Below are 144,179 nucleotides of genomic sequence, written 5' to 3'. Positions count from 1 at the left end.
AAGTGTTGCTCAGTGTATATTAGATGTTAGGGCCTTTAATTCCCTAGGTTTGTACAATCTTTTCCTGACTTATGTATAGGTACAAACACTGCCTCTTTCCATATGTGTGGTAATTTCACCTTCTCCCAAACTTTATTATATAACTCTAGTCAAATGTTTTTAGATGTTTCACTGAGCTGATTTATCATAATATAAGATATCTAAGCTTTTCCTGGTGATGACATCTTAGTTTTCCTGAGAGCATGACTCAGTTCTGCCTTTGTGAATGGTACATTTATTAGATCATTGGTATCTTTATTTTGCTCTATTAGTTCCTCATTCTCAGTTCATGTAACTTCCCTTCCTCTTTCCACTTCTTCACTGATATTATTAGAGCTGTGCACTTTGACAAAGGTATGTGCCAACATGTCTGCTTTTTCCTCATCTGTCACAACTGTAGATTCATTGCCAACTAAGACAGGATACTGTAGTGTAATATAACCATATAACCATAAGTAAGTAGTTAGTGGTTAATGACAACTGGTAACAAGTACTGAGCTATTAAAGAATCTGATCAAAATGTGAATGAATCATAAATGAATGGTTAAAACATGTACTGCTCTGCACTAGTTGATTGAACATGCACCTATTGATTGAATTGATGATTAAACTACTGAATTGTGTTAACTTGGAGTGAAATATAACCACAAATGTAAGAGTGAAATCATGTAACTAAAATATACCACACTTTTTATTATTGTTGTTAAAAGAGATGCAGTCAGTAGGGCAGTAGAACATAATGGAGGAGAGAAACAAACGTCTCACAGCCGCAGAACAGGGGAGGCAAGGTCACGACGTAGATCAGACATGCTGGGAAAGTCCGGGATGGCAGCTGCAGGGGAACATCAAAAGATATTACGATGTAGAGGTTGTGTCGACAAAGGCAGGCATGGGGGGGCACGTGTAGAGCTTGTGTCGACAAAGGCAGGCATGGGGGGGCACATGTAGAGCTTGTGTCGACCGATAGCCTCGTGCAGGAAAAAAACAGAGTCAGCAAAATTTGATACATAAACAAAAGGATGAGCCAGGGTTGGATAAGCCATGGTGCCCAGCCCCGTTTTAGTGAATAAAAGGAGTATGTTTTGTATTGAGAAGTTGGGTCTTATCGGATGAACTTTTGTCTGTATGATCTCATGTTTTAATTGTCGACAATTAAACATTACTGCACTCAAGGACTCCTAGAGATTATTTCCTTTTTATTGGTGACTTTTTGAAACTCTGAAAAACCTTTTTGGACAATCAAAGAATAAGAAGTCGAGACACGACAATACCCATACTCTATTTTAATCCCATTCATTCCATTTCTGTTTCCCTTCCTATTGAATTAAAAAAAAAGACCTTTCTGCTTACATTTTTCACAATCTGCACCACTGAAAACCTATCTGTCTAATCTGATATTTTCATACTCTTCGAAATTCACTCCTATTTCAATTATTATTGGATAGTACAGAACATCGCTCTCTCCTGGCTCCCTCATTTATTGACGGATCTGGATCATCATATCCTGGGATCCGATGGATCATTGCTCTCCTCTGTTTTACTATCTCCTTATATCTGTACTTTTGTAAAATCTGATGCCTCTTCACTCTGATGTTTTCTTTTTTACTGCTAATTATCTTGTGTGTCCTGCCCTCTTCGAGGTCGCCACGGTGGAGGTCGTGTGGCTTGGGCACCACTTGGCGATGCCTCAGCCTGCTCAGTCGTCTCCTGGATCCGCACACTTTACATATATTATATAATTATTTGTATCAGATATTCTGTCAATGTAATCTGTAATTTGTGATTTTGTTTTTCTGTTCTGTACATGCGACATCTATTGCATGTCTGTCCATCCTGGGAGAGGGATCCCTCCTCTGTGGCTCTTGCTGAGGTTTCTTCCATCTTTTCTCCCCACTAAAAGGTTTTGGGGTTTTTTCTCAATATGGTAAGTTTTTCCTCACTTGGATCGAGGGTCTAAGGACAGAGGATGTCATTCACTCTTTGGAGATAGAGGGAGTAAGAGGGACAACAAATAAGTGTGAGTACTGAAAGTGAAAAGAGTTTTATTTGTTTGCCGTTATAAAGATGTCCGTTGTCTTGAACTGGACAGGAAAGTTAACATCGGCTTGACGAAGTGTGCAATAAGTTTGCGTAACTTTAGCTAAGTATAATGAACTTATAACAGTTTGCTGCAACTACGTTAGCCTGTTTGTTTAGCTAACTGTTTAATATCACCATATGGACATTTCAGGCAAGACTCTCTTATTTATCCTGTAGCCATATTGTGTCCATTTCACAATCAACAGGTGGGATTAATTGTAAAGGTGCTTGTTGTCACTTGTAATTAACCCCGCCTGTGTATACTGACAGTGAATTGCCAGGATATACACTGAAGAGTGTGTTTTCACAAGACGTCCTCGTGGCAAGTATTAAAAAGTCAAATTTGACTATGGTCCTCGTCTTTCTTTAAGGTCTAACTGTGATTTTAGCACAATAATTTGTTTAACTTTTGTGTTTTGAAACCGTAGCGTGATTTGGCAAGCCCAACTACTGACTTAATGACAACTATAATTAATTATAGCCAACTTGGGCTATCGTATATCGATATGATCTGTGTCTGTCAACTATGTTGAATCAGAGGTAACCTACTGTCGTCAGTGTAAATGCTTGTTTTATACGGGCTTTGCTGCTGCTCCATATACCATACATCCATAATCCATACATGACCGTATTAAAGCTCTATAAATATCCAGTAGCGATTGCTTGGAACATGATTACTCCATATACATTTCTCATCAAATCACAATCCTAAATTTTTGAACTCAATTACCCTTTCCATATTTTACCCATACAATTTAAGCTACACATTATCTAACCTTCTCTTCCTGGTAAAGAACATGTAGCATGACTTCATGTGACATCGTAAATCCCTTGTCATATGACCATCTTTCAACCTTCAGTATAGCACCCTGAATGTAATTAATCACATCTGAAGTTTTCCCCTCTTTTCATATAGCCCTGTCATTTGTATGAAGTGATGACCCAATATCTCCACCAACATTCAAAAAAATATAATTTATCATAATGTTATACAGAATAGAGCGAATAGCTTGAGGAATACCATTTACAACATCAAAATCATCTGAAACAGTGTCTCCAACTTGAGTGTCCGGTTAGATAGGAAATCTAGAACCCAGTTATAGAGTCTACCACCAGTACCCATTTTATGCATTTTAATCAGTAGTCCTTCACTCCACATTGAGTCATAAGCTTTCTCAGTATCAAAATACACTATAGCTCTGACCTCTTTCATAGTAACTGCTTTTTCTGCCTCATTAACTTTTAATAATCTTCCTTTGACATGTGCTTAGCAGACGTCTTTGTTCTAAATAGTAAGTCAATCTATGAATAATTAACTTTTCCATCCATTTACACAGATGAGATGTTAATGCTATGGGCCTGTAGTTTCCTGCATTTGCTGAGTCTTTACCAGACTTAGTAAAAGGCAGTACTAGGGCATTTTTCCAACTGTCAGGCTTAATAAATGTTATACATCCTCCACCTTGTCTCCCAATTCTATCACATCTGAAAAAACTATAACTTAGCATGAAAAGTCCAAGTGAGGTCTGAACCAAGTTTCTTGTATACAAATAACATCTGGTATCACTTTCAGGTCAGCCACAGCCTTCTTGAACTCCAATTGGCGATTAAACTCTGGGCATTCCATTGGAGGATATGGATTACCATTAGGATACTTATTACCTTGAGAACGTCCATAACAGTTTGTAGGGTTCAACATCTTATGAATGAGCTGTAACTTCTTTATTGCCCAGTATCTCTGCAGCTGCCTCTACACTTCTTGGTTTTATCACTTTCTTTTGGTGCATTGCCACGTTCACAATCTTGCAGTCTTTACATTGTCCTGTAGTGTGTCAGCAAATTTGCCTGTGTCTGCTGACAAGATGCAAAACATCAGAAAAGAGACAGCTGAGGATGAAACACTGAGACAGGTGGTACATGCAGGCTGGTTCAAAAGGCGGAGCCAAATCCCGGGAAACATTCAGGATTTTTGGAAGTACAGGCATTGTCTTCAAAGGAGACAGAATCATTGTACCACAAGCAATGAGAAAGGACATGCTTAATCTCATTCACAGGGGTCATTTTGGGATTGAAAGCTGCAGGAGGAGAGGGAATAACTGAGATGGTGAGTAGCTGTTCAATACGCAACATATACAGAAGGCACAATCCAAAGAGCCACTGCAGCCACACAGTGTACTTTAGAGGCCATGGGAAAAGATCGGTGTTGATCTCTTCACATACAACAAGAATGAGTACTTAATCATTGTAGATTATTAATCCTAAATTCATGGAGGCAAAGTACAACAGTCATTGTACATCTGAAATCACAGTTTGCAAGAGATGGCATTCCAGATGTGATAATCTCAGACAATGCTCCACAATTCAGCTCAGATGTGTTCAATACATTTGCAAAAGAGTGGGGATTTCAACACATCATTCCTAGTTCACATTTTCCACAATCAAATGACGGGAAGGGCAGTTCAAACAATAACATTGCTTAAGAAAAAACATGCAGATGGAGGAGCCCACTATCTTGCCTCACTGAACCTCAGGAACACACCATCAGACTATGTAGGAGCATCACCATCTCAGCTCCTTATGGGACATCACCTGAGGACAAGCATTCCAGCAAAGTAAAAAAACAAGCCTAACAAGTTACAGCCAAGCAACCAAACCAGTCAAAGACATACTAGAACAAAGACAAGCTAAACAAAAACAGTATAATGCTCATGGTGCAAAACTGCAGGAGAAACTCTCTACAAGGGACTGTGTGAAAATGTGGCAAGAAGGAATCTGGACTCGTGGAGAAGTGAAAGGAGCTGCTGCACAACCACGGTTATACTTGGTGCAGACTCCAAATGGACAAGTCTTCAGGAGAAACAGAAAATTCCTCTCGAGAACCAGAGAGCTGCAGGAAACAGCCACACACACACACACACACACACACACACAAATAGGGGGATAACACTGAGACTGACACTGAAAACGTGACACAAGATCAAGATACTGACAATGCCCCAAAAAGAAACACGTGTGTCTGTAAAAAAAATTTTGGACTTAATGTATGCCTTTTCCATTGAATCGCGTAACACCATCAAGCAGTAATGTTACCTCGGAAGTGGTTGAATGCTAATAGAAGCTAATGGGTCATTAAATATGTTGTTTCACCTTGAAATATGGCCCCATGTCCCTCTGGATGTTCACTATCCATTGTCTTTTCAAATGCTGATCAATCTGAAAGCTGTGATCTGGAAGTGAGTGACAGAGAGGCTGCAGGATGGATCGCAACGAGGTAATTTATTGTGTGGTCTCGTTTGCTGTTACAGGTTATTTATCGTCATCAGAGGAATCACTTAAAAGTTCCTCATAGTCACTTTGAAATGCTGCCATCTGTGGTGGTGGTGATGAAGACAACCACACGCAAAGGAGGCCATAGTGTGTGTGCAACTAGGAAGAGTAGCCTCTAGTAGTTGCATCTGTTTCTTTAATGTAGGTACCTATTCACTTGAAATGAAATAACAAACACTGGCTCTGTCATACTTACACCATGAATATATCAACAATGTTAACAACAGGCATCTAACTGTATTACTTCAAAACATCAAGGGAAGAGCTCAAGGGTGGGAGGACATTTTGTATTTGAGGCTCTATATCTGCTAAAAATAAAAGTCTGTAATGCAAATACCAAGTTATAAAGTTATACCAAGGTAGGTAAAACTCATGCTATGTTCAATGATATGATTATTTATGGTAAATTGGTGTTTGTTCTCCTGACATCTGGGGCGTTTTTGAAAGATCATGACATTAGTTTTCTTCATATTTACTGCCAGGGCCTAGTTCTGACAGTACTTTTCTACTATGTCCAGCTGTTGCTGTAGTCCTTGTTCAGTAGGAGACAGTAGAACAAGGTCATCAGCATAAAACAGAGACTTCACCTCTCTATCTAGGAGGGAGAGGCCAGGAGCAGCATATTGATCTAACTCAACAGCAAGTTCATTTATATACACGTTAAATAAAGTCGGACTTAAATTGCAACCCTGGCGTACACCTCTTCTCTGGGTGAAGAATTCAGTTTGTTTGTCTCCAATTTTGACAGCACACATATTTTCCAAATACATTGATTTAACCAGATCATACATTTTGCCCCCTATACTACAGTGTAGAAGCCTGTAATAGAGCCCTTCATGCCAAATAGAGTCGAAAGCTTTCTTGAAATCAATGAAACAAGTGAATATCTTACCATTTTTTGCTTGGTGTACATGTTTGTTTATTAAAGTGTGAAGGGTATATACATGGTCGGTGGTGCGGTGTTTTGGGAGGAAGCCAATTTGACTTTTACTCAAGATGGAGTGTTCCTCAAGGAAATCTAGTATTCTTTTATTCAGAATACTACAGGATAATTTACCTAGACAGCTGCTGACACAGATGCCACGGTAGTTATCAGGGTCTAATTTGTCCCCACTCTTATGAATGGGGGAAATGAGCCCTTTGCACCAGATGTCAGGAAAACATCCCGACTGTAATACAATATTGAACAGCTTTAACACTGCACCCTCCAACTCTGGGGTGCTGCATTTGAGCATTTCATTTTTAATGCTGTCTGGACCACAAGCTTTCCTCGGCTGGAGAGATTTTGTCTGTGTGGTCATTTCTTCCCAAGTAATTGGGAAATCAAGGGGGTTTTGGTTGTCTTTAATTGTTTCTTCCAATGTTTGGAGTTTTTCTTGTATAATACACTGATATGAATTGATTTGATTTATTGGTATGTCTTTGTACAGATTTTCAAAATGTGCTCTCCAGATGTCACCATTTTGGATGGGTAATGTCTGTTGCTTTGTGTTGAACTTGTTCCACATATCCCAGAATTGATTTTGATTAATGGCATTCTCAATATCTTAAAGTTTCATGTGGGTATAATTTTGTTTTTTGTTCCTAATTGTACATTTATATGTCTTTAAAATTTCATTGTATCTAATGCGTAAGGCTGGGTTGTTTGGTTGGCGATGTTTTTCATTTGCTATTTTCCTCAGGTCTTTTCTGATGGTCTTGCATTCTTGATCAAACCATTTGTCAGCATTTTGCCTTTTAACAGGCTTCTGTTTTTGTTTGATGAGGTCAGCTTTAATAGCTGCCTTATGAAATATCATATTGATATCATCAATGGCCTTGTTTACACCATCTCTGGTAGAGACATATTGGTTTTGGTCATATATTGATATGTCATTCATCAGATCAGGTGACCATGATGAATTCGTCTCCACTGTCTGGGGCCCATCTGTAAGTAGGATTTAATTGAAACAGCTTGCTGGGTTCCCTGTTTGTGTCACTCATTTGATCTGAGAGTTTAAAGAACACATTTATTTGGTTGTGGTCTGAAAGGGGGGATTGCTGTCTGACAGTGAATGCACTGATAGTGGAGGGGTCCCTGTCAGTGACTGCATAGTCTACTACACTAGACCCAAGAGCTGAGGAGTATGTGAATCTCCCTCTGAGTCCCCTCTGAACCTACCATTAACTATGTACAGGCCTAAGGCCCGACAGAGATGCACTATCTCCCTGCCCTTTGATTTATTTCAGAGCCAAGGTTGTTCCGACGGGTGATGGTTGGTGTGGTAAACAGGGGGGCCTGACCAAATACATGGTTGTTGCCCTGTGGGTCCATGACATCAGGTTCGATTCCTGTTTGTCCATTCAGATCTACACACACACAGAGAGAGTATATTTCCCAACATTTTGACTATATTTAACTATTATCTTTTCATTCATTCAAGCCAGAAACTCCTTTTAAATATTTAAATGTTCCCAATCATTGATACATTGAGATGTAACTTTTCATTCATATATCACAGTTATATTCTGGACATTATTCAAAGTTTTCAAAGCCACCATTGGTTAGCAACAGGCAGCATTCACAACCGCACGTTCTTCAGGACTTGCCTTCACTAGTTTATTTTATTATTTACTATCGAAAAAAACGTTCATTTGAATGCAAAAAAAAAAAAAACGTCACTTCCGTTTTTGGTTTCAAGCGTCAAAAGAAACATAAATAAAGGAATTACCTAAAACTAAAAACCGACTCATTGGTTTGGTTTTGCCTCTTTTGATTCGGACACGAAAAATGTTTTTTCCGTTTTTGTTTTCAAAAGAATAAAACAAATTTTATTTCGTTTTCAAATTACAAGGAGATTATCCGATGATTCCCGCACCATGTAGCCCGCCGGTGAGTGGCAGTGTTACGCTTCACAGTGTACAGCCTGCCGGAAGTTCAGTAGAACAAGAAGAAGAAGAAGAAGAAGACGAAGAGGATGTGGATGTGGATCTAACTATTTAGTAGTGTACAAGTTTGTCATAGATTAGATTAACACTGGACATGACATGGACAACCCATACCGCCACTTTCCGTCGGATGCACAGCCCCCGGTCTATAATGGCGGCTTCCTGGAGGCACCGTACCCCGCTAACAGAGCGCCACCGAGCCTGGCACATGAACACACTCAGCCGGACCACTCTGCGCCACAGTGGACACCTTCACCGGGATATGACCATCGCCCGTGCGAATTTAGGCGCGACTTCCCGGCACCTTGTCCCAGTGGAGGCTGGTTCGGAGCGCCTCGCTTTGCCCCTCCGTATGGATTTGACTCATCCGTCCCTCTGCCTCCTTTCGGCTGTCCACCACCTGAACGTTTCCTTCACGACGTGCCCGGCGCTCCGTTAAACAGCATGGGACCGTCACCATTTCAAATAATTCCCCAGCATGTTAGACCAGGTCCTCAGACTACAACGTATGACCCAGACCCCTCCTGTCAGAACCATGATTATCAGGACTTCTCTGAGACCGCAGCTCCGTTCGGGTGCACTCCGCGGGGTAGGGAGTACGACCGACATGTGGGAACAGCAACACAAGCTAAGGACGAAGCAGCCCTTCAGAGGAAGCAGGATCAACAGTGGATCCGACGTTTCTTACAAAGAATAGACAAAAACCCCAAGTTGCCACAGACCCAGCAGCAGCAGAGCGGGATCACTGGCATGAGAGGAGCGCTGGACAGGGCAGCTCAGCTCATCTCACAGCTGGCAGAGTCCTGTACAGCTCTGAGGAACACTGTGGAGAACGAGTCTGTCTGGACGGAGTCTTATTTAATGACTATAAACGTAAAGAGAGAGCTGCAGGACAGTCTCGTTGTCCTCAGCGACAGCGCGTGTGTAGAAACTTTATTGTCCCGTGTTGCTAAGAGGAGAGCGAGGAGACTGAGAGCCAGGCAGCTGCAGATGTTGGAGGAAAAGCAGAGGGAGGATTCCATCTCTGAGAAAGAGGCTGCGATAGATAAATGGAGGATGCAGCAAATACATCAAGTAGAGGAGAAGAAGAAGGTAAGAACATGTGTCAGAGCTGAATCCTTTACCTGCTGTATTCTTGTATTCAATGTATTTACTGTTTTTTTTTTCAAGTTGGGGCCAAAGAAGACAAACTCACATGTGGTAACCTTGACAACGATGTTCTTATGTGTTGGCAACAAAAACCTGTTGACACGTCCAGCTGACACAGAACCATGAGTATTCAGTTGGCATGATTGTCTAATTAAAACAAATAGTTTGATTAATATACACCAAACTCATCAGCTCAGTATGGAACATTCTCATTCACTATAAACAGTGGAGGGGTAGAAAACGCAAAACCCCAGTGTCATGATAGCACATAAGCACAGACTAAAGCATGTGGACACAGAACATTAGTAAAGACAAAGACATAATCACATTATCCCACATTATGACAGCATATTTGATTTTCCAATAACCACTGTTTTACAGGTTTGGAGAAAAAGTTGAGCGATGTGATGAGATGTTTGTGGGTATGGTATTCCAGGTGTGTGCTGCTCAATAGGAAAGGCTGACTTCCCAAAAGTACTTTCTGTACATGAAAACGTAGAGGCGCTAGCGTCCTTGCTAGCAGTGTTTTGATCATCGAAAAAGTGGATAAGTGGACATATGACACTGTTTATGGGATCTGTCATTATGGAATTATTGTATAAATACCCCCAAAAGACACCTGAGTTTCTGGCTTGCACTGAGACCTTGTTTGAACGGTGCAGCTGTCAGCTTCAAGGAGAACTTACCTTACCTAAACCACATGAAAGATTCTTTGTTTAAGTAAAAAAATTATTTATTTTTTACTCATTTGATTACTTTGACAGACACTGCAACAACTATCTAAATGAATACATGTTGCATATCATCCTTACGGCTTCTTGGATGTTCAGTACAAATTTTAACCGATCCAGTAGGCATGTGTCTTCCTCCCGAACTGTCACTGTACTGACGTCACAGTTCGGTGCATGCAGTCAGACGAAGAATACGTCCGAGTCAGCCACAGGTGATCCACACTCAAATCCAACTGGAATATACATTTCATCGGCTATGCACCCATATGCAGTAGTAGAGGAGCCCAGCTTCAAGTATTTATTGAAAGTGCTTGAGCACTACTTATTTTGTTCTTAAAAATAACACAAGATGCTTTTCAGTTTTATAGCTGATTGTGACCAAATACTTTTTGTTTTTTATCAGATCTACATGAAAATATGACCTATGCCAGAGTGCTGAGCTGAGAGCTGTACTGTACCAACTACCTTTTGGGGGGGCTAAATGCAGCTAGTTGGAACAAACTGTAATTTGCACTGCTGTCTGTTCAAAACAAATGAAAAGAAACCTAGCATTTGGGATTTTTTGCTTTTTTTCCTATTGCATCAAACTTGTATCAAACTGTGACGTCTGTGTAGCGTTACACCCCTACAATCCAGTGAAAATTAAGCAATTGGTGAGGCTTAGAATACACATATGAAGAATTCCAAAAATGATGAAATTGAGCTCCAAGGACCAGACTTAAATGTATTTGGAGTACAGCTGTAGGATTTATCAGAGCTTCATACATTTGATATATGTTTTTACATGTTTTTTTTTGCTTGTTTGTTTGTTTATACCCAAGAAAATCCATGGCGCGAACCGGGAAAGTTCTGTATCCTGGTAAATTGGCATTGAATGACCCTCCCTTAACTGAGTGGGAGGTTTCTGATTCAACTTAAGCGATAACCTCGCTAATGGTGTCTATGTATTAATTTCCCCAGGTTTTAAGAAATGTTTCAGATTTTTCTGCCTCCACTCCTGTCTCTCTTATAACTGATGAAAGATGATGTTTGTGGATTTTTATTTAAATATTATGGTAAAGGCTTTAAACTTAGCCCATCTTCTCAAAACTGATTTGTTTTTTGTTTTATTTGATCAAAGTCTTATAATTTAAAAACTAATGGCTATCCTAGTATCATCTAATCTCATGCTGTGACATATCTTTCATGGGACAGGATAACTGTGAACTACATCAGATATTTATCTGTTTGTGTATCAGGAGCAGGAGCTGAAGCTGGCTGCAGACACTGTTCTCTGTGAGGTGAGGAAGAAGCAAGCAGATGTGAAGAGGATGCAAGATGTCCTGAGATCTCTTGAGAAACTGCGCAGATTGAGGAAAGAGGCAGCTTTGAGGAAAGGTAAGACAGTTAATGTTGATTTCAGCCACCAACCTTTTTCTCAGTCCCATGATACTGTGTGCTGTGAGAGTTAGCGGTATGCTACAGGTTTGCTTCTCTTAGAGATTTTGGAGAAATAACAGCCTGTCACTCCTTTTTTTTTGGATGCATATTTTTATTTTGAGAAAAAGAGCATCTGTCACAAACATTTGACAACAAGCATTTTCCTCTTTGTCCCCCTCCACCCCCTACTGCCTATACAAAATAATATATGAGAAAATATCCATATAGTCAATGATCATACCAAGTGAATAGTAAAATAAAGAAAAAATGATAATAATAAACACACAAAATACAAAACAAAATAAAAAAAATGTATTTATATATTAAAAAAAAGAAACATACATAGGCTCTCCACACAAATTAACATTTCATGCAGAAAAAAATATACATACCCTCTAATGGAATACTTTATCCTTTCCAACTTAAGGAATAGCACAAAGTCCTTCATTCAAGCCGAAGCTTTGGGCATATGTTCTGATTTCCACTCTAACAAAATCCTTCTGTTGCAAAGGCAATCATGTCTCTTATTTGTCTTAACTATATCCTCCCATTGAACTCCAAACAATGCCATTTCAGCACTGGGCTGAATATCTTTGTCAAATGCTTCAGATAAAGTCTGAAATACTGTCGCCCAGAAGTTGTTCAGCCTATTACAAGACCAGAACATATGAGTCAGGTCTGCCTTTTTTTTATAATGAGTTCGATGAAGAACCTAACCAATGCACCATCCCATATTACATCAGATATATCTATTCCAAGCTCTTCTCCCCAGTCTGGGCAGATCTTATTAAGCGTTACATTATTGAGTGACAGAATAGTCAATTTAAATGTTTGAGATAAGACCCTTAAGGTGTGCAGGAATTTGCAAAATAACATCTAGTCCTGTTCTTGGCAGTAGACTGGGAAAAGACAGGCTAATGGACCAGACAAAGTGACGGACCTGGAAATAGTGTAAAAGGCTAGAGTGTAGCAATTTAAAGTTGGTGGAAAGGGCATTAAAAGTGACAGTAGTGCTGTCTATGTAGAGATCACTGAAGTGGTTGAGGCCTGCCCTTTGCCGTTGGGCAAAAACAGGATCTAATTTGACTGGTGGAAGATGTAGTTACTATAAATGGGACCATAAATAGAGAAATCTGTCAAATTGAAATTTTGTCTAAATTGAGACCAAATCCGAAGAGTGGCAGTTACAATAGGGCAAGATGAGTATTGTTTAGGACAGTGGTTCTCAACTGGTCTGGCTTCGAGACCCACCGTCACCCCTTAATGACAAGCTGCGACCCAAATCAAGGAAAATTTTCACCCTCTTAAATTTATTTAACACTTCAGTAACTGTACTATTAAAACTATTCAGTCACTTTTTCAAGCAATAAAAAAATAATAAAAATAAATAAAAAAGTGCAACTATGACAACCAACATTGCACTATGGCTTAAATTCGGTTTCTTCAGTAGCAGTTTTTATCTACAAACTCAAATTGAATTAAACAAAAAGTGCAATTCAAAAAGATTCAATTATACGAAATTATTTTTTCTTCTGATTACCTTATCAGTAGGTAAATACTGAAAAACACTGCTTTGAAGAAAATTAAGCAGCACTAACTTCGACCTTAGGTGTAACACTGACATCACTCACTTCAACCTTACAGTAGGTGTAACACTGACATCACTCACTTCAACCTTACAGTAGGTGTAACACTGACATCACTCACTTCAACCTTACAGTAGGTGTAACACTGACATCACTCACTTCAACCTTACAGTAGGTGTAACACTGACATCACTCACTTCAACCTTACAGTAGGTGTAACACTGACATCACTCACTTCAACCTTACAGTAGGTGTAACACTGACATCACTCACTTCAACCTTACAGTAGGTGTAACACTGACATCACTCACTTCAACCTTACAGTAGGTGTAACACTGACATCACTCACTTCAACCTTACAGTAGGTGTAACACTGACAGCATAGACCTGAGTTTGGAGGAGTTAATAGGAGAATTGGGGATGTTTTTTGCTCCTGACAAGAGTCTCAAAGTCTGGAGTTATAGTAGACAAAGCAACTCTGAGGTCATGCTCAATGTCCAGTCTTTTTCTGTGTTTTGTCTTCAGCTGAACCAGAGCTGAGAAGCCACACTCACAGAGATAGGTAGTGCTGAATGGTAGGAGGATTTTTACTGCACAAGTGGCAGGGGAAGGATATTCGGTTTACCTCCGTGAATTTCTTTTTCAGCGTGCGGTCACATGACAGCTCCACCATATATTTGGTGTCGTATTTACGTTTCACCATGCTCAATTAGCATTCAAAAACAAACTTTGCAGGTCTTCTTCTATGCTGTGAAATGGTAGGATTGTATTGTAAATGATGTTTCTTGTTTCTTGCCCCAAAAGGTTTTTCACCTAATCACCCTACCAACAACTGAAAAATAAAAGAAGGAAAAAGAAAATGAAAGTTTGGTCATTGAGTGGAAGCCAGTTAAAACTCTGAAGCCATAAAAATATCATAATTTTAAAAAAAAAAGAAACACACAGGGATAACATTCCAATCAGAAATTATGAGTAAGGGGAAACATAAATAGCTGCTGCACTTGCTGAAAAAAAAAATCAGACTGACAACATTGCAATTTGGAGGCACCAAATCGTAAACAAAGGACACCAAAATGGCTGGAGCCAGCTGTGTGCTGGGATTTTATAGCTGCACTGTAAGCAGGACACACATTTTCATATTTTCTGACTTTTTTAAAAGCTGATGTTTTCACCTCACAGATGGCAAAGCAAGGCATTAAAATGTGAGTAAAAAGCTACAGGTAAAACATACTCATGTAGGTTGATAGGAGTTTAGTGGGATGCTGAACTGAGAAAACTGTGGAGATACAGTCGTGGTCAAAAGTTTACATACAACTCTCATTTTTCTGTGATGGAATGAGTGAAACAATACTATTTTGTCACAAAAAACATTCAAGTTTGGTTCAGTAATGAATTTATTAAAGGTCTTCTAAAATGACCAAATCTTTTGCGTCAAAAATATACATACAGCAACTTGAATCAGTGCCGGCCCTGACCAATTTGGCGCCCTAGGCAAGATTTGAGCTGGCGCCCCCTTGCATCGCAGTCAATTTCACTATCAATTTTCATATACTCACACAGAAACTGCATGTATGTATTCATGATTTTAAAAGTGCATCTGAAGAGAGAAGAGAAGTATATGTGACCACTGGATGTTACATTTTAATAAAAAAAGAGATGCTTGGTGTGTGCTATACATAAGACTAATATAGACTAATAATGAAAATACGATGAGATTCATTCAACTTTATCGTCATTGCAATGCAATTCAGTCTAACCAGAGTGCAAAAAGCAGTGTATATATATATATATATATATATATATATATATATATATATATATATATATATATATATATAAGACTTCCTGTCAAAATATCTATGTATATATACAAAGTCTATAGAAAGTGTTTACCAGATGTTGAATTTTTTTATGTTCAGATTTCAACCTTATCTGCGCAGCATCCACCTGAGTTTTTACTAAAAACTAAAAAACTAAAAACTAAAAAAAAAATGCAGGTAATTTTAATCAAACAGACTTCAGAACTATTTTACCAAAGTTACACCAGCATGTCCAGACCCCCACCAGAGGAAGAAATATCATGAATATAAAATGCCTGTACAAATATTCCTGGCAGCTACAAAGCCCTCCCACATCCTCACTTGGCTCATCAAAGTGAGGATGGCGGCCTGCTTAATGTTTGCAAAGGTAATTATCCAGTCACTGAATAAAAGAAACACTTGAAACTGCTGCCTTGTTTGAAAATGAACTTCAAAATAACCTGAAAATTGTCCAGGTGCTGCAATACCCTCACAGTTTAGTTCTGCCTTTTTCGTTCCGTTAACTTCATTAATTAACATTTGAAGAATCGATTTTTGACATTTGTGAATAGATTCTTGTTAATGCCTCACTGTTAGCACCTGACCAATGGTTAATTCTAAGCCTAACCAATTTCCAACCACTCACACGTGTAGATTGGTTCAGGTTTTTTGGTACTATTGGTCAATGACCAACATGACTGGGAATAAGGGGAAAAGATAATTCTAAGGAATATAAACAAGCAGTAGTCATTCTTGCCCTCCTTTTTATTTTGTTTTTGTGTGTTTTTAGTGGAACATTACAGACAGCACATGTGATGTCAGCACTGTACAAAGTGTAGCCTGTAGTGCAGCAGTCTGTAACTGTGTGTGTATGTGTTTGTGTGTCACAGGTATCATCACTGAGCAAGAATGTGAACAGGCATTTAGCAGCCGACTGGAGCAGCTGAGGTGTGTGTTAAAGAAGAGGACAGCAGTCTACTCAACAGAGGAGAAGGCTCTAATGGTGATGCTGGAAGGAGAGCAGGAGGAGGACAGAAGGCGAGAGCAAGAGAAACGAGTGAAGAAGGAGAGGGACAGACAGCTGCAGAGGAAACACAAAGTGGATGCCATATTGTTTGGCGGTGAGCCCTCACAACTTGACTACACTGAAAGGACAACATTTGTCTTTAGTTCAACAGTATGATTGAATCAAATACATTCGTTTTATAGAATACTGTTGGTAATGAGTTTTCCGTTTGTTTCACAGATGAGCTTCCTGCTGATTCTTATCTGCAGCCCTTCAGAGAATATTACACCCAAGCTGAGCGCTCACTGCACGCTTTACTACAAATCAGGTCAATCTTCATCTTCACTTTTTCAGTGCATCTCCACTGCAGCCTGTTTAACAGCAATAATAACCATAATAAGAGTCAGAAAATATCTATGATTTGTTTCTGCTGTCACATGTTACAAATCTTAAGGCTCATGCATGCCCCTTGCGTTGAAGCTTCTACTAAAGTGGACTCTAGGAAGAGATAATAACTTGATGGGACTGTAATATGTTTTTCTTTCAGGAGAGAGTGGGATGCGTTTGTGGCTTCAGCGGGTCATCCTGACTGTTCTCCTGTTCCTCAGAGCTGGGTTTTGCCTGACGCCCCGTCAGACCAGGCCTGGGCCTCTTCTCTGCACACCGCTGACACTGAGTGAGACTCGCTGTTTGTCATGTCAGCTAGTGCCTGTTGTCCAAGACTCAATTATAAATCCAAACCCACACTGCAGCTCTGCAGGCTGTAAGTTAAAGTTAAGTTAAAGTTAAGTTAAAGTTAAAGATGTCAAAATTTCGTAACCCTTTTTTCTTGACAGAGCAACAACGTTAACTTGAACAAAAGAATGAAAAACGTGTTGTGTGGTCTGATAAGATTTCTTCTTTTAATTTGGATGTTCTTTTCATGTGAACTGCAGTTTCTTGGAACTGTCTGACTGTATAACACTTTATATCAGATCTAATAAAGGATGGTCATGATGAGAAAGAACAAGATACCTTTGTTTCTGCTATTTATTTTTGAAAAGTGTACTTCATGTTTCTGGCGATTGTAATATCTGAATCAACAGAACATAGAGCAGAAATACAAGATAAAATAATGCATATTACCCAATTAGATCCTGTAGATTTTTCATTTTTATTTATTGTAAGTTCTGTAAGACAGAGAGGTGCCACCCCAAGTCAAAATACTTTTTTGGATTTGTTTTGAATGTAATACTATTTTTTTTTTTTTGTAAAAATGATAATGTCAGTGTAGTGGCAATCTAACCACAAAACAACCACTTGAGGGAATTTGAAGTCATTTCCAACGTGTCGTTGTGCAAAAGATAAGGTCTGCCATGACGTATGCGTTTTACCGTTTATTTTATGTGGAGCAAAAATATTAAGAGAAAGCCGGCTGTGTTGAATGACTGAACTGAAACCAACGTGTCAATATGAAAGAAAACCTAACGTTAAAAAGACTAACGTTACGATATAACAGAAAACATCTCGGACGAACACACACACAAACGAACGGTCGAAAAGCTGTGTGGCTTCCGTGATCCTAATTCCCCTCCACCTGTTCACCAGTGACTCCCCTATATAGACTACATTACCACTGTGATTCCCTGTCTATGCCCCCTGGTGCGCAGGTGGACGAGCAACACTGCTATTTACACGACTCACCGAAGACATACACAACGTAACATATTCACACATCAAAATTGGCTACAACAGTCAGCGTAACAATTTGAAGGAAAAATTTAATCTTGTGTGTCATGCATTTCGGTCCCATTCTGTGTATTCTGATAATGAAGTACTTCACATTACTTGTTCATGTAGTCCAAAAAGTACTAGTAAGTAAGTCCAGCTGTAATAGTTTGATGAACGACTTATGGAAGAAATGCTGTTATTCAACATCAAAGTTGAATAACAAGACTTAATCTTGTTCTCCAGAGGGGACAGTTGATTTCTCAAAAACTACACAAATAAATAAATAAAATTAAATGAAATGAAGATTGAGTAACTTAACTTACCAAAGTTGGGACCTGGGCTGAAAAAGACTGGGAACGTTGTGGACTGCTCCATAAACACGTATTTGGAACATTCCACAGGTAAGCAGGTTCATTGGTAAGAGGTGTCTTAATTGGTATGAAAGGGGCATCCTCATAAGATCTCAGATGTTCACAAGAATGGATTCAACACTTAATGAAAACTGGATGGGTAAATAGTCCCAACAGTTTAAGAAATAGATTTTTTTAGGCACAATCATAAGGAATTTCGCTATCTACAATCCATAATATCAAAAGAGACTGAGAGACTCCAGAGAAATCTATGCAAGATAAAGGCAAGGTTGAATGGCCGTAACCTTTGCTCTCTAGTAAGACTGCAGATACTCTGTTAGACTGGCCTGCCTGCAAGCCCAGAACTGTCTCACATTGAAAATGTATGAAAGGACAGAATACAACAATGGGGACGCCAGACTGTTGAGCAACTTAAATTGTATATCAAGCAAGAATTTCACTTTCAAAACCCCACCCCAATTAGTGTCCTCATTCCCAAACACTTAATGATTGTTGTCAACAGAAAAGGTGATGGAACACAATGGTAAACATGCCCCTTTCCAAACCTTTTTGGGATGTTTTGCATGCATCAAATTCAGAATTAGTGTTAATTTACAAAAAAACTGTACATTTGTCAGTTTAAATATTAAATATCTTGTCTTATACTGTAGTTTTTCAATAGAATTGAAAAGGATTTGCAATCATTGCCTCCTGTTTATATTTACAATTTACACAGCGTACCAGCTTTTCTGAAATAAGGGGTTTTATTTATGTTAGTCATATTTATGCATTTAATGTACCAGTTGAAAGCTAAAGTTAATAAATGCTTGTCAACAGTGTGAAACTGCCTAACACTGTCAGCCATTAGCCCATAGCAGGTAGCGTTACCTTCAGATGTGTTAGCAGACTAACAAACAACACTTTTACTTCAGCTTATTAGCTGCCGTCACAACATACTTGGTAAAAGGAACTAATATCATACCTCCTACTCCTTTCCTCCATGGTTATCAACTGTTCATACTGTAGTTGCAGTTTGCAACCGTCACTTTTGAAGTTACATATTGCCATTACCTACTTTACCAGAGGCATCACTTTGTTTGGTGGTTGGACAAAATAAATGTTTTTATTGTGTGTGTGTCTCACCAGTGTCGCACCGAAATTTACAAAATTTGACATTTAGCCACTCGCGAAAATAATAGAAATAAATAGAATAATAGAAATTGATTAAGTGGTAAAGATGAGAAAAAGTACCAAAACAAAGTGAAAAGCAGGATTTTTTAAATAAATGTATACAATCCAGGCAATTCATGTCTTATTTATTTGCAATTAGTTTAAACAAAAAGACATCAGAGACAGACAAATTGGTTATACATGCATATACACTCAAACATGTTGAGTAATGTGCTTTGACATACATTATAATAGAATAGATTAGCAGGTCACAAGTTGTAGTGTTTTATTGATGCTGCACATACAATATGGTAACAGACGGCAGGAGAATGAAATCTCATGAGGGACATCGAGGGAGAGTTTTCACATGTGACATCAGCTTATAAGAGCTTCTGAGGAAAAAAGTATTTTAGCCTAAAAAGACTCTGCAGCCCTGTGGCAGCACATATCTATCACTGAAGAACAACACTAACCCTACTTACACACACAGTATTAACAGTATTAAGATGTGGTAAAAGTAAACTGTGCAGTTTTTGCTTGAAAGAGAAAGTCGTATCACAGAGACATCTTTTGTGATAAAATGTCTTTGTAGGCTGTATTAGAGGAATCTTTCCCCAAACATCTTTCAAGATACAGCCAAATAGGTCCATATTTATGGTTTCTAGTACATTAAATAACGAATTAAAGTGAAGACAATAGGATAAAGAATATCACTATCATTGAGTCTCTTGTTGATAGTTCACTGGTCCCCTTTGGGCTGATAAAACCCTTTCAACACATTAGATATGCTTAGAAATGCATGGTTGTGATAGAAAAAACACAGATATACAACATTTTGACCTAAAAGTGATTATACATCACTGAAGATTAAAAATGTAACAATACATTCTTTCAGTCTGGGTTGAGGGCTTACATTTGGGGTAGGTTGATATATATTGACAGCAGGGTGCAGGATTTGACACATCACTGAGTGCAGACCAGACATGTGACCTGATATTTGAGTCTACAGTACCTTTTTCAAAGTGATCCAGTCACTCCCATGTATGTTTTTGCAGTTTGATAAATACAAAACAAATTATTATTCAGTATTTGTGATTGAATAGTTAAAAATGTGCAGCTTTAGGAAAATGCCAAATGATTTATGTGGTTAATGTAAGGCTAGATAGTAATATTGAACAGTGCACCCTTTCTGAGTTTGACACTATATCTCTTCCTATGGCTGCTAAATGGAAATCCTAAATGAGCCAGCAGAGCTGCTGGGAGAATATAAGGCAGGTAAAGAGCAAGACACTGTCGTGCTTTACAGAGACATCAAGATGTTGAAAATTCATACTTAAGCAAAAACAAAATGCACTTTGAATTTGAATCTCCCATTGCTATCAATGTAACAATGTACCTCAGTTCCATTTGTTCCAAGTTGCAGTTTTCTAATGGTATATGAGCGTGATGTTACATACTGTTTATACTGTACATACTCGAACCACTACACACTTTAAACATGAGCACATTTAAGTTCAGTTTTCACACAACTTTAAGTCTGCCAGCACACCTTTTCTGTAAATGATTAAACATACATTTGAAATGGACTTTTTCACGTCATTTACAGTTAACTTTCGCCACTGACCAGCTAGCCTGAAATACCAACCACATTATGAGCTGCTGAATGGGGAAAATTATTTTGCTAAGCGAAACCTTTTAATGAATAACGCTGGCTAACAACATGCTAAGAATAAATGGCTTTTATGGTTTTAATCAGTGAAACAAAAAACATTTACTTCCAGTTTCTTTGAAGGTACATAAGCCAACAATTCCCAAACTGTGTTTCACCTGTGACAGATGAAGAATTCTGTCATGAATGAAAGGAATTTGGTCTGAATGAACTCAGGCATCCTAACCTAGTATGTTGATCATCCAGAAAACACCAAATGAACTGAAGTTACTGTAAATTGAGAAGTTTTTTAAAGATCCAGTGTGTAGGATTTAGAGGCATCTAGTTGTGTGGTTGCAGATAACCAGCCAAATTGCTCTCATCTCACCCTTGCCTCCACAGACTGTTTTTTTTTTTCTTTTTTGTATCCCCTGCTTGTTTGATGTATCTATTTGTACCGTGAATTCCTGAACCTGTGAAGCACTTTGGTCAACTTTGGTTGTTTTTAAATGTGCTATATAAATAAATTTGACCTTGACCTTGCCTTATGCAGGCAAAAACATGGTAGAAACATGGTGGTGCAACTCTGTGGAGTCCCTAATGAACACTAATGAAAACATGCATATTATATTCCATTCCTGCCAATACTGTCTGCTAGATACAATAGATCCTACACACTGGATCTGTAAACATAAGCCCCTTTCACACATGCACTGTACCTCTGGATTTATCCAGAGTTTACCTGGAGGAGCTGTATGTGTGAACACAAATGTTTTTTGCCCCGGACTTTACCCTGCAAGCACCCTAGCTCAAGTTCGGGTGAGCCACATGTGTAGAGCAGACAATTGTCCGGAGTGAATTCAGAGCGATTGAGCGGGCGTGTCAACGACATGGTTTAATTGGCTATGACACATACTCAAACACTGTACACCGGAAAATACGAAAATGGCATTTAAACTGCTCATCTTCAAAGTTTTGCAAAACATCTGCCCAGAATATTTCCCTTCTAGGTCTCTTATAGAGATTTTCCAATATGTGTGAACAAGTCTGATACCTGTTGTGTCATGCATGTGTGAACAAGGAAATGTGGAAAATATCCAGATCTGATTCTCTCAGTATTGTCCGAGTTGATGGGTGAAAGGGGCTATAGATTGACATATTTTGTGGCCACAGATCCAAGCTGAAAAACTGACATATCAACACCTTTTAAGTTGATATGGTGAACATGTTACATATTTACACATTCAGCAGACACAGAGCAACATTTTCATTAATTTGGAGTCTTGCTGACTGTCATCTGTTGACTATAGCTGCTAATCATTTGCATTTCTTTGCCTCAACCACGTTTTCCGCAGCAGGCAGATATTTTCTCAGATATAACCAACTGTAGAGCACATGCTCAGCATCAAGCAGCAGACAGATAGTGTTGGCATTTAATTTATTACATTTATTATAAGTTAATCAGCCAGTCTTTGGTTGCTTGGGTTAAAAGGACAGTAAGCACTGGACTGGCTGGATAAAATAGTAAATAACAGTTTTGGATGTGTAAATAATTACCTTCTAACATGTTTGCCATAACAATTTTCAGTGGTTTTAATAAAGCCATTGTTCAACCCTCTGTTTTGATTCCTTTAAGGGTCGTTGTAACAAATAATAATAATAATTGTTTAATACCATACACCATGACATTGTGAAATAGTGAAATTTCTGAGATGATTATTGTGCCATGACAATATCAAACCGTTGCAACCCCAGTTACTTGTGCTTCCAGGAATAGTGGCACTGAGCACTGTTAGGCAGTTTGTTCCTATTCAAAATATAACAAATGTAACAATGATCAATATGGCGCTCATACAAGACAACAGTACAAATCAACAGGCAGCTTGACAAAAGTTCTTCCAAAACCTTGCTGTTTATCCCAGCAACCAAAGCATGTTCCTTACCATGCTGCATATTTAAAAAGTACATCGATAATTTCCTGCATTTATATGTAATTGTGCAAAATAGGCCTATCTGAGCTTTACACATTAATTGTAGGAGGGAGGATCTCCTTGTGTTTTGTATCTCAGCAGTAAGATACCTGGGGGAAGTTCTTCTCAGGACCATTTGGACGGATTAATGGAGGCTGTCTTTGATACAAAAGCTGCATTCAAGTCCAGAGGTGAGGGGGCAGACAAGAACTTACTGCTTGAAAATAAGACACACATTAGGTTGGGCACTGCTCTCTCAGAATGATGATCTCATAAATAAGGAAATTCCCCGAGTCAAATGAAGCTAATGGCTTGTTCCTTTAAAATACATCCAATAAATAATGTTTTGGAATCATAAATCCTGTGAGTATTGTCTAACTACTTACTGGATTTCTGTTAATAGCTTAACCAACAAGGTCTGGCTTTCTGTAAAATGTAACGTCATTAAATGGGAACAGTGTTGGAAAGAGGCAATCAACCAGAGTTGTTTATGTTTAAAGTGTATGCTTTATCAGTCACCTTATTCCTGCAAATATTCACAAATAACATGAATGCAGCAGAAGCTTGGCTGATTATTAAAATCTGATTATGTGTTAATGGATAACTGTCGTTACCTTTACCAGCTTGCTTTTGGCAGCTGATTAACTTATTTAGAGTTTGTATGCACGTGTTGTGTTTGCTTGTTGCTGTGTGTGCTTGTTTTCCTAGACGCCTAGGCGTTTAACAGCAGTTTGCGTTAGAGACGGGCCGTGAGCGGGGCTGTGGTGGACTCTGATTGGCTGACGAGGGGGAGGTGCAGTTGTCCCGGTTGTGGTTGTCCCATGCTGCGAGCCTTTTGCCTTGCTCCTCCTTCATAAAAAGCTCCACCATGAGGATCTTCTCCTTGTGCATCTGGAGGCTGATGTCCTTGGGGATGTCAGGGATCAGCCAGTCCACAAAGTCACTCATAAGCATCACTGCGTTCTGTACATGACAGAGACAACAAAAGGCAGATTAGTACACCTCAGACACAGACATCTCATTGTCCTCTAGATTTTATTGCCTAGTAAACTATATATAAAAAGACATCTGCCTTTTGTTTTTAGTGTCAAAGGGTATAATCGGCACTCATTCCTGCTTCAAATGAGATGTAGCCAATGTGTTTATTGGCTCCAGCTCTGATTGGCTGGGATGGAAACACAACACCTGGGTGGGCATGCAAACTTTTGAAGTGCTCTGCTATGACTAGTGTTGAAGTTAAGGTCACTGGCTTCTTAATACTTTTCCATCCATCCCTGTAAATGTCTCTGACATTTTAAGAAGTAAACACCATGAAATTGTCACTGTCTTCCATGTCACTAACCGTGCCTTACTAGCTGCCTGATGGGTACTGTGCATCTGACCTTTCTTGTTACCTATTGTCCGACATATACTGGACATTGATTCCAATAAGCTTATATGGAGCTGTGACAAGTAGCGAATGGGACTGATCAAAGTAAGCAGATGGAAGCTGTATTTAAAGGGAATAGTAGTACTTGTCTTGTTTGGATTGTAATTATTGTAAAAAATTATGGGCGTGTACTTCTGCGGGCTACAGACTTAGAAGAAGAAGAATCTTTATTTTTATCAAATATAATACAATGTACAATATGAGGACACTGGTACTCTGCATTTAACCCATCACCAAGGGGGAAGTGGGCAGCTGAACAACGCCCAGGGACCGACTCCAAATTGAAGCTAGTGCCTTGGTCAAGGGCACTGTCTGGAAAATTAAGCTAATGTACAGTTAATGTATGTTTTTGATGGTTGCCCAGCAAAATATATGTTACAAAAGTGAGGGATATGCCTATTCAGAAGTATGTAAAGGCATATAGTGTGTGTGCTTTGGTATGAATATCTGAGTATTGTTCCAAACCTGAAAGACAATGACAAAGGCAAGGCGGGCGGCCAGAATGGCCCAGAACTCCTTAGAGAGTTCATATGGGGTAGTGGACCATGGAGGCTCTCTGTAGTCCTTGTATCTGCAGAGAGAAATATGATTTATTTTGAAACATATTTGAAAAAGATCTCATTTAATGGTTTTACTGTTCGACAGATCTCCCTTTTGTGTTATACTCCCCATAAAAATCCTCAATATTATGATAATAAATGGTGAAAATACACGATGACATTGTATAATAGTACATACTCTTATGTAAAAGCATAACAGTTCTATCAGAGATGATAAGTTATTTTTAGGTTTTGGCATGAAAATGATCAATTTTGAATATATGAATTATTGTCCCAACACATCAGCAGACTTAAATTCCAAAATCAAGTGCACCTGGCTGAACCAGCAATGAAACCTTACCTGCATACATCTACCTTGTGGCCCAGGTGCATTGGCTGTAGAGGAGCTGTGCCCTGCTGGAAGTCACTGACGTTGAAGTAAGACAGAGTGTGATTGACGAAACCGTGCATGGTGCCGTCAGGGCTGTACATGTACTGGTAGACCAGCCGTGGGATGAAGTCAGAGGTGAAGGAGATGACAAAGGCCTGGGGGACAGACAACTGCTCATCTGCTTACTGTCTTCATGAAATCAAATGACTAGGTTAAAGGTGTACTTCAATGAAGACTGAAGAATGAAGAAATGTAAGGAAGACTTCTTACTTCGTTTAAGTCAAGTCTTAATGAAGCGTGTTTTATGATGAGTTAACGAGGCAGTTAAGCTTGTCTTAGTTCAGTAAAAGAAAGAAACTTGAATATTGATTTAGTTAATTAGACTACTGGGGCTATCAGATGATTGCTTCCTAAGATACAAACTGGTATTATTAAAACAGGACAGCCTGGGGCTAGCTGATTAGAATGTTAACCGCAGTAGACTGCAACACAATACATCAACGCTGCTGTTTCTTCACATTATGTTGATAATGTTCATATTTTGAATGTTTTAAAGTAAGATTTTGGCCACATCTTACATACTGCCCCTTTAAACCTTCCTCTGTCATTCATTTCCCAGCTATGTGTTTGTTTTGCATTCTTCTGAATGGCCCTGGCATGTTTTGGAAGGACAGCTGAACAAGATTGAAGGTTGTGTAATTTTACTAGTTTATGCTTATGCTTATGTGTTTTTGTTTTCTTAATGCCATCAACCTGCTAGGGACTGCAGTTGAAAATTAGCCTGAATGGCAGCCTCTGGTGCTCGTGTTAATTAATGTGCATTGTCCCTTCTTTAAATAAAACAAACAAACAAACAAACAAACAAAAAAGATACACGACTTACATTAACGATGACTGCTACCTTGCTGAGGCCTCTCAAGAGGTTGTACCAGATACCTGCAGAAAGACAGAGGAGCTGTCATTAAGGGGGAGCAGTAGCTTCAACATTCAAGTTCTCCACAGTGTCACAAAGTAGCAGCCACCACTAGATGGCACAAGCACTCTGTGCATATGAGGTAGAAATAACACTGAATGTTGAGTTAATTAGGAACTTTTCTTTGGTATTACTGCTGACCAGTGCCAAAGCTTCTGGTTACAGGCAGCCATTTGTGTCAGTTAATTTATGTACATGAGAGAAAACCGACTTATACTGATCCATCACAGTCTTCTCTTCACTTTTCAATTTTGATGTGTGGTAAAGCATCTGGAGGCAGGGACCCTTTTTGTACTTTTTCATTAAACACATCAGAATTGAATCATACATTTGGGTAATTTAAAAGGTCCCCCTGAGTGTTTGATTTGTTTATTCTGACCCACTGTAGAAACATATTGGTGCGGTAAAGTGAACTTAAAAGAGGAGGACCTGTTGACCTGTAGATATAAAAGGCTCATTCTAAGATGATAAAACCCAACGATTCTCAGTTTCAGACAATTATACACTAATTTAAACATAATTATGAATATAATTCACTCAGTTGCTGCTAATAGATCGTCTGAAATAGCCCTAGATCCCAGAAACTGGACCTTTAAATCTCTAATAAACTTGCTTTTCTGCTTAATTGGCCTTCAAGTGCCTGTCACTCTTAACTTCTTCTTTGCAAGAAAAAAGGTATACAAATAGAGGTTAAATACTATTACAATATAAAGAGTCACTACCACTTTCAGAGGTGGCCCATTGATGGAAAGTAAATAAGTACATTTACTCAAGTACTGTACTTAAGTAGAATCGTGAGGTATTTTTTACTTTACTTGAATATTTGTATTTTCTGCTACTTCAGACTTCCAGGCAAAGAGTGTACTCTTTACTCCACTACATTTATTTGATAACTTTAATTTCTAGTTACTTTGCAGATTCGATGCTGCATCAGAGCCTAAGTAGCACATTTTAAAACAAATGTATTTAATGGGCGATCAGATACACTGTCTGGGCCACATTCTTTTAGCAGTGTGTATGCATATGAAGCCCATACTGAGCCTGTGAAACACCAAGAAACCAAAATGTCAGGCAGAATGCCAATGTAGCAGCAGATGTTTGTGAATGCACTCTGTTTCAACTAACTATTGAATTAATGACTGCTGTGGCTCAGGAGGTAAAGTGGGTCGTCAAGTAATTGGAAGGTGGCTGGTTTGATTCACCGGCTCCCCTAGCTGCATGTCAAAAAATCAAGTCCCTATCCATCAGTGTATGGCTGTGTGTGTGAATGGTTCAATGTGACAAGTATTATAATGTGCTATAGAAAGTCCATTTAATAACTGCCATATAAGAGAGTTTTATAAGAGTTATAGTCATAGTTATAGTTATAGTCATATAAGAGTTTTTTGAGTGAGGATAAACTTTGCATAATGGCAATGACAAATTCTAAATCATTCGGGCCTTTTGTAAATTCAGCATTAAATGCAATACATGAAGTTGTTTTCTATTTGTAAAAAGTCAGTTTGTCGTGGCATCACTGTACCAGCCTGTGCTACCCTGTGTGAGTGTGTCTTACCTGCCAACATTTAACAGCTATTTGAACACACAGTTTCATCTGATTTCATCATTTACACTACACTTATGAAAGAAGATAAAAAACATTTTATTGACAGTAAACATGTCAAATTTTACAATAAAGAGTAACCAATATATAAACTGCTATATTTTGAGTTGTTGAGTTCAGTGAAACTTTATAAAACTTGTGAAACACAATCTGTGACAAATTCTTAATAAATTGGGCCTACTTGTTATTTTGGCATTGTTACAGGTGAACATATTTCTGTCATTGTATAAAGACATTGTTCCGTTTGTTCATGTGATGTGTTTATTTATATCTAGAGTGGTGAAGTGAGATCTGATCAAGTGGGAAGACACATGTCAAGACACATTATAATGCCCGGTGTGATCTGCTGAACTTGTGACTGGGAAGATCACTTTAAACTTTAAGTTTATCAAACCTAAAAGCATATATCCTCTTTCTTTTTCTTCTCTGGGATTTTTCACCCTATTATATGTGATGTAGTGAACACCTACCAATGTCTTTGGCTTTGGCTGCAATTGGCCGGCGTAGCTCCATAACAAACTTCTTGGCATCCAGGCGAATCTCAATGATGTTATTCAGCAGAGCGAAGAGTGGAGCCAGAGGGAAGGAGGCAACAAAAAGAGTCACCATCCCAAACTGGATGACTAAAGACACAAATGAGCGGAGAATTTAGTAGAAGTTACAGGATGAATGTATCGTCTTTTGCTTCAAAAACAGAACACTTAATCTAATACTTAATCTTAATACTCTTAATAATTAATAATACTTATTAAACACACACACACACATACAGGCATGGACATAAGTCTCTGGAGCACATGAAGCATGATTGAGTTGACATTCCGTGTGGTGTGAAAATGGATTTATTAAATTAAAGGTCGACATACTGTACCTCAAAATGGAGGTTAGTTTGTTGTTCCGCTGTATCAGAGAAATATGTTTGCTAGATCACTCCATGCAGCTAACAACAAGTGCTGAAACAAGCTGACATTTGCAATGTCAAGCTAGTGTCTGACATAAAGCAGGAGTGACTGAATGTGTTTGTAGGTACATAAAAGCTGCACATTAAAGTGATTGCTTCAAAGTGGTCACAGCCATTACGCTTGTTAGTTTTGACCTTAACATGACTTGTTCTACAAAGGTTGGGCTGTTAAAAGGTTGTGATTACCATAGAGCACAAACATTTCTCAAGGATTATCTTTGGATCAGGGCAGAAGACACCGCTCTCACAGACGAGATGAAGATGAGGACCTTTGCTGTTAGCAAACATCAGGCGAGATGGAAAATGCATTACTGAGGAAAGAGCAGCATCAGCCATGATAAAACTGCAAAGTGCTCCAGATGCCAGTCATTTCAAAGTCATTCTAAAGTAAATTTCAAGTCTAAATGACTCTTAATAACCTGACACGACACAACATCCGTGTGCATGTTGTGTATGTTTATGCATTTGTTTACAAATGCCTTGTGTTCAGACTCACTCATCTCCATGTACTCAGGGCTGAGGCCAACAAAAGGACCCAGGATGTGGTCTTTCTCATGGCGCTGCAGGGTTTTGTTTAGCTCCTCCTCTTGCTTTGAGTCCAACTCCGACTTCCTCCTCCGGAGCAGCTTCTTCAGTTTCCTGCATACACCAACAGCCAATGATGTAAAAAGCACATTTAAGCCTTGTTTCTAAAGCCATTCCTGTTTACTGCCTCTTTTTAGACTACTTGGATAATGTGATTCTAGTAAGTGTACTTTTACATAAGCAAAATTTGAGTGAACTATTATCCTTCAGGATACACAAGTGGTGCTATAAAGCAATGTTTGGAGGAGTGGGTCCTGGTTGGTTAAAAACTTATGCTCTACTAGGATGCAAATGCTAGTCTATGTGCACAAGCATGAGGGTGATGTCACATTCCACATTGTGCAGAGGGTGAAATAATAAAAATATTGGAAACACTTTATTTAAAGTCCTTTAAATAAACCTTAGTTACTAGGTAATAAGGCTCTCATCAGTCTTTAAGCATATATAAACCATAGTAGTATCATTAACATGTTTGTCGTTAGATTAGAAGACATTCATACAGTATGCACTTAACAAACTTGTCAACAGATGACAGTCTGAGTAAGGATGGGTACGGAATCCTGGTATTTAACGGGCCCCAGGACTAACTTATGACATACCCTAGTATTGATAAGCTCCGACATTAATGTTTTATTTTTTAAGACTTGTTTTTTAATGTTTTCGCGTGATTTGTTGTCACAGTGTTGAAGCCTCTTCTCTGCTCCACATACACACAGACACAGAGAGCAGAGAGGCTGCGGTGCAGGCAGGTGATGGTATTTGGAGCCGATATACATTTGCAGTAAAAAAATAAAAATCTTGGAGCCAAAAATGTACTCAATTACTGTAGTAAAGTACAATTTTGAGGTACTTTTCACTTCCACTTCTCTACATTTATTTGATAACTTTAGTTATAAATTACTTAGCAGAGTTAGATTATTAAGTATTAACGGGCTATTGCTTGTGATGTGTAATCAATCAGATATTATATGTGGGTCACTACAGACAGAAAAATTATGTTGCATCAGAGCCAAAGCAGCGTATTTTAAAATTATTTTATTGGCAATGGGACACAAAAAACACAGATACTCGAAAAAGTCAAGCCCTGCAATTGGCCAGGCTAATAATCGAATACTTCTCTTGGTATGTTTATAGTTTCTATAATTGTCGTACAGCATTGTGAGGTTATGTGTGGAAACAATGGTCTGGTGTAATAAAATTGATTTATCATCATCTAAATATTACAGACATTAAACAAGCAAGATACTCTATTGTAAGACTTCAGTTCAGTGAAGCATGCACCACTTAATATAAAGTGTTACCCATTGGTTTTACTTTGATTAAAGTCAGAGATAATTGTAGGCTGACAGATTTCAGCAAGGCACTGTCTGGTTCCCAACTGTGACAGACAGGCATTTAAATGATTCTTCTCAGATGCAAGAACAACTGAGTGGGTCTGCACAACTTGTTCTGGGGCTTGCTGGGCCTATTTATTTGAATCTATGCTGAACATTACTTTAGCTTGTTTATGTGGCTGTTCTTTGTGTTAGTATCATGGGAAAGTGTGCTGTTTTTGCATGTTGCACAGTGTATGCTCTGCACTCACGGTATGCCAATCTCAAACAGGTTGTTCTGGATGAGCTGCTTGCCAAGCATGGTGATGCACAGCTGGATGCACAGCTCCATGAGGCAGCCTGCATGCGCACACTGGAGGAAGAGAAAGTGAACAGTGTATCATAAAATGGCAGGACATTAAACTGAGGTAGAAGAGCCTGAAGAGAGGACAGGAGTATAGAGAGTTGACGGTCGGGAGTGGAAAGCTGAGTAAAAACAAGTGCAATACGTCCACCTCCTCTATAAAGCTACACCAAAATGAGCCAACTGTTCTCTGTCTCACTGAAGCAACAAGGAACAACAGCTCCAGCCATTTCTATACAAGCGATCAAATACTGTCCGATCTTAGATCAGTTCCACCCCTGAATGATCTGTGTGAGTGAGAGAGTATTGATCTGTATGGGTGAGGGAGCCATGTTAGTTAGAGCCATGAGCTAAACTGTTATTGCTGTAACTACAATGTTTAAGTGCAGCAGTTCTTCTTCTGGTGTGTTTGTCAGTTACCAAACAGCTCCAGGTGCTGTCCAATCTGCTTCTGAGCTGTAGGAGGGCCAACCCTTATTGTAATCAGATTTGTAACCTGACCGACAGAAACACATACTGTACAGGTGACTGAGTGTAAATCTCAGATCTGATCAGCAAGTAATCAGGGTTGTTTCTATGTTCCAGTATTTTCACATAGGTGCCCATGCTGACTAGTGACATGTTTTCAGAGTAAACTGCAGCTTGGAACACCATCCATCCAACCTGCTGCAACAAATAAAAATTAAATACAAGAACGTCACATTGTATTTTTGGATGTGAAGAGCTGCACATGCGCAGTACCGATCAGGCTGCTGACAAAGCTCTGGTAGTGACAAAGAGGCCAAAGGGTGGTTACTTTTTACTTCAGTCTCTCTTTCAAACTCAGTGCCAACTGAATGATGTTTGACTGCTGCTTGAACAGAGATGGATGGAAAAGTATTAACAAGCCAGCATCCATGGCACTTTAACATGTCATATCAGTGCACCTGACAAGGGGAGAATATTAGCATGTCCACCACAGCTGATTGGAGCTAGAGCAGATAAACACCTGTGACTACTGCAGTCGTTTGATGGCAGTAAAGAGCCAGATGTTAGGGAGGGGACGTCAGTGGGGTTTTTGTCCAGTGTGAAAAGGATATAACATTTATATAACATTTGTTAAAAACTACAGTATTATTCGCTTTTTTTTTTTTTTTTTTAATCCATGTCTTCATTAGGAACCATTGGGCTTGGGTTCAACAGACAGGGTAGGAAGGTGGGAAACTATTAAGACATGCAGTTGGTTTTAGTATTGTCATGGGATTTGTTGACATTAATAAAATGTGCCGTAACAATAGCCTAAACCTTTAATTCACTCTGTGTTTAAGTGTATATTACCTCTTCCATTCTGTACGATCCAACAACATACAAGTAGTTTCCAGGCCGCCCAACAAGCCTGTGAACCAAACACAACCATCACATGTTGTGGCATGAGGAAAGCAGGTCGTTTACAGGATGACAATGTTCAGTACGCAGTACAAACATGGCAGTGTTTTGGAGAAAAGTGTAAGAGCAAATGCAAGTATATGAATCACTACTGACTTGTCGAAGTTTGATAAAAACATAAAAATACACACATAAAACAAGAAGAATTGAGAAGTCATTGTTTTACCTGCCCCTGAAAAAGGCCAAATACACAATAGGTGTGAAGGCATTGACAAACTTCAGGATAAAGGTTTTAAAGATGAGGCGCTCTTCAAAGCTCTTGTCTGTCTTTGGAACCTCTGAAAAAGAGACAATATGTGACTTAATTATCTCACATCAATTCAAACAGGAGCACTGCTAACCCTAACCCTGTGTTTCAGGTTTCCACATCACACCTCAGTAAAGGAACCTGTTAAACTGAGATTTAAGCTGATTCTGTCCGAATGCCCTATTCCTCTAAGAGCTATTTGAATTTCGTTGGATTCTACACATGGAATGCCAACCACTCTTTGACAGTTTAATGTTGAACTCTAACTCCCATTTCATTTTCATGTACTTCTTCCTTTACATTTTTTATAAATTACTGCACATTTTTAGAAAGAATCTTTAAAGTGGTGTGTTAACATATATACCCATGTCGACACTTCGTTATCTTCTGCTGAGACTCTTTCTAGTTAAATTCTCCTATGAGTTTTTCAAAGGTTTTAAAAGTAGTTTTTTTCCCTCTGTGAGTGTACATAAAGCTGTTCTTTTTTCTCTCCACCTTACAAATGTATTATCTACAGTATCTCTCCAGGTCTAAACCTGGCAGTCTGAGAAAGCTGAATCAGAAGTTTATAGTATCCTTCCGATTTTTGTTTTTTGACAATCTTATTCTACATCATCAGTCACTCCTCTAAAGCAGAGTTTTCTCCCTTTTGGTCTGTATATTATTTTCCAACTAGCCTGACCTGAGGTTGAGACTGACCCAGATTTAGCTCAATGTGTTTCCATCCAGTTTGATACTTTGAAGAGCACCAATAGACAATTCATGTCATTTGGGCAGTGTAGAGATATGGCAGTGTTAGACCTCCATTTTCCTTGTCAGTTTGGAGTATCTCAAATTTCTTGTCCTTGCTCCTGCCAGATGTACCAGCATATCTGTTTATCCCATCCTGTAAACTAAAATTCTGACAAGTAGTAAGGTAGAAAGGTGTAGTAACCTTGGCAGCATATTAATTTTTGCCACCACAATTCTTGAACTATCATTTTGTTATATCACTCTGTAGCTTATTATTCCCTCCACCAAGGAGGTTAAGTTGTCAGGATGCCTGTTTATTGGTGGGTTGATTGGTTGGTTTGTCAGCAGGATTGCACAAAAAACTACTCAATGTTTTTTTTATGAAACTTGGCTGGAGGATGGGTCTCAGCCCAGAATAGACCCCATTAACTTAACCTTAACCCCTGGTGACATCTCTTGATCTGGGAGCACGGTTTTACTATGCATCTAACTACTCCATCACCAAACTGAGAGTCTAAGCTTCATGTTTTAATATATTTCCTTTTCCTACAAACACTTAAAGGCGCAAATTGTAAAATTTGACCAGATTTCGAAAGTAGTTCCAAGAACATGGGGGTCAGCATATCACCAGAGTAACCGACAAGTGCTGCCCTTTGCTAGCTATCCTTGACTGTAGCTAGCTACTGTTAGCTAATTAGCTCACTGCTGAGTCAGTGGCCTTAGAGTGTGTCGATACCACGACCTCTGATCACAGGGGAGTCCCGATGAGCGATTGGGCTCAGCTCAACTTGATATGGCAGCCTGAGAGTGAACATAGCTGAACCCCATACTGGGACTGAACACAGCCTCCAAGCCCGACTGGTCAGTTTGACAACAGGGGATGCAGTACGGAGGTGATTTACAGTGGCTCTGACCAAGGCTATGACTCCGAGGACTAGAAGACATGGCAGGCGGGGACAGGAGAGGTATGCAGCAGGAGAGAAGCGACAGAGACTTGGACATCAGCAGCAGGTGAAAACAGCGTGTAATATTTTCACATCTAACTTTTCTTCACACCCTGTTGATAATGTTAGTCCATGTTTTAAATGTTATAAGCTAAAGTTCTGGCCATATCTTACAAATTGCTCCTCTAAATAATAAGAATATTTGTGATCCACTCAATCTGTAGAAACGAATATTTGGTTTGAGAATCAATCATGTCTTTAAGTGGTTAGCAGTGAAATGTGCCTCACCCAGTGCAGTGAGCCAGCGAGCGATGGCAGCGTAGATTTCATCTAAGATGATGATGACAATGAGGTTGATGATGGCAGCGGTGGTTTTGACAGTGGCTCTGATGTTGGACCGTGCTGCCGGGTAGGTGCTCATGTGCAGTGCTGCCTTAATGCTAATCCGGTACAGGATGACCCCAAAGACAATGGCAAATGTCACAGCAATCTAAAAGTAAAGAGAAGGAGAAGAACAATCGGCTGATAATCTGACAAAACAATCAAAGTGGGGAACATATTGTAGTACCACATTCCTTATCTTTATTTTGCCGGTTGTATTTATACTATGACTCATTTCTTCCATTTTATTCTGAACAGTAGGCAGGATTAAGCACAAAAGGCCTTACAAATTGTACTAAACAAGGTTGAAGCCCAGTAGAGTGAGCTGTAGTCCAGGATGCCAAATTGACACCTGTTGAAACGTGCCACACGAATTTTAAGGTGTGGTATTCAATAGAAATAATAAGGACGGCTGTTCCAACATGCATCATGTGTGCGTAGCAACAACTGCCGCTCCACAAAAGCTTTCTGCTTTCCCTAACCTGACAAGTCCTAACAAACAGGGGTTTGCCATTTATCATTTGTGAGAAAGCCTTTAAAGCATATCAACATATACTTCACATTAAATAAGAAATGATTAAATATAGCACTGGTTTGGGTCAAGATTTAAATTAAAAATACATTTTGTGATACAAGTCAGGCTCACGTGGATTGGGTCTTAAAGACATGGGTAAAGGTCTGGTTAACATTCATGGAGACTCACAACAATCATCTTGTTGCAGACATGGGCTTGTATAATTTAAGGAGCATCTTTTCTTTACAGAAATGTTATTTCTGTGTTCTTGTAGGAAAAATTGTTAATCTGTCGCAACTATGTTCTCTTTCCATACGGCTACACTCAAATACAGTAACATTTGTTGCTGTTGGTGCATTATATATAGAGCTGTGGCAACAACCTGAAAAAGAGAGGAGTGCTACTAGAAATGATACGCTGATTATGTGCAACACTTAAATAACAGCTGTTGCCTACTGATTTAGAGATGAGATTTAAATGTTGATATGATAAAAGTTGAACTGGAGGATTCTCTTGATATTAATGTGACACAAAGAGCAAGATCATTTCTCTGATAGTCACCACGCTGCTAGTCTAGTTGAACTACAAAAACACACAGTCCGTCACAGAAAAGGATTTTACTGACAGTACAGACACTGGCTTGCATGGAGCACATTGGCCAGACTAAAAGTTGCATTCTAGTTTATGTAAAATCAACATTAACTAATGTTAGCTGTAACAAAACATTACAGCTGATATAGTCTGCTGCTGGTTATCTTTGAGACTGTTTGGGAGCCAGTGAAATCGGCAGTCATTGCTGGTTAAGAGGTAAGCTGCTACACTGTTTTCTATACGGATTTTGTTAAGTTGTTGATGAATTTAAGGTTCAAGAGAACCTCGTTAGCACTGGAGCTAAGTATATTTGGTATTTTGCCAATAAGAAACAGAAGCCCAAACAGAACCAGCTAACAAACCCATACAAACAAAATCATAATTACCTGAGGAAAACAAACAAATACAAATACTAAAGCAGGATACACTTTTCAAGCTTATCATCATTCATAATATGTTAAAGCACATGATTTTTACCTCATTTGATCGGCAGAATCCTTAAACCTATGTGGAAGTTTTGTTGTCTAGTTTTCCCCTGCTCAAAGAAAATATTTGAACTAGAACCCTGCTGTCCCTCACTCTTGAGATGTGTGAATCTGGAAGTAATTCAGGGTGACTAAAAATGATATATTACTGCTTCAAAATATCATACACATGTTAGACATACAGGGGCTGCAGAGAGACTGAGACTCACCATGAAGCCCATCATGACCACAGTAGTCAGGTAGGCCGGCATTCTGTCTGTACATGTCAGCTTCACCTTCTCCCCCTGAAACACACATGCACACACGCACGCACGCACACACACACACACACACACAGCACAGAGAGGGAATTATGCGAAGGACATAAAGTACACAGCATATCTGAGATGTGTGTGTGTTAATATGTGTGTTTCTGCTACCACCGCTTCATGTCTTTCAGTTAGTAACAGCTCATATGCCCTGTGCTTACAGATGCACACAGCACACCAACACACACACACACACACACACACACACACACACACACACACACACACACACACACACACTATGGCTGCAGTGGAGCACAGCTAATTCCGCCCCGAGTTATCATGTCACATTCAAGGCTACTGAGAACTGGGTCAGAAGGCTCAGGCGACTGTCTGTGTGTTGTGTATTTGACTCAAAGAAGGATGTGACCTTGTGCAGACAAAAGGCAATAGACATGTAATCATGCTTGATCCTGAACCTTGTCCGGAGGACTCACCAACATGTCATATTGAACATGTCGTCTCCACTCTCAGAGCTTTGTACATCTTATTAGCAGTATTGAGCAAGTTACTTTCAATATTACTGTGTGTGTAGGGGGATGCATAATTGATTACACTACGTTTTGCATTACTTTCATGAAAATAACTGCACCTAGGTATAACTAGGCATTATATAATGAAAGAGGTTAATATTGTTTCATAGTGGGTAATCAAAGCACAGAAGCTCAAGTTTTTTGCAGTCAATTAGACGTACGGTCCAGCTCGTGAACCCACAGGGTGCACACTAACACTTTTAGCTTTGCATCTACATTGAAGATTTACATATTGAAGAGCTACATATTTTTAAATCAGTTTTGGATCTTTGGGCTTCCAGAGACTTGAATTACGCCGGATGAGCTGTATGGAGCCATTTCATGTTTTTTTTCTCTGTTGTTTTTTTCCCCATCTAAGTCCCCATCTATTACTAGTTGTTTAGGAGAATGCTGCAATGCTGTTTTGCTGTAAAGCTCCATAAATGTTTTGAGGACTACAAAACTTCACCCAACTTTCCATCAGCATGAGAGTGAGTAGATGATCACTGAATTTTTGATTTGTGAGTGAACTGTTTTTTTAAATACTGGGAGTTTGAGGTAGTCCCACAAATTATTATTAATACAAAAAATAAAACAACTAAGTTTTTGTATTGTCTGATCTCTGAAGATGTCGGTTAGTGCTTTTTAAGAGTACTCATCTTATAGTGCACATATGACACAGGTAACATTTTACCAAACCTGGATGACTGAGAACCTTCATCAACATTTTTATAAATCAGTCTTACCTTCGGAGTTGAATGTTCCTGTTTCAATGTCTTTTGCATGACCCGGAACTCGTACTCCGCTCGGTTGTGGTCCTTGAAGAGAAATCAGTGTAGATGTTACATTTCCTGATATTACTGTATGTTAGTAAGCAGGGTACAAGACAATAAACAGTAGAGAAGATCCTTATGGAATTTCAGAATAGAAAAGAACAGCAGCCTGTTAGTAAGGTTTGCAAAATGGTGTTTAAATTCAAGTACAGCACCCTGTGCAAGAAAAGAGAGAAATGCACCGACCCAATGAGCACAAAGACTAGAAACAGTTAGCAGAATGCTCAAATATACAGTAGTTCCATTAAAAACAATGTAAATGCTAAATGATGGTGAATGTTAGCAGATGGTAGAATGTTTGTTCTACCAGTCTGTGGTAGTCAGTGTTAACGTATTTGCTGTCATGTGGGGCAACAGGGTGTGGGGAACAGAATCAACAAGCTCATCAGGAAGCTTGGCTCTGTCCTGGGGATGGAGCTTGATATTTGGCAGTGGTGTCAGTGACAGAAGACTGTGCAAATTGAGGGGCATCATGGACAATGACTCTCACCCTCCTCACAACTACAGCAGCAGACTATAACCACCACAACGCACAACAGAACACCATAGGAAATGTTTTCTTCATGTGGCTATCAAACTGATCTACCTCAGGCAGAGAGATGGACAGCACAGACATGGGGTGCTCATTTCAGCTCTGTTCAGTTAAATCTTCCTCTGGACGACAATCATTAAAACTCTCCGATTTGTACATCAGATATATACAGAGATATACATAGTTAAATGCCATTTTCTCAACCATAACTGTTCATTTCTTGACACAAGATTTAGTTTAGATTTGGACCACTGACCACTGGTTGATATTTAATATCAGGACTTTTAACTGGTGTACATTTTTTGGAATGGTGTATTATTTGGATCTCCACTTAACCGTTAACCTGCTGACTTTTTTGATCATAACCGTAAGTTGAATATTTGAAGAAAGTCTGTTGCTAGGTGTGTCTCAATCAAAACAAAACAAAAGACAAAGGCCGAGTGTTGTGTGGGGAGAGCCAGGCGGAGCGGGAGGGCAGAGCCGTTGCTCAGCTGCTCAGAGCCAGCCCTTCTGGAGGAAGAAACACCCTGAGTCACATCAGGTCATGAGTCGTTTACCGACAGGGGAGGGGAAATTAAGTTTACTTCATGAACATAACTGTACAGAAGAGAGGGGAAAAAGAAGTGAGAGACAACCACTATTGCGGGTTAAAATCTATCTGATGTGACTTAGGCACAAAACAAATGTTCAGGGGCAAAGTAATAATTTAAAGTTTTATACAGTTGCCGACTTCCTTCATCATTCTCTGACTCACTCCTGGGAGTTCTAGCAACAGGCAACCGATTGAAACACACTGTTACCTTAAGTAAACTTCTTCTTCTTCAGGTTTGAGCATTGTTGGAAACATTTGAGATAATGTAAGTACACAACTCAACAAACACATTTGTTATACATTGTTGCAAATCAATAAGCTGAGCGGAGTTTAAATAAAGCTCTGTACAGCTGAAAGGAACTGCAGAGCCAGGTAAGACCTTTCTGTGTTTAAACACTGCAGGTGACTACTTTCCAGCTACACAGTATTTTTTACTGATCAGTGAAGACTTTTTTTTTACAATTCAAAAGAGTGTACTCATGACTATGATTCAAACGTAAGTAAAGGGGCAAATTAGAACCAGCTACCCTGTGTGTCTGATCTCTCTTGCTCCTGTTCAAGGTTTTGTGGATTTTGGAGAAACATATTTTCAGGTCTTTGAGAAATTGATGTGTTTGACTACCACGGTCTTCCCAGCCAACATGTTCATGTGGGCCCCATAAGGGCTCAAAGTGAGCTGAGAGCACATGAGCTGGAACTGTGGAAACTATGTGGGGCTCCTCCTCCTCCTCAATACCAGCATATGCCATTTTTCAAGTCTGGAAATTACAGAAGGAGAAATTGTTCCCACAAATTACCTTTAACATAGAATTTGTTTGTCTTTCTTAAATCAAAAACTACAAAATAAGGCTGAGTAGTTCCCGCTTGAGCCACAGGGTAGCCCTATTTAGATCCTTTAATAAGGTTTTTTAAAAGGTGCTTAGCCCATATTTTGCACTGCTTCTTCTATTTGTTGTTATTACTTCACACTGTCCACACATGCATGTGTGTGGCTTGTTTTATGAGTGTGGAGGGAATAGTCGTCTCTGTTTGACAGGAAAAAATAAAAAAATAGAAAAGTAAAGGTTAAAAGAGGAGAGAGACAAGAGCTATAAGTCAACTAACTGGCCTGTCAACTCTGCTGCTGTTCGGAGACATAAATGACAGCAACAGTATTGGATGGCCAGCATCAGGATGAATCTTAGAGAGAAAAAGGAAAGCTACAGACAAACCCTACACAGGAGCAAAGAGATAAAGAAGATGTCAAGTGTAAAGCTCTCAGGCAGATTGTTAGACACCTTGAGGGAGAAGATGTTACTGTTAGCGACTGTAGAACAGATCTACAGCAGTGAGTCAAAAAGGAAAGAAGGTAGGTTTAAATATGAGATGAGTTGGATCCAAACCTTATGTTCCTCCTGTAAAATACAACACAAACACAAACACATTAGGAGAAGATGTCAGTCAGCAGTCATTGTCTTTATAGAAAAATGATGAGAATTAAACATCTGTCATAAAAAAGGTAGTAGTGCACTGTTCCATTTTATTATGAATTTAAAAGAAAAATGGTTTTAATACTGATGTCTGAGGCTTTGTGTGGGAACATTTTTGCTGATGGCTGAGTCACAGCAGAGTGCACACAAAAGACAGAGGAGGAACATTCATATGCACATTCTGACACGTGCCTCTATGTCGGCCTCATTACTTTGGAACTGTGCTTTTTAAGCGAAGTGCAGTGAAAAACATCTGTATTCTTCACATGATAAGAGAAGTATTATTTTGAGTTGTTATATGGACTTGAAAATATTCTATAAAAATAAAGGGTTCAGTTTGCAAAATCTGAAATGAAATTTGGAGGTGCTGGAGATATAGAGACTTTTATAGAGTTAGGAAGTGGGAGTGGCCACTGGCTCTGACAGTGATTTCACCAATTCTGTATTCCCATTTCAAATGTTTGCTTTAAAGGGAAGAGCCACCCCTCTCTCTCTTGGATCAAGAGAGGGCTGGCTCAGGAACTAGGCAGTGCTGGTCAAATATGAATCTGTCTGTTTCTCAGCTCAAATGTTTTCAGAAACATATTTTTGTGTACTGTCGAGCTGCTATACAAGAAAAGTGAATACCGCAGCCATTTTGTGCTGTCATGTAGCACCTATTTGAATGTATTTGTGTCTTTCTACCTCATAGACAGCCAAAGCAGTATCCCTACAGCAGCATAATACTTATTTGAAGGTTAAATACATGATATTTTAAACATTAATAAAGGAGCATAGTGGTGCCAGTTGTACGACTATTGGTGCATGTGAGAAACTTTGGAAACAAGTTGTTGAATCTCATTCCCATGTACAGTAGCTTAAGTCTTTTACATTTTATCTAAACAGCACATCATTTCAAAAAACAGTTATCAATCACCTATGTTAATACAAAGGCCGTTTGACCATACCAGTTTTTCTATTTTTCCAAGCACCAATTGTCTCCATTCATTACACTGTGCTGGAAATCAACTTGCTTAGAGTTGAGATGACTTGGAACTTTTAATCTATCAAAAAACATCATGTCTGCACTGATTGTTGTCGAAGCCACAGCAGCCACGTTATAACATGATAATGCATTTAAAAGTGCGGGTGAATTTGAAAGGGCCACACTGTATTAGCACACAACAATAATGTTGCTTTTAAAACAATTAAAGCATGATGACTGATGGATGACAAGTCTCAGTGTTTTAAGCGAATAATCACACTTATTGAACCTCTGTTTTTAACCGTACACTCATGACTGTAAATCTTTCAAAAAAGCATAGAAAAGGCATTTGTGGTGTTATCTCACCTCCTCCTCCTCTCCGAAGCCTGTTAGGTCCCAGACATAGTTCAGTCGCATCTGCCGTCTCTTCCAGTGCTCCATGAAGAGAACCGCTATATAACCAAGCACACAGCAAGCTAAAAGAAGGCTCAAACATAAGCTGTCTCTGCACACTTTTCTCTATAGACACATCTGCCATCTAAAAATAATATGGAATATAAAATGTGACATGCACGTTTTCTTATTGTCAATCTTTCTGTATGGACATGTATCTAAAATATTTCACAAAATGACTATAAAGTTATGTACGAATACTGTATCTTCTGTACTGTATGGTCACTTGTAGACTGTTCAACTATGTAGGGTTCTCTAGGAATATAAAGGGTTATTTATAGAGATGCACAATATGGATTTTTTCAGCCGATACAATAACTGATAATTACCTGACTCTCATGGCCATTATTGGGCTGATAACTTATCTGTTCAATATATATCGTACATCTCTAGTTATTTATTAATGTTAAACATGATTAACAGCTGTTGTGACTAATTGTAATCTTATCTCACTAATCTCTACTAATCTCACTGATAATTGTGGTGTTTACAATTAAATTGAAAATACAATTAACAATAAATCCCCCACCAATAATGCTATTTTCCATCTCTCACTACTTTCTGACTTCCCTTCCCTCTCTGTGGCTCTCAGATTAAAAACCCATTGGTTCCTGATGTAGATCTTTAAGAAACTGACCACATGCTATATATTTGTGTCATTAAAAGAAAATGTCATTCATTAATACATTCCTGAAACAGCTGGCATTGCCACTGGGTTACTATTTTCAGTGGTGGATTAATTGACATTTGGTGCAATAGTGAGTGCTTGGAACAGCAGGACATTGTATATGGGATTGAGTCAAAATAATTTACAGTGTGTGTGTTGAAGGTAATGAAGGAACATGTCACCCAGTGCAACAGAGTGGCTCAGTGATGTGTTTTTAATAGTCTTTGGACAACAACAGAGCTCTATGGCACAGAGAATGAAGATCAGGCTATGATACATATACAATACTTTGTTATTAACGATAAGGCTACAAATTTCATCATGATGAAGTACTTTCTATTTGTATACAAGCACACTCATGTTGCCATTTCACTAATGCAATAATTTATCTGATGGTATTCTCCTTTATCAGGTCTACAGTGAATCCTGATGGCTGCTGAGCTGTGACTCTGTCTGTGACTAGCTTCATCACCTCACATAGCACCTCACTGGTCTGAAGTCTTGCTGCTGCTAACAGATGGCAGCGCAGTTTGGCAGGACATGAGAGGCGGAACAGCTCAGTGTGTACTCAGGGGCTACCTTTGTGGATTCCAATTGTAAATTTCTTGGCGTTTCAGGTGTATTACATCTCTACCAAAGCTGCCCTGGATGGATTAAATATTACTATCTATTAACTGGAACATTTCCAGCAATGCTAATCTGTTGAGTCTTTGGTTGCTGTTTATTTGATTGGATGTGAATGTGTCCTTACCCCAGAGGGCCATGAAGATGGAGAAGAAGACGGTGGCTGGGTTGTCAAAGAGGTGGCTGGCTCGAGCTGTGCCGCACGCTGTCACCAGCTTCCAGTAGCTGCAGGCGCGGTCACACAGTGGACACATGGTGATGTTGTTCCTGTGATCACAAATCTCCATACTGGCAAAACAGGGATGGAAGAGATGAATTATTCCAAGCCATAACATAACATAACATAACATAACATAACATAACATAACATAACATAACATAACATAACATAACATAACATCACAACACAACACAACACAAAAAACACAACACAACACAACATAACATAACATAACATAACATGATACAACATAATATGACATAACATAACATGACATAACATAACATAACATAACATAACAACACAACCAAACACAACATAACATAACATAACATGATACAACATAATATGACATAACATAACATGACATAACATAACATAACATAACAACACAACACAACCCAACACAACATAATATAACATAACATGATACAACATAATATGACATAACATAACATGACATAACATAACATAACAACACAACCAAACACAACATAACATAACATAACATAACATGATACAACATAATATGACATAACATAACATAACATGATACAACATAATATGACATAACATAACATGACATAACATAATATAACAACACAACACAACCCAACACAACATAATATAACATAACATGATACAACATAATATGACATAACATAACATGACATAACATAACAACACAACATAACATAACATAACATAACATAACATAACATAACATAATATAATATAACATAACACAACACACATAACATAATACATCATAAGATAACATAGCATAACATAACATAACATAACATAACATAACATTTTATGGTCAAAAGTAATCTTTGTTTTATTTACTGTTTTTGTGTCTGTGTCTGTTTTTCACTGATAAGTTCTGGGTCACCAGTTATGAGAAGTTGCATTGGATACTTTTATTGCATCAATGTGGAGCAAAAATTAAAAACAAATCTAGTTTTGCTGTTAAACAGTTATACTCATTGATTTTAACCACTGCTCATTATGGCTCCCTAAAATATTCAATGGAGAGGAACCTCAGTTTAAACAGCATGGCAAAATCTCTTACGGTCAAAACACTGATGAAGGCTGGATGGCCGTAGAAGTTTTATGTACTGCCAGACAGATGACTAATCAAAAGACATATCCCTGAGTGTGACCATCTCTTTTTTTATATGAATACATGTGTCTAGGATAATGCACCAGCTGGTCGTTTTTTGGGTTTATTCACAAATGAACCTGAAAATTCTATTGCCTCATGATATACACTGTATCATCATATTGCCAAACACTAATTGCCATGCTCTGTGTATGTAAAGCCTGTAATGACTTGGTGTGGCAAGACGTCTAAAGCTTTAGAGTATGTTTATGTTAAACGGTGGAGTTATTTTGAGGGTGCAGTCTAAGCCTGGTGTTTATAAAGATTCACCCAAGAGATCTCTATCTCAACAAGTTATTTTGTGTGCCATTGATTTCCTAAACTGCCAGTGGGTTATAATGTATTACAAGCTACAAAAGTGTTGGCTGGTAATGTTTTCACATTGTGAGTCTGTCATCATGTGGTACTGGAGACACCTATGGAAACTATCAGAGAAGGGATTTTGAGTACTTTGGCTGATGTTAATCTGTTTTTCTGTCTGTGGACAGATTTTGAAAGTGCTATAGTGTCACAATTGTGCAAGACGCAGTCACGAAACATGTTGAAGATATGACCCATGACTACTCAGTACTCATAGGCACTTGATTCTTGAAAATTCTTGTGGCAACTTAATTTGCATTGGAAACAAGCTTTCTAAGGTATTTTTCAGAAAATAATATCTTGGACTCATGGAAATGTGCGATCAGTGAGACAAGTCAAAATGCTAAACTTCACTTTTTTTTTTTTACAGCACGGGAAAGTTATTGCAAATAAATGATGTTCGTTCACTGAGTAGAATGTGATTTAAAAAATAAAAGTTGTAAAAGTTGAAAGTGCCATCAGCTTTTCATGCTGGTACAGTTCAAGTGCGGATGGACAGACAGCTAAAACATAAATGAAAATGTTTACAGTAAACACAACCTCTGCCAAAGACAAGACATTTCAGATATCTACCAAGGTCGGTCCACAGCACCATCCAAAGTGTCATTAAATGTGTTTCCTAGCCCTGTTTACAGACTCAAGGATCAGACAGCTCCTGATTTAAATAATATTTTATCACATTTTATATGTTATTTTATCTATGTATACAGCCCTGCTTAATAGGCAACCCTGCTTAACAGCATCGCAAAGACCTAAAATTAGGTCCTTCCTGTCCACGGCTGACGCAGAGATGCTGATTCATGCCTTTGTTTCGTCTAGGCTGGATTATTGCAATGCCTTATTATCAGGTCTACCGCATGAGAGCACTAAAAGTCTTCAAATGGTTTAAATGCTGCAGCTAGAGTCTTAACACGTACAAGAAAATTTGATCATATTACATCAGCCTCACTGCACTGGCTCCCAATTCATGTCAGATCAGACTTTTAAGGTGCTGCTGATGACATACAAAACTGTACACGTCCTTGCCCCGTTGTACATGTCTGTCATTAAATCACATATTCCACATTGTGCATTACGCTCTCAGAATTCAGGGCTCCTGATGGTTCCCAGGGTTAAAAAGAAGTCAGCTGGCTGCAGGGCTTTCTCCTATCGGGCCCCCTTCCTCTGGAATAACCTCCCAGCTGACATCAGACAATCTGCTTCTACTGACGCCTTTAAATCTAAACTCAAAACTCACTTCTTTGATTTAACATTTAACTCGTCATAATGGGTTGATCTTAGTCTCAATGAGTCTCTTACCTATAGTATTAGAATTCACATTGTCTTGCCGACAAGAAACAATCTATTCATTCTGATTAACATTGCATTTCTCTGACTTTGTTGTCTCGTGTGGCTCCCGTTGCCTCACATATTAACGGCTCTGGATTGCCATACCCTGGACTCCGCTGGATCATTGCTCTCCTCTGTTTTACTATCTCCTTATGTCTGTATTTCTGTAAAATAGCAAAAAGTTTTCTTTTTTACTGCTAATTATCTTGTGTGGCCTGCCCTCTTCCAGGTCACCACGGTGGACAGGAGGTCATGTGGCTCAGGCACCACTTGGTGATGCCTCGTCCTGCTCAGTTGACCTCCTGGATCCACACACTTTACATATATCATATCATTTGTATCAGATATTCTGTCAGTGCAACTTGTAAACTGTGATCTTGTTGTTCTTTTCTGTACATGCAACATCTATTGCATGTCTGTCCGTCATGGGAGAGGAATCCTTCCTCTGTGGCTCTTCCTGAGGTTTCTTCCATCTTTTCTCCCTGTTAAAAGTTTTTCCTCACTCGAATCGAGGGTCTTAGGACAGAGGATGTTGTTCACTGTACAGGCTGTAAAGCCCATTGAGGCAATGTGATTGTGATTTTGGGCTAAATAAATAAAATTGATTTGATTTGATTTGATTTGACAAGTTTTCAAATTGACTTTGATGGAGATACACACTAATTTGGGTCTTATTTGAAGGATTTTTGACACAACTGTAAAAATATAAACCAAAAAAATGGCCAATCTCAGTAAAAAGAGAAAGAAAACAGCATTATTTCAGACATAAAAGAAAAAAAAAGAAAATTATTTTCAAATACATAAAGTTTAGCAATAGCTGAACAAAAACAAAACAAAAGCATCGACAAAGATTTGTATGTGTGTGTGTGTGTGTGTGTGTGTCTGTTGTGTACCTCGGTACGTTATCGTCAACAGTGGCACAGCCGTAGAGGAATACAATGACTCCAACGATGGCTGCAGGGATCAGCATCTGTGTGTAGACTCCTAACCAGGCAAAATACAGTCCAACCTTCTCACCAAAATACTTCCTGTTGGAGGAGACAAAGGTGCAATATTTAAACATCAATACGTCACCGTCTAATCAAATCACGTAATACCTTACCTTTACCAAATGACTTCATGGTCAACATGATTAGGTAACATATGTCAACAGAAAAAGATTTGTCCCTTCCTGCTGTCTTTGGAACGTCAGAAAAAATAAACCTCTCACTTCCTCCAACAACTGCATAACCACACTTTCTGCAGTATTTTAAACGGCATCATTTTATAAAACATGAAACCATAAACTGCTGACATGATGAATTGATTATGCTTGTTATCTGTAATGTGAAACATCAGTAGCACAGTCCCTTAGGTTGGTGGGTTTGATAAGGAAGTACATCAGATTCAGCTCTTATTCCCATTCTCTTTCCTGGACCACAGTCAGCTCAGCTCATGACTATTGCTTTTGTAGAGCATCAGCGGAGCATCAATTAGCTTGTGAGAGTCCTCATCTATCTTTCCTGCCTGCAGGCTTGTGGAGGCAGTTCATACTGCTGTGAGAGCACCAGCCGTGGCAGACATATTGCAAGAATTCTGGAAATGTGTTTGTAATTCACCCGAAGAGCACTGCTATGGATCTGACCTGATGAGTCCAATAGGCTGGTACTTGTAGAAGACACTGTAGCTGGCCCACTCCTCGTATAGCAGCTGTGAAGAGATACAGGAGGCCATAATTACCATAAATACTCATACATTATATAATATATGAGAGAAACGCCATTATCTTATAGTTTGTCTGCACATTTTAGTGAATCTGCTTTAAATGCTGTTTGTATTTAAAGCAAATAAAAGAAACCATCTATGTCTACCTTGATATAATCAATAAAATGTATATTCTATAACAGAAGTATTGTGTTTCTCTGTCTATCCTCTAAATACATTCAGTTCCTTCTACTTTGTTTTACATTTGATCAGTATTATGTAGGGATGTACCAAGCAATTATTATTATGATTAAGCTATTGATTTTGGAACCAGTGAGGCTAAGTTTTGGTAATGAAGCTAATGAATTGACTCGATTTAGCTCTAGTGTTAAGTCACTTTGCTACCAAAAGAAACATGCTGACCTGTACATAAGAACATTTCCCAATGCTAACATGCTAGCTTAACAGTTGTGAGTACTTACATTAGGCATGTTCATTGTTTACAATTGTTATATGATAATGTTAGGTGATTTCTTACATTTGATTAAGACATGATGTAGTTTCATATTCATTCATTCATTCATCCTTTATTTAAATCTCGAAAAATCATTGAGGGCAGGCCCTCATTTTCAATGATGGTGAGAGCACAAATAAAAGAAGAATAGGTGCAAAAATGTGATAACAAACAGAAACAGCGAACATAATCACAGAGTGAATAAACAGAATGGGTACACAGTAATGATAACAGATAAGAAGCAATATGACAGAATACAAATAAAATGGACAAAGTGCTTGAAAATGACAAGAAACTGCAAACGAACATGACACAACACAAATAAAACAGAGGTGCATAGAAGATAAATGGCAGACAACCATACAGGACAGCAAGTAGTTACATTCAAATGCTGAGTAGTTTGAAATCAAGGTCTTAAACTGACCTTTAGGTATAACTGTATCAAGTTTGAATGTACGTTGTAAAATGTTCTGAGTGTATGGAGCACTGAAACTGAAAGCAGTTTTCCCAAATGTAGTGTTTACCTGGGGAACTTGGAGCATTATACAATCACTAGAGCGTGTTGAATAGTGACTCGATGACCAGTTTAATAAAGAGCTGATATATGGTGGCATATATAAAGGACTTAAAAAGAAACAGAAACCAATGGCTGTCACGTCTCACTGTTAAAGGTGCCCATCCGACTTTTTCATATAGAATACACTGAGTGGAATAACAGTCACCAGGAAAGCATCTGAGGGCGGAGTGATAAACCAACTCTAGTGGAGTAAGAGTGGAGACAGAGGCATGTCTTTAGATAACATCACCATAATCCAGGACAGATAAAAAGACAGCTTCAGTTATCTGTTTTCTACAGAACATGGGGAAAGTAGTTCTGTTTCTATATAAATAACCCATTTTTTGTCTTAGCTTGCTAACAAGTGTGTTAATATGAAATTTAAATGCGAGTTTCTGATCCAACCAGATACCCAAATATTTGTATTCAGAAACCCTTATAATACAATATAGTGAGTGATGACAATAATGTGCTCGCTACACAGCCACTGAGCCTGCTGTTCAGCAGCTAACTCAAAGCACAGTCCTGAGCCAAAGAAAAGCCATGGCAGCAAATGTCTTTATTTAGCATGTATTGTTTTTCAGTTGGATAGTTTCAAAATTAAGCTTGCTCTTGCTGGTTTCTCCAATCTTACTAACCCCAGCTTTAATGACAAGCTCTTACTTATTTATGCTGGTCAGATATTAGACTGTGGGTTTTAAAGGATTTATAATTGTGTGCACCACTGTACATCACAGCCAGTTCTCTAATACACTAAAGACATATACATAAATTATACTTGCTATCATATTTGCATATGTCTTATAAATCCACTGATGCAGCACATTCACAGTTACGTATTTTACACATGCAACAACGCTTAGCTTTCGGAGTGAGACCACAACAGTTATATCACACATTCAAAAGGAGGTGCTGAGTGAAAAGAAATCAATGCAGTCAAAAACAAACCTGCAGGCTTGACACCAGATCACCATTTATTTTATAAACAGGCCACATTCCAATCCACTGCATTTGTGTACACGCTCTATTCCGACTACCACAAAGCTAAAAGCACATAAGTCACTGTGGAACACTGACAACACAATAATACATTGAATTCACAGGCTGAGCAGTGAAGTGCGAGATGAGAAGTGTAGGCTTTTAACCAGGAGAGACAGGCCCAGAGGACCGATCAGATTAAGCCCACGATTATGTTCAGCCTGGAATCTCAGCACTCTCATTCCTACAGCTGTGGAAAACCTATATCTTAAACATGTATACTGATATGGGATTGTGATTTCTAGTATATTGCCGTGGAGGCACTTGAAAGCATCAAGCTAAAGCTTTTCTGTTTCTTGAGAATAACAGAGGGGAAGACATTAGGCTGTTGCCTTAGTGACACACAGCCTACAGTATAATTACTGAGAGTGTTAGCATGGGAGGATATGACTTCAGACACAGCATGTGTTCTTATTTTCCTGCCAATTGCCAAGTTAATTTTATTCATGTACAGTAGGAGGAAAAGGAACAGACATACAAGATGCTGTAATGTTAGCATGATAGTCTGTTATGCCTCATCAATCATTATTTACAACAATCCCTAATGGTGCAATTACTAATGATAGTCACTTACAGTACTGTGTATCCACAGTCTTTTTGATTAAATATTTTTATTTTAAGGGGTAAGCAGTTTGAGCCACCTAGTTTTATAAATAAACATTCATTTTACATTAATCATATTCTTGGCTCTGAGTTTGGCCATAAATATACATGAACATGAATCTTTGAGGAAAATGTCTGGTAAGAAACAGCTTGAGAGCTGACACATCATTCAGTCATTTTATTGTTATGGGTTGTTTTAAAATACATGATGTGACAATGTTTGTGTGTATCTCATGCTATAAAGAGTTGCCCTTTAATTGATCAAATTAAAACTCTAAAATCAATTATTTCCATTTTCTTGGGGCTGATAGATGAGCATTTGTTAATTGACTGCTGGTGTATTGACATCTGATTCAATTTATTGACTGGTGCTACTTACCTTCCTGTCATTAGGTTCTGCATTCACACCCTCGATCTCTCCCTTTAACACAAACATGTACATACACAGACACACACACACAGCTTGTTAAATTTTCAATTAATTCACTTTGTTCATCATGCATATAATAAATTGTGCCTTTAATTTAACACCAACTTATTAATTGTCATTTGTCACACACCTGAGAGTAAATTTACTCACAAATAAGATTATTTTACATAGATTACTGAGTGCAAGCAGCAGAAAGTTTGGTGAATTTAATATCAGAACCTCACTGAATTGGAATAATTTTCTATGCTTTACATAAAGAACAAGTGATTAAGCGTTCTCAAGCCATGAGGGGATGGTGATACTCACATCATGCAGAGGATATGCAGATGTATAGACACCATTAGCCAGCAGACTGGTGATCCCTGTAAGTATGAGTAGGCATATTCAACAGGATTATAAACCAGGAAGAAACACACACACAAACACACACACACACGCACTCACGCACGCACACACACACACACACACACACACACACACACACACACACACACACACACACACACACACACACACACACTTATCAGTGTAGAACTCAGCCGAAGAAAATTGCACCCACATTTAAACTTGGATACTGCATGACTGATGTTATATTACCTCTTTGGAGTTCCAACATAAGACTTCATGGTGGGCTTTCAATTTTTAGGGCCCGAGCAGTGAAACTGCGAGGACCCTATTGTAATTGTAATGATTATTATTATTATTATTATTATTATTATTTTCCTTTGTCCGTAATGATCGCATTTTTCACTGGCTGAACATACCCCAAAAGTCACCAAACTTGGAATATAGATCAGACCTGGCGAAAAATTTTATAATCTGGTGTCGTTCAGAATTTTCACCACTAGGTGGCGCTACAATCAAGGAAAGTGTGTTTTGGCTAATAACTCCCATATACTTTGTTGCACATTCAAAAACCTTATATCCACGCGTTCTGTGAATTCTGCTGAATCTCCTGATAGAGGCCACGCCCATTTGCGCTGGCGTTTTTTTTCGCTAGCTCGCGAAATGTCGCAAACCTACTTTTTCGAACTCCTCCCAGGCAATTTCACTAATTTGCACAAAACTTTGCACACAGCATCTGTGGACCCTTTGGACAAAAAGTTATTAAAAGAATTTTGATATGCCAAAGAATACTCAAGTTATTAAATAACAACTTCCTGTGGATTCGGGTCACAACAGGAAGTGTTGCATATCTCCACATTGGTGCGTCCAAATGACGTGAAACTCAGGATACTACTTCCCCATGAGCCCCTAAGGCTGTGTGCAAAATCTTGGCCCATGACCACTAGGTGGCGCTATTTAAAATGAAGTATTTTATATCTCCACATCGGTTGGCGGGATTAACACAAAACTTGGTACACTCATTGCCACTGCCCTTCTGACGATAGCTGACAAAGGGGTTACCGATCTGACACTAGGTGGCGCTCTGGTGGCAGTTTCATTTTATATTTGGCACTGTGCCCACACCATAACACTTATGGATATGAAATTCATAGGGGTGGTATAGACTGGCCCCTGTAACTCACACACCAAAAATGACCAGCAGGTGGCGCTATTATCAAGAAAAAACGTTTTTTGCTAATTACTCCCACATAATATGGTGCACATCGTTAAACATTATATCTATATGTTCCCTGAATACAGCCGAACCGTGTGATGTAGGCCACGCCCATGTTCGCACTGAATTTCCATTCGCAAATTCGCCAAATGTCGCAAACCTACTTTTTCGAACTCCTCCCAGGCAATTTTTCCAATTTGCACCAAACTTTGCATACAGCATCTGTGGACTCTCCTGACAAAAAGTTATTAAAAGAATTGTGATAGCCTAAAGAACGACCAAAATATAAAACAACAATTTCCTGCACGTTGTGGTAAACCACACAGTCTTGCATATCTTGATGAAATACAGTCCGATTAACACAAAACTTTTTTGATTTGTCTTCCATGCCCACATGAAGGTTTGTGCCAAATTCGGTGCATATCCACCAATAGGTGGCGCTTTTATTGCTAAATGACGAAATGACAGCTTGACTGCCTTCACTTTCATTTCCTCAATGGCAGTTGTTGCAAGTAGAAGCCCCGACAGCAGCATGTCACGACAGCAGCATGCCCCGACAGCAGCGCGCCCCGACAGCAGCACGCCCCGACGCGCGTGGACTGCGAGGGCCCGTTCATCGCTGCTTGCAGCTTTAATTTTAATTGAAACTGAAGGATAATTCTGTTTTTTGTACAAGTTAGGTCTTATTTTTCTATTCATTGTTCTTATTCCTATTGGCTATGATAACACTTCATCCACCACAGTAGTGGCTGAGATCTGGGAACATGGCAACATTACTACAAAAAGTCCACCAGGAAATGACAAGTTGTAAACAAGCCACCAGTTTATCTACATATAAACTACTTTATTTGGTGGTAAAACTGAAAATGAGCGGACCTGAAATAAATTACTCATAATACAGTAAAACTATTTGTACACAATTACAGCAAAAACAGTAGATAAAAGCTAAACAAGAACATCTGTTTGTAAACTGTGATGGATGTTTATAACAGACAGTGTGGGTGATACGATTTACTTTGTTTTTTTATCCAAACAAATCCGGGATTGTTTAAAATCTGTGTGATTATCTCATGCTCATCGCCCTGTCAGACTTCTTGTTAGTTATGTACCAGATCGTTGCCATATATAGTGCCAATGTTTGGCACTATATGTCAAACAACATCAACTATCTGTGATTTTGATGAAACTGGATCATATTTAATAGACAAAATGTCTTCTGGTTTTCCCTCTGATGTCCTCTGACTGCTCTGCCTCAATTGACAGACTTTCCTGACTGACAGATAGCTTTACTTGTTGCTAAAGTATCTACTGTAGCTCAGTTAACCATGAAGGTAGCTGGTTCTGCTTGGTGTACCAGGGAGTGTTGGTGTTCACACACTACAGAAGCTTTTGACCTCCTGGAGGGTTTTGGGGGGTTTTCAGGCCCAGGGCGGTAGGGACCCAATGAAAAATGCTGGCGATGGCGGAGCTAATCCTACTCCCTGCACTCCTCTGTGGTGGTCATTATGCTGTATAGGACCCAGGTTAATTGTATATTGACGTATCCCTTATACTAGAGATATAGGCCTTACCCATGGAGTATTTGGCTCTAGTGCATCTTGTCCTCTTCAGTACCTCATAGACCTGACGATACAACAAAACATTAAAATATTGAACCAAGCAGATTCAGTTTTAAGACATGAGAATGTAGAGGAGGAGAATAAGCTTAACATTTATTTGTATGATAACAGGAGAAATTGCTACAGGGAGAAGGAATCAGGCAAACCGATGAGTTGTGTCTATCTGTCCTCAGAGAGGCTGCTGATGAGAGCTGGAGCTCAGCTGGAACCCAGTGTCTCCTGTGATTGAGCGGCTCCATCCAATAATGAGAAGCCAATCACATTTCCCAGTCATTAGCCAAGCAATGCGAATGCTGTGTAAGCATGTATGTCAATGCAGCAGCACATGTATGATGCAGATTCACAGAATTTATCAGTTTTTCATGAGAGTCACATAGAAGCAGGAGTCATATTGATGGCAAGTAAACAATAGGGAGTACAGGGTGTCGCGGCTATGCTGTTACATTAAAAAAAAAATACAGCATGGCTCATAACTGAACGTAGCATAGCTGCTCCTCACGAATTGGATGAAGCTCTGGTGATCTGTGTGTCTCATAAGAAGTACCAGGTGAAATTTAGCTCCATTATATCTCACTCTATCCAACTCTCTCCGACCATAGGCAGTGGGATTCTGTTGCTCTGTCTGGACCATTAACCTCCTGGTCTAAATGCATCATCCAAACTCTTTTTTGACACTCTATTATCAATAAGAAAGATCTAAGATCTTTTGAAAATCTCTCAAAAAACTGTTCTTTACCATCAACCTCCTTTTTCTTTTTACACCTGAAGTCAGTTATTCAAGCTAATGGAAATCAGTGGAAAAATGCTCTTCTCATACATGAACTCATCAATTATATGATCAGTAAACCCAAATGTTAAGTACTTGTATCCTTGATTTGCAGAAAGTTCCAAGGAGTTACCTTTACGGGTGTTTTGAAGATCTGGAATGTTGACTTTAACTTAAAGAACTGGCAGGAGTCGATTAATTTGAAGTGTTTTGGAAAATGTAGCGCTCTCATCCCAAATTATAACTACCAGATGATTATTTTTAAACATAGTTTATGTGACCTCCAGAAAAGCACTTCCAATTCCAACTTTGTCTCATCCATCTGCACACTGTGTAATAATAATGAAGTGGGAGCCTATTTACATATAATTTGGGCCTGCCCAGATATGATATATTTATGATTTAGAGTTGTATATGGTAAGCGATCTGATGCAAGTGGAACTAGTACTCCTAGTTCTATCTCATGTTTTATTTCAAAATGATTCAGTAATTAATGTTACCAAATGTTAGAGAAGACTTGGAAAGGAAAAAGTTGTTAGTATTAAGAGGAAAGCCTCCCCAGTAACTTCAGATTTCCCAACATATTCTCTCACACACTCACACACTCTCTCTGAATGTCTCTGTAGCTCAAATAAATGATGCAAAGGGAAATACAAGTGACACCTACTGGAAAAAGTTAAATTATTTAAACCACATAAATGAATGTCATAATACAGTGTATGCTTGTATATGCACATGCTTGTATATGTCCAGTATTACAGATGCACACAGAGGCTGATGTTTTTCTGTTAATCTCAGTCTAACCCCCAGTATTACCACACAGTAAAAATAAAACAAGAACTTAAAATGTGATCACTAAAAGGCTGGCCTTTATAATCATAAATGCAACATATCACACACATGCTATCACCATGCTAAAGCAACACTGTTTCTTTTATCTGGAAGAAATATTATATATTATATATTAAATATCATTTATTATTTTATCATTCTGTCCTCCAAAAGGATTCACCTTCCGACCGCTCATCTATTAAAACCAATACTTACTATTGAGCTTCTGGTCTTGGTGTCAAAGAACTTGTCCCTGTCAGACAGATCGAATCTGGCAACACAGAACAAAACAGGTCTAGTCTTAGTTGTAGATCCTGATTGAGTAGACTGATCTTTTTTTTTTTTTACTTCACAGTACATATTGGAAAAAAAGAAGAGAGGAGAGGTGAGATGAATGTCAGTCAACATCTGCAGTGTTAAGCTCTTGTTAATTTGCACTCCACCTATCCCACAGTAACCTCTGTCTAGGCCCTGACTCGCTCCTTATTATTGTTTTAACCCTGACTCTATTTTCTCTGCTTAGCCTACATCATATTTGGTTTTCTACCTCACCTTAGAAAATGTTAGGGTAAGGGGGTGACCTGTTGTTGCTGCCTTAAACTTGGGTCCTAGTTTAGCTTCTAGCCTAGCTTTGCAGCTTTGCATTTTGTCATCCACAGTTAATGTAGCATGTCTTACAAAGCTTAAGTTGTGTTGTATGTGTTCTATGCTGTACAGATTATAATAACCATAACTAAGTTTATTTCTGTACTGCAGAAATATACTTACAGGCATAAGGCAATAAAATGACCAAATAAAGTCAATGGTAAAGCTCTTCAAGGCTAATTTGTTATTTGTGATTTTCTGCCATATGAACTTAACTAGTTGTCATGGACAGATATTGTGGGAGAACAGATTTAAAGAATGTTAATGTGTGGACATAAACTGTAAACCAGGTGACTTTACATTTTCCTTAAAACCATTTGCACCTGCAGAGCCATGCAAGTGTCATGAGGGGGAAAAAAATGTGCGAGAATACATTTGATACTGTACGTTATACTTATTGTGAGCATGAGTTAAAAAAAATGTGTGACAACAGTAAGACTCTGTACATATAAAGGTAATTCTGTAGTACTTCATTTGACAGGTCGTGAAATTTCATGGTAAGTAGGTGGTAATTACCTAACAATATATTTAAAATTTCAACAATCAAGCTCTTTGTCATGTCCTCTGACACGCTCTCCCCCCCCTCCCCCTCTCTCTCTTTCTCTCTCTCTCCCTCTCTCTCACACACACACACATACAATTTCAAAAATATGTTGCTACCTACTTACCATGAATTTTGCAGACCTGTAAAAGAAGTGTTAACCGGTACTTCTTAAAAGAAAAGCACTTGAAATGTATGAACAGAAAGTCTTTTATCAAAATGACTGGACATCTTGTCAGTTAGTCAGTATCATTGCTGGTCTTCACTGAAACAGTCCAGATATTCCTACTGACAGACATATTTTTTTCCTCTTTTTGTCGCACACGTTGACAATACAAAAACTGTGCAAAAAAAAAAAAAAAAAAAGAATAGTACAATGAAAAGTACGCATAGAATAATACGTATAAACATTCACCCGAAAGCTTGTCTCCCCAACTGAGGAAGCTGTGAAATACGTCTCTGAATAGGCATCATCATAACTAACCTACCTATAGGGGTTCCTGTTATTCCTAATGTTAATATGCACATCATATCAATGTTTTAATGGAAACTGTAGCAGAGGGGAACGAGCAACTAAACAAGGATTTCATACCTACATGGTTTTCACTCAACTATACAGTATCCTATTGGAGTGGGTCACTGAAGGTATAAACCATCGCAACAACAGAGCCATGTACAATAAAACTGCATTGCTGGGAGGATGTAGGATGCCCTGAATTCTTGTGATTCCTCCGTCTTCCAATATGCCTCGGGGGCTGCCAGGCTGAAGGAGTCCGTGGCTGTAATTATTATATAATCTCTTTATCAGACGGTCAAAATCACTGGTGTAGCGAGGACCCGATCGCGCACAATGTTTGTAGAAAATCTCATGATGTTAACAATAATAATGTTTTAACAGCAGTCTATGTGAACCATTCATTGAAGAGCCTAGCTTCAACAGGTGTGTTGAAAGTAACATTTTCTCTCTCTACGAGTGTGAAACGGCAGGCTGCAGTAGTCTGAAGTGTATTCCTTTGCAGTACAGCAGGGCCTTTACCTCATTAAACATTTTTTAGATAGGGCAGCACTGAAGTCTGGGTAAAGTCTCAAGATGCTGTCTCGGTAGCAAAGTTGATGTTGTCTTGCCCAGCACAGAGCCCATTCTTTGTCTTGGTACCAATGAAAAGAAGCTTAGATGGTTTTGGGGGCAGCTCCTCTTCAAGGCTTGGGGAGGAGAGAGCGGTGGGCCCTCTGGAGGTCAGGGTGCTTGTCAAACACTTGTGGGCCCATGATTTCCATTAGCATTTTTTAAACACATTGATCAGGGTTGTCCAGTTCACTACCTTCTGGCACATTTACAATTCGTAAGTTGGTTCTTCTTGACCAGTTTTCTAAGTCATCAACTCGGTCCAGGGGCTTAGAGTTGTCAGCTTGCAGGTTTCGAACAACTACCACTGCCATGGTGAGTTTCTCTACGTTTTCTCTGGTCATACTTTCAACTGTGGTGAGCCGTGCCTGGAAGGAGTTGACATCCACCAACACCTGCAGAGAACTGATAGAGTATGGCTGTTTAGCCAACTCCGTGACCAACTCGTCCAGGAATAGTGTTTTTCTATTTCTGTTTTTCTGTTTTCTGGCTTAAGTGGTAAAGTGGTTATTGACGTGAACAAATAGTTATCCATGTGAAATATGGAAGCCCTTCTATTTCACATCTCTCTCCTATGCTGCCATAATCTGAAGTCCCAGACAGCATTCATTTTATAGTAATACTCCAATTTGGGGGTTTTAATTTAATAATTTACTGGCATTAAGTCCTGGAGAAAAATCAATATTCCCTCAAAAAACTACATAATTCAATGCAAGAATTTCCTAAATGTTGAAGCAATGAACACCTAGTCACCTAGACATTTTACACTGTAATCTGTAACTAGGCTAAATCTCAGGGAACTGGGCTGGAGTGTTTTCACAACTGATGAAGATGAAATAATGGAGGAGATGTGGAGGGAGACCTCCTGCTAGCTGTTACTCAGAGCTGTAAATATAGCTGCCCACTGCCCACTCTCTCCTCCATACATCCCAGCAGGCAGGGATTTATGCAAAGACATTTCTCCTCTCTAATCACTGCCATTTAAAGTGGTTTCACATGTTGGGACTGAACAGGAGGCATCAGTGAAGTCATGACTCCTGTCTGTAGTTAATCCAGTTAGTCACTGCTTTAGCTATTTTCAAAATCATCCAACACAGTGTTGAGAAAATGCAAATGACTTTTGTGATTCAGGCTAGATGTGTTTGTTTCCTCACAGGAGAGAAAGCTGAGGGAAGGGAGCCTCAGCAGAATGCAGTAGAGAGCGTCACGCTTCAGCTTTCCTGCCATGTTCGAGTCACACAGCTTGATAGGCTTGTTTTTTGTTCCAATTTACACCTCTGTGGTTGTTACTTCTCTGTACTGTCTCCATACTAAAAGTGTGGGTAAAGCTGCCTATTCCAAATCCTCCTCCTGCTCAGATGTGAAACAACATGAAATATGGAGACCAATGCTCTGAAGACAAAATGCTAAAGTTTGAGTTTCTTCTCTTAGATTTCATATTCACTGGTTTACTAACTTGCCCTTTGCAAAACAGTTTTCCAATCACACAGAAATATTGCTCTATTGACTACTTTGCCTACTCTGATGACAGTAGTCCAATTTCGACAACAAGCCATGTGACAGCTTTCAAGGATCATAACCAAATTAAGGCACCAAGTCTTAAAGCAGAGATTTTACTCACAGATGCTGCTTCTCTCTGGAAAAGGGGTGAGAGAGAGATTTGACACTTTGTGGCCGGTTGGCGTCGACTTTTGGGTGGAGAGGAGCTGTGACTTTGTGAATGAACAGTCGGATCTTCTCCACCAGGTTGCTGCCTTGTTTCACTTCGTAAACCTGCAGAGGAGGCAAAAGAACTACATTCAGCTGGAAATGTGAGGATTATAGTTTCTTTTTGAGAAATTCAAATGTCCTGTGATCTAATATTATAACTGCTGTACTTAGATGTGATCAGAGAGCAGAGGTAATCTGTCAGGTTTTCCAGTGCAGCCCTTGAATGGCTAGCCAAAGCTGTCGCGGCTGGTAATTATTGAAGTTGATGGGTTTTTTAATTTAAAATTCCATTTCGCATCGCCATTGGATTTGTATTAAATTTAAACTCAAAGGATTGTCAGAGCTGTCACCACAAAATGGCTTAATTTGGGTGTTATAACACTACATTAACGCAATAAACAGAGGAAGAGGGAAGATTCATTTTCACACGTTTCACCAGTTAGCACGGCAGCGATACTAAGAAACTAAATTCTTTCTTAAACATTTTGATGGTGTAATCTAAATGCTCTTTGTGCCTGTGTAGGAGTGCACAGAAACATACACAGACCCAATGACCTCTGACATCAAGGAGGAAGGATGTCCAGAAAGACTAGGAACAGAACTAAGATGACTTGCCTTGTCCCTCCAACCATGGACTTTGCATTCTCATCCTTGTGTCTTAAACCTATCAAGAGTCATACATATGTCACATTCCTCACTGAGTTGCTTCCTGTGTCTTTCTTTGCCTTCTATTCACCCTAAATGTCTGAAATGGTCAGAATCTCTTTAAATGTGTAAGTATATATCTTGTGTTTCAAAGCATGTAATCATTTTGATATTATGAAACTCTAACTCTGCTTCAAAATCTACTAATTTACAGGATATCACACTGCTGATCTTTGGTAATAACTTTTAACACAATGATATATGGAAATACCAGTACCACATGAGTGTATCTGATGTTAACCAGTATGATTTACTTATGTTCTAAGTTCTATTATCATTTATTATTTTAGATGGGCTCCACTGTTATATAATCCTAAATTACAGATAAGAAAATGTTCATTTGTTATGTTACTTGTTACTCTGTGTTAATTGATTAATCCATTTTACAAGCTCTTAGTGCTTTCATTGGTTCTTTGATATGGCATGTATAATGATGACAGACTGAGTGAGTTTTCAATTTGCAAGTGCGTATAATTCAAATATTATTTAGAAATCAAATGACTTCCCTTCAAGTAGAGGCCAGTTCTCTCGCCACACAAAGCTATTAGTTAATAATCAGTAAAAGAGCACCAAGGATCCCCTTTCTTCCAAAACACACCACTAGACTTAAAACTTTACCACACGTGCTGGCTCTTGCTTTTACGACTTCTTTGGGCTCGCCTCTTGTCTCTTCTTGGCTCATCCTCCTGGCTTGACTCCAGCCAAATGAGCCGAGATTAATATTTGCCTAAACAAATATGTTCCTCATCCTAAAAGCCTTCTGTCTTATGTTAGGTAAAAACTATCTATCACATTTTTTGGGCTCTCCGTGGTGAAACACCCCTGCTTGGCCATGCTGCCAACAAGCATGTACTGGGTTTGGCTTTTGTTTTTCACTTTTTAACTGAGAGCTAAGCAAAGGTTCAGAATTAACTTTGAACTGAGAAGAAAGACTGCAAAGATTCCTAAAAGCCACGGGCAAAGCCTGCTGTTTGCTATATGAATAATCATTTTTTAATCCTCTTTTTTATGTAGTTAACTATTTGACTTTTGAAGACTTTTTGGCTCCATGCATCCTAACTCTGACAAGACCAGAGAACTCATACTGTGTGTCTCCTCTGTGGCCTCAGACAGGCCTTGTCTGAGCCTCCACTCATCCTGAAGAAGTGAGACCAGCTGCTTCACTGAACCTACTGTACTGTCTGTCTCCATAGCTCCTGACAGTCTGCTTGCCATGCTCACCATTTTCGTCTCATCTCAGCCCACAATCACCACAGAAAAAATCATAACCATCTTCATGCACTCTGTCTGAGAGTTGATGCAGAGCTAATTCTTAAATGGTTTTTGCTTTTAGGCTAGGCTAGGGCCTAGCTGGTTAGCATGCTAACTTTTTAACTTTAGTTAAATTTTAAATAGCAAATTACATTACATATTGCACCTTTAAGTCATTGTATTTGTGTTTTCCTTTAAGACAGGGATGCAGGTCAATGTAATCAGAATTTACAATTTCAGATGTAAGTACTATTCATTTGATATGATTAATTCATTGATCAATCGATTAATTAATCAATAGAAGTGGTGCCCCTTCTAACAACTGTTTAACAATATCTTATAATCTATCTGTGGTGGGAACGCTACAAGTCTGTTGCTGTAGAATCCATGATTTTACCCATTTTAGTGGGATTCTCCTTATTTTTCTTCTCTGCCTCTTCGCCAGTGCCATTTGCAACTTTTTATCAGACATATTCTTGTTTAGAAGGTATATTAGCAAGAGTGGTGTAAAAAAATGCTGTTTAATCATAACAACAGTTTGTATATCGGCAGAGAGGGATTTCCTTTCACGCAGGTGCAGAACGTACAAGCTTGTTGGCAGCTGGCTGTAGTCTTTGTGGTGTGTTCAAGTGCAGCTTTTGGCCAACACACGGAAGACATGAGGCAATGCAACGGTCCTCTAGAACCGCTTTGATGTTGGTGTATCAGAGCCAAAAGGGCAACAAAAGTCTACAAAAGTCAGTAAATATGCATTTGACATACTGGCAATTTAATGAACGATGTAGTACCTTCTTTGTTGGCATCTTGAGCTTCATGAACTCAGCCTCTCGACACAGAACGTTCCAAGGAGCATGGATCTTCAAGAAGCCGATTCCAGGGATCTTACTCTGAAATACAACCAAGGTTTAGATATTTGAATACTATTATCTATGTAGCCACTGCTGAAACACTGTATTGTATTGACTTTCCAAAATGCATAAACCACCAATAAACAAAACATGTTTGGTTGACATATGGGAGTAAACATCCAGCTGGCAGACAAGCATGTTGCTTTTCTGTTTAAATTAAAACTCTGGTGTCTCTTAGAGTCCCAGGAAAATCCTCACCATCCACCTGAGCACAAACTCACGTCTTTATTGCTGCAGATGAGGTTGTTTCTGCAGCCTCTACTGTTACGTAAAACCACTCATATGCTGCCAGACTCACTTCACACCCTTCAGCTAAGCACACTGACCCGTCTGGATACAGAAATACATCATAGCCAATTCAAACAAGCTGGCTTACTTTATACAGATTTACCCTTTATTTCAATGTAAAATGTTCAAATGGTGTGTTCTGTCCGCTGATAAGCGTGAAAAAGGGTTGCTGCAGCAGGAGCACAATACAACAAAGATAATAGGAATATGGCAAATGGGGTTTATATAAACAGATAATATGGTATAATTATGGGTTTATATAAACAGATAATATGGCATAATTATTAATTAATTATTGTTGTTGTGGGCTGTTATTACCTGACAATTTTATGACTATTACTACAATTAGTAATTATCTTATTGATTCCCTCACTAATTAGATTTGTTTCTAAGCGTAGGCCTAACCATAACACTGACTGACTACTTGATTCCACGCGACTTCATATCCCACTGGGAGCATTTCAGAAGTGGAGCGTCATGCTTGCTTGATATTGTTGACTCAGACTGTGCTGATTTTGTCATTTTTCAACATTTAAGTGTGTTTATTGTTGATATTTTCAAATTTGTGGTGCCATAGATCATAAATCTGTCTGCTTCCATCCAAAATAGACTTTTCCCTTGTTCTCCGTGGCATAGAGCAGAAAGCCATGTCTTGAGCATTGTCTAGGATGGCCGTGATCAGCCCAGGCGGCCATGCATATCATGTATCGTGCCTTACATACCTACCCACTGTCTGGAATTATTATCATCTAATCACATGTTGAATATTAGTTATTACACTGTCAGTTGCTAAAATACTTCATGAGAACATATGAAGAATCAAACTGCTTCATGACAAAAGTTTGTGTAACCCGCGTCTCAGATAAGTGTAACTAATGACTAAGTTAAGTGGCTATGAATCAAAGCCGGGCTGGTTTCAGAAGACTCCAGACACGACTACGGAGCCTGAAGTAGTAAAGGTCAGCAGAGAACAGACAACACAAAACGGGTAAGTTTGAGAAATATATTATACAAAATTATAGACAGTTATTCACATTCCCTGCCTATCTAAGCTGGCTTCCTGAGTGCACAGGCGCACAATAATGGGGCCCAAAATAAATAACTTCAAAAGAAAGTGTCCCTTTGTGAGATTTCTCAGCAGAGTTAAAGAAAACTAAAGTTGGTTCCTTTGGAGTCCATGAAAGTTCTCGGTGTGTGTGTGTTTCTTGTGGTATGTATGTTCTTTCACTATCCGGGTAGGTTTACATGTGATCTTATCTGTATCTCGAATGAAGGAGCGGGATGATGCTGTTTTCCAAAAATGCCACGGCTGGCCACACCAGGCTTTTGGTCCATTCAGTCAACTTCTACGGTTGGCTCGCCACTGACCGCCAGGGTCAGGTTTCAGATGATCTCTCCCTCACTAAAAAAACAATCGGAGGTATCTTGAGGAGCTCACAGATTCATGCGGCTCAACTCTCTCTCTCTCACACAGCTTTCAACCTAATGGACAGACAATGTTTCAATAGTTGGTACGAGATTTTATGAATTTCTATCCCTCAGAGGATATTTCAATACCAGTCCTTGATGCTTTCTGGCAATGTCTCCACCGGAAGAAAGGAAAAGCGAGTGCTTCTAGAAAATTCCCAGGGGTGTATGCGCCACCATCTGGCGGAGTAGAGGATTGCACTCAAGTAACCCTGTGCGGGTTACACTCTCCCCTCCAAACTTATGCACGTCCCTGTACATGGCAATGTTCAAATGGTTATCACTGGAGGGGACGGAACAGGGGAATGAGCTGACACTTCACTCTCACTTATGATGTCGTTCCAGACAGTAGTCAGCCCTTGGAAGAGGGACTTCACCACTGTGACTAAGGGGGTTCCCAGTTCAGCATAGTCAAGCCGCCTAGGTGGCTGACGATTTCTCTCGGATCTCCTGATCAGGTCATCAGTGTCTGCTTGTTCCTCCGTCTCCTTAATCTCCTCTTCTCCTTCATTTTCAAGGACATTTGCCTCATCACATTCTGGCATGTCAGAGAGGACTGGAAGTTGTTCAGGATAGTCCTCATCCGACAAATCATTGTCAGGTAAGTTTGTCTCTCTGTCCACAGGTTCCTTTTCAGGTAGGTCTTTCTTTTTCACAGGTTCATTCTCAGGTAGGTCTTTCTTTTCCACAGGTTCATTCTCAGGTAGGTCCTGGTTCAGTGTCACTTGGTTGACTGGAGTAACATCAGGTAAGCTATTCGCACTAGCTGGAACATCATCAGTCACCTCGTTGAGGTTTGTCATCAGATTCCCTTTAGAATGGCTTGGACCATGGTGTCTTGGAACATCTCGCGAGACAATACATCTGGTTACCTATCCTCACAATATCCTCATCTGAGGACTGATTAACTTCTCTTGTGTCACTGCGAGTGTTCTGGCGTGTCTTGCGGCACTTGAGTGGTTTGAGTTGTGCACACTCTTCTGTTGTTACAGGGAGGAACCCCCATGGGAGCAAGAGGTCTCGATGCAGTGTGCGCCAGGGGCCTTCTCCGGTCTCTGGATGGACTGTATAGTCTCTAGCTTTCCTCACTACCACATGGACAGTGGACTCCCAATTATCAGTGAGCTTGTGCTTTCCACAAATACGTACGTTCCTGACAAGTACTCTGTCTCCAATGTCCAGAGCAGAAGGAATCACACACTTGTCGAACCTTGTTTTGTTCTTTTCAGCTACCTTGGCAGCACTCCTTGTAGCTATTTTGTAGCTCTCCTCGAGGTGGGATTTGAGGTGCTTTACGTACTGGGAGTGTGACTTCTGTTGCTCTTCTTTGACAGGTAAGCCGAATGCAAGGTCGACTGGCAGGCGTGGCTGGCGTCCGAACATTAGCTCATATGGTGTGAACCCAGTCACTTCACTTCTGGTACAATTGTACGCGTTGACCAAAGGCTTCACGAAGTCCTTCCAGTGTGACTTATCCTGGTTTTCCAGAGTGCTGAGCATGTCTAAAAGAGTGCGGTTAAAACGTTCCACTGGGTTGTCCCTTGGGTGGTACGGGGTTGTTCGAATTTTCTGTATGCCTGCAACTTCACACAGTTCTCTGATTAGCCGCGACTCAAACTCAGGACCTTGGTCGCTGTGCAGTTTCTCTGGAATACCATAATGGACGATGAAATTGTCCCATAAGCACCTTGCAACCATTTGAGCCTTTTGGTTTGGTGTTGGGATAGCCACTGCGTATTTTGTGAAGTGATCTGTGATCACGAGAATGTCCTTTGTGTTGCTTCTGTCCGGTTCAATGGACAAGAAGTCCATGCAAACCAGTTCAAGTGGTCGTGTTGTCATGATGTTCACTAAAGGTGCTGCCCTCTCAGGTAAGGTTTTCCTGCGCACACACCTGTAACACATCTTGACTTTCTTCTCAATGTCAGAGGCCATCCTCGGCCAGTAGAATCTGAAGTCCAGCGTGCGGTCTTTTCTCATATGACCCATGTTGTCATGCAGGCTCGTTAAGACCATCTCACGAAGTTCTTCAGGCAGACTAGCTGGTACTGTGTGTTGCCTTCTTCTTGGCGTGTTCTATAGAGGATGCTGTTCCGCAGTTCAAGCCTGTTCAATTCTCTCAACAACAGAGGTAGGTCTGGGAGCTAAGTTCTCACAGCAGGCGGTGGTTTCTCGCCACACTCAATCTGGGAGATGACATGTTTAATGCACTGGTCAGCTCTCCGTCTATCTCTGAGATCTGCCTCTGATAGGTGCGGGACGATGGAAAGCCCTCTGAGCTCATCTTCTTGCTCAAAGCTGTCAGGTACAGCATCTCCAGAGATGGCAAGGCTCTTGACGAGGGAGATACTTCCATCACTGCCCATTCCATCATCGGCACAATAGACAAGTTGTCTCTCACAGATGGCACGAACGACCCCCTGATCCACAGCCTCAATGTTATCTGGATCCGATAGATGGTGTTGTGTGAACTGGCGGATCCTGTCCCACTCTTTTTGAGATGAGGGGTCGTCATGCAGGTTGCCATGGGGCCGTCGCGATAGTGCGTCAGCATCTCCATTCTGCTTCCCGGGGCGGTACTAGAGCATGAAGGAGAAGGTAGAGAGGGCTGCTAACCACCTGTAGCTGGTTGCGTCGAGTTTGGCTGAGGTAAGTATGTAGGTAAGAGGGTTGCTGTCGATGACTACTGTGAACTGATTACCATAGAGGTAGTCATTGAACTTCTCTGTTACAGACCATTTCAGCGCTAAAAACTCGAGCTTGTGAGCTGGATAGCGGGACTCACTACGTGATAACCCTTTGCTTGCATAGGCAATGACACGCAGCTGTCCCTCCTGCTCCTGATATAAGGCTGCTCCAAGGCCGGTGGAACTTGCATCCGTATGAAGAATGTAAGGCAGTGCAGGATTTGCGAAGGCCAGAACTGGAGATGTTGTCAACTTGCCTATGATCATCTCAAATGCCTGTTGGCAGATGGGGGTCCAACGGTTCAGAAATGGTTCCTTGGGGTAATAGTACTGGCCACTCCTTTCTTTGGACTTGGGGTGCTTCCCAGGAGGTGGGTAGCCAGATGTTAAGTCATTCAGAGGTTTCATTATACTTGAATAGCCTTTAATAAACTTCCTGCAATATCCACAGAATCCGAGGAAGGCTTTCAACTCTTTTAGATGCTGAGGAACTGGCCAGATCTTTAGCGCTGCAATCTTTTCCGGATCAGTCTCCACTCCCCGCTCCGAGACCACATGCCCCAAGTACCGGACTGAGGACTGAAAGAATCTACATTTTTCTGGGGACAGCTTGAGCCCATACTCCTTTAGGCGGTCGAGAACCTTGGTGAGTCTGGCTTCATGATCTTCTAAAGTTTTCGAGAAGACTATCAAGTCATCCAGGAAAATGACAACTTCCTTCAAGTTCATGTCTCCCATTCACTTTTCCATCAGTCTCTGGAAGGTACTTGGGGCATTTGTCACTCCCTGAGGCATGCGATTAAACTCCCAGAAACCAAGTGGGCATATAAAGGCGGTCTTTGGCTTGTCAACCTCGTCAACTTCGATCTGATAGTAGCCAGACTTTAGATCGAGGACGCTAAACCACTTGGAACCAGAGTGCCGTGAAGGTGTCATCCATCCTTGGGAGTGCATAAGCGTCTTTCACCGTGTGCAGATTCAAATTCCTGTTGTCAATACAGAGGCGTACCTGGCCATTCTTCTTCCTGACTACAATGATTGGGGAGGAGAATGGAGACTCGCTTTCACGAATCACCCCAGCGTAGCGAAGCTCTTGTAGATATTGACGAACAGCTTCTATGTCGTGTGGGTGTATCGGCCGAGCTCTGAGTTTGAATAGTGTTTCATTGGACAGTTTAATGTGATGCTTGACTTTGTGTGTCCTTCCAAAGTCAGTGTCATTCTGGGCAAAGACCTCAGGCATGCTGTTCAGTTTTTGAGTAATTCTGTCTTTCCATTCTGGAGGGACCGGGGACTCACCAAAGTCAAAGGCTAGGTCAGCTGCCTTGGAGTGTTCTGATTCAGATGGCTTGGTCACGCTCTGTTTGTGAGACAGAATGGTCTGGATTACACTGAGCTCTGCAATCACAGTCTTGGCTGGGATAATAATATTGTGTTCTGACTCATTTGAGACCACAACTGGTAGTCTTCCTGGCTGTCTGCTTGGTAGATCAATGAGACAGGGCTTTACTAGCAGTCCTCCAGGGAGAGAAGACGATGAAGGGTACTCCATGATGACAGACCTCTCAGTATGGAACTCTTTGACTGACACCATTCCTTCCAGGACAACTGTTCCTCCAGCTGGAATGACTTTTCTGTCTCTGCCTTGCATCCACACCAGTCGGATGTTACTGTCATGGCTTTGTTCCTGTCGCAGTTGAAGTACCTTCAGCACCATCCTGTAGCCGTTCGGGACAGGATGGTAGCTTGCTGGGCTTTTCTCTCTGCACATACCATACACTACATCTAGTGTGTTTGTACCAATCAGTATCTGGTACCCTGAAGTGCCGCTGTCTGGAACTACCAGAGCCAATGTTGGGACTTCATATTCAGTTCCGAGGAACTGTTTCAGGAAGGTGATTGCGACTTCAACATATCCCAAGTAGGGCACAGGTTGACCATTGGCCCCTTCAACTTCCAGAAGGTTATAGAGTGGCTCGATCTGTTGCTCAGGTAGGTGTTGGTCATAGAAGGACTTGGTGACTGCGGTCAGCTGAACTGTTTGCCGTGGATTCTGACTTGGCCTGTACTTTTCGTGCCAATCAGCTTTTGTGGGACTCTGAAGGGGTGTTTTCTGACGTTAGATTGGTTCAAGACAGCACTGAACCTGGGCTTGACATCACTTTTATCTTTAGCAGGGCGTTGGTGAACTGCTCCAGTCTCAGTTTGCCCTGCAACTGAGACTCCATCTAAAAATCCCTATTATCTGGTGAGTGTTCTTTAGCTTCCCAGAGGCGCTGCCTTACTCTCAACTGACCCCTTTTCTCATTGACGAGAGCGGGGTTTGGGTCGTTACTGCAAGCTGAGGAAATGTGACCATCCTCGCCACACTTGAAGCAGTACCAAGGTCTCAGCTGGGTGCTTGTCTTTGAGTTGGTAGGCTTCCAGCTTGGTGCTCTAGGGTCAAGTTTGGATGGCGCTGGTCCGCTTGGCTGTGCTCAGAGCTCACCTTGGGTTTTGGGGACTTTGTGGCTTTCTTAGACATAAGCGTGGTGAGTTGGCTCTGCAGAGACGCCACCTGCTGTTTAAGTTCTGTCAGTGGGTCGGACTCAGGCTGGAACTCTGCTTGCTGACTGCAGACGCATGCACTTTGAGAGTTTGCCATAGCCCGCTGCCGGTGTGAGCTTCTTCATACGTGTGGCTTTAGCTGCCTGTCTATCCTCTTCAGTGCGGATTAATAACAGGAGCTCTGAAAATGCTGGGGGGTAATTTTTCTTTTCTTCAAGGTTGAGGTCAGAGAGCAAGGTGTTGTCCCAACACCCGTGACAAAACTGCTTGAGAATGTGTCTATCTGCTTCTCCAGCAGCAGCTCCTCCTCTCTTAACAGCAAGGTTCACAGCAACTTGAAGGCGGCAGAGGTAAGTGGAAGCCTTTTCACCGGGATCCTGAAGAGTATTCATAAACTGGGCGAAAAGTTCTTCGTCGTCCTCAACAGTTCCGAAGGCTGCGTCCACCAGTTGGAGGTAGGTTTCAGGAGTAGCTTCAGGGCTTAGTCTTTTGACAATATCTGCTGCAGGAGAGAGCAAACTTTCAAAGATTTTCCGTGATTTCTGAAGATTATACATGGTTGGGTCTTTCCTGAGAAGCTCCATATGTGAACGCCATGTGTCATAGTCTGTCTCACTATTGGGTCTGGGAATCTTACCTGAGAATGAACGAAGCTTGGTGGGAAAGTGTGAATGTGTGTTTAGTTCATCTTTCCTCACAATGTGCTAGTGGTTTGTCTCCAAACTCATTATCACCACTGCCATCAGTCTCGATTGTCTCACTGATCTCTGACATCATGTCTTTCAGCACTTCTTCGAAGTCTCTTCCACTCAGTTTTGCTAACTTCTTTATCTCGTCAAGGTAGGTTTTAGTAGCACTGCAACCAACTTTAGTAGTGTACACACTTGCCAGAGCTTGAACGTGGTATTTTACACCCGGATTGTCTTTAAGTTCATGTGTGTAGGGCAAAAGACGGGCTAAGGCTTCAATAGCAGCACCATCTTGATATTCAATAATCAGGTTTTTATAAAACTCTGAGTTAACGTCTGTAACTGGGACAAGTCTCATGGAGCCGTACTTCTTAAGGAAGTCTATGATCTCTTCATCTTCTGGTGATTCAAGCAAACCACTCACAATTACTGCATTGGGGACTTTGATACCTGAGCTCATTATGAACTCCATTTTTAGCAAAGAGTAATTTATACACAGATAACAAAGAAACTTACACACTTGTAATATGGTTCACTGCTAACACATAACCAGACTCCTGGCTGGGCTCGCCAATTGTAACCCGCGTCTCAGATAAGTGTAACTAATGACTAAGTTAAGTGGCTATGAATCAAAGCCGGGCTGGTTTCAGAAGACTCCAGACACGACTACGGAGCCTGAAGTAGTAAAGGTCAGCAGAAAACAGACAACACAAAATGGGTAAGTTTGACAAATATATTATACAAAATTATAGACGTTATTCACATTCCCTGCCTATCTAAGCTGGCTTCCTGAGTGCACAGGCGCTAAATAATGGGGCCCAAAATAAATAACTTCAAAAGAAAGTGTCCCTTTGTGAGATTTCTCAGCAGAGTTAAAGAAAATTAAAGTTGGTTCCTTTGGAGTCCATGAAAGTTCTCGGTGTGTGTGTGTTTCTTGAAGTATGTATGTTCTTTCGATATCCGGGTAGGTTTACATGTGATCATATCTGTATCTCGAATGAAGGAGCGGGATGATGCTGTTTTCTAAAGATGCCACGGCTGGCCACACCAGGCTTTTGGTCCATTCAGTCAACTTCTACGGTTGGCTCGCCACTGACCGCCAGGGTCAGGTTTCAGATGATCTCTCCCTCACTAAAAAAACAATCGGAGGTATCTTGAGGAGCTCACAGATTCATGCGGCTCAACTCTCTCTCTCTCACAGCTTTCAACCTAATGGACAGACGATGTTTCAATAGTTGGTACAAAATTTTATGAATTTCTATCCCTCAGAGGATATTTCAATACCAGTCCTTGATGCTTTCTGGCAACGTCTCCACCGGAAGAAAGGAAAAGCGAGTGCTTCTAGAAAATTCCAAGGGGTGTATGCGCCACCCTCTGGCGGAGTAGAGGATTGCACTCAAGTAACCCTGTGTGGGTTACATTTGCTTAAAACGTTTTAAGGAATAACTCACTGTGAGAAGAGTTAATTTATCCATTCATGAAAACGAATTTTGTTCATGGCTCCACTCACGTAGCAAATACACAGCAATGACACAAGAGCTATTCTAGGAATATAGTCTAGCACATCTTTGTTTGGATGAGATTAGATATAAAAATAAACACATTGATGTCAAAGTAATGCTCTGGAGTCAGTTCAAAGACGTGGATTAACTAAAGAAACAATTAGTTGACTATCAACGACTGTCAACTTAGTTCAACTTAGTTCAGTCAGTTCTTCTCTTCTCTTCTCTTTAAATAACATCTAAAGATACAGTATTTTATGTTTATGTTATCATATCATTAAAATATAAACCAACATCCACTCAGGGGGTTCCATTCTAATGACTCTTCGTCTTGTTACCCATAATCCATTCAGTTCCCATTAAAAAATTGTTGTTTCTGTTCACTCAAAGCTTTAATATTAATTTATCTCTCCTTGGTTTTTCTATTTTTCTGATATGTCATTATCTGCTGTCCTACACTCACTCACTCACTCACTCACTCACTCACTCACTCACACAGACACACACACACACACACACACACACACACACACACACACACACACACATACAAAGGCCCATCTTCATGCTGAGTCCATATGTACCACATAATGAACTGTTCTTATCTACTTTAATACATCTTAACCTCCAGGCTGACAATGATCCCAACCACACAGGTCTTCCTGAATAGGAATAGAACAGTAAAATTCAATGCTTGTTGAATGGTTGGCATTCTTGTCTGGCTTTGATCCTAAATGTACTTGAAGCATGAGTTCATAAATAGAAGATGAGAACAGTTATTTTGTTGCAAGTAATCTCTCTCCTGTAGTGCGAGACAATCAGGAAAACTCATTATTATAATAGCAGAGTGATGTCATATTGATCTGTTAAGAAGTTGAACTCAAAAGTTGTCTCACACACATCCATCTTCCAATGAGAGCCAGTCCTGTCACTTCTCCACTATCAGTCACATGACCTGAACCTGTCTTGTGATCTGCTGCGTGTTATCTTGCCCATTCTTTCTTCTTCTGGCAAAGGAGGTCTGTCAAGTTTTGGATTTCTATACATCCTGTAGAAGCTGTGTGCATGGGCCTGTTTTTTTTACTCGCATTTAAAGAGTTTTAGCTAAATGGCTTCAAGAAAAAACACACACAAAACTCTTATATAAGCTGTAAACATAAGCATGTCTGGTGAACTAGCTTACTACCTACAGTCACTGAGTGTGTTACTTCCAAGGATAAGGAGCACATTATTAACTAACTGCATTAGTTTGTAAGGTTGCAGTTTAAAAAAGGGCCTCATTAACAGCTAGCGCTATTATTGAAATGTGTGGAGGCCAATCCTGGGTACATAGGAAGCACGGAAAATATGTGTGGGACAATCTAAGGGGGGTCTGATGTCCTCCCCCAGAACATTTTGAACAGAGTAGATGTTCCTGTGCTCTGGTGCCATTAAACAACTGGTCTGATATCTGGCTATACTAGCATGAGAAAACTTATGGGTACATTTTGTAATTTCATCCAGAGGAAGTGTTTAGCCCCAGGTCACATATTTAAAGATGTTAAAAAGCTCAAAATACAGAAACTGGTTCAACGATTAACTATAACCACTCACTGTTCATTCAAACTCGAGATGTGACCGACTTTAACTCAGCTGCCTAGCACCTGGGCATCAATGACTAGCTAACTTCAGCGGTGAGGTTGTGTGTGTGTATGCACGTGTGTGTGTGTGCATTCTATGTGACAATCAAGATTAGCATTTGGTATGGAATTGAATTGATTAGGGCATTTTGGATTAGTTAATGGAGCTCTGACATTGTACTGAAAAGATTGGTCAGACTGATGCTTTTTTAACATGGTAAAAGTATAGGGTGGTCTAAACTTTAATTTTACTTGTCCCAGCCTCATATAATAGCTGTGACACCCATACCTGGATGCCTTCAGAGTTTAGGCTAACGTTATCAGCTCTGCCCTGCTATTCATTAATTTTGGGGAGGTTTAGACTCCAGCAACTCCAGCCAAATGAGCCGAGATTAATATTTGCCTAAACAAATATGTTCCTCATCCTAAAAGCCTTCTGTCTTATGTTAGGTGAAAACTAACTGTTTGAAAATATGAGCAAGTATTTAAGCTTAGCAGAGTCATTAATGCTCGATCAAAATAATGTATCATTTCTGATTTTTCTGACCCCAATGACACTTAAAATACTAGGAATAACTTGTTCTACACTGTAATACAAGAACATTGCTGTTTTTTCATTTCCATGTCCTTTACATGTAAAAATCAAGAGGTGAGGGCTGACCTGACTGGGACCTGCAGCTTTATCCTCAGTCTTTCAGCATGGAGACAGTGTTCTTAAAATGACTAAGAAGTGGTAAATTTACCACTGTTATCGTTGTAAGCTTCAAAGGTGCATGATAGAGTGGAAAACATTGAAGCAGCCCCCTCACCCCTTCATCCTTTTCCAGCTCCAGCCCTGTCTCCAAGAGATTTTCCTCAAACTCCTCCCGCCTGAAGCGCTTGTCATCTTCATGGTAGTCAGTCCGTTGCTTTTGGGCAGCGATCTCTGGGTCTTCTTTTGGCTGCAGCGGTGCTCGGCTGCTTCTCATGCTCATACTGCGCCTAAGCCGTCGGATGAAGTTGTTGTCCCCGAACCTGGACGACTGACGCCGTATGCTGCCGGGCTTCTGGATGTGGTATGCCAGCACATAGTCCACCCGCCGCTGCCCATCAGAGAAGTACGGGCCTAGTCGTGGATACAGAGGTGAGCCATCATCTGCATAAAGATTTTTCATTGGCTAGAAGGAAGACAAGCAAAGACAAAATAACATGGTAACATTAGTACAATTAAGCCCAGTCACCCAACTCAACTGAAATCTACATAAGCCTTGATAGGCAAGTATGAAAAACAACTGTGGTGATCCATTTTCTAAATCTGATCTGATGAAGTGATTTCTTTCCTGCGTGTTTGGTTTAAGAACAGGTGAAAAACGGTTGTGAAGGACAATCTTTTGAAGTTCCTTAAATAATTTTTAATATTAATATTTAAGGAACCTCTTTCACAGATGAAAAAAAAAGTTGTGCAAGATTCATTTCTGGCTTTCATCTGTGAATAAAGGTTAAAAAAAATCTTTTGGCAGTAGGTTTTTCTTTTGTCAGGCAAGTGTTTGTTTTTGTAATACTCATTTCAGCCACAAGAGGCTAAAGAGTATCACTATCCCATTTTCTAAAGAGGACTAAAGCAAATAAGTTTTCTTCCTGGTTGGTTTTCATTTGTCTATGCACTGTAAACACAAGGTAAATACATTGTGTGTTAGCAAGTTATGTCGAAATACTGTCATGTCTTTCTTTTAGCTAGGAATGTATTTTAATATAAATTATTTTATTAGGGGATTAGTAGGGCAGGGGCAATTGGCCCGTCCACTTTACTCCCCTGGCCTGCACTTGTTTTAAGTTGCAGATCACTGTATTAGCTTTAATCATTCCTCTTCATTGAACAATGTGGCCTTAGAGACAAGTACTGTAGCGGGAACTACCATATACCTGCCAGGTCTTTACAGGACGGTCGGTTTGTCGGTCTGTGGACAGATTTTGTAAACATGTTAACCATGGGCACCTTGTAAGAGAAAGGCTAGTTGTGTACTCACAGTGATATGGATTTATCCTCTGTGAAGCTTAGTTATGCTTTATAAATACCAATGAAATCCCAATCCAATGGCCAGTAAAATTTAATTTACATTTAATTTGTGCAACGGTGTCAGATTATCAAGAATGTCTACACCAAACATGACGCTAACCTGGCCAGTAGCTGAGGTAATATCTTGCTCTGGACAAAATGAAAACACAAACAAGGATGGAGTCTGAGTGGCAGAGTGAGAGCACTGTGTAGGGAGGGGGAAGTAGACGGTTGCTATTCATTCTCTGCAGAATATTTACCCAACGGTTCACTGAACTAATACACTCCTTGGCACCATAGACTTTTATACTTACAATGTAACACAATTTACTTTCCCGGAGATATTCGCTGGAGACCAGAAGAGACAACATAGTGCCCAACATACGCAATATCTTGTTCAAGAGAGTGCAACATACAACAAACATGCTTGTACAGCTCAATCATGTTGTTTGCTGTGTAATGAAATATTTAATTTTCATAGCAAGTAGTGTCTACAGATTGATATACTGTACATCTTGCACCATCTATTTTTTGTTTTACAATTCCCAATTGAACTGAATGAGTCTTGTCCTTCCACCACAGTGACATTATAAAGGCCTTTATTCCATGGTCTGGGTGAATACTCGATTCTGATTGGCTAACTTTTGATATATGGACACCTCTGGAACTTCTGCCTGAACTGTCCATAACAAGTAGTGGATAACTCATAAAAAGGTGAGTAAACCCTGTTTGATTTTAAAAAGCTGGGTAAACTGACTTTATGTGTGTTTACTCCCCACTAGAGCCTGCTACACTGTCCCTCTGAGCTGACTGTATCAAGCGGTCTTCTTACATCCCAATCATCATTTAACTCACTACTTCAGGCTGCAGCCGGCCACTCATTTTTTCATGATTTTTAAAAAAAATTGTTTTGGGGATGCTGACATGGTTGGTTAACTAGCTTGTCTTGTAGTTAAACATGTAAGCTATCTTGCTAATGGCTGAGATGAAGGGTCCAAAGAGCTGAGAGGACAAGTTTATCTCCCATTGATAATTTGTATCTAAGGTCTGTCCTGTTTACTGGAGTAGTAGACATTCCCATTACATAAGAACCTTATGGGATTGCAATGGTTGTTTCAGCTATTAGTCCAACTCTGAGGTGCTGTTAGGGAAACAGAGTTACTGCTTGTGAAAAACTTTATATTTTGATCACAAATATTTACACAAATGGTCTTAATGTTTTTTTCTTTGGCAAGTGACCAAGGTATGAGTGGGATATCGCCCTTCAAGGTGTTCATAATCAGGAATTACAAGCCTCCACGTTGTTCATTAATTCCTGATAATGGACACCCTGTTAGGCATTATCCCTTACATAATATGATAAAATGCAGCATCCCTGCACAAATGTGCTCATCTTGTTGCATCAAGAGAACAAGAAGCCCTAAACCAGGTAGCTGAATACTTAAACCAACATTATGTAACTTTTTACCTTAAAACAAAACAGCTTCAAAATCATTTGTCATCACTTGTTTCTGCACTATGTAAATTCAGTGAGACGGTAGGATGACAGCATTACATATATGTTTACTTTACTATACAAGTTTTCAAGACATAACATTGTTATGACGTAATGAGTCTTGTTTGTAGTTAGTACCTACGTTACGTTACACACCTTTGGGGGTGCCAAATCACACAAAATGTCAATTTCTACATAATATTGCTTTAATTATTATACCCACAAGCCCTTTCATATCTTCCATTTTAGTTAGATGCTCAATAACAGACAACTTTCACATACTGTAATTTAAAAACCAACATGGTTTGATATTTGATTTACATTATTTAGCATTTTTGAAATGCATCATTTCTAGATGAAAGGCAGACATTTGGACCTTGACCATATGTATAGATATTTTTCAAAACATAACAATTTCCCCTAGGATTAAAAAAAATTCTATGCACACAACCTTGATTTTCCAAACAGACGAGAATCCAAGACCAACTGCAGTAAGTGGCCATAAGGTCTAAATAAACAATTTCAAATAACAGAGAAGAACATTCTGAGCATGCATAGTGAACTAATTTTCCTTTGGCGACAGTTGCTTAAAAATGCGATCAATAGTAGTTATTTATTTATTTGGTATTTGACATTATTATGACACCTATATCTTTACCTTTATTTATTTAACACCTTTCTGGCACACGGCTTAGCAGTGCCAACCAAATGTGAGCAACCTGGTATTCTGCCCTTATTTTTGTTGCAACAATGTGCATGCGTGAAAAGAGGTGCTCACATTGTCACTTCCCAAACGTTGAAGACACACCTTCAAGTGGTTAGCCTTTTGTAATGGAAATGCTAATCCTGGGCTCAAGTGCCTAGTCAAACCGAGTCAGGCCGAGCCAGCACGTGTCGGGAAAAGGTTATTATTCACTCTGGACCACCTCTGCTGTGCTGTAACGTTGCATGAACAGGGACTTTTAATTCATCTTCTGAGGCATCAAACACAACATGCGTCGTTTCGGTCACTGTGACTACTGCAAACTGAGCCTATATACAAACTTTATAGCTGATTACAGTAATAATAGCATGCACTTTTCTATGACTGTGGCAGTTTTCTGATAATATTGTTGTATCGCTTAGCTTCCTACACTGGCCCTCCCGTTGTTTGTCCAAACTGGGGGCATGCCAACAGCAGTCTAGGCCTACTGTAAGCTCTGTTTTGGCTGTCTACTTTTCTGTTTTTAGAGCACAATGTGTGAAACTATTTTTCCATGACTCACTTATTACTCCAACTATTGTCTGCTGCTTGCTATGTGTGTGTGTTTCTCACTCAGTGACTTGCATTGAACCCCAAGCCCCGCCCCCCACACACTGTTGCACAGAGCAGTCTCAGCTTTTTAAAAAAAATGTATCAATATTGAACATGTCCGGTATCCGAATTGGACTACACTTCTTTGGGGTCTCAACAGCAAAGCTGCCAAGTGTGACGGCAGGCAGGCAGACAAACAGACAGCAGAGATTCCTTGCATTATGGTTAGATTGAGTTAGAAGCAAAGTGCCTATCTGGTATCTTATCGTGTTTTGCCCACCCCTCATGTCTCTTAATGGTTTGGCCAGCCAGTGTATATGTTTTTGTCATTATTTGCATCAATTTTATTAACAGTCAAATTTTCTTTGCTTTGCTTTGCCGAAATTGTATTTGTATGCTTTGGCAATATAGTTCTTATAATTTCCATGTTAATAAAACTCCATAGAATTGAAATTAATAGCAAAAAAAAGATATGCTGTAACAGGCAACCACACACTGAAATAATTGTGCACAAATGTAATCATAATCGTAAAATAACTTAACAAATGAAAACAAAAACATAACAAATGTATTATGTATTATTGCAGTTATGTGTGTGGTTTGTGCAGGTGGTGTTGCCGTACCTAACGAGATAGCGGACACACTCACACATGTGCTGCTCAACACTTACATCGGGTAGTGACAGGGACCCTGCTCTGCCTCCTGAGCTATAGCCGTCCCAGTACAAGCAATCACATTAGGCACTGCCTGGCTGGCTTATATAAACTTTATGGAGAAGAAAAGAATTTGGAACAGTAAGGCAGTGGTACTAGTTTGGCTTCAGCTTTACAAAGTGACATTTTTGGCCCTTGTCCATTATCTTCACATTTTTATTTCTTTAAATTTCACTCTTTAGCTTGTGCTACAAGAGGGTTACTTTCTCAGAAAACATCTTTCAGGACTGGAGTGGCAGTTGAGTCGATTGACCGTTTAGTTAACCTCCTCGATGATTGGTCCAGAAGATCCACCACCAGGGGCTGCACCACCGGCTCCAGGGAAGCTACCAGCCATGCTCTCTGGCAATAGTATGATTGCTTATATGGCTGGCATAATGAATGTGGGATTAGAGGTTTTATATGATGAACAGATTTACAGCACAGAATGCACTGTCCTATTCTCCTACTACACTGAATTCACATTCATTATTGTCATTTCTGTTACAACACTGCAACACACTGGAGCAAAACCAACAATGTTGATTTTTTCTTTTCTAGATTTTTTTTTCTGATGTGATCTTGTGCCATTCTAAAAAAACCCTTAGTCTGACCTTGTCCAGTCTAATCTAACTGATTAGAACTAAGTGTAGTAGGCTGCCATTTGCTTAAGTAACCAGGGTATTTGTAGGCTTACTAACCCAGTATGTATGTGTATGCTGCCTGAGGTTGTAGTAAAATACTTCTAAAGGTCATCTGACAAAACCGTGATACACACAGTGATTAAACACACAGAGATCTTCAGCTGGTTTAAAGGCCAGCTGTTTATCACAATGTATAAACTCTACCAGATTAAGTCCTTGTTTTGTTTACATTACATGAAAATATATTATGCTTGGGGGAAATGATATCATTGTGGCTAAAAAAAGCAGAAGGACATAACAGGGAAAAAATAGTACATACAAAAACAAACAAATGTGGGCTTATATAATGATGTTAACCTATTTATGTTTTAGAGATAATGTTTACCATCACTAAATTAGTTAAGCATGTTAGCATGCTAGCATTTGCTAGAATGCTCAACCAAAGTAAAGCAAACTACAACAGAAGTAAGGCTGCAGGTATGTGGTGTTGGATGAATTAAAAACTTCACCACAGTTTAAATAATTCCTCTGAGTGGGAACATGATTGTTCCAATTTTAGTGAAAATCTATTCAATAGTTGTCAATAGTTAGATATTTCAGTCTGGACCAAAGTGGTTGACTAACCAGTGTACTGTGTGAAAACTGCTGTTGAGGCTGCTGTGCCCTCCAAATCAAAGACACAGCTGGATATGTAACTGGTCAAAGACAATATCCCCCTCGGGTGGGTTGAGTGCCTTAAACAGGAACTTTGCTGATTTTCAACAGACCTGCATATGCAAATGAACAATGTTAAACTTTTCTCCATTTTGCCTGCATCCAGAGCCCCTGGCACAGTGCTTTATGATGCTGTGGGTTTTCTAACTTTTAGCTTCAGGGAATACCACAGCCCTTTTTCTCTTTTTCTGCCTCTCCCCAATAAAAAATTCTGGGGACTTCTTTAAAGCTTTATCCAGGCAACATATGATAAAGCTGCCATGGGAAGTCTGCCATGTGTTGTGTACAATGAGTACTTGAAGCTGTTTTAATCAATATTCCTATATTGATTAAAACAATATCAAACAAATAATCAAACAAATATCCTCTAAACTCTCTCTACACTCCCTGGTTTGTTCTCAGCTCCCTTTGACTGTTTCTAACTTTACCTCAAACCCAGTGGTAATTAACTCTGTTAAAATCTGGATTCAAATTAGGAAAAGTCTAGGCCTCCATAGGGCCTCGGCCCTCTCCCCCACTGTAAACAACCACCTGTTTCTACCCTCTTGCTCTGATTTAACCTTTCGGACCTGGTTTGACAAAGGAATAACTAAATTAAAGGACCTTTATAACCAAGGGATTTTTATGTCCTTTTCTGAGCTCTCAAAGAAATTTGACCTACCTAACTCCCATCTGTTCGGTTTCTTTCAGATTAGACATTTTATTCAGAATCAGAACCCCAAATTCCCCAGCCGTCCCCCGGAAACTCTGGTAGACTCTTTACTGGCTCTTGATCCTGAAAAAAGTCAGCTAATTTCTAGCATCTATAGTCTCATCAATTCTACTATTGATAGCCCAGCGTCCGGCCCCAAAGTTTCCTGGGAACAAGAGCTCGGAATTACGTTACCTGATGATTATTGGCAACAAGTCCTTCGGTTGGTTCACTCCTCTTCAATATGTGCGAGGCACAGCCTTCTCCAGTGTAAAGTTGTGCACAAGATTCACTACACTAATTTGAGGCTATCCCGTATTTACCCTAATGTAATTGACTTATGTAATAGGTGCAAACAATCTCCAGCTGACCATTCCCATATGTTCTGGTTCTGTCCCAAGCTTGCCACATTCTGGTCCGAAATTTTCAAAACCATTAGTATAGCTTACAATATTACTATCACTCCTGAACCTTTATTGGCCTTATTTGGTACCCCCTTGCACCCTATCACCACAAAAGTCATGCAGACTGTTATGGCCTTTACCACCCTGTTGGCTAGGCGACTCATACTTCTTAATTGGAAACATGTTCAACCTCCTTCTCACAACAGGTGGGTGAAAGAGCTGTTATTGTCCATTAGACTTGAAAAGCTTAGATTTTCCCTCAATGGCTCCTTAAACTCATTTGAAAAGACTTGGAGACCTCTCTTAACCCATATTGAATCCTTGACATCTCTGCCTGATTGCGATGACTGAGCCGCCCCCCCCCCCCCCCCCTTTTTTTTTTTTTTTTTCTCTTCTCTCTCTTTTTTTTTTTTTTTTTTTGCTCTGGGTATGTATTTATTGTAAGTATTCTGGGGAGGGAGGGATAAAATTCTGGGGAGGGAGGGATAAAAAGGGATAAAAAGGTAAAGGAAAATGGTCAGAATGGAAGTCAGCTATGCCACATTGCGTTGTCATGTTTTTGCCTGTGAAATTGCTTCCAATAAAAGAAAGTTAATAAAAAAAATATTCCTATATTACAGTAACAACAAACCAAACAACATTAATGTCTCTGACTCTGCAGTTCCCTCAGCTCGACGGGCTATTTTGTATCTTTCAGGTCAGTGCTGGGGTTCTGTTTCACCACTCTCAGACAGCTGTTTTCAAAAGCTTTGAAAAAAGCCACTGTACACTTCCTGACAGCACCACACATCAGACAGACAAATTTGGCAACTAGCTGGTGAACATAGTGGAGCAGTTAGCAGCTAAAGAAACAGAGCTTTAAGGGAGTTAATAGTGGACTTAGATTTGTTGAGAGTACGCAGACATCATTCAACATGAATGATCACATTGCTCTGTAACTGCTGGATCTGTAATTAGGGAACTGTTTGCGATTAGCCCTGATGACTTTCCACATTGTTGATACATTAGTAAATAGTTTGAAGTCAAATTGTCCAATTTATCAGCCATCAATTGAAATGATATTCTATGCTCCTAACATTTTAGCAGATGTGATCGGTGCTTTTTGTGTGTTTTTAATATCTGCCATCACTTACAGTAGGCCTATATAAGCAAATAAACTATGTAAAAAAAGGTACGGATAGGAAACTGAAAGTCCAGTTGCCTACGATACAGCACTTAGAATATAGATAGGTTCTGAGTCAGTCTGATATAGGTGTACCTAATAAAGTGGCCAGATACTGTATGGGAATTTGTGACCGCATTAAGAGCAGCTCTTATCCAACAGTGATGTTTACATAATGATAGAGAGACAATTACATGGCAGTTTATGATGAAGTTCAGAAAGTCAGCTGTCAATAAAGGCATCATAAACTCAGACTTAATGGAGGTGAATTGCCTTTATTATCATAGCTCAACAATGAATCCAATTATCTAATATTGACACAATAGGCACAGTGCTCAAATGAAAAGCGTTTTTCCTTTCAGCCACCAGAAGTACCTATAACAGTCTGTGGTTGCTGTGTGTTTGTCTGTAATAGCAAGCATCAAAAGGGCTTATGTATGTGTGTGTATACCGTATATAGCCCTCAGCCTCATCTTTCACATTCACACTCATCTTCCTCATCTTCTCTCTCAACAGGAAGTAGTCATAGCTCCAAAGGTCAGAGGTCGCTTCTCAGAGGGCGCATGAGGATGTGGTGATATAAGCATCATTCACCAGTAGGAACTCTTTTCTCACCGAGCCAGTGGGAAATGAGGTTCTCTTTCCCACTGGGCTTCCACGTACACACAGCCACCCAGCACACCCACCCACACACACACACACACACACACACACACACACACACACACACACACACACACACACACACACACACACACTTCTGAGCCATAACAAGCTCGAGACTGAGGCAACCCAGCAGTTTCCAAGTCAATAATGATTTCCACAAATCCATGCATGTTTTCAAATCATAATATCTTACTGTGGAACTTTGAATTCAGTAACCTGTAAGGCCACAGTGTCAATAAAAAATCTGACACTCTTCTCCCGAGCCGAGGAAGACAAAGGTCAGTGGCAATAATAATAATGTTTTTTTCCATTGTATGCTGCAGCGATAAACGATTTTCAAGGTATACTGTGGTATAACTCAATCACCTTTCCACCTACATCAGACCACATGCTAAGAACCTGGGCATTATATCTGATGAACAAGCTAAGTTTTAACAGCCAGGTAACTTCTGTGGTCAGGTCCAGCTATTTCCAACTCAAAACCATTTCCAAAATCAGACAATTCCTTACATCCTCTGATCTAGAAAGAGTCATCCATGCACTAATATCAACCAGGCTGGACTATTGTAACTCCCTCTACTAGAGATCTCCCAGGCTAGCATTTCCCATTTACAACTAGTCCACAACGCTGCTGCCCAGTTAACAAGGTCCAAGAAACACGATCATGTCACCCCTTTTCTTGCATCCCTCCACTGGCTCTTCAGGATCAACTTCAAAATACTTCTAATTGTTTACAAATCTCTACATGGTCTTGCCCAAATACATATCTCAGAACATCTCACACCTTACAGCACCAAGAGACCCCTTAGATCCTCCCACCGCGGTATGCTGATTGTGCCCCACACAAAGAAAAAGAAGGCTTGGCACAGGGCTTTTTCTGTAGCAGCTCCATGGCCATTAGACAGGCTGAGACTGTTGATGCTTTTAAGATGCATCTCAAGACCCATGTTTAGTCTCTGGCTTTTAATTGTATTGAATTTTTTTTAATTTTTTCAGACACATTGGGTTTATTTTATGGTTATATTGTTTTGTTTTTATCTTGCTGTATTTCCTTGACATATGCTGTGCATCTACATGGTTTTATGATTGCCTGCTTCTATTCTAATTTGTGTCTTCCCATACACATGCAGTATGTGCCTTTATGCCTTTATGTATATACATGCTATATACTGTGCTATATAAATGAAATAAACTTGAAACTTTTATGAAAGTTGTCAGTTATCATACCATGTACATTTGCTTATGTTCAGTGTTGAATTCTGGCCTGTTTGTGTTATTAAAATCTAGAATTACTGCCTGGGGGTTATCTGCCTCTGTCACAAGTTATGAGATATCTGTATGCTGTAACATAATAATGCAATAGCTACAGTACATGTTTGCCCACAAACAGTGACCTTGTAACTCTGGATAATTCATAGACCTCAAATGATGACTATTACTTCAACAGAAAGCAGTAAGAATATCTCAATGGGATATCACACTAAAATATTCTGAAATACTGACATGGCTAGATACCACAACATGTAATTGAGGAACTTTAAAATAATATCTAGGAAAAGAGACAGCACATTACATTTTGCTGCAAAGCAGAAGTATATTTGAGAACGAAACTTCCTCTGAGCATAATTCCTACAACATAATTAGTGCCTTGCATGGGTGACATTTAATAATGCAATAATGCAAATCAATTATCTTGTTAATTTAGAATGAAATAAATGTTCTTCTTATCACAACTAATTGATCTTAATTATCTTATCTTTAGATTACACATTTCACTTTGATGTTTAGGACAAATTGTCAGCTACACAACACATCTCACATATATAATTTTTCAGGCAAATTACTATGTAAATGACTGAGCACATTCATGCTCCAGGAGAAACAAACACTCCTCTATCACCACCTAAAGCACAAACATGCACTTTAAGACCCACTATTGGAAAGACTGTACAATAGCTAGTCAATCAATGTTGTTTGGTATATTCCACTACACAACAGTTTTGTTCAACATACCTCACTTATTGTGAGGTATGTTGCACGTTGGAGCTTTTAAGTTTCAATTGTGAGGGTATGAAAATAAGAATGCTGTTGGATTTAAGAGATGTGCTGAGCTGAAGGAATATCCTTCACTGTAAGTGCTGCTCTCTTCACAGTCTGTTCACTGCTGCTGAAGCTCATTGTTCAAGAGTTCTGTTGCTTTTCACTCAGATGTTTTCCTCATTTAACATGTGAACCAATTACTTCCTGTTCCCCTGACACTGGGAGAGCTGGTTAGAGCCCAGAACATCAGGAAAACTCATATTCAATCATATGAAAATATAAGACAAGTCAAGGTCATTTTGTGAATACAATAAAAATAGAAACTAACAAAGCATAGCAAATGTAGCATGAAGGCCTTTACACACTGAGGGCATTTTTTCTGTGCAAATTGTTTCCATGTCAATGTTGTTTTTGATCTGTTGTTTTAGTCATGACCTTTTCACAGAAAGAGAGGAGTACATGGCAAAAAAGCTATATCATTTTTTTTTTTTTGGAGGAAGGTCAATTATTGAGTATTGAAGGCATCGACCAGTCATGTTGTTCCATGTTTGTCACGACTCTGTATTAAATGACCAATTATACATAATTACACAAACAAATGTTACTTGATGATGAGTGACCTCAATTGCTCCCTGCACAGACAGACCGCTATACAGTATATGTGGGATTTACCGAGAACTGAAGCTGTTCAACCCATCTGTACTCTTTTCAAATCCACCAGACTACTTTGATTAAGGTAAGGTTTACCTCACAGTTTGTTTGTATCTTTACTGTTTTAATGTATTAATACATCTTAATGGACTGGAGCCCTAGGACAGGCAGCTGAGATGAACCTGGTGAATAACAAGCTGGATACACTGGATACTTGTGCAGCGCTGCTGCGTGGTGTTACGTCTTTCTTTTCATTTTGGCGTCTTTCTTTTCATGTCAACAGGTAAGACCAGTCACAGGCATGTCAAGCTCGGCTGCTGTGTTGCTTCATTTTCAGGCTGGGCACAATGGATGCCTGTGTACTGCGTGGGGGCTGCGTTGCTAAGCTGCTGCTCTCGCGCTTGTTTGTGTTCACATAGGCTGCATTGCTGCTGCAGGGCGGCTCCTGCCTACACTACCTGTTGACATGGAGTTTGCCTTTGATAATTATCAATAAATAAATAAATTAATATATATATATATATATATAAATTTAAAAAAAATTTAAACTGTAGTGACATGCTGGTATTTTGCCCACATGACTGTCTACAGGTCTATTTTTGCTGAGTACCGCACACATGTTGCGGTAGAAAGAGGCGAGACTCGAATCTTTACATCACGCGACACAACAGCCTCACTTTATCTGTCAGCGAGCCAGTCAGTGCTGCAGTATGACCCCCGATGCCCCTATGGCCCTCTTGGAGCTCTGCGAGCTGGCACCACTTTTTTCACAGTCCCTGTCCTGCTTGGTCTGCGGTAAGTACCGTTTATAATAATATACCCTTGCCACAAATTCGCATATTGACATTGCAGCTGGTGTGCATAGTTTTGATGTGAATATTTGCAGACTAGTATTACACATTTTCATCCTGTTTAATATTTACCTGTTTATCCCTGCTGCGTAAAGGCCTTAAGTTTAAGTTGTTTAAGTACAGTTAACATTGAATTAACAAAAGTTGTTGGTTGGTTATTTGAAATGATTTGTGCACTAAATTAATTTGAGTAGTCCCCGCTGTTGGCAATGTGTATGGACAACATTTCCATAAAACAGATATCTCGCATGCAGTACATAACTACTCACAATACAATCACCAGAGCATGTTTAGAATCACTTACTTCCAGCAGCATAGCATAGCATAACATAAAACAGAATCACAACCCAGGGGTGGCGTGAGTAGAGCCTGCATGTTGGCCTACATGTATGTCCTCCTGACCATATGTTAGTCCTCATAACACAACAAATCCCTTGTCAGCAGGGAACAAAATTGATGCAATGGACTCGAAGATACAATTGCTGTCAGTGGGAGACCTCTTCAGGAAATCATTAGATTTTTATTGTTCGACACATTGCTGTGTAAGCAGGTACATAAACTGTTGTGTGTAAATGTTATATCAGCACATTGACTGTGTGTACAGTGTGTGTCAACAACATATTAATGAATACTTTTCCCTTACAGACAATAGATTTAAATTAAAATTCTTCTAAGCAGTCTCCCATGGATCCTAAGTATTTCTTACAAGACTACAAGTCCAAGCAGGGAGGTGAATTTATTTCTCATGATAGGAACTTTACCATCCACTGAACTGAGAGGCTGAACTAATGAAATGCAAACATGAAAAGGTAAATACATATGTACATGTAATTTACAGTATGCATTGATAGATTAGACTTTATTTATCTTGCAAAACTGTGACTCTGAACCATGATGGAGAGACCTCTAGACCCAAGTTAATTTAGCCTCATAACAGTGATGTATCCACTCGCATTAACAAGCCTTCAGACACTGGAAGCGGGTTGCCCTTTTACATGAACAAAAGATACTTTCCTCTTCAGTGGCAGTAAACACAACACATGGTCATAACTCTGCCATATTTACAGCTTCACTAACTAAAGCACAATAAAGAGGAGGGTTAAGACTATGTTCTGACATGCCCAAACACACAGCAGGAAGGCCTCTTGTAGAAGATACGCTAGCTCAGCTACAACACAGGTACCCACACAGGAACTGTCTTAAATGGGCATGAATGTGTCTGTCAAAGTGACTATCACTGGGCACCTATTCATGCCTACACTGAGTGTTAACAGTGAGTCAGTACCCCCGTGCTCTTGGATTGTCACCTTTCATAGCCACAAGACACTGCAACACAGAGATATTTCCCCCCAACTCCCATGTTACATTTTTACTGACAGGAGGTTTTCTATTTATCTACACCATCTAGACACAACTCATGTTTTCTTTGTTTTGGAGTCCATTATCAGCATTTATTTCTAGTGTCAACCCCTATCGCACAACTCACTAACTCCTTGGTGTGGGCATCCAGCAAATTGGATTTAATTTGAAACACACTGGAGCTGTGTCTGCCCATGTGCCCTGTTTCACGTGTTACTGATTGTGCTGTGGTACTATAAGTGTAGCTGCAGCTCCTTTAATTTGTCATTAAAGAATTAACACCTTTAATGTGTCAATTCTCTGACCTGTTTTGTTATTGCTTCCCTTAGGGTACCTAACCCATCCGTTTGGTTGTGGGTTTTATCATTGCTATGCTGATCATGCTCAACTCTACTTATTTGTTACAGCTGAGACACATAAGTACATGAGTAGTGCACTACGGCTGCTTTGCAGCTGTGGCTCACAGGCGTGTTTGTCCGCGGAACATTGATGCTGTTGCAGCGCTCCTACTGCCGTCCCTTTCTTTCTACACAGAGTTTGCTTTTGACTATTATCAATCTATCTATAAAATGTGTATATGCTTTGGCTAAAATTTCCCCTCAGTCATTGTGTTACACCACCCGCCATAACCCAGCAGTAATGGAATAATAGCAGAGATGTAGTGTCTTACTATGGACTCTTTGCTCCTAGCTGTGCTGTTGAAGTCCCCATCCAGGTTCTTGTCTTCACCAGGAACTGGCAGGTAGTTGTCGTTCCTCCTCATCGTGTCAGGCCCCTCCTGCTGCAGGCTGCCTGAGTGCTCACAAGCCAGGGGAGGAGTACCTGGTAGGCGATCAGAGATATAGAGTTGGCATTAGCAATCTGGTTTATTATCTTAAAGATAGCATGGCCATGCCTAATTTAAAGCCCATTTTACTGACTGCCGTACAAAAATCCTCTTACTAAGACATTTTTTCTATTGATATTTTGAATGGATGTTATAGTGAAGAAGAAGAAGTAGGAGAAGAAGAAGAAAAGGAAGAGGAAAGGCTACATATGTCAAGGGCACAGCTACAGTATGCACAAATTATGAGATAAATCCCACACTCCATACTACACTGCAAGACCCCGAGACTGAAAGTGGACAGCATAAACAGAAAGACACAAAACGACTACAAACAAGTCATCTGGAGATGTTTTTTGTCTCTTTCAGTGACATTGTGGAGGTGAAGCTGCATGTTCAAATTGCATCTAAATTGTTTGACACTGGAGATGAAAAGAGGCTTTCTGATGCCTGTCCAAAGCTTCCTGCCACACCAGATGCACATCACTCACAGTGCTCTGAGATGATATTATACTAAATACTACAACACAACTATCAGAATCATGACACTTTTATGTGCTTTGTGATTTTCCAACAAGATTTTTTAACCCCTCTGGGCCTGTGCCCTGCAGGCCTTTTCAGCAATCAATCCATTGGTGAAGCTTTATGGCTATGACAATGTAAAACAAAGTAATACTAGTAACATAGTAATACTACTTCTACTACCACTAATAATAATTACAATTATTATCTTCAAAGGCATTTGCTTTTGTTATATTAGTTTTACCATGGCTGCCAGTGGTGAAAAACATACTGACCAGGAGGTATGTAATTATATATTCATTAATTATTTTCAACAAATTAATAATGTTAACAATAAAACCAATTAGGAACATTTTCTTAATATGCTGATGAAGGAAAAAATGGTATAACAGTGTTAGTGGTGTTATTCAGCAACTTTTGAAATGTACGTATCCCCTGAGGTCAGGGGTGTCACAATTTTGATTCCAAAGCAAAAACTGATCAAAATGTGCTTTCAATAGATAAGAATCTGAATTAAAGCAGGATAAGTGATTCTCCGTGTAATTTTTTTTGCTTCAAAGACAACACAGCTATCTAACGGGTTTTCTTGAGATCACAAGTTATTTATGTCATTATCATGCGATAACAACTGTTATTTTCCCAATATAATGAGATAATTTTGTAGAGATCTCCAGATAAAAAACTTTGTTTTCCTGAGATCCCGAGTTATTTATGTCCCGAGAAATAATGATGATAAATTACTTTTTACAACTCATTTCCACTCCTGCCTGTTTAAGGGGACTGCACACACATTTTAATATCACTTTCATTGGTTTGTTATAATCTACAGGGTTAGACAGGCAAAGTCAGTTGTTTTTCTTAGCATTTACTTTGAGGATCTTCAGTTGTTGATTTGACATGAATACTAGCAGAATTTACCAGGTCATAAGAACATCTTACTTCAAAGCATGTCTGTTATACCATGTAAAGCAGCAACCTCTCCTCATATACTGCATAAACTCCTAATATCAATACAGATAAGAACCTTTCAGAAAAATGATTGAGATGAGTTGTAAGGTCAGGTCACTTAGTTAAACTCCATGGAAACAACTGGGCTCTTAATTCCAATCTCGTAGCACCTTTTATCTCCAGCCCCCTCACAGACTTAACGTTATTACAGTAAACACTTCACGGTATGTATGAAGTGTTTACTGCATGTTGAAGTAAGATACCTACAGTACAGTAAGCTGTGTACCACTGTACCCACCACAGGACACAGCTGTCACCATGGTTACTGATGAATGCCTTGCTAGCTCAGCTGTTGAGTTGTATTACAAGCTGTCCCTCTATAAAAGTATATGAGCATGTTAATTTAGTGCAGTGATTGAGATGTAAGGTGATATGTGTAATGTCATTACTGTACAATTGAAGCTAAGGCTGGAGAGTATTATTGAAGAGAAGATTTATGAGGCAATAGTTAATATCCTCCTGGGAGCACAAATGAGCTCCAACCAAAGAAGAAATCACATCCAGCAGTACGCTGAAAACACACAGTTAATTATCTGAATCCCAGAGAGAGTCCATTTCCAACAACTCTGATGGAGATCATTAATTCACCTCAGCTTATAACAGTTTAATGTGCCTCACCTCTTTGTGTTTGTGGTAACTGCAAGACATAACTCTTGCATTACCTAATGTTTTCATGTTTAACTAGAATAACCAGTCAAGTTGCAGTTTACAGTCATATCTGTCCAGACACATATCATATATTTACTGAAAACTTTGAAGGAATTAAATATAAAGTGTTATGTTAATAAAGGAGGTTATCACTATAATTACATGTATAATTCCATTTCTAATTAACCTACATTATCTGGCAGCCGACTCCTCCCAGATGACATGCAGGCCTATACCTATTTTTTTTCCTGTTTAAAACCATGATACAAATACATTTTGTTTTAAAATATTTTTTTCTTTCTTAAGATATGTTCCCTTACACTGCCAATAAAGTGAAAAGAAATAGAATAATGTTTGAGTGAAGTGTCCCTTTAAGTTTAGTTAATAATGTAATAAAATACTGTCATCTGTATTAAGAATTGATTTTAGGTCATATCACCACCACTATTCAACATTTTATCCTGTCAGACATTTGATTGAAATTTTTGTCATAATTAGCATATGAATTCTGAATCTATAATTCCTGTCTCTTCTCTTTGTTCTCTCTCTCTCTCTCTCAAAAACAGGGTAATAGTAATAGGCTACATGAAAATCTCAAGGATAGAATGTTGATCGAATAAAAATACCACTTTCATACATGTCTTGACTCGCTGTTAGGTGTAACTTTAAAATCTGTTGACAGACTGAAGGCTCGATTTCCTCTGAACTGCAGTCCTTGTCACTGCTGCTGTGCTGTTGTATAGTGTATGGAGACAAGCTCCCTCTCAGGCTTACTAACACATGACCAAGCATTAGTATCGCTACTATTACAAAAATTTAACATATCTTTCACAGTGACATGAGTGGATTTTGAAAAAAACCTAGTAGCTTTGATAAAGCTGGTTTCTGTACTTGAGACTGTAGCTGAATATGCAGTATTTACAGCCCTCACTGGCCTGTATACTACATCACAGTGGGGGCCAGTGGCTGGGTTGCTTTACAGCACAGAAAGAATTTTAGAGACGTGGATGAAGCAAAAGCTAGGGGTGGGCAATATATCAAACATACACCGATGAGGCATAACATAATGACCACCTGCCTAATATTGTGAAGGTTCCCCTTGTGCAGCCAAAACAGCTCTGACCTGTCAACACATGGACTTAAGACCTCTGAGGATGTCCTGTGGTGTCTGGCACCAGGGCGTTTTATAGTGGATCCTCTGGGTCCTGTATGTTGGGGGGTGGGGCCTTCATGGATCAGACCTGCTCCAGCACGTCTTACAGATGCTCGATCAGATTGGGATCTGGGGAATTTGGAGGCCCGGTCAACACCTTGGGCCCTTTATTGTGTTCCTCGAGCTGTTCCTGAGCAGTGTTTGCGGTGTGTCAGGGCTCATTGTCCTGCTGGGGGGCCACTGCCATCGGGTAGTGTTGTTGTTACAAGGGGTGTACTTGGTCCACAACAGTGTTTGGATGGGCGGTGCGTGTCAAGTGGCATTCACATGAATGCCAGCACCCAAGGTTTCCCAGCAGAACATCACATTGTGATGAGATGATCAATGTTATTCACGTCACCTGTCAGTGATTTTAATGTTGTGGCTGATCGGTGTATGCGATATATCGAGGCTTGTTCCACATGAGATATATTAAATGACTATATTGCATACATCGAGTTCAAATTGTCACATGAATGTTCCATCAGCATGTAATTCGCTTTGGAGTTTCTCTCCTAATGCCCTCTCACAGCAGACAACACACTCCCCCTGCCCATCCAGAAAACTCTCCATCGCGCACTTGTGTTTTTGTATCAGGAACTAAGGGATGAGATGGAGAGAGCAAAAAAAGGTGAAGAGTCCAAGCGAGTTAGGGAGTGTTCAGAGACGGTAATTGAAGATGGAGATGGACAACTGGGTTCCGAAGAAAAACAGCACAGGATCGATCATCTGGCAGTGGTTTGGATTTCGCAAGGAAGATGTTGACCAAAATACGGTTATCTGAAAAATATGCCACAAAACCATTGGCACAAAAGGTAGCAGTACCATAAATTTGTTTCACCACCTGAAATGCCATCCACTACAAAACAAAGAATGTCTCAAACTCTGCATGTCCACACACCAATGAAAATGTCAAAGGAACCAGCCCGGAAGCAAATGACTCTGGCTTCTTCGTTTGCCAAATCAATCCCATACGACAAAAAAAGCCAAATAAGAAAAGAGATCATGGCCGCAATAAAACGCATCACCAAAGACACAGCCCCAGTTAGTGTTGTGGAACAGTCAGGACCCAAAGGTTTCATTAAGACACTTGACCCAAAGTATGATTTGCCTGGTCGCACATTTTTTGCAGAGAAAGCGGGGAGAGTAATAATCATTTTTATTATCAACAATGTTAAACATAACTGAGAGCATTTCATTTCATTAGTCACGTGTAATTAAAAACTGTGTGAGAGTATTTTTAATTAATGCAATTAAGAGTATATAAGAGAGTATTTCAAGATTTGAGATCTAGGCCACAGTAGGAAGGCCTACCATGCCTTCATTAATTTTCATTTGGTAAAAGCTTATGAGTGCAGCTGTCTGGTTCAAAATAAAAAGTTTGCTAAATTTAACTTGATTGTGATTTTCCCCTTTTTACATGCAAATGTAAAAAAATTAAATAGAAGGGAATACTTGAATCATCACACTAGGGCTGGGTATTGGCAAGGACTTCACAATACGAAACACATCACGATACATGGGTCATGATTATATGATTATATCACGATACATTGCGATACGATGCAAGATATTCAGATATTCCACATAGCTGAATTGATGCGCTGTGCTCCGGCATCCCACAGAAATAGAAGCCTTGCCTGTCTGCAGCGGAAGGGTCTGGACTGCTGGAGCTGCAATGGAGCAGATACGCAACACAGCAGAGCCAGTGGAAGTACACACATAGACTAGAGTGAAACCTATCGGATCCTCTGCCGCGGTGGATCGGACCCGGACCAAACACGGATCTAGTGGAATTTGGGGATCAGAAGTAAATGCTGGAATACTGCCGCAAAACCTCTTAGGAAGAATGTCGGGGTAGATGGTTGGGCATACAAAGTGTGTGCACAGTCACATCCTGTAATCCCGACCAACAGTTAACATTAGCTTCTTTCAACCATGACCACAATCTTTCTCTAACCTTACCAGAGTTGTTGAGGTTACCGAAATATAGTGAGGTCAGAAACACTGAATTACTTTTGTAATGGACATGTGGGTTATTTTGGAAGTCAAACTACATGAGCATTACAAACAACCAATTTTGTAATATGTTGAGGATGATAGGTGCCAGTGAGGAAAAGCATAGATTTAGAAATAGAAATAGGATAAAAAGCAATGCAGTTTTATGGGATATGTGGCCATTTTTTATGAAGCAGGAAGAAAATGATTGTTTTAGCTCTGGGGATTGAAATACCTGATGTGATGTAACATGACTGGCATTACAAGTTTGACTCCTAACCCTAACCCAGTATAGAAGTCAAATTGTTATTCTAAGCAAAGAGGGGCTTTCTCAGCATCAAATTGTGGCTTGTTAAAAGGTGTTACTCTAAAATGCTTTACTGAAACCGGATCAGTTGTAGGCAAGGCCAAACACTTGAAGTAGGCTAAGAAATACCAGAATTTCACAGTGGATGACTGGAAAAGCTTCATATTTACTGATGAATCAAAGTTAGAGATTTATGGCAGTAACAGAAGGGTGTATGTAAGGAGACGGACAGGAGAGAGAGAATGATACCACAGTGTTTCAAACCCACAGTGAAACATGGTGGTGGGACGATTGAACTCTGGGGCTGTTTGCCTCCTCTGGACACCTGCACAGAATTGACTCCACCTTGACTAAGGAGTAAGAAGTACCACCCCATTCTTCGGGGTGACTTTACTTTTCATATTGACAATGCCAATGGCAATGCTAAAGAACTTTGTAAATCCTGGACAACTTTGGACTTTCCCAGCATGTGACAGATCCAACACATAATAAGGGACATATTCTAGATCTTGTAATCTTGCAAAGGTCGACACATTTCTGAAGTTATGGTAACAGATGTTTCCCTTTCTGATCATCCCTGTCTTTTTTTACAAAGACCATCTTTGGTGAGAACGGTAGAATTGGAGTGAGGTGATCAGAAATCAACTATTAACAAAAACACCCTTACAATATTTGCTCATGGTTTTACACCCTCTCACAAATCTGCCTCCAGCTTGTTAAAAATCTTGTTAACAGTTTCAGTTCCAATGTTGCAAATGTTATTGATTCCATGAATCAATAACAGATCAAACTTGTTTGTGGTAAGTAGGAATGGAGGAATGCCACACTGGTTACAGCTCAAAAAAGGGGATGTAGAAAGGCTCCAACTCAAGGTTCATGGCATCTATAAAGAGAGATTTAACTTCTACGACTAAGAAATAAAAAGGGCGAGGCAGTTCCTTTTCTCTGAGATTATTAATATAGATAATAATAATGCACTACGGTTGGGCGATATGTTAAAAAGCCCATTAATCGGCGATTGCCAATATATTTGCGCAGGTGTGCGCCAGCATGTACAGTGGATGGGGAATTCTCTGGCCCACTGCACTGCATGCATTTTCAGCAAATGCAGTTATGGAAGAGCTAGTTGCAAAAAAAGAAGACAAAATTACCAGATTTGGGATGTTTTTGGTTTTAAACCGGATGCAACTGGCAAGCCAAAGGACCTACCTGAAGCAATTTGCCATCTCTGCAAACATATGGTACCGGCAAAGGACTCTAGCACTGCCAGTTTTTCACAAGCATTTGCGAATACACAATCCTGCTGAGTATGCTATGCTCACACCGAGACGCTCAGTTGTTGTTGCTGTTTATATTATTATCATGAGCCTACATGATTGCTGTGTGATTTTTGTGGACCAAATATTTATTCTGTTTGAGTAAATCTGCCTTTACTTTACCCTCTGACATCCGCGGTCGTCAATGTGAAAAGATAATTTCACTTAAACATTACAAAGTTTAAGGCTACACTTTTTAATAAAGCCAAATAAATCTCCTTGAGATCTTTATGAGCTGTAGGCTATTTCGCCAAGACCGCTTAAATATAAACTTGTAGGTTTATGCAACACTTTGGTTTAGTCACCGTTGTTCATACACTGAGAGATTCACTCTCAGGTTACAGCGGTTTTTCCTCTCACCAGACATATGCTTCATCCCTGCACTCCTCAGCATGCAGGGATGAAGTGCCTGAAAAATATGGATGCAAAGTATGGAGGGTCACAAGTGTTACAGAAATAGTAATAACGCATTAAATTAATTGTACAATAAATAAGCATTAATAAATTAGTTTACAAATTAAAGTATGACTCTATTAATAAATAGACTAAATTACAAAGTAATTTGATATTTTAATGAGCAATAAAAAGAGGAATTATAAATAGAATTTGCAAATAAAATATTAATATGAATTCATGAATAAATAATGGAATTTAAAAATCTATTTGAAAATGCAGTTTAAAAAGTAAATACATAGCTGGATTCACAAATTTAATTAAAAATACAGATTTTCTTTTCTATCTGCATTTCCATTTACCCACTGCTTTTCCTTTTCCTATTAGCTATTCCATTTGCTTATTCATTTAACCTCTCCACATAGCCTTTCTGTGACACTTTGGTCCCTGAGCTGGTAAAACGAGGTAAAACAATGCAAATCAGCCGATGTAACTAGCTCTCTGATTGTTTATTGTCATCTGCAGATATAACATGCCTGGAAGTGAATTGAAGTGTGAGACTTCCACCGACCAAGCTGGCTAACTTCCAGTTTAGCGTTTGGCTACCTTGAATTTGGATTAAATAATCTAATCGTGCGGCTTTTCAGGACTTTCCAAATGTTATTGGACCAAAAGGCTCCAGTTATGACAATGAAACAATTAATTTCTTGGGGCTGTGACACTCAAAAAATGTATCCAACATTTTACAGACCCATCTTTCGCAATGTTAGTTTATGGGAACATCTTTTGGGGCCGCAGTGCATCACGTGATGAGCCACAGGATTAAATTAATTAATCCCCATTTGCTGAATGAGTGCATCGAAAAATTCAGTGAGTGGATGAGCCAGAATTTTTCTACAGCTGAACATAGAGAAAACCAAAACTTCTGTTTTTGGCCCCAAACAGGAAAGATTAAAAGACAGAGCTCACCTTGAATCCATGCCACTAAAATCTGCAAATCAAGACAGAAATCTTGTTGTAGGTTTTGACTCAGACCTGAATTTTGATGACCACATATAGTAAATAACAAAGTCAGCCTCCTACCACCTTAAAAAACATAGTAAGAATTAAAGGATTTCTGTCCAGACGATACACAGAAAAACTTGTGTATGCATTTATTTTCAGCAGGCTAGACCACTGCAATGGTGTGCTCACAGGTCTTTAATAGAAACTCCATCATATAGCTGTAGCTTGTCCAGAATGCTATGCTGTGTCAAAGCATAGATTGAAAATCCTATTACTGACTTATAAAGCACTAAATGGTCTCGGGCCTCAATACATCTCTGATCTACTTGTACATTATGAAGCATCTATTTAACACTTAAACCTTACTCTTTACTGTGGATTTCCAATAAGTTAGATTCATAATGTCTTTTTAATCTGTAACTTTTGTTTGCTTGCTTTTTGTTTTTATTGTGTTTTCAATGCAGTTTGAAATTTTATAAAAAAATTATGAAAATGTTAATGTCTTGTTACAATGCATGGCCATGTCTCTGTTACGCACTTTGAATTGCCTTGTGTTTAAATGGTGCTTTATAAACTAACTTGACATGCTGTTGACTGTCACCTGAGGTCACCTGACCTCAACTGCATTGAACATTTATGGGGGCACTTGAAGACTGAGAAAGCCAAACATTCCATGACATCACAGTGGAACACTGTCATATCATGCTGGGAGAACATCATCAGTCAGCAGGTTTTACACAAACTTGTGGAGTCTGCCAGCTCAAACGCATGCTGTCATTAAAGCAGAAGGGAGACATACCAAATACTAAGATATTCTGGAAATCATGGACATTTTTCATAGATTTTACTCAAATTGTTATGCAGATATTATCATGGAAAATAGAGGTATGCTGACTAGTGGTCGCAGACTTTTTGACCCTACTGCACATATATATATATATATATATTGAGAAGGCTTGATTTCCCAATCATCTGTAATCGTGTAGTTACAGATATAATCCGTCAAATGTCTGGGAAGAGCTGGCACCAAGCATAGGTCTTGGGTTTGCTTTGGCAACAAGAGATGTTGTCACTGTAAATCTTTGCCACTGGCCCACCTGTCTGAAATTTGAATCTGGCATGTATCAGGTTGTCATTTCCATTTAAACATGCACAATGAGTGTGTTAGCACTGTCAACAGGTGAGGAATTATAACTTTTTTACACAGATCATGGAATAATCAGCCATTTCTTATGTGCATGCTCATTAGGGGATAGATTAAACGGAGACTTCCAAAGAAGAGATAACATCTTCATGCAGAAAACTGGAGCAGTCATTTGCTTGTTGTCTTGAGAACTGGGACTGGGAACAACAATGTTTCAGCAGCCATGAATCTCAATACCTGCTGCAGTATTCAACTGACCAGCTGAAGTCAGTATTAACACTTTGGACATGCCCATTGTTATAGAGGGTTAGATTACACTGAATGCATCATACATAAATGAAGATCTAACAGGATGTAATGGCATCTGTTGTCAGTGTTGACTTGATGGGCAATGTGAGCTGACAGTGTGTTCACACTCACATCAACTCCAATTTGCACAACAAAACCACAAATATTCATAACATATATGATAAAAAAGTTTTTTCTCTTCTGTCACTTCTATGAATCACCTATGAACATGCTACCTTGTTCAAGAGGACAGCTACAAATCATCTGATTGACATACTTTACAGTATATAATTTATGGAAAAGGAAAGTAAAATCAATGAGCTCATGGGGCAATATAGAAGTGGGAAATATGTTTGATGTTTCGTGTAAAAGGTGCCTTGTGTAGTGACATGTCTAAAGAAGAATTACTGACTTTACTCTTTTGGTTTACTGCTTTCACAGAACTTGTTTCTAACATCAGGAGGCAGCTAAACCTCATTGTACACTACCTGCTCTTTTTCTTTAAAGATATAATATGTAACTTTTCTGCATTAAAATGTCTAAAAATGACTAGACCTTTGTTATATATCTTGCAGAGTTGTGCATTTACAATACATTATCCCAAATGTTTCCAAGTATGTTTAAACGCAAGAAATAAGTAATTTTATTCAAGGTGACGATGTGTTTTACTTGGTCACATGTCACTATAACTTCCCAGGAAACACATGAAATGTGTTATTAGCTGCCTCAGCTAAACACTCTGCAGGGCTCTGCTGCTCACCGGCTACTAACAGCTAACTAGCTCTCATCCCGCTGATTTCAATACAGATTTGCAGTGCCATCTTGGTTTATTCAGTGCTACATATTTTCGAGGTCCCTCCAGCAAGCCACTTTAGACTGAGGGGATTAATGGACCAGTAGTGAAAATCTTCATATGTTAAGTCCCACAGTGAGTAGCAGCCTCTGATAGTAACTAGTGGTGACACAGCTCTGTGGAGTAGGACATAACAGAAGATATGCGCCGCTGTAGTCAACGTAGACAGTAAAATATTAAATTCTATTTGTCATTTGCTAAGCAACAGTCTGTCAGTCCCAGGCACATTTTCTGTCATCCTCAGCCAGGGGACAATGGGATGCCATCAGTCGTGAGGCATTTCAGTGCTGCATCAAGAAACTGTCTTGCTTGTTTATTGATTGTTAATTATTAAATATTGGCTGATAACAGCTGGTGGCTGATCAGTCGGAGCACCCTTACCTTGAATTTAAAACTAAATTGGGGAGCATTGTAAACATTATATTGCTTTTAATCCAGAAAAACAGTAAAAAAAAAAAATTGCCCTGTCCAATATGTGCCATCACTGTCTGGTTTAAGCTGTAGAGCTACTGATGCACATGTAAAAAGACAGCTGACTCACTGAGAGGCCCATCTGAGCTGTAACTGATGACTTGTCTGTATTCCCAGCTCTCGGAGCAAAATACTTCGACCTTTCACCCATGTGCATTAAGGCTGCATGACATTTGAAAAAAAAATTAGATTGCGATATGAAAACTACAGGAGTTGAACATGAACAGCTCTATATTTGGAAAAAATGTATCATTCTTGAATGAATGGGGTGATTTTGTAAGGGAGTGCATTTTAGTAGGTCCTGATTTGTTTGATAAATTGTTCAAAAAAGATTGTGGTTCACTGTGCATGCAGAGCCTGCAGATCAGTCACAAGCAGCAAACCTTCATGTATCCAAGAATCCTTAAATGGCAGTAAATTGTTTAAAATCAGAAAAAAGTTTTCCTTTTGTATCGAGCAGCAAAAAAGTTGTAGCAGGACGTTTATGGGTCAATTTACCTTACTTTACATTGCACATCCTGCAAGAGACACTTTGAGATGTTGATGCTGAAACAACATATTGTGCAGCCATTTATAAATCACACTTGCACTTGGAGATGTTGTTTTCCCCCATATTTACAAACCTGCACCGATTCTGAATACACATTTGCAGATTCCTGAACACAAAAAGTAAGTAAACTTATACAGTTGCACAACTCTCCACACACATTGGTTTATAGTTACAAACATGCTACAATAACGGCTTCTGTGAAATAGTTCATCAACCAGTAATCAACCTTAAGGTAAGTTTAATGTTTGTATTCAGGGTTGGGTTTATCTGTCACACATGGAATGCCTTTATATTCAAATTGTATAGGTACTTCAACACAGTGTGAACTGAAACAAAAAATGTTTATGAAGGCAATTATACAATCTGAACTGTCCTTTTAATGTTAAGGTTCTGTTAAAAAACAGGAAATAAAATATAAAAAACCTAACATCATGTGTTACCAGTCAAACCCGTCAGCATCTCGGTGCAAAAAGCCAATCAAACATCTGCGCGCCTGTGTGCGTTATATCAGCAGCATCAATCCACCTAAATCAACCAGGATTTTAGGGACATGTCACACAAACACAAAATTGAGATCAAACGCATGCAACGCTTAATTTCCTCGCCACGTCTTTGCGAGCGCACACAAATCATCATGACCGTATTCAAATGTTTTCTGCGCTCTTACCGGGTTCCTCTGCACTGTCGTGCTGTTTTAAGCTCCCAACATCTCCATCATCTTGTCGCTCCATTAGGGTTAAACAGGCGGTCAGGGTTCCTCTAGAGACCCCAGCCAGATCTACAGTGCTGTCGCTCTTTGCAACAGCATCTATGTGTGCTCCGCGGCTTCACAGCCTCCTGCGCTGTTGCATGGAAACGCTGGACGGAGAGCTATCACTTACTCATTCTTATGGAAGACTGATAGGCTACTGCCAAACTGTTCCCGGTCCAATTTGTTCACAGAAACTGTTGTTGAGCCGACTGTATCTACGGTAGAGTATTGATCTCAATGAGATGATTACAGAAGCAGTTTCAGATCTTAATAAATGCTGCCTGCATGACATTATCTGTCAGAATAAGGCTAACACATCTCCTCTCTGTGTGAGGACGTTCCCTGTCTAAATGAGGTTGTCCACTCATACAAAGTGCGGTGATAACGCGCAAGGAAGCCCAGCAAAAATCGTGCCAAATGGTCTAGAATTATGATGCATTCACGCCCTACGGAAAACATGGAAGTATGAGTTTCCTGTCTTCCCCGGCCACAGCTCATCTAAGTCTCCAGTTGATACACTGAGACAATTCACCTCCACTCTCAGTTAGGCATGAAGGAATTGTGGAGTGAATCCTTAGAATTGTTTTTTGACAATCAAGTATGCAATTTTCAAAAAGATCACATTTAGATTACCATTCTTATAAAACTCATGGTGCTCCCCACCAGATTAGCGTGACTTGAATTAGATGCTCATACACAGAGGAACAAGCTGGGGCTTAAACAAATGGAGGGTGTTTTGCTAACAGCATATCAACAGCTGACCTGACTGAATCTACACCACCCCTCAGGTTTCTTCGGATGGGGTGACACAGTTATGTATTCATATACAGCGGGTGTTTGTTAAATGTTAAAAATGGGGGGAAAGCATGGAGTTTGTAAGCGATGTTATTTCCTATGGGACTTGAATGCCTCAGTGCTCTCCAGCTCGAGCATCACTGAGCCAGCTGGTGCCGCCCACTCGCGCTGGGGTCTTCCAGTAGGCGCGAGGTGAGCTGAGCGCACGAGCGACTGTTGTAGTGGTTTCGCGTAAACGCAGACCACATCACAGCAAAAAGCAACAAGATAATAAATACCTGTTTGTAACGACTGTACACATTAACAGCACTGAATCCTCAGAATGACGCAATTCCTTAATTCACATAGTTTAAATAAGCTGCTCCACTGAGCACATCCTGTGGAGATATTTCTTCTGCTACATGTCCCAGAACAACAGCGACCAGAAGGAAATGTTTTTCTTCAGTAATTGGTTCCTTGTCTTTTATCGGCACAACTATCTGTTACACTGCCAGCCGGCTGTCAGCTGCGAGGACGCGCTCCTCGCTGGGTGAGAGAGAGATATGGAGAGCGCATTACATTCATACTGCAAACTAGAATTCCTCCGCACCGATTCAACGATGAATGATTAAAATCCTGTCGATTGGAGATGCAAAATAATATAAGCAGTAGGCTATTCAGCACGTTATCCGCAGAGCAAACAGGGAGTGGACGTCGTTTGGAGCAATCACACACACACACTGGGATCCTCGCTCAGAAATGCGCCCCAGGACACGAAACGTCAATCAGGCTCCACGCGAGCTTGGAAAGGAAATCACCTCTAGTTTAATTCACTGTACAGGAAAAAAACGCTGTCCATTACCGTTATAATTTAAAAAAGAAACACTCATGAAACATGAGACATCATAATGATCTTAAAGGAGAAAGCTGTACCCAGAGCTGCCATTTACGCTCAGAACAAATGAATGAACGCAGAGTAAACAAGGGCAGGTTCCGGACTCATAAGGAGAGCAATGTGTAGCATATGAAATGAATATTTACCTTTCCTCCGGAGTTAAACAGAGGCCGTTTGGGTAGAAGGTAAAAATGAAAGGTATTGGCCAGGTAACACTTCCCACTCACCTGAGTGCAGACGGGCGGAGGAGGAAGTGCTTCTGGCCTCCTCAGGTATAGTCTCTCCTCCCACACAGCAGCTCTGGGAGAACATGAAGCCATTGGTTGGTTATGCAACGAGATAATGTAAATACATTGGACTGCCTATTGGCCACAAGCTCAAAGAGAACATTCTAAAATAAACCTACAATATACTTACATCCTGTAAGAGCCGGACAAACACACCAGCCTTTTATTTCAGTAAGTGATCTAATATCAGCATTTAATTCATGTCTTCATGTTGTGTTAATGGACCCAGGCAAAGCCACAGGCAGTCTCCCTAGGTGAGACAGACATTCCAGTACAAGCATGTGTGGACTTGCAGTGAATTGCCCAGACGTTTTCATAGTCCCATATCTCTTCTTACTCTGAGGAAAAGAACTGACACCACAGTGACAGACTCACAGTAAAGCAAGTCTTTCAGACAGAATACATATGTGGGGAAATGATCTGTTCACTGCCAGCACCTGGAATGCAGTACATGCCTGGGCAGAACATGTAAACTTTAGGCTCCCTCTGTGTGTGTTTTCCCATCAAACAACATTCATATTCACATATTCAAAGTGGCTCTGTCTGCATGCTGTCACCTGAGGCCAACATGAGGGCCTTTTAGACACATACCTGCTCCCTAATCACTTACGAAAACATGGTAGTGAGGAGATGAATAATACTAATCCACTATAAATACTGGAATAATTCTGATCATGCTTTGACTACCACTGTACCTGAAGTACTCATTTGATCTCTGAGCCAAGCTGGTCTGGAACCAGTCATCTGGATCCCTCAGGCAACAAATTCAGAGGGATTCTCTTACAACAGTAATACCTGATTGGCATTTTGTTGGGGAATTTGGACTCAAATGTATGATTATTTTGATGAATATCATATAAATTATTAATTCTAATAAGTAATTACTAGTAAAGTAATGTGAATATACTGGTAGTAGTGATATAAGTATTAACTGTAGTAGCAGCAGTAGTAGCTTGAGAAGTGTTATCAGTATTGCTGGTAGGTCTAGCAGTAGTGGTAATAGTACTGTTAGAAGACTGTGAGTCAGAAAGTAACCAAACTTGACTGAGGTCAAGTCAACAGTCTGCTGTCAGACCACAGCAGCACAATGTTTTGTAACCTGTTTGCTCTGCTTGCTTCTTCACACACAGTGGTAAAGCAAAACAAGGGAGTGCTTTTTGTCAAATATTTCCCATACGGGTGTCAGTGTGGACACTGGTGGGAGACTGTGACGGAAATTCATGCCTTTCCAGTGCAGCAGGTATGGGCCAGAGCAGGTCGTATCTGAGTGAAGGAAATTGTGCATTTACACCGGCTTAATCCACCTATTGTGTTTCTATCAAGAGTATAGCCCTGGGTGTTGTTTTACACACCACACCCAACTTTGCAAAAGATTCACATTGCAAATGAGGAGAAAGGCCTCCAAATACTGAAAGGTGACACCTTTTCTTTTTTCCCCCCCTTTTTTGGGGCAAAATGGCTGCAGCATGTCATGTTTCTTTTCTCTGTACAGTACCAACAATTAGAAGACAAAATATGTTTGGTTAAAGATATCTACGCCTAAAAACAATGTGTAGACTCATACAAAAATGATCCCTCTCAATATTTACTTATGGCCCAGGAGGAGTATGTGGGGCTGGCTGTATCTGCAGAGAGCCTGCCCTCTGCCTGTACTTTCTCATTATTTTGCTGAGTTCGGGACGTTTCTACACATCACAGATTCTGGAGAAAAACAGTTGATTGTTGAGTCTCATTCCCAGGTTGTCAAATACTGACGCATTGGGTGGGTGGCTCGCCAGACCATAGCATCAGTGTTTCACGATCAACTCAACAATCAACCAGGTGTATTTACAAACAGCAACTGACAAATCCAGCATAGTGTGCCATTAATGTAGTTTAGTTTTAAAGATGCAAGAAAAGCTGAAGTTAACTCTGAAAAGATCATAAATCTAAATCTGTGTATTTTTACCCAATAGCACACTTAGAAGGGGTCATAGCTGCTCTTCACCCGCATAAGGACTGTCAGGTTTACCTGTGAATGCATTCATCATCCCACACATGCATATCATCTATATCTTTGGTCCTATTGTCACAACAGGTATGTAGAGTCACTTCCACCCAATGAGTCACAGCTGTTAACATGTTAGATAATGCAGATGCATCTAAGAGTCACAGCTGAAACTGAGCCAAGAGTTGTAGTATTCAAACCAGTTCTGGTTGAAAGCTGTGGGAACAGTACTGTAAAGCATTTGTTTGCCTTTGTGATGAACAGCAGCTAATTTGTGATGTAGCTAATACATTTGTTAAGCCATTTTAAAACCAGGATTCTGTTAAAACTGCAGGTAGACGCTTAAAAATGATAGGCTGAAGCAAGCGATAACTCCTCCACAGTTGGTTGATTTGTGCTTCCAGATTCGTGCAAATATGAGACATGTTTGAAATTAAAATTGCATGGTTTTCAACGGAAAATGTGTTTATTTTGTTGGTTGTTATTAGTCAATCAGAATTTTCAGTGGCCATGGATGAATACATATAAACAGCATTAGGAGTTTATGAAACTGAATCCAGAAATCCTCAAACCTCTAGTCACCCATTGAATCAGTTATGCCCCTCTTCCACCTGGCTGAAACATAAGCTTTTCAAACTGTTCAAACAGTGTAGTAGGAAGTTTCCAACAGAAGTCATCCTACTTCTCTCTGAGACTGTTCTCAGAACTAAAAACTGTAAATACAGCTTTATTTCTGGTCATTTGTTGAATTGACCTGTGTTTATTGTTTTCTGACAAGCAACCCCTGGTGTTCATGTGTGTCATGAGTCATCTCCCAGATGCAAAGTGACTTTGTCGTGATAATGTTACAAACTTTCATTAATGTTAGACTGCAGTTTGCTTCCTCTTTCTTCTCAACACTCAACTGTGTTTCTTTTTACCATTACACCTACCTAACCAAGCAGTTTTAGTTGAAGGCAATGACACAACCTAGTTGGTCGTTTAGGTATAGGAACATTATAGTAACATCACAGTTGGAGGTAGACTCAGTTTAATGGACACCTTGAACTTTGTTGTCCTATATCTAGGTAGGTAGGGTATAGCTGCAGTAGAGCAGGCTGCACTTTCAGGGCCGCAGTTGTCGGACCACATTTCTAGGACCATAGTCTTTCGCCACAGCCCCACCCACCAAATTGGATAGCCCATTTCGAGATAGAGGGAGTAAGACGGACAACAAATAAATGTGAGTACTGAAAGTGAAAAGAGTGTTATTTGTTTGACGTTATTAAGATGTCCGTTGTCTTGAACTGGACAGGAAAGTTAACGTTGGCTTGAGACAGTGTCAAATGAGTTAGTGTAATGGTAGCTAAGTATAATAAGCTTATGACAGTTTGCTGCAACTACATTAGCCTGTTTGTTTAGCTAACTGTTTAATATCACCATATGGACATTTCGGGCAAGACTCTCTTATTTATCCTGTAGCCATATTGTGTCCATTTCACAAATTTGACTATGGTCCTCGTCTTTCATTAAGGTCCAACTGTGGTTTTAGCACAATAATTTGTTTAACTTTTGTGTTTTTAAACTGTAGCATGATTTGGCAAGCCCAACTACTGACTTAATGACAACTATAATTAATTATAGCCAACTTTAAAAAATGATAAAAGCATGTCAATATGATCTGTGTCTGTCAACTATGTTGAATCAGAGGTAACCTATTGTCGTCAGTGTAAATGCTTGTTTTATTGCCTTGTTTTAACATTTTTATGTATTTTAAATCATCTTCAACTGTGCCAACTGCCTGTTTACCCAAAAATTCTATTTGCCTTCTCTCTCTCTTGCTCTCATAGTCGTTGAGGCCTGATGGACTTGAAAATAGAGAACTGGATTCACCAGACTTATAACTTCTGTTCATATTGTTTTCTTTAATCTGTTTGTTCCTTATTATTGTTAATTGTTTCTATCGTTTATTTTTGCTCATTGTTTTTTGGAGTCCCGAAAACTGCGGTCCTGAAACTGCAGCCTCTGCTATTGCAGGAACGTAATATTGCTTGTGACCCCAAAAACAGCACCTGCTATTGATGTATGATGCGTCCCTCTGCCAGCTGCTATACAGACACAGATTTGATGGTCACATTCATTTATTGAAAGACTTAGCCTCAAAACCTGCTGCTAAGACAGAAGTTGTCATGATGTTGGACCCACATCTGTAGAAAAGTCCCCCTGCCTGTAACTGGAACTCTGCCTTAACTTGCCTCAGGGGCACATGTCAAACTGCCTCTGATCTGGGGCTTTTTGTCACCGATCTCCAAAAACCGTCAGCAAATGGGGCTAAAATCTTGTAATGTGGACTTAGCATAAGTCTCACATTCAGTTCCTGTAAAAATGGGCTTTTCTAGATAACGAGGAGCTTATTTGGGTAAATAAAGATTACAATCTACCCCGTTTCAGGGTGTGGATTTGCCTGCTGATTTCTCAGTTTAGGGTCAGGTGCTTCACTGATTGCTTGAGTCTTAGCAGTGTCTGATAACGTTATATAAAATCATTTATCTACTGGTATGTTACAATTTTGCTGAGCAAAGGTCGCTTTGAGAAGAGATTTTTCTCCATGTAATGCAGATCACTGCGGTGTTCTCTGAAGCTTAGACCAACATGGTTTATTTATACCTGCTCTTTTCTGCTCTCTCCAAATTGACAACTTCAATTTGCTGGAGCTAAAGAGCCCAAAAAAGTCTAGAACTTCTGTAAAGAACACTTTTGATGCGTCTTGAATGTCTGATGTATGTCTTTTTTGTGTCTCTTCCACAGCTATAGGAGTAGACACCAGAATTAGCACCCTGAACAAAAAAGTGAGTACAAGACCGTCCTACTTAATTTTTACTGTTAAAAAGTACTCTTTAGGTTGATTAGGCTGATTATTCAGTTACTCATTTCAGCCAAGTTTTAGTAAATTGGCACTGTGAGAAAATGTTTTTTGTCATTCTTTTCTGATATTTTATAGATCCAATGATATAAGTTTTTGATGATAAAGAAATTGACTGACAGATTAATCAATGGTGAATGTACACCGAACAGCCACAACATAAAAACCACCAACTTAATATAACGCATGTTCCCCTTGAGCAGCCAGAACAGCTCTGACTTGTCGAGGCATGGTCATCAGACCTCTGGGGGTGTCCTGTGGTGTCTGGCAGGAGGATGTTTGCAATGGATCGTTTCGGTCCTGTATGTTGGGGTGGGACCTCCATGGATCGGACTTATTCTAGCATGTCCCAGTCCTACAGATGCTTGATCGGATTGGAAATCTGGGGAATTTGGAGGTCAACTCCTTGGGCCCTTTGTTGTGGTCCTCGAGCCATTCTGAAGCAATTCTTGTGGCGTGTCCTACTGGGAGGGCCACTGCCATCAGTGAGTGCAGCTGCCATGAGAGGGTGTACGTGGTCCACAGCGGTGTTTGGATTGGTGGTGTGTGTCAAGTGGAATCCACATGAATGACAGGACCTAAAGTTTCCCAGCAGAACATTTTAAAAGTATCTCATAATTTAAAATAAAAAACATAATTTCAAGTGTTTACAATATATATATCTATATATATATATATATATATATATATATATATATATATAGTTTGTATTTACATAGTTCATAGACCACCAACCAGGTGTTAAGTGATGCCATGTGAAAATTAAAGTGCAGCACACAACATTTTTTTGTATTTGTTTGTCTGCAGCCCTCTAAGGAAATTAAAATCTATGTGTAAATCTGTGTGAAGCAGATGTTCATGGTCGCTTTGAAAATGCTCTGCATATATTCATTATGATCCTTCACTGAGATTCTTCTTCATTATGTGATACCTTGCTGCATAACAAATATCCCCCTGTGGTACAACAAAGATAACCTGAACCTTGAACGTTCAAGTAAGACATTTGAACTAGAATTAAAGAAACATACACTGTCCCACCCCAGGTAGCATGAATGAGGAGTTCCAGCATCTCAGTGTAAATACGGTTTCACAATGCTGGTATGATGTTCATATGACTGTCTACGGGTCATTCGCTCTAAATCTCTAGATCAGGCTACTACAGCTTCGCCAAGGCGTGAACCAGGCTGCAAAATTCCCCAAATCTGATCAAGCATCTGTGGGAAAAGCTAGAACAAGTCCAATCCATGGAAGCTAACTGAAAAACCCCACCACCTTCAAAGCCGCTTCTTCAAAACCTATGAATGCACACTGTCTGACTACATCGACACCAACTGCCCTTTAGCTCTCTCTGGCCAGCTGGGAGATGTATTAGTGGCTAGTTTGCTACATTCAACATGCTCTCTTAGCTTTTTAGACTAAGAAACACATAAACAAACAACCATGGAATGCCACAATCATGTAAATCCAAGCAAAATAGCTGTCATTAACATACCTCAGTCTAAAAACACTAGCAAATGCAACGGTTCCTCCTAACGGCTGTAGGTGTGTGCTTTGTGCTAATGTTAGCCACTATGGTAGTGTGTTGCTGCCGCCCCAGCTCTGCTCGGCTCAGGGGCTGTGTGTTTAGTGGTACTCAGTTATCAAGCTGCTAAAGAGTCAGTTAAGTGGCTGTGTACTGAGAGCGCAGCAAATCGTTGTCATCACTCACCGTACCCAACATGTGTTACTCACATGTAAGAAAATACCTAACATTATCATAATGATTGTAAACAACGTACATGGCTATTGTTGGTACTCACCACTGTCAAGCTAGAATGTTAGTATTGGGGAATTTTGGCTGCACTTTCTCTGCCATTCTTGTGCCACTAGCTCTCTAGTTGATTTAGCAATACATCCCCCTAGCCCAGGGGAAGACTCCGGTCATATGCAATAAGTGCAGAGTGCGAAGGTTGTGCAGGCAGGTAGGTATGTAGGAAGACAGACAGGAAGCCTGTCCAATGTTTTAGGGCTGAATGAAAGACTGGATGGACTTATAAGAGGCCTGCAACAGCCAGAGTTAATGGATTTTTTTCTTTTATTCGTCTGAGCATTTGATTTATTGATTGCTGTCGGGATGTTAAGAGATTTTCGACAAACATAACAAGAAAATGCCTCTAGAATAACTTACCAAACCTAGCTTTAAATATATAATTAGCCAAAAGTTTAAAGTGAACATACTAAACCGACAAAATCACGAGCAGTGATGGCTGGCTGCTGATTGATAACTATCACTCCTAATCAATAAAAGTGAAACTCAGTCATACAAAATGTTGCAGTGGAAGCAGCAGCTACCAGATACACACTGAGTGAGGCAGAGTGGGGGGCTGGGAGAGAGTACGGACTCCTAACCCTGCTTCTGATGATCTATAGCTACCATTTCCTGTTGTGACTCCAAAAAGCAAACTTTCTCAAAGCTGCGACACTTTAAGATACTCTTACGTGAAACAGTCAATAGTAGAATTAGGAATGGACATCCAGGACCCCAGACTTCCTGTTTGCATAAAAGTGGCTTTTCCAGTGATGTTGCAATGTTGTAGGACATACTGTAAGCCACTTCTACAGGTGTCGTGTCAGGTAAAATAATGTCATTCTAGAGGACCTTGCTTATTAGGGCCCGAGCAGTGAAACTGCGAGGACCCTATTGTAATTGTAATGATTATTATTAGGGCCCGAGCAGTGAAACTGCGAGGACCCTATTGTAATTGTAATGATTATTATTATTATTATTATTATTATTATTTTCCTTTGTCCGTAATGATCGCATTTTTCACTGGCTGAACATACCCCAAAAGTCACCAAACTTGGAATATAGATCAGACCTGGCGAAAAATTTTATAATCTGGTGTCGTTCAGAATTTTCACCACTAGGTGGCGCTACAATCAAGGAAAGTGTGTTTTGGCTAATAACTCCCATATACTTTGTTGCACATTCAAAAACCTTATATCCACGCGTTCTGTGAATTCTGCTGAATCTCCTGATAGAGGCCACGCCCATTTGCGCTGGCGTTTTTTTTCGCTAGCTCGCGAAATGTCGCAAACCTACTTTTTCGAACTCCTCCCAGGCAATTTCACTAATTTGCACAAAACTTTGCACACAGCATCTGTGGACCCTTTGGACAAAAAGTTATTAAAAGAATTTTGATATGCCAAAGAATACTCAAGTTATTAAATAACAACTTCCTGTGGATTCGGGTCACAACAGGAAGTGTTGCATATCTCCACATTGGTGCGTCCAAATGACGTGAAACTCAGGATACTACTTCCCCATGAGCCCCTAAGGCTGTGTGCAAAATCTTGGCCCATGACCACTAGGTGGCGCTATTTAAAATGAAGTATTTTATATCTCCACATCGGTTGGCGGGATTAACACAAAACTTGGTACACTCATTGCCACTGCCCTTCTGACGATAGCTGACAAAGGGGTTACCGATCTGACACTAGGTGGCGCTCTGGTGGCAGTTTCATTTTATATTTGGCACTGTGCCCACACCATAACACTTATGGATATGAAATTCATAGGGGTGGTATAGACTGGCCCCTGTAACTCACACACCAAAAATGACCAGCAGGTGGCGCTATTATCAAGAAAAAACGTTTTTTGCTAATTACTCCCACATAATATGGTGCACATCGTTAAACATTATATCTATATGTTCCCTGAATACAGCCGAACCGTGTGATGTAGGCCACGCCCATGTTCGCACTGAATTTCCATTCGCAAATTCGCCAAATGTCGCAAACCTACTTTTTCGAACTCCTCCCAGGCAATTTTTCCAATTTGCACCAAACTTTGCATACAGCATCTGTGGACTCTCCTGACAAAAAGTTATTAAAAGAATTGTGATAGCCTAAAGAACGACCAAAATATAAAACAACAATTTCCTGCACGTTGTGGTAAACCACACAGTCTTGCATATCTTGATGAAATACAGTCCGATTAACACAAAACTTTTTTGATTTGTCTTCCATGCCCACATGAAGGTTTGTGCCAAATTCGGTGCATATCCACCAATAGGTGGCGCTTTTATTGCTAAATGACGAAATGACAGCTTGACTGCCTTCACTTTCATTTCCTCAATGGCAGTTGTTGCAAGTAGAAGCCCCGACAGCAGCATGTCACGACAGCAGCATGCCCCGACAGCAGCGCGCCCCGACAGCAGCACGCCCCGACGCGCGTGGACTGCGAGGGCCCGTTCATCGCTGCTTGCAGCTTTAATTATTATTATTATTATTATTATTTTCCTTTGTCCGTAATGATCGCATTTTTCACTGGCTGAACATACCCCAAAAGTCACCAAACTTGGAATATAGATCAGACCTGGCGAAAAATTTTATAATCTGGTGTCGTTCAGAATTTTCACCACTAGGTGGCGCTACAATCAAGGAAAGTGTGTTTTGGCTAATAACTCCCATATACTTTGTTGCACATTCAAAAACCTTATATCCACGCGTTCTGTGAATTCTGCTGAATCTCCTGATAGAGGCCACGCCCATTTGCGCTGGCGTTTTTTTTCGCTAGCTCGCGAAATGTCGCAAACCTACTTTTTCGAACTCCTCCCAGGCAATTTCACTAATTTGCACAAAACTTTGCACACAGCATCTGTGGACCCTTTGGACAAAAAGTTATTAAAAGAATTTTGATATGCCAAAGAATACTCAAGTTATTAAATAACAACTTCCTGTGGATTCGGGTCACAACAGGAAGTGTTGCATATCTCCACATTGGTGCGTCCAAATGACGTGAAACTCAGGATACTACTTCCCCATGAGCCCCTAAGGCTGTGTGCAAAATCTTGGCCCATGACCACTAGGTGGCGCTATTTAAAATGAAGTATTTTATATCTCCACATCGGTTGGCGGGATTAACACAAAACTTGGTACACTCATTGCCACTGCCCTTCTGACGATAGCTGACAAAGGGGTTACCGATCTGACACTAGGTGGCGCTCTGGTGGCAGTTTCATTTTATATTTGGCACTGTGCCCACACCATAACACTTATGGATATGAAATTCATAGGGGTGGTATAGACTGGCCCCTGTAACTCACACACCAAAAATGACCAGCAGGTGGCGCTATTATCAAGAAAAAACGTTTTTTGCTAATTACTCCCACATAATATGGTGCACATCGTTAAACATTATATCTATATGTTCCCTGAATACAGCCGAACCGTGTGATGTAGGCCACACCCATGTTCGCACTGAATTTCCATTCGCAAATTCGCCAAATGTCGCAAACCTACTTTTTCGAACTCCTCCCAGGCAATTTTTCCAATTTGCACCAAACTTTGCATACAGCATCTGTGGACTCTCCTGACAAAAAGTTATTAAAAGAATTGTGATAGCCTAAAGAACGACCAAAATATAAAACAACAATTTCCTGCACGTTGTGGTAAACCACACAGTCTTGCATATCTTGATGAAATACAGTCCGATTAACACAAAACTTTTTTGATTTGTCTTCCATGCCCACATGAAGGTTTGTGCCAAATTCGGTGCATATCCACCAATAGGTGGCGCTTTTATTGCTAAATGACGAAATGACAGCTTGACTGCCTTCACTTTCATTTCCTCAATGGCAGTTGTTGCAAGTAGAAGCCCCGACAGCAGCATGTCACGACAGCAGCATGCCCCGACAGCAGCGCGCCCCGACAGCAGCACGCCCCGACGCGCGTGGACTGCGAGGGCCCGTTCATCGCTGCTTGCAGCTTTAATTAGGGCCCGAGCAGTGAAACTGCGAGGACCCTATTGTAATTGTAATGATTATTATTTTTTTTCTTCTGCCAAAATGATCGCATTTTTCACTGCCTGAACATACCCCAAAACTCATCAAACTTGGAATATAGATCAGACCTGGCGAAAAATTTTATAATCTGTTGTCATTGTGAATTTTCAGCACTAGGTGGCGCTATAATCAAGGAAAGTGCGTTTTGGCTAATAACTCCCACATACTTTGTCGCACGTTCAAAAACCTTATATCCACACGTTCAGTGAATCCTGCTGAATCTCCTGATATAGGCCACGCCCATTTCCGCCTACCGTTTTTTTTCGCTAGCTCGCAAAATGGCGCAAACCTACTTTTTCGAACTCCTCCCAGGCAATTTCACCGATTTGCACGAAACTTTGCACACAGCATCTGTGGATGCTCCTGACAAAAAGTTATTAAAAGATTTTTGATATTCCAAAGAATACTCAAGTTATTAAATAACAACTTCCTGTGGATTTGGGTCACAACAGGAAGTGCTGCATATCTCCATATTGGTGTGTCCAAATGACGTCAAACTCAGGATCCTACTTCCGCATGAGGCCCTAAGGCTCTGTGCAAAATATTGTCCCATGACAACTAGGTGGCGCTCTTTTAATTGAAGTATTTTATATCTCGACATCGGTTGGTCCGATTAACACGAAACTTGGTACAGTCATTGCCAATGCCCTCCTGAGGACAGCTGACAAAGGGGTTACCGATCTGACACTAGGTGGCGCTCTGGTGGCAGTTTCATTTTAGATTTGGCACTGTGCCCACACCATAACACTTATGGATATGAAATTCATAGGGGTGGTATAGACCGGCCCCTGTAACTCACACACCAAAAATGACCAGCAGGTGGCGCTATTATCAAGAAAAAATGTTTTTTGCTAATTACTCCCACATAATATGGTGCACATTGTTAAACATTATATCTATATGTTCCCTGAATACAGCCGAACCGTGTGAGGTAGGCCACGCCCACGTTCGCACTGAATTTCCATTCGCAAATTCGCCAAATGTCGCAAACCTACTTTTTCGAACTCCTCCCAGGCAATTTCTCCGATTTGCACCAAACTTTGCACGCAGCATCTGTGGACCCTCCTGACAAAAAGTTATTAAAAGAAATGTGCTAGTCCACAGAATGCCCAAATTATAAAACAACAATTTCCTGCACATTGTGGTCAAACAGACATTCTTGTGTATCTTGATGAAATACAGTCCGATTAACACAAAACTTTTCCCAGTTGTGTTCCATGACACGATGAGCATTTCTACAAAATTTCGTGCAAATCGACCAATAGGTGGCGCTTTTATTGCTAAATGACAAAACAGCAGCTTCACTGCCTTCAGTTTTGTTTCCTCTACGCAAGTTGTTGCATGAACAAGCCTCAACAGCAGCAAGCCCACACAGCAGCATGTAACGACAGCAGCATGCCCCGACAGCAGCATGTCCCGACAGCAGCACGCCCCGACACGCGTGGACTGCGAGGGCCCGTTCATCGCTGCTTGCAGCTTTAATTATTAGGGCCCGAGCAGTGAAACTGCGAGGACCCTATTGTAATTGTAATGATTATTAGGGCCCGAGCAGGAAACCTGCGAGGTCCCTATTGTAATCGTAGTGATTCTTATTTTTAGTTTTTTTTCTTAGGCCGAAATGATCGCATTTTTCACTGCCTGAACATACCCCAAAACTCATCAAACTTGGAATATATGTCATACCTGGCGAAAAATTTTATAATCTGTTGTCATTGTGAATTTTCACCACTAGGTGGCGCTATAATCAAGGAAAGTGCGTTTTGGCTAATAACTCCCACATACTTTGTCACACATTCAAAAACCTTATATCCACGCGTTCAGTGAATCCTGCTGAATCTCCTGATATAGGCCACGCCCATTTCCGCCTACCGTTTTTTTTCGCTAGCTCGCAAAATGTCGCAAACCTACTTTTTCGAACTCCTCCCGGGCAATTTCACCCATTTGCACGAAACTTTGCACACAGCATCTGTGGACGCTCCTGACAAAAAGTTATTAAAAGAATTTTGATATTCCAAAGAATACTCAAGTTATTAAATAACAACTTCCTGTGGATTTGGGTCACAACAGGAAGTGCTGCATATCTCCATATTGATGTGTCCAAATGACGTGAAACTCAGGATACTACTTCCTCATGAGCCCCTAAGGCTCTGTGCAAAATCTTGGCCCATGACCACTAGGTGGCGCTATTTAAATTGAAGTATTTTATATCTCGACATTGGTTGGTCGGATTAACACAAAACTTGGTACACTGATTGCCAATGGCCTCCTGAGGACAACTGAGGAAGGGGTTACCGATCTGACACTAGGTGGCGCTCTGGTGGCAGTTTCATTTTATAATTGGCACTGTGCCCACACCATAACACCTATGGATATGAAACTGATTGGGGTGGTATAGACTGGCATCTGTAACTCACACACCAAAAATCACCAGCAGGTGGCGCTATTATCAAGAAAAAACATTTTTTGCTAATTACTCCCACATAATATGGTGCACATTGTTAAACATTATATCTATATGTTCCCTGTATACAGCCGAACCGTGTGATGTAGGCCACGCCCACGTTCACACTGAATTTCCATTTGCAAATTCGCCAAATGTCGCAAACCTACTTTTTCGAACTCCTCCCAGGCACTTTCTCCAATTTGCACCAAACTTTGCACGCAGTATCTCTGGAACCTCCTGACAAAAAGTTATTAAAATAAATGTGCTAGTCCACAGAACGGCCAAAATATAAAACAACAATTTCCTGCGCATTGTGGTCAAACAGACATTCTTGTGTATCTTGATGAAATACAGTCCGATGAACACAAAACTTTTGGCAATTGTGTTCCATGGCACGATGAGCATTTCTACAAAATTTCGTGCAAATCGACCAATAGGTAGCGCTTTTATTGCTAAATGACGAAATGACAGCTTCACTGCCTTCAGTTTTGATTCCTCTATGGAAGTTGTTGCATGAACAAGCCTCGACAGCAGCATGTCCCGACGGCAGCACGTCCCGACGGCAGCACGCCCCGACCCGCGTGGACTGCGAGGGCCCGTTCATCGCTGCTTGCAGCTTTAATTATTATTAGGGCCCGAGCAGGGAACCTGCGAGGTCCCTATTGTTTTTCTCGTGATTATTTTTATTATTATTTTTTTTCTGACGAAATGATCGCATTTTTCACTGCCTGAACATACCCCAAAACTCACCAAACTTGGAATATAGATCAGACGTGGCGAAAAATTTTATAATCTGTTGTCGTTTTGAATTTTCACCACTAGGTGGCGCTACTATCAAGGAAAGTGTGTTTTGCCTAATAACTCCCACATACTTTGTCGCACGTTCAAAAACCTTATATCCACGCTTTCAGTGAATCCTGCTGAATCTCCTGATATAGGCCACGCCCATTTCCGCCTTGCGTTTTTTTTCGCTAGCTCGCAAAATGTCGCAAACCTACTTTTTCGAACTCCTCCCAGGCAATTTCAGTGATTTGCACCAAACTTTGCACACAGCATCTGTGGATGCTCCTGACAAAAAGTTATTAAAAGAATTTTGATACACCAAACAACACTCAAGTTATTAAATAACAACTTCCTGTAGATTTCGTTCCAAACAGGAAGTGTTGCATATCTCCACATTGGTTTGTCCGAATGACGTGAAACTCAGGATACTACTTCCCCATGAGCCCCTAAGGCTCTGTGCCGAATATTGGCTGATGACCACTAGGTGGCGCTCTTTAAATTGAAGTATTTTATATCTCAACATCGGTTGGTCGGATGAACACAAAACTTGGTACACTCATTGCCATTGCCCTCCTGAGGACAGCTGATAAAGGGGTTACCGATTTGACACTAGGTGGCGCTCTGGTGGCAGTTTCATTTTATATTTGGCACTGTGCCCACACCATAACACTTATGGATATGAAATTCATAGGGGCGGTATAGACTGGCCCCTGTAACTCACACACCAAAAATCACCAGCAGGTGGCGCTATTATCAAGAAAAAACGTTTTTTGCTAATTACTCCCACATAATATGGTGCACATTGTTAAACATTATATCTATATGTTCCCTGAATACAGCCGAACCGTGTGATGTAGGCCACGCCCACGTTCGCACTGAATTTCCATTCGCAAATTCGCCAAATGTCGCAAACCTACTTTTTCTAACTCCTCCCAGGCAATTTCTCCGATTTGCACCAAACTTTGCACGCAGCATCTCTGGACCCTCCTGACAAAAAGTTATTAAAAGAAATGTGCTAGTCCACAGAACGCCCAAAATATAAAACAACAATTTCCTGCACATTGTGGTCAAACAGACATTCTTGTGTATCTTGATGAAATACAGTCCGATTAACACAAAACTTTTGGCAATTGTGTTCCATGACACGATGAGCATTTCTACAAAATTTCGTGCAAATCGACCAATAGGTGGCGCTTTTATTGCTAAATGACAAAACAGCAGCTTCACTGCCTTCAGTTTTGTTTCCTCTACGCAAGTTGTTGCATGAACAAGCCTCGACAGCAGCATGCCCGGACAGCAGCATGTAACGACAGCAGCATGCCCCGACAGCAGCACGCCCCGACAGCAGCATGTCCCGACAGCAGCACGCCCCGACGCGCGTGGACTGCGAGGGCCCGTTCATCGCTGCTTGCAGCTTTAATTAGGGCCCGAGCAGTGAAACTGCAAGGACCTATTGTAATTGTAATGATTATTATTATTATTATTATTTTTTTTTTTTTTCTGCCAAAATGATCGCATTTTTCACTGCCTGAACGTGTATGAAAACGCGATTTTATTTGGCAAACACATTAGGCCTGGCGAAAAATTTTATAATCTGCTGTCGTTGTGAACTTTCACCACTAGGTGGCGCTATAATCAAGGAAAGTGTGTTTTGGCTAATAACTCCCACATACTTTGTCGCACCTTCAAAAACCTTATATCCACGCGTTCAGTGAATGGTGCTGAATCTCCTGACTTAGGCCACGCCCATTTCCGCCCACCGTTTTTTTTCGCTAGCTCGTGAAATGTCGAAAACCTACTTTTTCGAACTCCTCCCGGGCAATTTCACCGATTTGCACCAAACTTTGCACACAGCATCTGTGGACCCTTCTGACAAAAAGTTATTAAAAGAATTTTGATACGCCAAACAATACTCAAGTTATTAAATAACAACTTCCTGCAGATTTCGTTCCAAACAGGAAGTGTTGCATATCTCCACATTGGTTTGTCCGAATGACGTGAAACTCAGGACACTACTTCCACATGAGCCCCTAAGGCTCTGTGCAAAATATTAGCCGATGACCACTAGGTGGCGCTCTTTAAATTGAAGTAATTTATATCTCAACATCGGTTGGTCGGATTAACACAAAACTTGGTACACTCATTGCCAATGCCCTCCTGAGGATAGCTGACAAAGGGGTTACCGATCTGACACTAGGTGGCGCTCTGGTGGCAGTTTCTTTTTAGATTTGGCACTGTGCCCACACCATAACACTTATGGATATGAAATTCATAGGGGTGGTATAGACTTGCCCCTGTAACTCACACACCAAAAATGACCAACAGGTGGCGCTATTATCAACACAAAGCAGTTTTTGACTAATAACTCCCACATAATTTGTCAGACATTGTTAAACATTATATCTATATGTTCCCTGAATACAGCCGAACCGTGTGATGTAGGCCACGCCCACGTTCGCACTGAATTTCCATTTGCAAATTCGCCAAATGTCGCAAACCTACTTTTTCGAACTCCTCCCAGGCAATTTTTCATATTTGCACCAAACTTTGCACGCAGCATCTCTGGACCCTTTTGACAAAAAGTTATTAAAAGAAATGTGCTAGTCCACAGAACGCCCAAAATATAAAACAACAATTTCCTGCGCATTGTGGTCAAACAGACATTCTTGTGTATCTTGATGAAATACAGTCCGATGAACACAAAACTTTTGGCAATTGTGTTCCATGGCACAATGAGCATTTCTACAAAATTTCTTGCAAATCGACCAATAGGTGGCGCTTTTATTGCTAAATGACGAAATGACAGCTTCACTGCCTTCAGTTTTGATTCCTCTATGGAAGTTGTTGCATGAACAAGCCTCGACAGCAGCATGCCCCGACAGCAGCATGTCACGACAGCAGCATGCCCCAACGGCAGCATGTAACGACGGCAGCATGCCGCGACGGCAGCACGCCCTGACCCGCGTGGACTGCGAGGGCCCGTTCATCGCTGCTTGCAGCTTTAATTATTATTATTATTATTATTTTCCTTTGTCCGTAATGATCGCATTTTTCACTGGCTGAACATACCCCAAAAGTCACCAAACTTGGAATATAGATCAGACCTGGCGAAAAATTTTATAATCTGGTGTCGTTCAGAATTTTCACCACTAGGTGGCGCTACAATCAAGGAAAGTGTGTTTTGGCTAATAACTCCCATATACTTTGTTGCACATTCAAAAACCTTATATCCACGCGTTCTGTGAATTCTGCTGAATCTCCTGATAGAGGCCACGCCCATTTGCGCTGGCGTTTTTTTTCGCTAGCTCGCGAAATGTCGCAAACCTACTTTTTCGAACTCCTCCCAGGCAATTTCACTAATTTGCACAAAACTTTGCACACAGCATCTGTGGACCCTTTGGACAAAAAGTTATTAAAAGAATTTTGATATGCCAAAGAATACTCAAGTTATTAAATAACAACTTCCTGTGGATTCGGGTCACAACAGGAAGTGTTGCATATCTCCACATTGGTGCGTCCAAATGACGTGAAACTCAGGATACTACTTCCCCATGAGCCCCTAAGGCTGTGTGCAAAATCTTGGCCCATGACCACTAGGTGGCGCTATTTAAAATGAAGTATTTTATATCTCCACATCGGTTGGCGGGATTAACACAAAACTTGGTACACTCATTGCCACTGCCCTTCTGACGATAGCTGACAAAGGGGTTACCGATCTGACACTAGGTGGCGCTCTGGTGGCAGTTTCATTTTATATTTGGCACTGTGCCCACACCATAACACTTATGGATATGAAATTCATAGGGGTGGTATAGACTGGCCCCTGTAACTCACACACCAAAAATGACCAGCAGGTGGCGCTATTATCAAGAAAAAACGTTTTTTGCTAATTACTCCCACATAATATGGTGCACATCGTTAAACATTATATCTATATGTTCCCTGAATACAGCCGAACCGTGTGATGTAGGCCACGCCCATGTTCGCACTGAATTTCCATTCGCAAATTCGCCAAATGTCGCAAACCTACTTTTTCGAACTCCTCCCAGGCAATTTTTCCAATTTGCACCAAACTTTGCATACAGCATCTGTGGACTCTCCTGACAAAAAGTTATTAAAAGAATTGTGATAGCCTAAAGAACGACCAAAATATAAAACAACAATTTCCTGCACGTTGTGGTAAACCACACAGTCTTGCATATCTTGATGAAATACAGTCCGATTAACACAAAACTTTTTTGATTTGTCTTCCATGCCCACATGAAGGTTTGTGCCAAATTCGGTGCATATCCACCAATAGGTGGCGCTTTTATTGCTAAATGACGAAATGACAGCTTGACTGCCTTCACTTTCATTTCCTCAATGGCAGTTGTTGCAAGTAGAAGCCCCGACAGCAGCATGTCACGACAGCAGCATGCCCCGACAGCAGCGCGCCCCGACAGCAGCACGCCCCGACGCGCGTGGACTGCGAGGGCCCGTTCATCGCTGCTTGCAGCTTTAATTAGGGCCCGAGCAGTGAAACTGCGAGGACCCTATTGTAATTGTAATGATTATTATTATTATTATTAGGGCCCGAGCAGGGAACCTGCGAGGTCCCTATTGTAATTGCAATGATTATTATTATTTTTAGTTTTTTTTCTTTGTCCAAAATGATCGCATTTTTCACTGCCTGAATGTGAATGAAAAGTCAATTTTATTTGGCAAACACATTAGGCTTGGCGAAAAATTTTATAATCTGTTGTCGTTGTGATTTTTCACCACTTGGTGGCGCTACAATCAAGGAAAGTGCGTTTTGGCTAATAACTCCCACATACTTTGTCGCACATTCAAAAACCTTATATCCACGCGTTCAGTGAATCGGGCTGAATCTCTTGATATAGGCCACGCCCATTTCCGCCTACGGTTTTTTATGCTAGCTCGCAAAATGTCGCAAACCTACTTTTTCGAACTCCTCACAGGCAATTTCACCGATTTGCACGAAACTTTGCACACAGCATCAGGGGACCCTCATGACAAAAAGTTATTAAAAGAATTTTGGAATTCCAAACAATACTCAAGTTATTAAATAACAACTTCCTATAAAATCGGGTCAAAACAGGAAGTGTTGCATATCTTCACATTGCTTTGTCGAAATGACATGAAACTGAGGATACCACTTTCCCATGAGCCCATAAGGCTCTGTGCGAAATTGTGGTGGACGACCACTAGGTGGCGCTCTTTAAATTGAAGTATTTTATATCTCGACATTGGTGGGTCGGATTAACACAAAACTTGGTACAATTCTTGCCACTGCCCTTCTGAGGACAGCTGACGAAGGTGTTATTGATCTGACACTAGGTGGCGCTCTGGTGGCAGTTTCTTTTTAGATTTGGTACTGTGCCCACACCATAACACTTATGGATATGAAATTCATAGGGGTGGTATAGACTGGCCCCTGTAACTCACACACCAAAAATGACCAGCAGGTGGCGCTATTATCAAGAAAAAACGTTTTTTGCTAATTACTCCCACATAATATGGTGCACATTGTTAAACATTATATCTACGTGTTCCCTGAATACAGTCGAACAGTGTGATGTAGGCCACGCCCACGTTCGCACTGAATTTCCATTTGCAAATTCGCCAAATGTCGCAAACCTACTTTTTCGAACTCCTCCCAGGCAATTTTTCCAATTTGCACCAAACTTTGCACGCAGCATCTCTGGACCCTCCTGACAAAAAGTTATTAAAAGAAATGTGCTAGTCCACAGAACGCCCAAAATAAAAAACAACAATTTCCTGCGCATTGTGCTCAAACAGACATTCTTGTGTATCTTGATGAAATACAGTCCGATGAACACAAAACTTTTGGCAATTGTGTTCCATGGCACGATGAGCATTTTTACAAAATTTCTTGCAAATCGACCAATAGGTGGCGCTGTTATTGCTAAATGACCAAACAGCAGCTTCACTGCCTTCAGTTTTGTTTCCTCTACGGAAGTTGTTGCATGAACAAGCCCCGACAGCAGCATGCCCACACAGCAGCATGTAACGACAGCAGCTTGCCCCGACAGCAGCATGTAACGACGGCAGCACGCCCCGACGCGCGTGGACTGCGAGGGCCCGTTCATCGCTGCTTGCAGCTTTAATTAGGGCCCGAGCAGGGAACCTGCGAGGTCCCTATTGTTTTTCGAATGATTATTTATTTTTTGTTATTTTTCTTCTTCCCAAATGATCGCATTTTTCACTGCCTGAACATACCCCAAAACTCATCAAACTTGGAATATAGATCAGACCTGGCGAAAAATTTTATAATCTGTTGTCGTTGTGAATTTTCACCACTAGGTGGCGCTACAATCAAGGAAAGTGCGTTTTGGCTAATAACTCCCACATACTTTGTCGCACATTCAAAAACCTTATATCCACACGTTCAGTGAATTGTGCTGAATCTCCTGATATAGGCCACGCCCATTTCCGCCTACCGTTTTTTTTCGTTAGCTCGCGAAATGTCAAAAACCTACTTTTTCGAACTCCTCCCAGGCAATTTCACCGATTTGCCCCAAACTTTGCACACAGCATCTGTGGACCCTTCTGACAAAAAGTTATTAAAAGAATTTTGATATTCCAAAGAATACTCAAGTTATTAAATAACAACTTCCTGTGGAATCGGGTCACAACAGGAAGTGTTGCATATCTCCACATTGGTGCGTCCAAATGACGTGAAACTCAGGATACTACTTGCGCATGAGCCCCAAAGGCTTTGTGCGAAATTTTGGCCGACGACCACTAGGTGGCGCTATTTAAATTGAAGTATTTTATATCTCAACATTGGTTGGTCGGATGAACACAAAACTTGGTACACTCATTGCCAATGCCCTCCTGAGGATAGCTGACAAAGGGGTTACCGATCTGACACTAGGTGGCGCTCTGGTGGCAGTTTCATTTTATAATTGGCACTGTGCCCACACCATAACACTTATGGACATGAAACTGATTGGGGTGGTATAGACTGGCATCTGTAACTCACACACCAAAAATCACCAGCAGGTGGCGCTATTATCAAGAAAAAACGTTTTTTGCTAATTACTCCCACATAATATGGTGCACATCGTTAAACATTATATCTATATGTTCCCTGAACACAGCCGAACCGTGTGATGTAGGCTACGCCCACATTCGCACTGAATTTCCATTCGCAAATTCGCCAAATGTCGCAAACCTACTTTTTCGAACTCCTCCCAGGCAATTTTTCCAATTTGCACCAAACTTTGCACGCAGCACCTGTGGACCCTCCTGACAAAAAGTTATTAAAAGAAATGTGCTAGTCCACAGAACGCCCAAAATATAAAACAACAATTTCCTGCACACTGTCGTCAAACAGACATTCTTGTGTATCTTGATGAAATACAGTCCGATTAACACAAAACGTTTCCCAGTTGTGTTCCATGGCAAGATGAGCATTTCTACAAAATTTCGTGCAAATCGACCAATAGGTGGCGCTTTTATTGCTAAATGACGAAACAGCAGCTTCACTGCCTTCAGTTCTGTTTCCTCTATGGAAGTTGTTGCATGAACAAGCCTCGACAGCAGCATGTAACGACAACAGCATGACCCGACGGCAGCACGCCCTGACGCGCGTGGACTGCGAGGGCCCGTTCATCGCTGCTTGCAGCTTTAATTATTATTATTATTTTCCTTTGTCCGTAATGATCGCATTTTTCACTGGCTGAACATACCCCAAAAGTCACCAAACTTGGAATATAGATCAGACCTGGCGAAAAATTTTATAATCTGGTGTCGTTCAGAATTTTCACCACTAGGTGGCGCTACAATCAAGGAAAGTGTGTTTTGGCTAATAACTCCCATATACTTTGTTGCACATTCAAAAACCTTATATCCACGCGTTCTGTGAATTCTGCTGAATCTCCTGATAGAGGCCACGCCCATTTGCGCTGGCGTTTTTTTTCGCTAGCTCGCGAAATGTCGCAAACCTACTTTTTCGAACTCCTCCCAGGCAATTTCACTAATTTGCACAAAACTTTGCACACAGCATCTGTGGACCCTTTGGACAAAAAGTTATTAAAAGAATTTTGATATGCCAAAGAATACTCAAGTTATTAAATAACAACTTCCTGTGGATTCGGGTCACAACAGGAAGTGTTGCATATCTCCACATTGGTGCGTCCAAATGACGTGAAACTCAGGATACTACTTCCCCATGAGCCCCTAAGGCTGTGTGCAAAATCTTGGCCCATGACCACTAGGTGGCGCTATTTAAAATGAAGTATTTTATATCTCCACATCGGTTGGCGGGATTAACACAAAACTTGGTACACTCATTGCCACTGCCCTTCTGACGATAGCTGACAAAGGGGTTACCGATCTGACACTAGGTGGCGCTCTGGTGGCAGTTTCATTTTATATTTGGCACTGTGCCCACACCATAACACTTATGGATATGAAATTCATAGGGGTGGTATAGACTGGCCCCTGTAACTCACACACCAAAAATGACCAGCAGGTGGCGCTATTATCAAGAAAAAACGTTTTTTGCTAATTACTCCCACATAATATGGTGCACATCGTTAAACATTATATCTATATGTTCCCTGAATACAGCCGAACCGTGTGATGTAGGCCACGCCCATGTTCGCACTGAATTTCCATTCGCAAATTCGCCAAATGTCGCAAACCTACTTTTTCGAACTCCTCCCAGGCAATTTTTCCAATTTGCACCAAACTTTGCATACAGCATCTGTGGACTCTCCTGACAAAAAGTTATTAAAAGAATTGTGATAGCCTAAAGAACGACCAAAATATAAAACAACAATTTCCTGCACGTTGTGGTAAACCACACAGTCTTGCATATCTTGATGAAATACAGTCCGATTAACACAAAACTTTTTTGATTTGTCTTCCATGCCCACATGAAGGTTTGTGCCAAATTCGGTGCATATCCACCAATAGGTGGCGCTTTTATTGCTAAATGACGAAATGACAGCTTGACTGCCTTCACTTTCATTTCCTCAATGGCAGTTGTTGCAAGTAGAAGCCCCGACAGCAGCATGTCACGACAGCAGCATGCCCCGACAGCAGCGCGCCCCGACAGCAGCACGCCCCGACGCGCGTGGACTGCGAGGGCCCGTTCATCGCTGCTTGCAGCTTTAATTAGGGCCCGAGCAGTGAAACTGCGAGGACCCTATTGTAATTGTAATGATTATTATTATTATTATTAGGGCCCGAGCAGGAAACCTGCGAGGTCCCTATTGTAATCGTAGTGATTCTTATTTTTAGTTTTTTTTCTTAGGCCGAAATGATCGCATTTTTCACTGCCTGAACATACCCCAAAACTCATCAAACTTGGAATATATGTCATACCTGGCGAAAAATTTTATAATCTGTTGTCATTGTGAATTTTCACCACTAGGTGGCGCTATAATCAAGGAAAGTGCGTTTTGGCTAATAACTCCCACATACTTTGTCACACATTCAAAAACCTTATATCCACGCGTTCAGTGAATCCTGCTGAATCTCCTGATATAGGCCACGCCCATTTCCGCCTACCGTTTTTTTTCGCTAGCTCGCAAAATGTCGCAAACCTACTTTTTCGAACTCCTCCCGGGCAATTTCACCCATTTGCACGAAACTTTGCACACAGCATCTGTGGACGCTCCTGACAAAAAGTTATTAAAAGAATTTTGATATTCCAAAGAATACTCAAGTTATTAAATAACAACTTCCTGTGGATTTGGGTCACAACAGGAAGTGCTGCATATCTCCATATTGATGTGTCCAAATGACGTGAAACTCAGGATACTACTTCCTCATGAGCCCCTAAGGCTCTGTGCAAAATCTTGGCCCATGACCACTAGGTGGCGCTATTTAAATTGAAGTATTTTATATCTCGACATTGGTTGGTCGGATTAACACAAAACTTGGTACACTGATTGCCAATGGCCTCCTGAGGACAACTGAGGAAGGGGTTACCGATCTGACACTAGGTGGCGCTCTGGTGGCAGTTTCATTTTATAATTGGCACTGTGCCCACACCATAACACCTATGGATATGAAACTGATTGGGGTGGTATAGACTGGCATCTGTAACTCACACACCAAAAATCACCAGCAGGTGGCGCTATTATCAAGAAAAAACATTTTTTGCTAATTACTCCCACATAATATGGTGCACATTGTTAAACATTATATCTATATGTTCCCTGTATACAGCCGAACCGTGTGATGTAGGCCACGCCCACGTTCACACTGAATTTCCATTTGCAAATTCGCCAAATGTCGCAAACCTACTTTTTCGAACTCCTCCCAGGCACTTTCTCCAATTTGCACCAAACTTTGCACGCAGTATCTCTGGAACCTCCTGACAAAAAGTTATTAAAATAAATGTGCTAGTCCACAGAACGGCCAAAATATAAAACAACAATTTCCTGCGCATTGTGGTCAAACAGACATTCTTGTGTATCTTGATGAAATACAGTCCGATGAACACAAAACTTTTGGCAATTGTGTTCCATGGCACGATGAGCATTTCTACAAAATTTCGTGCAAATCGACCAATAGGTAGCGCTTTTATTGCTAAATGACGAAATGACAGCTTCACTGCCTTCAGTTTTGATTCCTCTATGGAAGTTGTTGCATGAACAAGCCTCGACAGCAGCATGCCCCGACGGCAGCATGTAACGACAGCAGCATGCCCCGACGGCAGCACGTCCCGACAGCAGCACGCCCCGACCCGCGTGGACTGCGAGGGCCCGTTCATCGCTGCTTGCAGCTTTAATTATTATTATTATTTTCCTTTGTCCGTAATGATCGCATTTTTCACTGGCTGAACATACCCCAAAAGTCACCAAACTTGGAATATAGATCAGACCTGGCGAAAAATTTTATAATCTGGTGTCGTTCAGAATTTTCACCACTAGGTGGCGCTACAATCAAGGAAAGTGTGTTTTGGCTAATAACTCCCATATACTTTGTTGCACATTCAAAAACCTTATATCCACGCGTTCTGTGAATTCTGCTGAATCTCCTGATAGAGGCCACGCCCATTTGCGCTGGCGTTTTTTTTCGCTAGCTCGCGAAATGTCGCAAACCTACTTTTTCGAACTCCTCCCAGGCAATTTCACTAATTTGCACAAAACTTTGCACACAGCATCTGTGGACCCTTTGGACAAAAAGTTATTAAAAGAATTTTGATATGCCAAAGAATACTCAAGTTATTAAATAACAACTTCCTGTGGATTCGGGTCACAACAGGAAGTGTTGCATATCTCCACATTGGTGCGTCCAAATGACGTGAAACTCAGGATACTACTTCCCCATGAGCCCCTAAGGCTGTGTGCAAAATCTTGGCCCATGACCACTAGGTGGCGCTATTTAAAATGAAGTATTTTATATCTCCACATCGGTTGGCGGGATTAACACAAAACTTGGTACACTCATTGCCACTGCCCTTCTGACGATAGCTGACAAAGGGGTTACCGATCTGACACTAGGTGGCGCTCTGGTGGCAGTTTCATTTTATATTTGGCACTGTGCCCACACCATAACACTTATGGATATGAAATTCATAGGGGTGGTATAGACTGGCCCCTGTAACTCACACACCAAAAATGACCAGCAGGTGGCGCTATTATCAAGAAAAAACGTTTTTTGCTAATTACTCCCACATAATATGGTGCACATCGTTAAACATTATATCTATATGTTCCCTGAATACAGCCGAACCGTGTGATGTAGGCCACGCCCATGTTCGCACTGAATTTCCATTCGCAAATTCGCCAAATGTCGCAAACCTACTTTTTCGAACTCCTCCCAGGCAATTTTTCCAATTTGCACCAAACTTTGCATACAGCATCTGTGGACTCTCCTGACAAAAAGTTATTAAAAGAATTGTGATAGCCTAAAGAACGACCAAAATATAAAACAACAATTTCCTGCACGTTGTGGTAAACCACACAGTCTTGCATATCTTGATGAAATACAGTCCGATTAACACAAAACTTTTTTGATTTGTCTTCCATGCCCACATGAAGGTTTGTGCCAAATTCGGTGCATATCCACCAATAGGTGGCGCTTTTATTGCTAAATGACGAAATGACAGCTTGACTGCCTTCACTTTCATTTCCTCAATGGCAGTTGTTGCAAGTAGAAGCCCCGACAGCAGCATGTCACGACAGCAGCATGCCCCGACAGCAGCGCGCCCCGACAGCAGCACGCCCCGACGCGCGTGGACTGCGAGGGCCCGTTCATCGCTGCTTGCAGCTTTAATTAGGGCCCGAGCAGTGAAACTGCGAGGACCCTATTGTAATTGTAATGATTATTATTTTTTTTCTTCTGCCAAAATGATCGCATTTTTCACTGCCTGAACATACCCCAAAACTCATCAAACTTGGAATATAGATCAGACCTGGCGAAAAATTTTATAATCTGTTGTCATTGTGAATTTTCAGCACTAGGTGGCGCTATAATCAAGGAAAGTGCGTTTTGGCTAATAACTCCCACATACTTTGTCGCACGTTCAAAAACCTTATATCCACACGTTCAGTGAATCCTGCTGAATCTCCTGATATAGGCCACGCCCATTTCCGCCTACCGTTTTTTTTCGCTAGCTCGCAAAATGGCGCAAACCTACTTTTTCGAACTCCTCCCAGGCAATTTCACCGATTTGCACGAAACTTTGCACACAGCATCTGTGGATGCTCCTGACAAAAAGTTATTAAAAGATTTTTGATATTCCAAAGAATACTCAAGTTATTAAATAACAACTTCCTGTGGATTTGGGTCACAACAGGAAGTGCTGCATATCTCCATATTGGTGTGTCCAAATGACGTCAAACTCAGGATCCTACTTCCGCATGAGGCCCTAAGGCTCTGTGCAAAATATTGTCCCATGACAACTAGGTGGCGCTCTTTTAATTGAAGTATTTTATATCTCGACATCGGTTGGTCCGATTAACACGAAACTTGGTACAGTCATTGCCAATGCCCTCCTGAGGACAGCTGACAAAGGGGTTACCGATCTGACACTAGGTGGCGCTCTGGTGGCAGTTTCATTTTAGATTTGGCACTGTGCCCACACCATAACACTTATGGATATGAAATTCATAGGGGTGGTATAGACCGGCCCCTGTAACTCACACACCAAAAATGACCAGCAGGTGGCGCTATTATCAAGAAAAAATGTTTTTTGCTAATTACTCCCACATAATATGGTGCACATTGTTAAACATTATATCTATATGTTCCCTGAATACAGCCGAACCGTGTGAGGTAGGCCACGCCCACGTTCGCACTGAATTTCCATTCGCAAATTCGCCAAATGTCGCAAACCTACTTTTTCGAACTCCTCCCAGGCAATTTCTCCGATTTGCACCAAACTTTGCACGCAGCATCTGTGGACCCTCCTGACAAAAAGTTATTAAAAGAAATGTGCTAGTCCACAGAATGCCCAAATTATAAAACAACAATTTCCTGCACATTGTGGTCAAACAGACATTCTTGTGTATCTTGATGAAATACAGTCCGATTAACACAAAACTTTTCCCAGTTGTGTTCCATGACACGATGAGCATTTCTACAAAATTTCGTGCAAATCGACCAATAGGTGGCGCTTTTATTGCTAAATGACAAAACAGCAGCTTCACTGCCTTCAGTTTTGTTTCCTCTACGCAAGTTGTTGCATGAACAAGCCTCAACAGCAGCAAGCCCACACAGCAGCATGTAACGACAGCAGCATGCCCCGACAGCAGCATGTCCCGACAGCAGCACGCCCCGACACGCGTGGACTGCGAGGGCCCGTTCATCGCTGCTTGCAGCTTTAATTATTATTAGGGCCCGAGCAGTGAAACTGCGAGGACCCTATTGTAATTGTAATGATTATTATTATTTTTTTTCTTCTGCCAAAATGATCGCATTTTTCACTGCCTGAACATACCCCAAAACTCATCAAACTTGGAATATAGATCAGACCTGGCGAAAAATTTTATAATCTGTTGTCATTGTGAATTTTCAGCACTAGGTGGCGCTATAATCAAGGAAAGTGCGTTTTGGCTAATAACTCCCACATACTTTGTCGCACGTTCAAAAACCTTATATCCACGCGTTCAGTGAATCATGCTGAATCTCCTGATATAGGCCACGCCCATTTCCGCATATGGTTTTTTTTCGCTAGCGCGCGAAATGTCGAAAACCTACTTTTTCGAACTCCTCCCAGGCAATTTCACCGATTTGCACCAAACTTTGCACACAGCATCTGTGGACGCTCCTGACAAAAAGTTATTAAAAGAATTTTCATACGCCAAAGAATACTTAAGTTATTAAATAACAACTTCCTGCAGATTTCGTTCCAAACAGGAAGTGTTGCATATTTCCACATTGGTTTGTCCAAATGATGTCAACCTCAGGATCCTACTTCCTCATGAGGCCCTAAGGCTCTGTGCTAAATTTTGGTTGATGACCACAAGGTGGCGCTATTTAAATTGAAGTATTTTATATCTCAACATCGGTTGGTCGGATTAACACAAAACTTGGTACACTCATTCCCAATGCCCTCCTGAGGATAGCTGACAAAGGGGTTACCGATCTGACACTAGGTGGCGCTCTGGTGGCAGTTTCTTTTTAGATTTGGCACTGTGCCCACACCATAACACTTATGGATATGAAATTCATAGGGGTGGTATAGACTGGCCCCTGTAACTCACACACCAAAAATCACCAGCAGGTGGCGCTATTATCAAGTAAAAACGTTTTTTGCTAATTACTCCCACATAATATGGTGCACATTGTTAAACATTATATCTATATGTTCCCTGAATACAGCCGAACCGTGTGATGTAGGCCACGCCCACGTTCGCACTGAATTTCCATTCGCAAATTCGCCAAATATTGCAGACCTACTTTTTCGAACTCCTCCCAGGCAATTTCTCCGATTTGCACCAAACTTTGCACGCAGCATCTGTGGACCCTCCTGACAAAAAGTTATTAAAAGAAATGTGCTAGTCCACAGAACGCCCAAAATATAAAACAACAATTTCCTGCGCATTGTGGTCAAACAGACATTCTGGTGTATCTTGATGAAACACAGTCCGATTAACACAAAACTTTTCCCAGTTGTGTTCCATCACCACATGACAATTTCTGACAAATTTGGTGCAAATCGGCCAATAGGGGGCGCTTTTATTGCTAAATGACTAAATAACAGCTTGACTGCCTTCACTTTTGATTCCTCAACGGAAGTTGTTGCATGAACAAGCCCCGACAGCAGCATGTAACGACGGCTATCAGTTAAGACATGCGCGCACAATAACGGGGCATTGGGTCCGGGTAAGGAGCACGCCCCGACGGCAGCACGCCCCGACCCGCGTGGACTGCGAGGGCCCGTTCATCGCTGCTTGCAGCTTTAATTATTATTATTTTCCTTTGTCCGTAATGATCGCATTTTTCACTGGCTGAACATACCCCAAAAGTCACCAAACTTGGAATATAGATCAGACCTGGCGAAAAATTTTATAATCTGGTGTCGTTCAGAATTTTCACCACTAGGTGGCGCTACAATCAAGGAAAGTGTGTTTTGGCTAATAACTCCCATATACTTTGTTGCACATTCAAAAACCTTATATCCACACGTTCTGTGAATTCTGCTGAATCTCCTGATAGAGGCCACGCCCATTTGCGCTGGCGTTTTTTTTCGCTAGCTCGCGAAATGTCGCAAACCTACTTTTTCGAACTCCTCCCAGGCAATTTCACTAATTTGCACAAAACTTTGCACACAGCATCTGTGGACCCTTTGGACAAAAAGTTATTAAAAGAATTTTGATATGCCAAAGAATACTCAAGTTATTAAATAACAACTTCCTGTGGATTCGGGTCACAACAGGAAGTGTTGCATATCTCCACATTGGTGCGTCCAAATGACGTGAAACTCAGGATACTACTTCCCCATGAGCCCCTAAGGCTGTGTGCAAAATCTTGGCCCATGACCACTAGGTGGCGCTATTTAAAATGAAGTATTTTATATCTCCACATCGGTTGGCGGGATTAACACAAAACTTGGTACACTCATTGCCACTGCCCTTCTGACGATAGCTGACAAAGGGGTTACCGATCTGACACTAGGTGGCGCTCTGGTGGCAGTTTCATTTTATATTTGGCACTGTGCCCACACCATAACACTTATGGATATGAAATTCATAGGGGTGGTATAGACTGGCCCCTGTAACTCACACACCAAAAATGACCAGCAGGTGGCGCTATTATCAAGAAAAAACGTTTTTTGCTAATTACTCCCACATAATATGGTGCACATCGTTAAACATTATATCTATATGTTCCCTGAATACAGCCGAACCGTGTGATGTAGGCCACGCCCATGTTCGCACTGAATTTCCATTCGCAAATTCGCCAAATGTCGCAAACCTACTTTTTCGAACTCCTCCCAGGCAATTTTTCCAATTTGCACCAAACTTTGCATACAGCATCTGTGGACTCTCCTGACAAAAAGTTATTAAAAGAATTGTGATAGCCTAAAGAACGACCAAAATATAAAACAACAATTTCCTGCACGTTGTGGTAAACCACACAGTCTTGCATATCTTGATGAAATACAGTCCGATTAACACAAAACTTTTTTGATTTGTCTTCCATGCCCACATGAAGGTTTGTGCCAAATTCGGTGCATATCCACCAATAGGTGGCGCTTTTATTGCTAAATGACGAAATGACAGCTTGACTGCCTTCACTTTCATTTCCTCAATGGCAGTTGTTGCAAGTAGAAGCCCCGACAGCAGCATGTCACGACAGCAGCATGCCCCGACAGCAGCGCGCCCCGACAGCAGCACGCCCCGACGCGCGTGGACTGCGAGGGCCCGTTCATCGCTGCTTGCAGCTTTAATTAGGGCCCGAGCAGGGAACCTGCGAGGTCCCTATTGTTTTTGTAGTGATTATTAGGGCCCGAGCAGTGAAACTGCGAGGACCCTATTGTAATTGTAATGATTATTATTATTATTATTATTATTATTATTTTCCTTTGTCCGTAATGATCGCATTTTTCACTGGCTGAACATACCCCAAAAGTCACCAAACTTGGAATATAGATCAGACCTGGCGAAAAATTTTATAATCTGGTGTCGTTCAGAATTTTCACCACTAGGTGGCGCTACAATCAAGGAAAGTGTGTTTTGGCTAATAACTCCCATATACTTTGTTGCACATTCAAAAACCTTATATCCACGCGTTCTGTGAATTCTGCTGAATCTCCTGATAGAGGCCACGCCCATTTGCGCTGGCGTTTTTTTTCGCTAGCTCGCGAAATGTCGCAAACCTACTTTTTCGAACTCCTCCCAGGCAATTTCACTAATTTGCACAAAACTTTGCACACAGCATCTGTGGACCCTTTGGACAAAAAGTTATTAAAAGAATTTTGATATGCCAAAGAATACTCAAGTTATTAAATAACAACTTCCTGTGGATTCGGGTCACAACAGGAAGTGTTGCATATCTCCACATTGGTGCGTCCAAATGACGTGAAACTCAGGATACTACTTCCCCATGAGCCCCTAAGGCTGTGTGCAAAATCTTGGCCCATGACCACTAGGTGGCGCTATTTAAAATGAAGTATTTTATATCTCCACATCGGTTGGCGGGATTAACACAAAACTTGGTACACTCATTGCCACTGCCCTTCTGACGATAGCTGACAAAGGGGTTACCGATCTGACACTAGGTGGCGCTCTGGTGGCAGTTTCATTTTATATTTGGCACTGTGCCCACACCATAACACTTATGGATATGAAATTCATAGGGGTGGTATAGACTGGCCCCTGTAACTCACACACCAAAAATGACCAGCAGGTGGCGCTATTATCAAGAAAAAACGTTTTTTGCTAATTACTCCCACATAATATGGTGCACATCGTTAAACATTATATCTATATGTTCCCTGAATACAGCCGAACCGTGTGATGTAGGCCACGCCCATGTTCGCACTGAATTTCCATTCGCAAATTCGCCAAATGTCGCAAACCTACTTTTTCGAACTCCTCCCAGGCAATTTTTCCAATTTGCACCAAACTTTGCATACAGCATCTGTGGACTCTCCTGACAAAAAGTTATTAAAAGAATTGTGATAGCCTAAAGAACGACCAAAATATAAAACAACAATTTCCTGCACGTTGTGGTAAACCACACAGTCTTGCATATCTTGATGAAATACAGTCCGATTAACACAAAACTTTTTTGATTTGTCTTCCATGCCCACATGAAGGTTTGTGCCAAATTCGGTGCATATCCACCAATAGGTGGCGCTTTTATTGCTAAATGACGAAATGACAGCTTGACTGCCTTCACTTTCATTTCCTCAATGGCAGTTGTTGCAAGTAGAAGCCCCGACAGCAGCATGTCACGACAGCAGCATGCCCCGACAGCAGCGCGCCCCGACAGCAGCACGCCCCGACGCGCGTGGACTGCGAGGGCCCGTTCATCGCTGCTTGCAGCTTTAATTCATTATTTGTTTTTTTTTTTTTTCTTCTGCCAAAATGATCGCATTTTTCACTGCCTGAACATACCCCAAAACTCACCAAACTTGGAATATAGATCAGACCTGGCGAAAAATTTTATAATCTGTTGTCGTTGTGAATTTCCACCACTAGGTGGCGCTACAATCAAGGAAAGTGCGTTTTGGCTAATAACTCCCACATACTTTGTCGCACATTCAAAAACCTTATATCCACGCGTTCAGTGAATTGTGCTGACTTTCCTGATATAGGCCACGCCCATTTCCGCCTACCGTTTTTTTTGGCTAGCTCGCGAAATGTCGAAAACCTACTTTTTCGAACTCCTCCCAGGCAATTTCACCGATTTGGACGAAACTTTGCAGACAGCATCTGTGGACGCTCCTGACAAAAAGTTATTAAAAGAATTTTGATACGCCAAAGAATACTCAAGTTATTAAATAACAACTTCCTGTGGATTCGGGTCAAAACAGGAAGTGTTGCATATCTCCACATTGGTGTGTCCGAATGACGTGAAACTCAGGACACTACTTTCCCATGAGCCCCTAAGGCTCTGTGCAAAATCTTGGGCCATGACCACTAGGTGGCGCTATTTAAATTGAAGTATTTTATATCTCGACATTGGTTGGTTGGATTAACACAAAACTTGGTACACTCATTGCCAATGGCCTCTTGAGGACAGCTGACAAAGGGGTTACCGATCTGACACTAGGTGGCGCTCTGGTGGCAGTTTCTTTTTATATTTGGCACTGTGCCCACACCATAACACTTATGGATATGAAATTCATAGGGGTGATATAGACTGGCCCCTGTAACTCACACACCAAAAATGACCAGCAGGTGGCGCTATTATCAAGAAAAAACGTTTTTTGCTAATTACTCCCACATAATATGGTGAAAATTGTTAAACATTATATCTACATGTTCCCTGAATACAGCCGAAGAGTGTGATGTAGGCCACGCCCACGTTCGCACTGAATTTCCATTCGCAAATTCGCCAAATGTCGCAAACCTACTTTTTCGAACTCCTCCCAGGCAATTTGTCCAATTTGCACCAAACTTTGCACGCAGCATTTCTGGACCCTCCTGACAAAAAGTTATTAAAAGAAATGTGCTAGTCCACAGAACGCCCAAAATATAAAACAACAAATTCCTGCGCATTGTGGTCAAACAGACATTCTTGTGTATCTTGATGAAATACAGTCCGATGAACACAAAACTTTTGGCAATTGTGTTCCATGGCACGATGAGCATTTCTACAAAATTTCGTGCAAATCGACCAATAGGTGGCGCTTTTATTGCTAAATGACGAAATGACAGCTTCACTGCCTTCACTTTCATTTCCTCAATGGAAGTTGTTGCAAGTACAAGCCCCGACAGCAGCATGTCACGACAGCAGCATGTCACGACGGCAGCATGTAACGACGGCAGCACGTAACGACGGCAGCATGCCGCGACGGCAGCACGCCCCGACCCGCGTGGACTGCGAGGGCCCGTTCATCGCTGCTTGCAGCTTTAATTATTATTTTTATTTTTAGTTTTTTTTCTTTGTCCAAAATGATCGCATTTTTCACTGCCTGAATGTGAATGAAAAGTCAATTTTATTTGGCAAACACATTAGGCTTGGCGAAAAATTTTATAATCTGTTGTCGTTGTGATTTTTCACCACTTGGTGGCGCTACAATCAAGGAAAGTGCGTTTTGGCTAATAACTCCCACATACTTTGTCGCACATTCAAAAACCTTATATCCCTGTGTTAGGTGAATCTTGCTGAATCTCCTGATATAGGCCACGCCCATTTCCGCCTACCGTTTTTTTTCGCTAGCTCGCGAAATGTCGAAAACCTACTTTTTCGAACTCCTCCCAGGCAATTTCACCAATTTGCACAAAACTTTGCACACAGCATCTGTGAACCCTTCTGACAAAAAGTTATTAAAAGAATTTTGATATTCCAAAGAATACTCAAGTTATTAAATAACAACTTCCTGTAGATTACAGTTAAAACAGGAAGTGTTGCATATCTCCACATTGGTGTGTCCAAATGACATGAAACTCAGGATACTAATTCCACATGAGCCCCTTAGGCTCTGTGCAAAATTTCGGCTGATGGCCCCGTAGGTGGCGCTCTTTAAATTGAAGTATTTTATATCTCGACATTGGTTGGTCGGATTAACACAAAACTTGGTACACTCATTGCCAATGGCCTCCTGAGGACAAATGACAAAGGTCTTACCGATCTGACACTAGGTGGCGCTCTGGTGGCAGTTTCATTTTATAATTGGCACTGTGCCCACACCATAACACTTATGGATATGAAACTGATTGGGGTGGTACAGACTGGCATCTGTAACTCACACACCAAAAATCACCAGCAGGTGGCGCTATTATCAAGAAAAAACGTTTTTTGCTAATTACTCCCACATAATATGGTGGACATTGTTAAACATTATATCTATATCTTCCCTGAATACAGCCGAACCGTGTGATGTAGGCCACGCCCACGTTCGCACTGAATTTCCATTCGCAAATTCGCCAAATGTTGCAAACCTACTTTTTCGAACTCCTCCCAGGCAATTTATCCAATTTGCACCAAACTTTGCACGCAGCATCTCTGGACCCTCCTGACAAAAAGTTATTAAAAGAAATGTGCTAGTCCACAGAACGGTTAAAATATACAACAACAATTTCCTGCGCATTGTGGTCAAACAGACATTCTTGTGTATCTTGATGAAATACAGTCGGATGAACACAAAACTTTTGGCAATTGTGTTCCATGGCACGATGAGCATTTCGACTAAATTTCGTGAAAATCGACCAATAGGTGGCGCTTTTATTGCTAAATGACGAAACAGCAGCTTCACTGCCTTCAGTTTTGTTTCCTCTACAGAAGTTGTTGCATGAACAAGCCTCGACAGCAGCATGCCCGGACAGCAGCATGTCACGACAGCAGCATGCCCCGACAGCAGCACGCCCCGACGGCAGCACGCCCCGACCCGCGTGGACTGCGAGGGCCCGTTCATCGCTGCTTGCAGCTTTAATTAGGGCCCGAGCAGTGAAACTGCGAGGACCCTATTGTAATTGTAATGATTATTATTATTATTATTATTATTATTATTTTCCTTTGTCCGTAATGATCGCATTTTTCACTGGCTGAACATACCCCAAAAGTCACCAAACTTGGAATATAGATCAGACCTGGCGAAAAATTTTATAATCTGGTGTCGTTCAGAATTTTCACCACTAGGTGGCGCTACAATCAAGGAAAGTGTGTTTTGGCTAATAACTCCCATATACTTTGTTGCACATTCAAAAACCTTATATCCACGCGTTCTGTGAATTCTGCTGAATCTCCTGATAGAGGCCACGCCCATTTGCGCTGGCGTTTTTTTTCGCTAGCTCGCGAAATGTCGCAAACCTACTTTTTCGAACTCCTCCCAGGCAATTTCACTAATTTGCACAAAACTTTGCACACAGCATCTGTGGACCCTTTGGACAAAAAGTTATTAAAAGAATTTTGATATGCCAAAGAATACTCAAGTTATTAAATAACAACTTCCTGTGGATTCGGGTCACAACAGGAAGTGTTGCATATCTCCACATTGGTGCGTCCAAATGACGTGAAACTCAGGATACTACTTCCCCATGAGCCCCTAAGGCTGTGTGCAAAATCTTGGCCCATGACCACTAGGTGGCGCTATTTAAAATGAAGTATTTTATATCTCCACATCGGTTGGCGGGATTAACACAAAACTTGGTACACTCATTGCCACTGCCCTTCTGACGATAGCTGACAAAGGGGTTACCGATCTGACACTAGGTGGCGCTCTGGTGGCAGTTTCATTTTATATTTGGCACTGTGCCCACACCATAACACTTATGGATATGAAATTCATAGGGGTGGTATAGACTGGCCCCTGTAACTCACACACCAAAAATGACCAGCAGGTGGCGCTATTATCAAGAAAAAACGTTTTTTGCTAATTACTCCCACATAATATGGTGCACATCGTTAAACATTATATCTATATGTTCCCTGAATACAGCCGAACCGTGTGATGTAGGCCACGCCCATGTTCGCACTGAATTTCCATTCGCAAATTCGCCAAATGTCGCAAACCTACTTTTTCGAACTCCTCCCAGGCAATTTTTCCAATTTGCACCAAACTTTGCATACAGCATCTGTGGACTCTCCTGACAAAAAGTTATTAAAAGAATTGTGATAGCCTAAAGAACGACCAAAATATAAAACAACAATTTCCTGCACGTTGTGGTAAACCACACAGTCTTGCATATCTTGATGAAATACAGTCCGATTAACACAAAACTTTTTTGATTTGTCTTCCATGCCCACATGAAGGTTTGTGCCAAATTCGGTGCATATCCACCAATAGGTGGCGCTTTTATTGCTAAATGACGAAATGACAGCTTGACTGCCTTCACTTTCATTTCCTCAATGGCAGTTGTTGCAAGTAGAAGCCCCGACAGCAGCATGTCACGACAGCAGCATGCCCCGACAGCAGCGCGCCCCGACAGCAGCACGCCCCGACGCGCGTGGACTGCGAGGGCCCGTTCATCGCTGCTTGCAGCTTTAATTATTATTATTATTATTATTATTTTCCTTTGTCCGTAATGATCGCATTTTTCACTGGCTGAACATACCCCAAAAGTCACCAAACTTGGAATATAGATCAGACCTGGCGAAAAATTTTATAATCTGGTGTCGTTCAGAATTTTCACCACTAGGTGGCGCTACAATCAAGGAAAGTGTGTTTTGGCTAATAACTCCCATATACTTTGTTGCACATTCAAAAACCTTATATCCACGCGTTCTGTGAATTCTGCTGAATCTCCTGATAGAGGCCACGCCCATTTGCGCTGGCGTTTTTTTTCGCTAGCTCGCGAAATGTCGCAAACCTACTTTTTCGAACTCCTCCCAGGCAATTTCACTAATTTGCACAAAACTTTGCACACAGCATCTGTGGACCCTTTGGACAAAAAGTTATTAAAAGAATTTTGATATGCCAAAGAATACTCAAGTTATTAAATAACAACTTCCTGTGGATTCGGGTCACAACAGGAAGTGTTGCATATCTCCACATTGGTGCGTCCAAATGACGTGAAACTCAGGATACTACTTCCCCATGAGCCCCTAAGGCTGTGTGCAAAATCTTGGCCCATGACCACTAGGTGGCGCTATTTAAAATGAAGTATTTTATATCTCCACATCGGTTGGCGGGATTAACACAAAACTTGGTACACTCATTGCCACTGCCCTTCTGACGATAGCTGACAAAGGGGTTACCGATCTGACACTAGGTGGCGCTCTGGTGGCAGTTTCATTTTATATTTGGCACTGTGCCCACACCATAACACTTATGGATATGAAATTCATAGGGGTGGTATAGACTGGCCCCTGTAACTCACACACCAAAAATGACCAGCAGGTGGCGCTATTATCAAGAAAAAACGTTTTTTGCTAATTACTCCCACATAATATGGTGCACATCGTTAAACATTATATCTATATGTTCCCTGAATACAGCCGAACCGTGTGATGTAGGCCACGCCCATGTTCGCACTGAATTTCCATTCGCAAATTCGCCAAATGTCGCAAACCTACTTTTTCGAACTCCTCCCAGGCAATTTTTCCAATTTGCACCAAACTTTGCATACAGCATCTGTGGACTCTCCTGACAAAAAGTTATTAAAAGAATTGTGATAGCCTAAAGAACGACCAAAATATAAAACAACAATTTCCTGCACGTTGTGGTAAACCACACAGTCTTGCATATCTTGATGAAATACAGTCCGATTAACACAAAACTTTTTTGATTTGTCTTCCATGCCCACATGAAGGTTTGTGCCAAATTCGGTGCATATCCACCAATAGGTGGCGCTTTTATTGCTAAATGACGAAATGACAGCTTGACTGCCTTCACTTTCATTTCCTCAATGGCAGTTGTTGCAAGTAGAAGCCCCGACAGCAGCATGTCACGACAGCAGCATGCCCCGACAGCAGCGCGCCCCGACAGCAGCACGCCCCGACGCGCGTGGACTGCGAGGGCCCGTTCATCGCTGCTTGCAGCTTTAATTAGGGCCCGAGCAGTGAAACTGCGAGGTCCCTATTGTTTTTCTCGTGATTCTTATTATTATTATTTTTAGGCCAAAATGATGGCATTTTTCACTGCCTGAACATACCCCAAAACTCACCAAACTTGGAATATAGATCAGACCTGGCGAAAAATTTTATAATCTGTTGTCATTGTGAACTTTCACCACTAGGTGGCGCTATAATCAAGGAAAGTGTGTTTTGCCTAATAACTCCCATATACTTTGTCGCACGTTCAAAAACCTTACATCCACGCGTTCAGTGAACTGTGCTGAATCTAATGATATAGGCCACGCCCATTTCCGCCTACCGTTTTTTTTCGCTAGCTTGCGAAATGTCGCAAACCTACTTTTTCGAACTCCTCCCAGGCAATTTCACCGATTTGCACCAAACTTTGCACACAGCATCAGTGGACCCTCCTGACAAAAAGTTATTAAAAGAATTTTGCTATTCCAAACAATACTCAAGTTATTAAATAACAACTTCCTGTAGATTTGGGTCAAAACAGGAAGTGTTGCATATCTCCACATTGGTCTGTCCGAATCACGTCAAACTCAGGATACTACTTGCTCATGAGCCCCAAAGGCTCTGTGCGAAATTTTGGCCGTCGACCACTAGGTGGCGCTCTTTAAATTGAAGTATTTTATATCTCAACATCGGTTGGTCAGATGAACACAAAACTTGGTACACTCATTGCCAATGCCCTTCTGAGGATAGCTGACAAAGGGGTTACCGATCTGACACTAGGTGGCGCTCTGGTGGCAGTTTCATTTTATATTTGGCACTGTGCCCACACCATAACACTTATGGATATGAAATTCATAGGGGTGGTATAGACTGGCCCCTGTAACTCACACACCAAAAATGACCAGCAGGTGGCGCTATTATCAAGAAAAAACGTTTTTTGCTAATTACTCCCACATAATATGCTGGACATTGTTAAACATTATATCTATATGTTCCCTGAATACAGCCGAACCGTGTGATGTAGGCCACGCCCACGTTCGCACTGAATTTCCATTCGCAAATTCGCCAAATGTCGCAAACCTACTTTTTCGAACTCCTCCCAGGCAATTTTTCCAATTTGCACCAAACTTTGCACGCAGCATCTCTGGACCCTCCTGACAAAAAGTTATTAAAAGAAATGTGCTAGTCCACAGGACGCCCAAAATATAAAACAACAATTTCCTGCGCACTGTGGTCAAACAGACATTCTTGTGTATCTTGATGAAATACAGTCCGATGAACACAAAACTTTTGGCAATTGTGTTTCATGGCATGATGAGCATTTCTACAAAATTTCGTGCAAATCGACCAATAGGTGGCGCTTTTATTGCTAAATGACGAAATGACAGCTTCACTGCCCTCAGTTTTGATTCCTCTATGGAAGTTGTTGCATGAACAAGCCTCGACAGCAGCATGCCCCGACAGCAGCATGTAACGACAGCAGCATGCCCCGACAGCAGCACGCCCCGACCCGCGTGGACTGCGAGGGCCCGTTCATCGCTGCTTGCAGCTTTAATTATTAGGGCCCGAGCAGTGAAACTGCGAGGACCCTATTGTAATTGTAATGATTATTATTCTTTATATTTTGTTATTTTTCTTCTTCCCAAATGATCGCATTTTTCACTGCCTGAACATACCCCAAAACTCATCAAACTTGGAATATAGATCAGACCTGGCGAAAAATTTTATAATCTGTTGTCATTGTGAATTTTCAGCACTAGGTGGCGCTATAATCAAGGAAAGTGTGTTTTGGCTAATAACTCCCACGTACTTTGTCGTACATTCAAAAACCTTTATCCACGCGTTCAGTGAATCTTGCTGAATCTCCTGATATAGGCCACGCCCATTTCCGCCTACCGTTTTTTTTCGCTAGCTCGCGAAATGTCGCAAACCTACTTTTTCGAACTCCTCCCAGGCAATTTCACCGATTTGCACGAAACTTTGCACACAGCATCTGTGGATGCTTCTGACAAAAAGTTATTAAAAGAATTTTGATATG

The 144,179-nt window shown here is 40.5% G+C and overlaps 2 protein-coding genes across 2 annotated transcripts; one reads left to right on the top strand and one right to left on the bottom strand.

The window, feature by feature from the left end:
- The first annotated feature begins 8,405 nt into the window (after positions 1-8,405).
- On the top strand, positions 8,406-17,074 carry pdcd7 (programmed cell death 7). The gene is made up of 5 exons (XM_073464332.1): positions 8,406-9,465; positions 11,492-11,630; positions 15,948-16,178; positions 16,304-16,391; positions 16,611-17,074. The coding sequence occupies exons 1-5, from the start codon at positions 8,473-8,475 to the stop codon at positions 16,741-16,743; spliced, it is 1,584 nt and encodes a 527-aa protein (XP_073320433.1). The 5' UTR covers positions 8,406-8,472; the 3' UTR covers positions 16,744-17,074.
- A 6,557-nt stretch (positions 17,075-23,631) lies between these two features.
- On the bottom strand, positions 23,632-89,163 carry ano1a (anoctamin 1, calcium activated chloride channel a). Its single transcript, XM_073464614.1, has 25 exons — positions 89,071-89,163; positions 74,512-74,859; positions 62,784-62,882; positions 59,951-60,102; positions 56,234-56,288; positions 54,373-54,424; positions 51,547-51,602; positions 51,190-51,231; positions 48,041-48,105; positions 47,310-47,444; positions 43,470-43,630; positions 41,965-42,050; positions 40,548-40,559; positions 37,955-38,026; positions 36,598-36,672; positions 34,706-34,907; positions 32,661-32,772; positions 32,387-32,444; positions 30,978-31,078; positions 29,304-29,446; positions 28,317-28,469; positions 26,154-26,206; positions 25,241-25,425; positions 24,806-24,911; positions 23,632-23,874 (listed from the first exon to the last, which is right to left on the bottom strand). The coding sequence occupies exons 1-25, from the start codon at positions 89,161-89,163 to the stop codon at positions 23,632-23,634; spliced, it is 2,859 nt and encodes a 952-aa protein (XP_073320715.1).
- Between the last annotated feature and the right edge of the window lie 55,016 nt (positions 89,164-144,179).

Source organism: Pagrus major, chromosome 4 (genome assembly GCF_040436345.1).
Source record: "Pagrus major chromosome 4, Pma_NU_1.0".
Classification (NCBI taxonomy): Eukaryota; Metazoa; Chordata; class Actinopteri; order Spariformes; family Sparidae; genus Pagrus; species Pagrus major.
This window is presented reverse-complemented; position numbering and strand designations above follow the sequence as displayed.

What these genes read in the sequence shown, in the direction of transcription:
- ano1a (XM_073464614.1), bottom strand. Translation starts at nt 89,163, where the DNA reads ATGAGGAGGAACGACAACTACCTGCCAGTTCCTGGTGAAGACAAGAAC. An exon ending in TAGAGCCAAATACTCCATGG is followed by an intron (nt 51,603 to 54,372) that starts GTAAGGCCTATA and finishes TCATACTTACAG; the next exon opens with GGATCACCAGTCTGCTGGCT. An exon ending in CAGAACCTAATGACAGGAAG is followed by an intron (nt 48,106 to 51,189) that starts GTAAGTAGCACC and finishes ATCTCTTCACAG; the next exon opens with CTGCTATACGAGGAGTGGGC.
- pdcd7 (XM_073464332.1), top strand. Translation starts at nt 8,473, where the DNA reads ATGGACAACCCATACCGCCACTTTCCGTCGGATGCACAGCCCCCGGTC. An exon ending in GGATGCCATATTGTTTGGCG is followed by an intron (nt 16,179 to 16,303) that starts GTGAGCCCTCAC and finishes TTTGTTTCACAG; the next exon opens with ATGAGCTTCCTGCTGATTCT. An exon ending in CACGCTTTACTACAAATCAG is followed by an intron (nt 16,392 to 16,610) that starts GTCAATCTTCAT and finishes TTTTTCTTTCAG; the next exon opens with GAGAGAGTGGGATGCGTTTG.